Source organism: Phalacrocorax carbo, chromosome 4 (genome assembly GCF_963921805.1).
Source record: "Phalacrocorax carbo chromosome 4, bPhaCar2.1, whole genome shotgun sequence".
Lineage (NCBI taxonomy): Eukaryota > Metazoa > Chordata > Aves > Suliformes > Phalacrocoracidae > Phalacrocorax > Phalacrocorax carbo.
In genome coordinates, this window is record NC_087516.1 from 26,202,200 (window position 1) to 26,313,504 (window position 111,305).

Here is a 111,305-nt window from a genome sequence, read left to right on the forward strand (position 1 = left end):
TCCCCTAGTGTTTTCCTTTTTTCCCTTGGATTAACACAGGAGTCCCTAACATGGGATCTGAGCTGCTGCCAAGGCAGTGTGCGGCATTTTGTGCTCTGCTGCTGGAGGAAGAAGAGTGCTGCGCTCCATGGAACAGTGAGGAAGCAGCGAGTCTGTATTACTTCTACATGCTGCCTTGGATCTACTGGAGTGTCTTCCTTTCTCAGAGAAGCTCTGGGTCCAATGCTGCCAAGAACTGGGACTAGAAAATAGACTGCGTATCCCAAAACAGGAGGATTTGATCTAAAATGAAGTAACATAATTTACATATTTGGCCTCTGTCATGACTCTTCTTACTGTAGTATTTCTAACTTCCTAGGTTGCATAACTACTTTGAAGAGCAAAAGGCAGAGAGGTCTATGTTGCTCATCAAAGTATCTTAAACCTTGGAAACCACTTATAATTTTTTCTGACTTGCTTGAGATACATACAGAAGGCAAGTGTCCTTTAGAAAAGTTAGAATTTACATTTTAAAAGTTACACAGATGACATGCTATTTTTACTGACACTTATTTTTAGATGATTTCAAATTACCTTAGAAATGGATAGGTTGGTGCAGTCCTACATCTTATACAAAGACTAACAGACAAAACCAAAAGGTTACTAACGATTGCTATTTATTTTGTTAAGTCAATAAAAAGTGCATAGTACAAGCCCTTTATCCCAATCCAAGTACTCAGTAAAAGATTACCAGGAAACCGCAAATGGCACAGATGATTTTTTGTTTGGCATAATTCAGACATTTTAAACCACTGATTTACATTAGGTACATCACATCATCACTCTTCCTTTTTCAATCATGAACGTTACAAGGCTAAGTGATCTGCAGACAATACATGAATACATACGATTTCTCATTTCAGAGTATAGTAATTGTATTAAGCAGATTCTAAAAATACTATTGTTTTAACAAAGTTCTAAGCTAAGGTATAATTGTAAACTTCCCTCCATATTTCCCAATTGCTACAACGTGTGTCTCTCACTAACCGAGCTTAAAACCCTCATCACAGAATTAATCATATCCTGAAGCTTCACATACCACCAATCTCTTCCACACTTCTCAAAATTTACCATAAACATCTGTAACCATGATGCAATTATTTAATCGCAAACTACATCACTAAAGGCCAGATTTCTGCCACCCTTACTAAAGCTGCTACTAGTACATTATCTCAGAGTAGTCCCACAGACCAGTGCAACTACTTGATGAGTAAGGCACTATTTAACATGAATAAGAGTGGCAAAATACAGTCCTACGATTATTTACTTTTATTTTAATTAAGAGTGGTGATCTGAAGGTTGTATCTTGGAGACAGTATCTGAATTTAAAAGGCATACATTTTGACATGGGATAGTGGCCTGGCTCTTTAGTAAAACATTTTAAAATAAAATATTTCCAATGTTTTTTTCTTTTACATAGAAAATTTAAAATAGCAATTTACATGAGGAAAGCATACGTGTATAAAATCACTGGGACAATTACTTTGAGGAATTTCAAGCAAAGACAGTTCATTTAAATGTAAAACACAACATTACTCTGAACTCTGTTCATTTGCCAAGACTGTTAGAGCTGGGTGCACATGGTGAGTTTTATAAATATATACACGGACATTGAAGTAAAGCGAGACTGATCCTCACAAGTGAGGAGCATCTGCTGTAAATCTCACCGACTTCCAAGAGGATGAGGAGTGATGCTCTGTCAGAAATGAAGCCTGTTTCAGTTGGCGTTTTAATCAACTGCAACCCTATTTTATGCATCTGATAGTGAAGAATTCTGGCCAAAAATTCCTGGAGAAAAGGTTAGTGTAGGAGATTATATATTTTGTTGGTTCAACAAAATTATTACTTGTTCTGTTCAAAACAGCATCCCAAATGTAAATGTACACGGAAGGCAAAAAGCAAGCACAGTCAGATTGCTTGTCCCAGTGACATCTTCACACAGTGTTTGTGGCCTGTACACCGTTAGGCATAATAGGACAAATTCTCTCAGCTTCTCTGCTGCAGCTCCATTGCTTTACATGGCACTGCACTGATGTCACTGAGAGCACCTGGCCCAATCTTCTTCATTTTTTAAAATTCTTTTTTTTTTTTACACATGCTCTTATGCTTGGGAGCACACTATTCCACAGAAATTCAAAGGGCAATTACATCAAATTACAGAAGCCTTTCTTCAGGTCTATGCAGTACCTTTACAAGGAGGCTTAGCTGGCCTGCCATTTACCCTGAGGAGGAAAACCCTGCATCTGTCAACCATGGGATCTGACATGCGATTTTTGTTACAGCCTGTTAATACAAACCTTTCTGCATCTTAACAGTCCCTTCAGCTCCGTAGCTAAAGTCCTCATGAAATAAAGGTTTGTGGAATAAGGCTTTGAATTCCCATATGTCTGTTCCACTGACCTTTACGGAAAGAAGCTTCATGTTGGTAACATGAAAATGTTCTTTACATTATTCTCATGAATTTTTCAAATTGATCAAGAAAAATATACAGTGTCACTTTTCTGTACATCTTTAAAATGTTCTTAAATTAATGTACATAAAAAAGTCATCCCATTTGCTGCAATGGGAGATGTGCACAGGTACGTGCACAGCCACACATACGCGGACGTAAACACACCACACACACACAGATATTAGAGGGAAAAAACATGCCATATGTAGTCACCTGCAAGTTTGTTATTCTACAATTACAACCAGTAGATAAGGATGAAATGTTAAGAATTGCAGATAAGATACAGGTGAAAAAACCTGAATATCCGGAAAATGTTGTATACTAAAAGCTGGTGACCTCGGTGACCCCTTGGTATGATTTCATCCTGTCCAATATACATTACATCATGGCTAAAAACTTGTTAAGATACTGATTATTAAAAGACTATACCAGGACAGAAAATTCTACCAAGTTCTTCTCACTAAATTTCTCTTTTCATGAAGTCTGTAAGTAAGCAAATCTGCTTTTTGGAATACTTTTTTTTTGTCAATATATTGAATAAGATATATAATCTATTAGTGAACAAGATTAAATTAATTTCTTTTTTGGTGGTATAATCTTTTGTGTAAAGTTCCCAACATGTATGTCAAAGCTTTGACAGTGGCAATTATCACATTCACTTCTTTGCATATACACACCCACACATAGTATAATTCTAGTGGACAATCCGTGCTTTTGCCAACAACCCTGAAAACTATGTTAGTGGTCCAAAGACCAGACTAAAAGCTGCTCTGAACCCAGGGCAAATATAAAATAATTTCAATTTTTTCACCACATAACTAAGCTAATAGTTGCAACCATAATATAACTCTCAAAAGCATACTGGAGAAAAAATATGGATTCATCTGAAGAAAGGTCAGTAACCTTCCATTATTACAGATGCACAGGGGTTTTCTTTTTCTTTCAATGCATATCAGAAATCACGGCAAAGAAATTAAGATCATTGTAACAGAAAGAGACTGAGTGGAATGTCCACAGTAATGGTAACAACCAAAAAACCTCTGCAACGCCTTATCATTATTCAAATTACAATCTGCTAGGAATTGTAATAACATACAAAGCAAAAATTAACTTAAAATTGAAGTCGCTAAAAGCAGTTCATGAAGATAACTGCTGGATGACAATTCTGCTCTATATAAATGAGAAAAGAAAACAAGTATTTAATGGGGTTTAGGAGTAATCTGGTCACTTCACTCATTTGGTCGTGCAAGGTTTTAGCTGCTGAACTTTTCCAATACTGAACGCTCTAGTCCACTGGTGGGGCTGGTGGTTCTTGTCCCTAGCGGGAAGGAAGAAGGAAAAGAAAGAAAAAACCCCCACATATAGGATTAGAAACAGTGCTTCACATAAGAGGATTTAGCAATAAAAGAACACAGAAGAGTTAAATTATGCTTTCTTTCAAGATCTTTCAATACCACTTTCAATATTCAGAGTAAATAGGCATGAAAGAACAATACCATTTCCTGTATTGACAGGGATTTTCCCATGATCCCACATCTAGGACAAAGATCACCTTCCCAGTTTCATGCTGTAATTTTGTTGACTGACTTCTCATAAAGCTGTGGTCTTCCCCTTGTACATAAGAAGGCAGGAGGCAGTTCCAACCAGGGACAGCCAGTGTCTAGTGGACATTATGGCCCACACTCAGTCACCCACCCTTGTTCCATCCCATGGCAGGCCCCACAGTTGGCCTTCATGATTCTGCTTTCACTTGGGTTTTACTCATTTTAATTGTTTCAAGAAAATATGGGAAAAAAATATGTAAGGAAAAAATGACTGTAAGATAGTCTGTATTTAAACCAAATACATTTAAACTATTGTAAAGTCTCTCTGCAGGGCACTTTAAGACGCACTTACATTATGGGGGCTGGTTGGCTTCCCGGCTGTGTTGGATCCTCTCAGATTACTAGGCCTCAGTAGGAACAAGACAAGTGCAATCATCACCCAGGCCATCATCATCATGGCAAAGCTGATGCCATTGTCACTAGAGGAATTTGGTCCTGGCACTAGGGACAAGGAAAACTCAAGTTACAAACCAGAGTGACAGCAGAGTTCTTTCCTCAAGATGAAAACAAAAATGCAACATTAGTCTCAGAAAAAACCTGAAATATTTTTCAGTCAAGTTTTCTGATTAGTCCTTCTTTCTGGCTTTAAGACAAGTAATTCTTGGTTAGTGCTACACTGGCTTTTATTGCATTTCTTATCCCTTTGAAAAAAGAATCTATTTCATAAGATTTCACTGGAATTCTCAGAATTACCATGAATATTTCTTAGTTCACATGAACTCTTAATGAACTGGAGATGATAAACACACACTTTGTGTTCAAGAAAGCGAACTTGATTTTTATGAAATCAAAATTGATGCAAAAAAACCCCTAGGAATATATTTATGTGTGAAAAAACCCCAACACCTGCATGCTGGTGTTTGCTTTTTGCCTCACACAAATACAAAAATAAAGCTAAAGAGATGAAAGCTTAGACTCTGTTGTTAGCCTACACACAGAGAACATGCTAATTCTAGCAAGAAGGGAGCAAACTAATGGTTATAGTTTTGTTGGGTAGTGTAAGTTATTTATTGAGAGTTTGTTTGAACAATTGTCAGTGTCAATATGCCAGATCTCCGTGACTGGTCATCCAGGTCATGTTGTATTTCTGACAGCATCAAGGAAAATGTATCTGTCAAAGGGGGAAAAAGTGAAGCTGAGGAATACAATATACAAATTGTATGCCTAATTTCCATACAAAATGGCTGAGACATCAAAGCATGGAAATAAAACTGAGGAAATCCCCTCAGACTGGCAATGGCTGGTTGGTCTTTTTGGATCAAGAAAGTCTTGCAATTATCTGCACATTTGAAAACATCAACTTTTCTCCTCTGAAACATAATTTCAGATGATCAAATTGTAACCAATGTTGTCAGCTAAAGAGTAAACCATGTAAGCACCTATGGTGCTATGGCCCCATTTACAATAGTATCTGAAGACCTAACGTCTTCGTTGATGATCTGGATAATCAATTAATACAAACAATTAATAGAAAGCTATAATGAATAAATTTCAGAAAGAGAAGAGCTATTCTGTTTTACTACTCAAGTTGAAAACTTTAACATCTGGGGAAATTCCACAGGGACACTCGCATCTGCCAGATCTTTCAGTTGTCACAACTCATTTGGATCATTTCATTATGGAATCAAGTCTGGATTCAGTATCGTTTGGAAGTTGTTCTTATTTAACATTTGCTAGATAACTTATACCCAGTGAACTGCTGGAGTCAGTTATTTCCTCAGAGGTTAATGCTGATACCAAAGAACCATCCTCACCACTGCCACAGTGGCTAGCATTTTTAATAGAGGCTCTTCTATGACAGTGGTTTCTTCATAGCACAGCTAAGACACAGCAGAGGTGCACTATGGCGAAGCTTACAGCTACTCTGTTGACAACACTGCTCTTCCGATGTATTGTAGTTCTTATTTCTCACAGAACCAATGAAACCATTAACACACATGAACACACAAAACTGCCATATAGCTCTTGCCTTTTAAATGTCCAAAATATAGGCATCGCAAAACTCGAGAAGTTGCTAATGTAGAGGAACTTTACGATTATAAGTACATACAATGACAAGGGATGATTCTTTTGGAATAAAGGGCGCTGTATATGAGAAGAAGGTATAGTACAAAGAAAATAAATGAGAAGGCTGCAGCCTTTAATTCATTACATTCTAGCACGCAATTGATTCAGAAAGCATATGGAATTGTGCAGTAAGAGTTGAAGGAAAATATTATTGTTATCAACATAATGTATCAATGTTTTAAATCTTGGATGACCTTTATATATGCAGTCTAGTGAAGTAGCATATAATTTGGTATGAAAAGAACAACTGCTTTATTTTGGAGCTTCCAGACAACGTTAATAGCCACCCTGAGACTGCTTTCAGCAACACATAAGACAGCCTTAGGTACCTGCTTTGGCACATATGTTCAGTAGAACATTGAAAAATCAGATCACCTGTTACACTGGACTCCCCATACAATGCAGCGAAACAGGGACTAGTCAGGCTACCTTCTGGAATTTTTTCTGAATCATCATGCACTTAGGGTCTGTGGTTAAACATGAGTTGGGGTAAGTAAATGCTGCTAGGTCACCTCATGCTACAGGTCAAGGAAGAGAGCAGAAGAAACCACAGAGGGAAGCCACAAGCATTCGTGCAAGACACAATTTCTATCCAGCCTGCACTGTAATACAGTCTGGATGGAACCAAATGTGCTGAAACATGTTCTAAACTAAGTTAAGCAAGACAACAGCTGATCTAACACAGCTTGGACCTGTACTACCAACTCGAAGCACGCCAGATACTGGAACAGCCACAATACTGTTTACACTATTCAAGTACCGTTAAATCCACAGCTCTCACAAATGACCATGTGTTTTAATAAGGACAGGAGATATTTCAGAACCTGTTACCTTAGTCTCAACATAAGGAGCTGAGGATAAGCAAAATCTCACATAGCTGGGGTGAATCACACTTTTCAAAGCTTTGCATCACAAATCAAGAGAAGAGAAGAGAAGCTGTTTCAGCTACTGGGAGCAATAATATGTAGAAGATGACAATCTTTTGCTACAAAGAGCTCCATCACTGAGATCACAAAATAATCATATAAGACCAGCTTACGGACAAAGACTAATAGAGTGAAGCTGAAATCAAGCAGGATGGAATTTGTGCTGATGGGCAGAAGAAAAGATCTTAAGAGTTCATAGCCACACTGCTTTTACCTACAACTGATATTTTTGCAGGTAAATCAGAAGTGGTTTTTTTGATTCCTTGAAGGATAAAGGCTATCCCATAAAAGCACCTGTGGATGATATTTTTTAATATTTCCAGTTGGCTAAAAGATTGTCCTGTTCTGACCTCACAGGTTAATGTCCCTGCCACCATCCATTTTGATGGATGGATCTGGTATTAATCTCCAGTGCCTGGGAGAAACCAACTAGTACAGAATGTAGCAGTACATATTCTCCTGGTAACCTGTGTCACTGAATGAAATGAAACTTACAGTCTCTAACCTGCCTTTCCACACAACACTGAATCCAGCCCAAGGTCTTCATTTTCAGAGTATGTGGTCCCCTGGGCTCAGCATACCTATATACCCATGTACTTCTGAATGAAGCCTGTAAGCAGTTCAGCCCCTCTGGTTACCTGGAATTTTTTTACATCATGGCTGAATTGTCTCCATGCAGGAGAAAGCTTTATGAGGGGCTGGTCTGAGACTGTGGGATGAACTCCCATGGGAGCGAATGACTACGGTGAATCCCACCTGTATCTCCACATATGAGATGATACGGTTTTTGGCTTGCTTTTCCCTATAGAAACACACTAGGCCACATAAACTAGTCTTTTCTCAGAGAGAAATGGGATGTGACAGATGTTTGCCATCTCATTTAATGTTCTATGAGAAGACAGTCAAAGCTACTAAGACGATGGTAAAAATAATTTCTAAAGATTAAAGGTCAACCACCTCCTGACTGTGCAACTGAAACCTCAAGAATACAATATTAAAATTAATAAATGCCCTTGTTAAATACTCCTTACATGAACTTAATTCTCCTCTTAAAGTGCTATTTTTCATTCAGAGAAAGGTTGTACTCTAAAGAAAAAGATTAAAGATTGCAATTCTTTTACTATAGAAGTATATTCCATGTGGTGTTTTTTGTCTGCCCTCTCATGGTAGATCTCCTTTTGGATCTTTAGCTTTTTACTGTTTAACATCTCCATGTGGGAAGGCAAAAACATGCTCTCTGACTTGTGCCTTCTTCTTTTTACAGTGTTTTGAGACTTGCCTGTTCTGTGAAAGAAAGGTGAGAAACCACATGAAGAGAGATATCTTACAGATGATTCATCAGGGAAGACAAAGAGCCTGTGGGACTTTCAGCAGATAATCTCTCCAAGCTGATACTCTCTAAGGCAGGGATAAGGAAACTGAAGAAAGCCAAGAAGGACTTGAGCAGCAGAAAGGAGAAGGGAATTACCAGAAAAGGGAGGGAAGAGTTGGCAGACATTTCATGCCGTTAGGTAAGGCTGCTGTGACTCCCCTAGATGAGTACAACTCAAGATGAATCACAGATACACATTCATTTTAAAATACATAAAAATTTGAAAGTAGAGTAGACAACATTTGAGACAGTAATTTCTGACCATATTACAAGCTAGCAGAGCACTGAGAATAGTGTTGAAAATATGCACATGGTAAATCCAGGTCACAACACTGGGGAATTGTTAGAACACAGAGAAAAAACTTGGGCGGTGGCCCCTCATCTCCTTTGACATGGAAAGCAGACTGTGAAGGGCCATGAGCCATCAGAGCAGCTCGGTACCAGCTGGGGATCCTCCCTGGGCTGGATGAACTGCTGATGTTGCAACTGCAACACACTTCAGAGAAATCTTCCCTGCTCCACTGGCATTAGACAGAATTCAGAAAAGAATTATGACTCTTATTCCTCATTTCAAGGGAAACTGTAAGATTTCTGATTTGCTGAGCATAAATGATCCCAGCAGAATATTAAATGTGTTGCATATTCAAAAGTCGCAGCCTTTTTTCTCCAAGGCACCCACTGAAATGGAGGGAACAGTCATCAGACTTTGACACATGCGTTACCATCACAGCAGATATTCTGACAGAGAATGAGCAGAGGAACAGCCATCAAGCAAAGTGCCCAAATGCTCTCTGAAGTGGTGCTCATACCCTCCTGTTTGAAGGAGTACAAATTCGAAAGCACTGGTCCTGACCCTGGCAGGAGGGTAGTCACTACAATACAATGGTGCCAACTACCATAAATAAAAATGTAGAGCTAATAACACAAAAATGCGAATGAGGGAACATTGGTGCTACTGCTTTGATCTGGCTTCAAAAATCTGAAAAAGATCTGAAGCCAAGGGTTGAAGAAACAAAGTGTGCCCAGGAAGAATCAACACAGGCTGTTTTTGAGAACTTCCAGCTGGTAGCAACAGCGTAACACATGACGCTGCTGTGACACTGGCTGAACCACAGCCCTGACTTTTCAAAAAAAAACCCCACATACATCTCATCAGTTATTCCACAACCTTGCAACTTAAGAATCTGTGTATGACAACATTCCCAGCTGTGCTTCCAGAAGGAAGACCAAATCATGGGAATGAGCAAACGGGTGGGAGTGAAACAAGTTTCCTCATATCGAGGTCCTGAAATGAGGAATCAAAGTCAGCAAGTAACAGGAAAGGGAGCTGTGGGACTTGGGGGAGACGAGACCCACCTCAAACATAAGCTCATCACAGTATAGCTCATCAGAACAGGATGAAGCAATAGACAGAAGACTGGCCCAGAACTGTTTTATTCTGTCTCTGAAAACATGTCTAGAAGCTTCTGTAGGCTCAATCTGTTTATTTTTGCCTTTGACTCCTGGGAACCTTACAGAGCTCATGTTGGCCCAAGCACAGAATCACAGAAGTATCACAAAATAATCTGACAAACAGGCAGTCAGTGTCATTGCATCAGCAGAAAAATACCTTTGCTGGAACTAAATTTAAGGCAATATAATAACATAGGAGATTATTTACTCTATCATTTTTGCTTTGGTTTTTGAAACAAACCCCTGGTTTGGAACAATTGCTGCCAAACTGCTTGCATCTGTACAGACAGTTATTGCAAGGATCTCTTTCATGATGGAAAGCTATTTACTGCAAACCATTCACATCCCCACTCTACTACAGCTTGGTAGCATGAAAGCTATCCCACAGCTTTGTGCCCACACTTAACAGAACTTACTCATTTATACAGTCTTTAGCCTAAGAGCTTCATAAATATTGATGAGCCAAGACTCCTGAGGCTTGAGCGAGAATGACCTACCACCGCTTCGTTTTGACTGTGGACTAAAGCTCAGAAAGCTGCACAGCCTATCTGTGCCTATTTCTAATACAGAAAATATTCTGCCTCATGTCACCTGCCTCTTCCCATCTCCTACATGCCTATGATTTAAAAAAACCCCACACATAGAAGTCTAAGGTATGGGAGATGAAAAAGTCTGCCTTAAGACAGGTGCATTTGGGAGAGGAGGGGTGCTGGAAGTCATAGACACACAGCTTAACTTGGAAAGCCCATAAAGAAAGAGTAAAGCCAGCAGCACTGTTTTGGCACATGTGTGTCCCACCCTTTTTTTTCAGGGGTTACCTGGGAAAGCTCATAGTTTTTCCCCCTTCTGCCCAACATAGCAGTGAATCTGGGACTGTTTCACACTGGAAGAGCACAGTGCAAGTGCAAGCTAGATGTCCATCTCTAATTTGGTTTTACTGGGAAGTGAAGAGGAAGGAAGATGAGAGTGAACAAAGGCATGCCTTCTCCCCAGGATCCTGGAAACCTTGACTGCACTGCTTTTAGACCTGTAGAAGAGACAGGCTCTTGCGTCCAGGAACACTGCTCAGGTGCTCCCTGCTCCATCCAAGCATTACAGTAGTCCTGATGCAGGCTAATTAAGTGAGTTCATATGCTCAATTGGTAAAGCAATATTGGAAAAACAGATCCACTTCATATTTATTTATAAGCATTTGGTGATGTTCCCTCTAGACCATGAAGAGTGTAAACAGAGCGCCTCAGGGTAAGCTTACATTAGTGCGTAATCTCTGCACAGCTACACTTCCCTGCAGATGCTGGTAACATTTGACTGTCCTAGTAACGCTCACTGTTCGGGAGAGTGTTTTAGATGTATTTCACAGCAAATTTCAAGTAAGTGCTCACATCAGTACTCTGCTTCATTAACTACACAGCCATCAAGTCAAACAGAAATGCAGTCACAGTGTATGTCAACTTTCAGAGCTGGCAGGGAATCTCCTCTCCCTCACAGTGAAGCAGAGTGTTCACAGCGCTGGCAGTAAGTCACTCAGCCCCAGCCATGAACATGTGTATGTGTTCGGGTCAGTGCTGAATATCCAGGGTTATTCACGGGTTAGGCTGCTATGACTGAAAGGAGGACAAATAAAGCCGCCCCCAAATTTCTCCACAGGGAAAAATTGAAATCATCCTATTTGGAGGCTAATGGTAAGATTCAGTAATGCCTGGGGCCCGATGAATGGCTGTGCCGGTATATTGATACCTCCAGCCTGCTCACGATTGCCACTTCCATACAATGCTTCCAACATACAAATGCTCATCTGCATCACAGATTCTCAGAAATTACCTTCCCCACACAACAATTTTAGTACTGTAGGATTTGCTTTCATGTAATATGTTCCTATAACATTAAATCAACTGCTGCATTTTAAAGACCAGTCAGACTGCATTTTCATTACTACTGTTTATTTTACTTCTATGCACCTGATCTCGATAGTTACTCACATTCCTGAAGGCATTCTGTGTCTGTGCAGTACGACTGGGATTGTCTCAGCTGAAACAGAGAAAAAGAAAGGCATGACACTTAGCGATGACACTCGGTCAGCTTTTGCTGAAATCATGATTTAGTATGATGTCAGAGCACAAGCTCAAGATAAGGAAGATTATAGCCGATCCTTTACTGCAATGCAGTTGGCTTATGGTGTGTGAGGAGTCCCAGCTGTGGAGGTAGTTTCCAAACAGTATTTACATAATACCTTTAAATCACTTCACTGAAGTGCTATTGCTTCCACACAGGTTGCAGCCACTGAATGCCTTTTAAAATTCAAGTTAAAAATCTGTAGTGATTTAGATATTGTTATATACAGATATACTCTCTACACACACTTTGGGATTTATGATGGCTAGGTGTTATTACTGTTATCTAGATCAAGTAACACTAAAATACTCTGAGATTACAAAACAATAAATAAATGAAACCTAAATAAAGACTGTGATAATCGTTATGCACAGAGAAGCTGAATTAAAATTTCATATTTAAACCTAGTAATTACGATTTTTTCCACCTAGGATCTTTTTTTAAAAGCAGATTTTTATATGCATTTTACTGTTTTTTTTCTCTTTACTGATGGGTAAAATTTAAAATGCTTTCAACAACTGTAACGACTGTTTGCATTTACAGACTAGGTAAGCTTGCTAACCGCAAGAGAAGTCAACACTGGCTAACCTGCAAATCAGTATAACTATTTTACAGATGACAGAGGCAAAAGAGAAAGACAGATATTACATTCTTCATCAGGCACAGAGAGGTTAAACAGATGGCATTTAATCTGCTGTATTAGCAAAACAGGTTCTATCCTCTGCTTAGGTAAACTACATAGATTAACAATAAAAGTTAAAAAGACAGAATTGTTACAATGCCTTGGTTAGAATAGACATTTGCTTTTTGACAGGTTTTATGTCACAGTAGCATCACAAATCCCAACACTTCTTGTCACAACAGGCTAATCTGTTTATTATCAGTATAAATATACAAATGTAAAAGAGAAGAAGAGGTGATGTTCCTTATGAAAGATATAAGTGAATAATTTCTACAAACCGCATTTCCCCTTGTATTGGCATAACTGATTTCCTGTATGTACTCATAATATTATGCAAAGCACATCAAGGAAACAGATGAGCAACAGAAGGAGGATGACATTTGGAAAAGTTTAAGCTCCTTCCTTTATCATAATGATTTTCAACGACTGATGCCTTTGAGAAAGAAAAAAAAATGTAATTGGAGATTGACCACATTCATTCTTTCATGAATATATTAAGATCTGCTAGCAAATTTACTGAGACTACGAAGAAGTTCCTTAGGAAGCGCTGGGAAGGCTGGATTTAACCTTTCAGCAATTTCTATAATTAAAAACAACAGCACGGGAAATTCAAACAAAAGGCTCCTACTCACCTTATTTAAAAAAAAATAATCTATCAAACTATGCATATTTCCTGCCCTTCTTATATAAAAGTAAAAGCTCATTTTATTTTCAAACTTTGGAAATCGTTCTCAAAGGGGAGGTTTTACGTTAGCAATAGTACCAATTTGGAATATCTGACACCAAGAGATTCCTGAACTGGGAAAAATGGATATCGCTATACACACATTTTGGAGAGGTCAGCAACATAATTATCTTCTGTTTGTATACGGGTTTAATTCTGGAGGGGGCTTAATTTATAATCCCTGCTCTGTAAAACACAGTTTACAGGTATTCTTCAACACAGAATGATGCCCAGAATTAAAATGGGTAACATGCATAGGATCAGAAACATCGTACAGGTCAACAAGCATATAGCACCTCATTATCCCTCTGTCCCCAGGATGGCTAGTACTCATACAGCCTATCTAGTCTGCCCAGAAAGGAAACACTGCCTTTGGGTGTTCTAGCCACAATATTAGTTATCTCCCATCCAAATACATCATGCGCTGTCCAAATACAACTTTTTTTAAACCATGCAATCAATGTTTCTATAAAAGCCATCTCAAAAAACGGTGCATGTACTTTTTGTTGCTGTTAACATCCTGTTCCTTCACCTGCCTACTAGACGGGCTTCCACTGTTCCCACAAAAAGAAATTATGGAGCTCCAGCTTTGACTGACATCAATATGCTAACCACCAGAGAAGCTTGTTTAAAACCAACATGAAGATATTCTGGCTACAGCTATGCCTTTCTCAAAGAGCTGTCTCAGTGGTGACTATGACCACACCATGTTTTTTTATTCACCATGACCTTGACCATTTCTTCATGAAAAGCCTACACACTGTCTGGAAATGCCTGTTGATGTAGGAGGCCACCTGATTAAGACACAGTAAGTATTAAATCCCAGAGATTTTGTGTGCCCAGAGGGTGCATGCAGATACTGAGTTTTATCCTGCAGGCATCCTTGGTGACTTCTTAAAAGTCAGGACAGGCTCCAAGATTTAGAGTGAAAAGTACTGCTGGAAACACCAACGATAGAAATACTACAGTAAGCAAACAGTCATCAGAAAAATACCATTAGGAGTTGCTCTACAGATCTCTGCTGAAAAAATGCTCTTATATTAGATTATATCCTGCCAATATGGAAAAAAGTCTGCTTAAATATGGAGAAAAAATGTACAGAAGAACCTTTACAAAGTACAGAGCCACCTCTACTTTGTCTGATAATGGGGCTGTGCTTTCCAGAGGGCTTGGACAACAAATATTCCATTTTTTTAATGGGGATTCAGAAACTAACTGTACAAGGTAGGTTTAGAAACCTCAAATTATGTTGTGAAACAGTTATAAAAGTATTAAAAAACTGCATTTTGTATAATTTGTATGAAATTCCTCTAAATTGAAAACAGTACATAATCACATAATCATGCAGATTTAAAGATCCCACCTAAAAATACTACACTTAATAGTCTCTGCTACATTCATACCCAGCAACACAAATATTTCTTAGAAATATTTCTCAACAATTCCAAGTAAAATGAAAAAATTCTCATAAACGTAAATGAAAATTTCTCATAAAAACTACTTGTGCTGGAGAAGATTTGGTCAGAACAGGACCACCCATAGACTCAAATAGGTTTTAAGAAGCCATAGATCACATGATAAAAAACATACTCAAATATCTTCTCGTGCTCATTTCCCCTCCTGACTACAAGCACATGCAAACCCTTAGTAATCCACAAGCTCTAGGAGGGCTCTGTAAGCCAGGGAGCCAGGTAACAAATCTGTTTTTAAGTTCAGTGACAGGCTGCGTATTGTTCTCTTGGGATGATGGGAAGCAAGCAGCAGTAAAAACAGGTTTTTCTCCATTCACTCAGGTGAACTAGTTCCTAAGTCTGTAACACAATACAAATCTGATACCTTGCGGTCACTCAATTAGTCAAAAGACAAGAAGCGATTCTGGCAAGTGTATGAAATGCTTACATAAGTTGCATGGCTGGGAATGGTAATGCCTTCTGCTGAAACAAGAATACTCCTATCAATTAGCTCTCCCTTGATAACTACGCCCGTAAGGGACATCGCAACTGTTGGTAAAAATGCAATGTAGACATTTGATTCACCAGGTAATTGAAGAAAAAGCAATTATCAGGGACTGGAAATAAACAGTCCTTGGTATTCAGTTTTTCTTTTCCAATGTGGAGGGGGAGTTTGGATGAAAGTTTGTGGAAGAGTAGTAAAAAGTTGAACCAGACCTTTCCTCTTCTCAATAAACCCTCAGAAAGACTTTTCAAATACATTCAATGTTTTTCAGACTGGAAACAATACAGAGTTGATGAGAAAAATCTGAATAGAAAGTAATTCTTAGAATATGTTAACTTTTACATACTTAAAGGCAATATTATTAATGGTGATTTTGGTTTTATTAATATTTCAGAGATCCTTGTGTTGTCAAAAATATTAATTTAATGGAAGATTAAGAGTTGACTGCCTGATCTGACACATGCTAAAGTCAGCAACAGCCTTTTTGTGTTTTTCAGTATACTCTGGAACAGGCCCTTAAAAAGAAGACAGAAATTAGGTGAGTGAAATATCAGGGCTTGTTCAACAAAAGAAGAGAATTAAAAATGTTACAAAACTAAATATTTATATAAATTATTTTCTTCCATTTCAATGAAGAGGATTATATCTGATTTTTAACGTTCTCTGTGCAGATTAACATCCAAATACAATAAAAGACTTAGTATGAGCCAAAAAATGAACTAATTAACCTCTTATTGTCCAAAATGAAGTAAACACAAATCATAAACAGTACGAATGCTAAAAGGGACCTAAAAAGGCTCCAAAATTTTCAGTTTTAATATAGTGCAAACTTGCGGGTAATACAAGCAAAAATACTAATTATAAATGCACATTATTTAAAATACAACTGTGAACTTTAATTTCGTCCAAGTACATTTAAAATCTTGAATAGTTTAAGTTAAAATAATTTAAATTAATAATCCCCACACCACAAGAACTATTGGTCAATATGAGTATTTGATTTCTATTAAGCCTCTTATAAGTTCTTGGAACTGGGAGGCACCAGTGGCTGAATTACAACAAACCAGTGTCCACTTACTGACACATTTTGAATGTAAACCCAACACAGTGCTGAGAAAAAAAAGAAACTGAGTTACTTCTACTGGTAAGAGAGACAAGGGCTTTTCCTCACTCTTTCCCTGTCACACTCAAATTTTGCATCACAAAAATAAAAAGAGCACATTTAAAATGTCTGCCAGTTAAAATTTGAAATAGCTCTTCCTTTCGTTTTTTTTTTCCCAAAAGACATAGCTTTTAGCCCCAGTTTTCGCTAACACAACCGTGTTTAGATCTTGTGCCTCTGACACTATACAGAAAGCACAGTTTTAACATGCCATCTTGTAAATCAACAGCATCTACCCATCAGGCATACCTGAAACCTGCCTGTGTCCTGCTGCTACTCTTGCAACAGATCCATGTTCTGATAGGAGGCTGCACAGTTTTTAGCAGTGAGAGCCACCACTTTTCACAATCCTCAGCTGTGAACAAAACGTGAACAGTTACAGTAACAGGACACCACTACTGGCCTTTGGAAACTTTTTTGTGAAGTGACTATATTAAGTAAAGTCTCTGTTTTTCCATGTGCAGACCTACTGTGGGCACACAAACATGACACTGTGAGGGGACAACAGGGCGTAAACTTTTACTGCATGTTAGCTGCTCCACAAAATTACTGAAGTCCAAGTGAAATAGTAAGCCCAGTGAAACAACTTCATCAAGCTAAACAGAGAACTTGTTTTTCCAATACAGTGACCTCAGCCACTGGGATCATTTCAGTCTTCCCATGAAAGAAGTTAAGTTACTTTGCATTTACTGCTCATCACAGATAGCTACTGTGAAGAACAAAATTCAGAAGTCTGCCTGCCTTCACAGTAGCTCATTCTTGTGTCAATTCCCTTCCTTCCTCTTCAGAGGAGTTGTCTGAAACTTTTCAGATGAGTTTTCAAAATTTGCTACCCCAGAGTTCAACAGTTTCACAAACCCTGAGAGTGGTCCTGCAATCTCTGCTCAGACAAATTTCTTTTTTTTATTAAAGTCAGTAGCATCTTGCCTGAAAAAAGATTAAGAGATCCTATACAGTATGGACACTTTTTTCTTTTTAAGAGTTAAGTGTATTATTTAAGAGTTTTTAAAAAAAAAAGACAAAGCATACAAGTATCAGGGAGATACAAATGATCAGACAGCCCATCAGTTTGTCATTTTTCAGAAGAAATAATGGCATAATCTGTCCAAAACCACTTTCCAACTCCAGAAATGATATAATAAAGAGGTAACAAAACAAGAACAGGAGTAGTGGCAGGAACACAGTGCAATAATCAATGAAGTCTAGTGTTCATGAAAGATGAGATGAAAATAAATTATTATGTAGGGATAATTAAAATAATTGCCTTTTCGAGTAACTTTTGAGACAGCTCAAAGCAGAAGTAGGTCCTCAGAAAAGACATGAATGAAAAATTAGCAAGTTCATGAGCCAGGTCAGGAAGAGACCTCCATACAAAAAATTGTGATGGAAGAAACCCTAGAGAAATGTGTGAAAGAAACAGATAAATTAGGTACAAACATAAGAGAGCAGAAACAGATAATGGTGACAATGAAAAGGACAGATAAGTAGGAAAGCAAGGACAAATAACTAACTTGATATGGTCATTTATCACATGAATAAAAGTAAATTTAAAATGGAATCATAAAGTCTGTTAATAGAAAATTTTATGCGATTACAAGGGCAAAATATAATCCCTTGTGAAAATAACTTTTTTTGCCATTAAGACCAGTTGTAAGCTCTGCTTTTTCTCTCCAATGATGCCAGAAGATGACAAGACCATGGCATACTCCCGACTGCAATCTCATGCTTCTGGGTAATGAAATCACTGTTTAAGCTTTGTGGGCAGCTGCATCTGTTCTGTCCAAAGTATATAAACGATCTAGTAAACAACATGATAAATAAATTGCTGTGGTAGTATAGGCCAGTCCTGAATAGAAGCCAGGTTGCAAATTGAATCGTAGCATTATCCGTAGAGTTCAGATTTAAAGATACAAAAAATGACACCTACATGAATAACTCTGCTACAAGCTGGCCAAGAAAATTAAGAGAGAAACAAGGGGAAAAGAAGGGCATACTTGTGGAATTAAATTGTCTCTTAAACTACATTAGCTTCTCTTAGAGGAACAAACAAGGAAAAAGTGAACACTGCCTCCCACACCCCTACATTTTCTCAATATGCAGAATTAAAATAAAATACATGATAGTTCATACAAGGACAGACTAACAGTCTGTGATAAAAATATGGAGTTTGGTCCTGTGAGGTGACAAGTAATTTTCTCTCCCATGGCAAATGAGAGAGAAGGATGGTTGGTACCTTTCAAAATAATATTCCTAGATTACAGATCAACTCTTACGACCCAGAACCATCAGCCAGTTATGACAGGGGGAGAACGTTATTAACTTTCATACTGAAAGACATGAAATTTTGGACAAAGATGCAGCAGAGGGACCACTGTGCAAACAGGAGCTCTGATTCAGACAAGAACTCATTCTTCCCTTTATTTTCTCACTTCTCCTGGGATTGCTGTTTCACCTCAGCATCATATAGATCCTCCTTTTCCACACTTCCCTCATTTTCCTACAATTGCATGACATTTATTGGCACTTCATTTTGATTTTGCTGGCCTTGAGGACCTGGTGTATCACTGGCATCCTACTTTTAGTGAATGCAAAGCAGAATGAATTAGCAGAACAGGGAGAGTCAGGGAAAAGAAAATGAAGCAGTGTGATAATCAGGATCATTACAAGGAGCTCACAGCACCTCTGCTGAGAAATACTAGACAACAAATGGATGAGATAGGATATTACACAGTATTACTACAGAGGCATCTGAAAACATTCATGAACATACACGGATGTCCCAAGAGGGCATTAGCAAACTTGTATCTAAAATACAAAACCAGAAACAGTTGAGTATCTTCTGCAAAATTATGCATATTAGCAAATGAAAAGGGTACTCCCACGTAGACAGCCTTGAGGAAAAGGCTTAGAACTAGGCGTTCCAACAGATAAGTACAGTTTTCTCTAAGTGTTGATTACATCCACATGTGGCCTGAGAGAAAAAAGCACAATCTTCTCCTTTTTCCTCAAATGAGATGGCTACAACACAGCTCTGATCATCACTCATAGCTCAGCCATTCATAAGACAGGTTATAGCTATTAATTACTTCTGGAATATCAAGCTGACAGAATCTTCAGTGCATAATTTTCTACACTGCTTGCAATACTGTCATACTATGCATGCTTTGATGTGGTCATGATACATGACTGAGATTTTTTAACATTTTTGTTGTTGTTTGGGTTTTTTTTATATATATATAAATACTGGTTAATAAGCAGCAGCTACCAGCATACTACAAAGCTCGGGAATGGGAAATGCAAAGAATGACAGGCACCTTCAACTTTTAGTTAAGTCCTGATACCTAACCCCTTATAGGAAAAAATGGTCTCCATGGGACAGAGACCCAAGTGGCCATTATTTTTAATGACTTTTTTTTTTTTTTTTAAATCCACTTACCTGTCTAGAAAATAGTCTCAATTTAAACTGATTGATTTTGAACTAGTTGATTAAACTGATTGACTTTGAACTAGCTTGAAAAGCATTAGCAGTGCATGAATTCTGCAGTACAGTTTTGGGGCCTTAACCTGTGGGACACCAGCACCTTGAGCACCCAGTGAAGGCAGGGAAATGGAAGTCAGTGGAGCAAGAGCACTCAGAAGCAGGCTCGCACCCTGCCACTCCAGCCTTGTATTTCATTCTTTTGGCCCAGTGCTTTGGAAGGTGCATCAAATGCTTTCCCCTGAATCTCAGAAGGATGATAGCTTCTTTGTCCTAATGAGCAACCTACGGTTCAGCTGTTGGGAAACGTCCTTTTTGAACAGGTTGAATGCCAAGAAATTGGGAATTGAAGGCACAGGTCTGAAAAAAATAAAAAGGCAAGTGGGAGCAAAACGTAATTTCCTGCTCTTGGGGTGGTTGGCTAAGAAGGGCTATAGATTAGAAGCAGTAACAACTGCTATTAAAAAAAATTAGAAGGGAAAGGCCATGCAACATGTGTAAAAAGGCTCCAGGGCAACCTCCATACTTAGGAGGTCACTTTAAATTATTACAAATGTATTTGTTATAGTTCTGCTGTGCTTTGAGTAGAAGGCCACGTCAGTAGGGTAACTCACTTTTGCTGGTTGCCTGAGGGACTATTTAAGACAGGCTTAGCTGTGCTGACATCTTGAGAGCTCTTCAACCATTTGCAGCACACAACGCAGATCTATTTTAGTCATCTGTGTTTATCCTGTGCTGTTTGCACAAGGTCTCCCTCAGCCAAGATTCATGGCTATGCTGGATACTGTTTCAGCCTATGCCAGTTTATAACAGTAAGACTCTAAAAGGACGTGGCCAAGAGAATTATGTGGAAACTTGGTTGAGAAAAGTGTGTTTGAACCAACTGAGTTGAAATAGTTTAAGGATTTGCAACTTTTGCTATAAAAATCTAGTGACACCTCAAAATACAAGAGATTAAAATACAGAATGATCGGCTTTGTATCCCCCAGAGTTTTTGAGACATTCAAGCCTTCTGGTATAGCAACATAACTAGACATGGGCCATTACTTTGCAATTAGCTACAGAAGAACAAAACACAAGGTTGTAATTCCCACAGAGGTCTGTAAGGCCATCAAATCTCTACAGTAGAACTGCTGGCAGTTCATCAAAATGGGTCCTTTTGCATTACAGAGTTAGAAATGCTTTGGGTGAAAGAACATATTGCTCATTTTCATAGAAACTAGTATCAGAGAATTCTTCTGTAAAGCAAATAATACTGTATTAGAAGGGAAAAAAAAAGGACTTCTACATCGTACAAAGTTATGTGTGTTGCTGGCTTGCTTTGACATTTCTGGGCACTCTAAGTAGTCACACACAGGTCTCAGGCTTCATGGAAGATGCTGTCTGTATAGTTATCCACCACTACCACATACACTGTGTTTTCAGTCTAGTTTTCAGACTTGAACTGAGCCTTGCTCTAAGATACTCTAAGGACCAGCCATGCTTACTCAAAGAGCATCAAAGTCTGGAGAAGTAACAGTGCAATCAGATTTTTATTTTACCAGAGATGCAAAAAACAAGGGAAATAAAAAGGTTTAAATACAAAATCATTCCTATATGGAGATTTGCTATCTTCTGCCACAGCTAAGACAGAACCACTTCCTCTGGATACCATAGCATGTCCTTCGCTGTGACTCTTTCAAACAACTGGCCCTTGTCTGACAGAGTCCCCCCTATTAAAGTACTTGATATTGTTTGTTGTTCTTCACTCTTGAACTTTGGCTCTTCTTCTCAAAACAAGTTTTGCAGATGGAGGAGACTGAACTGGAGATAAGATCATACAAGCTAACAGACCTGTCATTGTCTTTTGACAACTCTTTTGTATCTGCAGAGGATGGAAAGTCTTGTGATGTTTTTCTTCTATGCTTCCTCCCTCTTATGGCCCAACTATCTTCTGTACCCATAGAGTAAACAGTGAGCCCAAAATACAATAGTCAAATTGTTACACAGCACCACCAAATCATAACAGATGTGTCCATGGGTATTACATACTAGAAATGACATTTATGAAGTCACAGCCAAAGAATTCAGATTTCTATTGTTTCCTACAAATATTTTGAAAGAATAGTATTTGCATATTATTTACAGTGGCCATACTACAGAAGCTTACCATGTGCGAAATTATCGTATTTTGACACCAAGGAGACCCCTGAAAAATCCACTTCAGGAAAATTACAGAATATTCAGCATAAGAGAATTCAATGCCACTGAAGAGTGTGTGTGTGTGTGTATATATATATATATATAAAAGAACAGTGGGTGTCAACAGTATCTCACAGTTAACTTAATAACCAGCAAAAAATCTTTTTAAAGTATTATGCGCATTAGAGATGTACAATCCACTGTCTATAAAATCTTCATGGTATTATGAATTAAGAAGAAAAAACTCAACAAAACAAACCCCTGCTTAATCAAGCAAAATGAAAGACAGTAAAATAATCAAACCACATAGCTTAGTAAGAGTTAGGCTTTCTAAAAACAAACAAGTTTCTTGTTTGCAATTTTCTGTGATGTTTCTAATAGCAGAGAGGAAGAAGAGTTGAAATGACAATAGCTTTTTTCATTGTATAAGCATTAATTGCAATCACAAGATGAAGTGAGGTCTGCATTTCAAGTAGAGATTTAAACTATATGCTATATATAAAAAATATAATGTACTCATCCACAAATTGTACTTTAAACACCAAATACATATTCTAAGAATTTCGAAGTAAACACACCAATTAAATTAGAAATTAAATTTAACACTTTGGGAATTAAAACAAGAACTTCAGGTTGTACTCAAACTTTTTTACCTCCTTCTGCCCTTGGCATAGCAGCGTCACTCAAATTTCCCATACAGTTAACTCTTAACAGAAATCTGTCTGTTTGAGTACATGTTTTTAACTCTCCATGTATTCAGTTATGACTGTTACATCATGCCTTCTTCATTAGCAGAAACCTTAATTCTTATCAGCGTTTTTTTATATAGGTATAAACAAATTAGTCTGTAAAAATTAGTTAACTTTAACGCAAATGCAAATTATTAAAGTCTACATCAGTGACAGGTTTTTTGCACAATGTCATTACTGGACTGAAGAATCCTAAAGTATATTTCCACACCTGGACATCTCTTATAATTACATAGTTATTCTGTTAAATTTTATCTTAACTCTGAATTTCCGGATTTACAATGCTCAGTCAGGAGATAATTACAACCACCCTGTTACACAACTTGCTCCAAAATCTTGACAAGTACTCCCAGCTATAACACCACTCAAATGTACTCTGGAGTGTTTTATACCTATCTAGGTTAAAAAGAATCACCAATTCAGTAGGTATAGGGAACCATTCTGGGTATATAGCATGTTTGGATATTTTTTTCCTCCTACAGGCTGAACAACTACAGATTGCCTATCTTTCTTGTATCACAGTGGTTTTGGAGTAACAGTTTTGAGGATCCAGCTTTTAGACATAGTAGGCACCCCATCTCCCTTGAGATTTGTGTGGTTCAGCAACTTTGAGAACCGATGTCCAAGGGTTCCTTTTAAAACAAATAGTAAAATTCCTGTTTGCTTATGTTGTGTAAGATTGAGTGACAAAACAGCAGCTTAGAAAGCAAACTCTTACTGAAGTCTAAAAGCTACAGATGCAATAATAAAAGTCTAGCAAGCCTCCTGCTAAAATCATGCAACAGGTTACTTGAGGATAGTCTCGCTGCTGACTGAGACTTTTGACACTTTGCCTTTCTAGATTCTGCTGAATCTAGTGATTTGCTCTTATAAATATTTAGGAGCATCTGTTTTGCCTTTTAGCACAGATGAAATCTGGTGTTTCCCCTTACTCCTCACAGTTTCAAGTACTAATTAGTATGACCTTTTTGGAAGCTGGACACTGAGCAACTACATGGGAACACCGTCAGACTGGTCTTGGTGACTGCCCAAGAGGGCGCACCTATGATGTGCTCTGTTTACATTCACAACGCAGAACTAAAGTACCTCCAGATGATCCGTCTGCACCCACCTTACACTGCATGGAGCAGTCCAGGAACAAAATCTCACAGACCTTTGTGACACTTCCGATTTTGGACACAACTTAGAACTAGAATCCTCTAGCCACAATGTAAAGAGAACTGGCTGGCTGGCGCCATTGCCTGTCAGTATCTTCTAGCAAAAAAGGAAAAGATAAAAAAATGCTGAATGGGGGTTGAAAGCCTGAACCATACTGGTTCAGATTTGCATCTGACAAGTGTCAGAGGAAGGAGCAGCCAACACACATCCTCCTTTCTCCAACCCAACTTCCTGAAGCTTGTTCCTGGGGGTTCCTTTCTCGCCACCATAGCATGTGTCTGGAATCAACACAACTGTGGGATATGGCACAAACATCATGTTGAGCACAAGAAGAAAATCCTTCTTGGGAAGGAACACATGTATGAGCATCCACATGGGAATAGCAGGGAGAGCTCAGAATATTTTGAAGTCATGCCTCTACCTGGAAAGCATGAGCTAGGATGGCTGGGCCCTGATGTAAAGGCTCCACAGAAGAGACAACTGTTCTCCACAGAAGCCTCAACTTTCTATGCTCTTGTGCCAACAGCATTGACCTTTAAACAGTGTGTAAGTAGACTTGAAGGATGCGATTACACCCCTGTACTCAGCACTTTAAACCCATATCTGGAATACTGCATCCAGTCTCAGGCTCCCCTACACAAGACATGTTTACAGACTGAAGTGAATTCAGCAGAGGGTCACCGGGGTGAAGCACTTGCCCTGTAAGGAGAGGCTGAAGGAGCTGGTTTGTTCAGCCCAGAGAAGGAGGTTACTGAGAGGACAGAGACAGGCTCTTCACAGCGCTGTACGGCAGAGGGTACAATACATTCAACTGAAACTGTGGATGGAGAAAATTCTCTACCACAAGGACTGTCAAATATTGGAACTCGTTGCCCCAGGAGGCTGCAGAATTGCTTCCTTAAAGGTTTTCAAGACTTGGTTTGAATAAAAGCCCTGAATGACCTAGGCTGAATACACTGTCAACCCTGCTTCGAGCACAAGGTCAGCCTAGATGGCCTCCTGAAGTCCCTTCCACCCTGAATAATTCTGATAACACCAGCAAACAGGCACACAACCCTTGCACTTCTTGCACCTCCATTCCCCGAACAAGCCTGTTGCCTGTTCAGCAATAAGGTCAGTCAACCTCCAATGACTTGTGAGACTCAAGAGAGCACTGGCTGTACCACACTTGGAAACTACCGAAGGGAAATGACATCAGGCCCATAAAGCACATGGAATTGGCTGAGCAGACATGGTCTGTTTATCTGGTGTCATTTTGGACTTCAGTGCAGCTGGCCACTACACGGATCTGGGCTGTCTGGCAACTCCAGCTTTAATGCTTAGCCCAAGGATCTGGTGGCCTGTGAGATGTCAAGTGCTGGTCATTTCCTCTTGTCCTTGTGGGGGATCATTTTGCCTTCTGCTGCAGCCACTGATGTTGCCCTCCCACTGAGAGAGCTGGTCTGCGGTCTTTGGGCTCCCAGTATGGACTGTGTGTTTTTGAGGAGGCATTCGGTGTGCACAGGCCCAGGGGCATGATGTGAGAACATGATGGCACAGGTTCTACACTGCTACGTTATGGACATGCATGGTGAACTCTGCTCACTCCGAGCAGTATGATTCTGGGAAACAGGGTCAGCCGAGCTCCCTGAGAGCACACACAGATAGAGCATCTGCCAGGCTTTAGGTTCTTCCCCGGCACACCAGGCAAGATAGTGTAACAATGCACTCCAAGATCAAGAAAGTGTGGACACTCAGATTTTATGCTCAGGGTTGTCATGGTTCAGCCACAGTTGGCAACTAAACACCACGCAGCCGCTCGCTCACTCCCCCCACCCCTCTGGGATGGGGGAGAGAATTGGAAGAGCAAAAGCAAAAAAAAAACCTTGTGGATTGAGGTAAGAACAGTTTAATAATTAAAATTAAAAAATGATAGTAATAATAATGATAACAACAATAATGATAATATAATAAAAAAGGAAAGGGAAAAAATGAAAACCACAAGCGATACAACCACTCACCTCCCGCCGACTGACGCTGCCCGTCCCCGAGCCGCGATTGCTGCCTCCCTCCCCTGGCCAGCTCCTCCCAGTTCACATACTGGGCATGACATTACATGATATGGAATATCCCTTTGGCCAGTTTGAATCTGCTCTCTTAGCTGTTCCCCCTCCCCTCCTGTCTTTTTGTGCACCTGGCCGAGCATGGGAAGCTAGAAGAGTCCTTGACTAGTGTAAGCACTGCTCAGCAACAACTAAAACATCGGTGTGTTATCAACATTGCTTTCATACTATGTCCAAAGCACAGCACTAGGCCAGCTGCAGTGAAGAAAATTAACCCTATCCCAGCTAAAACCATGACAAGGGTGAAGCAGTGCTATATGAGTGCAACCCACCCATTTGCAACAAGCAGCTATATATACTTCTTGCAAAGTCCTGTTTAAAACAACTTTGCTCTTTTGTGGATGTATGCACGTGGAAGTGGTTTTATTTTAAGGGCGAGCACACAAATTTATTCCTGATTCCCAGACATACATTCTTTGGGGACTCACACAATAGCCCTAATCACAGGCTAGTGTATGCCATATTTTCCTGATAATCTTCCTAAAATACTAAAAAGAAACCTCTTGAAGAAGGGCCAGATCCTAGAGAGGATGCTCTTCACACCTAGTGCCTTGAGCAGTTGATGTAGTCAGTAACTTAAAAGGACATTAATTTAGGCCCTAAGGAAGAAAATGGGATAAAAACAAATTTATGAAAATCAACAAGGGGAAGCACATAAAATTAAGCTGATCTAAAATGTCATCTTAAAAAAGAGTTGAACCAAATTAGGGCTATAATCAAGTTCACCTAATTGCTCACAGTTCACAATTGTTAGTGTTACTTTGAAAAAGATATACTTTTACCTAGAAAAAATATTTAGCACTTTGTTGTAGGTTTTTCTTCAATGGACATTGAATTAAGTTCCATATGGAAGCAAAGAATCACTGCTATTTTACAGGTCACAGTTACAGCAGTGTAAAATAACTTGCTTGAAGTTGCTCAACCATATCAATGACCTAGCAAGATACAACTCAGGACTCAAAATCACTGGATTCTCAACTTCAGAATTTTTTAAAGGTTAGTTTTAAAAATTTGGACATTGTTATCTTGCCATATGAGTACATGGAACTTCTTATGTGTGGTATCACCTTGAACTCAAGGAGTCTGCAGCATAGTTTCTTTGTTTTTATGCAGACTAAAAAAGGGTTATAGAGAAACATTTCAATAGAAACAATGTCAATGCTGTAAAAGGCAGCCCTGGGAAATAAACAGAAAGCTATCATTTGTATTAACTAATCAAAAGCTCATCAGAAAGTCAGATACACAGATTCTAACTGTACACACAACTGAATAAGCAGAATCAAAAGCATCAGTAACTGCAAGTCTGCAAGAGCTGAAGTAATGTCTGAATAACCACCCTTCCAAATATCCTCATGTTATCCTTACCAGATTAATCAGTCTTCTCATTGCATGTTCATGCGAGCAAATGCATTCACAAGGATCAAATCCACCTTCTGCCATGGTTCTCTGGATAAACTTGAACTTGTCTGGGAACACCTAAGAAGAATAAGAATAAATGGACAATGAACTCTTTTTCAACTGACCTCATTTTCCAGAGACTCACACATCAAGTTTCAGCTCATTTAATGCCAGGGTGAAAAAGCAAAACAAAGCAGGGTAATCCTATTATTCCTTTGGCAGCATGAATGAAGAAGTCTGGTATGTGCAGTTACATTTTGATGTTGCTGAAAGCAGTGTCTCACCCAGGCTTCCTTAGAGAGCCAAATAATTTTTTTGCAAGAATTTGTGTCTCTCCCCTGAGGTTTTTTTCACATACTGCTATAAAACACATCCTAACAAACAAGAAGCAGAAAGACTAAATTCTGGTCTCTCATCTGCACAGTGGGACTCTTAAGTGTATGAATACAATTTGAGGAGTCAGGGGAACTTGTACTCCTAAACCCCTAACGAACTGCTGGCATTCTCCCTCTGGATCAATGTACAGGAAAACATTTTCAAACCTGGTAACTTCTTTGCTAAAGGAGGAAATAATCATCCTTATTGCATAACATAAGCAAGCAGCAGGGGTGCAAAAGTGGGTGTCCTTGGAAACACTAAAAATGGAGCTACACACACTAATTTTAGATCAAAGTAGTAGATCATTCACTAAGCAATACAGAAAGCTCGAAGAAGCTGTGATGGACATGGTGGGGAATCAATTCTAGGTTATTCACCTGCTAAAACCACTTACACCAGACATGTCAAGCATATACAAGCTTTTTACCAATAGCTTTCTCAGTTACTTGATTGATGGTCAAAATGGGTAGCAGATTGTAAGGCATTTCTACCCTTGTGATCAAATCAGGGATTGAGTCCTCTCGAATGAGGACTCTTACAATGGATTAGATCATTTCTGTGTAATGATACTTTCAAAATATTTCTGTTAACTTGGCATCACTAAAGCTAGACTCAGATTGTGTTTGTGTTGCACACACTGGGGCCCTAATGTGAGATAACTGGCAAATTTAATAAATGCAGCAGCATAGAGAAGATACATCCTCTCAATTTCCTAGTACAAGTAGTTTGTGAAGGTGCCAGCCATTTGATAAGGGTGTGCTGAATCATCAGATGTGCTCTGCAGCCATCACCTATAAAAATTTACAGCCTTGATCACACATAAGCATTTTAATATTTTAACCTCACTAGGAGAGAGAGAAATAGCTCATACGGCTATAAGATATCTTCATTCAACAGAATGTATCACCATGATAGTTCTTCCCTCTTGGGGGAAGAAAGAGATGGAAAAAAGAAAATGTATTTCAGAAGTCCTTCCTCTGTCAATGCCTACCACTCTTCTATATTATCCTCTGTGAGGTTGGAGAGAGCCAGATAGTAAAAGAAGGTAAGAGATAACTGTATCTTCATTACGGAGTCTGAACATCACTGCCCTTATCTGCTAGGGTCTCCACTTTTTAAAAAGAACACTGAAAACGAGCAAAAAAAATTTCAAGGGATGGAGGAAAGGCTTTTTGCCTAGACACTAACAAAGTAATCTGGCAATGTACTGAGAAGACAACTGAGAGGTGACTTCATTACGTAGCATGAAAGTACCTTTGCACAGGAGAATAACCTTCAGCGAAGAGGTGATCAAGAACCAGTGACTGGAAGCTGTAATCAACCAAATTCAAAAGACAAGCAAGACAAATTTTTACCATGACCGGTTACCAGAGTAACTGACCAGTGCAACAAACTGCCAAAGAAGGGGTGGGTTTCCCATCTCTCAATGCATTCAGATGTGCTTCAGCCAAATACAGGTTATTGAGTAAAGTACAGAAGCACCCACATTTAGATATAATATTCTCCAATATACAGGAGATCACAGCAGATGATCTAATGATTCTTTTTGAGAGTTAATTACAAAGCTATTACACTAACCTTTATGAAGTTATCTCAGAACCACATGACAGCAATAGAAGAAATTCTTTGATTGCACAAGCTCCCTGGATGAGATGCCGCATCAACCAGAATAGCCTTTCTAAAACTATTTTAGCATGAGGAACAGGTAAAAGCACTGATTGCTAAATAGCACAAAATGGTTTCTCTGGACCAAATGCTGACATCCAAAAGAAGGTATTTGAACCAGTAAAGTTGCAAAACAATATTTAATTGTAATTGGAAAGAATCTAGGTGTCAGTAACACATAGTAATGTCGCAGCAATTAATCGAGGAGTGTTAATCTATATATAACTACAAGAAATCCAAACATCAGACAAGAGCCATCAACAATGAAACCAGGCTAACATTCTTTGTAGAGCATACAACTGAAAAATAGTAGACAATAAATGGGGAAAATTAATTTATCATATAATGTCATAAATTTAAGTGGAGGTGCGCTACAAGGAATTTACCCCAAGGCATCTGAATTGTACATGACAAATTACCTCAATGAGCTCAAATAAAGCAGAACATGTCACCAAGTAAAATGCCATCCAAGCTTTCAACAAAAGATCCCTTACAAGCTTTCTCACCTCCACATGATGCGGAAAGGAATCATCCTTTATTTTTCCTTCCTCCAAGCCTATAACAAGCTCTTTGATTGGCAAAATAGATGGATCATTTCTGGTCCTTTAGGAACAGCACTATGTTTTCCCCTGATAAAGATGCTATAACTTGGGTTATTTTATTACTTAAAAAAAAACCCAGGTAACTAATCCCCCTTTATGTGATTATTTTTTGCAGGGAACTGGAGGAAACAGATTTTATATGTGGCTGACCAGTTACCAAAAAAGAGAGAACCACCCTACATTGTATGATTGATCATTTTCACTTGTAAAATGACACTCATGTCTGTATCCCTCATTAAAGCATTCTTGGCTTAATGATTGTATTATTTGCAACACACTTTGGATGCATAAAGCACTAAATATCAGCTAAGCTCTGTAATCAGATCCTTAAGTTTATTAATGTTTTGTGACCCTGTGTAAGATTTGGTAATAAGAGACTAGTATTTTTATGTATCATAGAGCAGGATTCCTTGGCCCTGTTGTGTGGTCTTAGGCAGCCCGTTCATACCAAAATCCTGTTCCAGAATTGCAGTGTGCTTCCTGCCTGCCTCCCGGTACTTGCAATTGTCTGATCTCACGTCAGCGGCTAACTTGTTCTGCCCAGCTCTGACCTCCTCACTGTGAGTCACACCAGCTCTCCACCTTTTGCAAATACAGTTCTTTTACATACAATCTATCACAGAAAATTGGAGGATGTGCTCCATTCTTTTCCTCATGACCTGGAGAAAGAAAAAAGAACTTGTAGTTTTATTTTATTGTACTTTCCTTATTTTTCTGTATGTTTTCCTGTTTCTTGAAATTTGGAGAGTAACTGGTAAGACCGCAGCAACTGGTAAGGCTATGATGACAAATACTGCAAGTACTCTGACTGAGAGTTAGTTTTACTCTATTTAAAATTACTGTATTTTGGTTTGGCCGTATTACTGCTAGCACAGTATTTAATTAACAGGGTTTATAAACAGCTGGAAGATACATTCACTAAGTATACCAAAGCTGTCACTGGTAACAGCTGAGAAGGTACATATTATGGCCTCTAGACTAAGCAAACTGACAGAGAGTATAATAAAGGACAGAATTAGAAAATGTGGACAAATATGATGTAGCATCAAAGAGTCAGTACGACCTTTCCATTGTAAAGAAGCCCACAGAAGCAATCATAAACAGTACTGCGGAAATTAAAATACTGCAGACAGAGCCAGAATTACTATAATTCGGAAGCAAAGCGGAGGATGGTCTGATGACTTAAGACAGAAATAAAAACCCACCATTACCGTTTGACTTGAGTGTCTGTTTGAAATTGTAGGAAATTAAGCCATATTGGAAAATATTTCTAGTCTCTCATGATTGAAAAAAATAGCATTCTCAGTTATAGTAATTATTGCAAATTGTTTCTTCTTTTATTATCTTCCCCAATCCCAGCCCTACAGCGGTGTATTATATTTTATACAACCTACTATCAAAAAAGTGATCTTTATGGCTACAATCTGATTGGTTTTTTGTACCTGGAGACTCTTCTGGATTTTAAATTATTGCAATGACTATACATTATTTCCCAATTCAGCAACACCTCTCCTGAGTAAACTGCATGCAGCTGGTGAGCTCTGGGAGACAGAAATTATACTTTCTCTCTCTCCACCCTGATCATTACAAAACTGAATTCCTTTCTAGCATGAAGGCAAACAAGAAGTTTTGTCAGTTTTCTATGTGCTGGATGTTTTCCAACATGACTCCAATACAATGCTGATTAGCAAGACTGTCAAAACACACACATTGGTGATCTCTTCTCCTTGGTATAAAGGAGTGCATAAAAATACCTATAAATCTAGTATTCGAAGAAACACTGACTCTGTATGATACATAAATCAGAGTCACTGCAAGTTTATCATGGACTAAACCTGGCATCTTCAGCACCAAAACTCTAAGCCCATTAATTCTTATATTTCCTGGGTCCAGCACTTTTAAGATGTAGACTATCACACACACTTGATACATACAATGGCTGAAGGTTTCCTCTGCTAAGAACTGTTTTTGCTGTGTTGCTATTTTCTTGAAGACTGAAACTAAGAAATCCTTGGGAGGAAAATACCTCACGGTACAGCAGACAAGTAACAGACTCTTCCCACATTACTTTAGAGAGAAACAAAACCCTATTCAGCTCCTCATTACTGTTTTTCAGCCAACTGCAATAACTCAAAGCACAACTGGTCAAATCTCTAACAAGCATAAAGTTAATTTTGCTTCTGAGTTCAGTTCGAGAGAAATATGGCAGAACAAATGAAAATATGTACAAAATTTAAAATAAAAGCATAGAGAGAAAGCAAATGACTTGTTATGCTTCTGCAGGCATTCTGAAAAATTATAAAGGACTAAAATAGCAAAAGCCATACACAAAGCATGAACAATTCCCTACCCCAAAGATAAAAATGTTCATTTTTATCTTACTGTCAGAGGCAGAAACTCTCTCTCCTATAGTATTCCGTGATCTCCTAAAGGATCAAGGCTTCCATAAAAAGGATTTGTTCTCTTGCCTTTTTACCTGCACTGAAGCCATCTTAGTATCTACATTTTCTTACAGTACCTGATCCTTTCTGTAATTATTTTCTTCACAGCATGCCCCAAGTTTGGTTATTCTGTATCATCTTACCCATCTCCAAATAACCTTCAAGTATTCTCTTCTAGCATCTAAAGCATCCTGTGCATTGGCCTCGCATAGCATAACACCCTTGCAATCCTGCACATGGAATCCTGTCCCAGAGAAACTACCAAGCACTGGGTCTGTGTGACCACAGTTCTCATCAACCCAGGGGGTGGAAATTTGCTTCAGTCAAAGCAAGAAGAGACTGCTAAGATCAGCTCATCATAAAGTTCCTGATCACTGCTTTTATAGGACTCCTTGTCCTCCTTGGCCACTCTGTCCCCCTGGGTACCATCAGCACTCCAGTGGCAACTGGCACCTCAGCTGACTTATTACTGGGCATTTCAAAATGCCGCTGGTACGAGCGGTTACTCCAAAATCTGTTTCTATTCCTGCCTCTTCTAGGGATTGGACTCACTGAACGCTTCCTAGTCACACAAAGTTCAACTGAACATCAGTTAGGTATACAGTAAAATAACAGATAAGGGTATCTTCAATAGGGTAGTATTGCTTACCCATCTTGGTTGGTTAACCAAGAGGAACCTAAACATTCAAAGCCAGTGAAACGTAGCCAAACTCAGAATTTTCTGCATTTGTTATAGAAGGTATTTCCCTGTTGATTTCCATCTTCTATAATTTTTGTACTTCATGCGTATCTACCCTCCCACAGAATCCTGAGGTGTTTTGTTAGTCTCTTGATGAACTACCTACATCCACTAGTCTATTACTTAACTTTCATTTGTACAGCTAAACTTTGCGAGTAAGACAGGCCAGGGAATTTCATCCATTGATTTCTGCATCAAGTTTCTCTTCAGACTGGGTTAGAGCATGGAGGGGGAAGGAAATAATATGCATGCATTTGGGGTTTCTCTCTTAAAAAAACAAACCAGAGATGTGTAGATAGGACTGGCTGATTTCACCTGCAAAGATCTTTGTGAAATTTCTAGTTTTTTCAATGGCTACTACCAGAAATGCAGCACATTTCCTATCACCAGAGCAGTATAAAGGAGGAACAAAGCAGAAATGGTAACAACCATTAAAAAACTAAAGGAAGGGAATAACTAAGCACAGGATCAAACTACAGGACAGCACAGGAAAACAAAACCGTTTGTAGTTGAATAGGGAAGACACATCACAAAAGGAACTACAGAAACAGGGAGAAAATAAAGTAAAAAATAAGCAGTACTTGAAAATAAATAAATGCTATTCTGCCTGAAGCTAATGGATGTATGATCCTAAGGCAATAGGGGAAGACACCGCACTAAATCAAAATTAATCCAAAAGCCAAGGGCCAGGCATAAGTATCCAGTGGAGATGGTCTGCATTTTTTTATGCAAGAGCTTTAAATTATTGGGGTTATAGAAGCTTGAAGATTTCTAAGGAAACTTCCTTTACAAAGCAACTTCCTCTGTTCAAACAAGGCTAAAAATAGGTTCTGTAAGAAAGAATCTCGTATACAAATTGATACTAATCAAAACATTCCAAGGATCTATTCTCCCCTATTATTGTAATTTGGATAGTTCAAGTAAATACTCCCTCATAAAAGTTATTTCTGAAACATTGCAACATTATATGTGGCTTTTTTATAACAGTAATTTTGAATTCCTTTTACTAACAATGCAGGAGAAGCTCTCTCCCACCATCACTCCCATGTTTACAGCTCCATCCTACTTTTACTGAAACAAATACCAGCACTCCCATTGGTTTCAGTGGACCAGGATCTAGTAGCTCTGCAAGGTCACAGATCTCCAGAGGACTAATGATGATTTTTACAAGGCCTCTTCCTGGGCATAAAATTGAGTTTTCAGGACAAAAGAAAACCAACTGGCTGGCTAGGCAAGGAAAGCAAAACAGCAGGATATAAATGTGGGTCCCGCCAGGAGGAGTGCTGCCACAGTAACACGTGGCTCCAATTACAGCTTTCTTCAACTAATTGACCCAGTTCGGATCATCCATTTAGCTTTCTAGGGAAAAGAGCAGCAATAATTTTGATGGCTGATCCAATACCCAAAGAGGGTTCCTAGACACTGCAACACTTTCAGAGTATAAAGCAATCCTCTCCACTCTCTTTCCTTATAATTCCAGGGGGTGCAGGGGGAAAGCAGCTGCTCTTGAAAGCATCAGCACGTCTCCCTGGACTTCCAGCTGTAGCCTAATGAGTTGGCAAGTGTAATTTTGCATTGCAACTTTTCTCAGGATAATTAATAATAATTGCCTGTCAATTTTCAAAATTTCTAAGATTTGAACATCTAACATGTTCAAATGTTAGAAATGAACCTAACATTTCGATGCAGATTAAGCTAAGACAATTCCTTTCCTCATGGAAAAGTCAGTGCTTAATCACACACAGACATATATGCAATTGTTGTATGTATGTTCTTGTTGGTTTCAACAGAGACATCAAGACCAGCAGGAGCTCCACAAGAGTACTGCTCACCCAGCCACACACTGCTCGAGGCATAGTAGTGGGTAACTTTGTTACCGTCTCACAAATCATTTGGTAAGGAAACTATGAATTAATTTTCCAGTGCCATGCATCTGGTGCTTCTTACAAATGCTAATTTAATATAAAACAACTCCTTAAAAATAGGAGCAAAACCAAAGAAACTAAGAAATGTTGAGCCAGCCACTGAAGGATACTACAGTGACGTGCCAAAATCAGGGAAGGAGTTTTTGAGCAGGGACAGGTTGAGAACTGAGAAGTGCATGCTGAGGATCTTCCTGATGTTTTTTTTTTTCTGACGGTCTCACAAGACTGCTGGGGCACTGGTGCATCCCTTGTCCCCACAGCACGAGTCCACCACTGTGTGACCACCACAACATTGTGAGCATTGCTGGGCCACTAGCATTTTCACCCCAACGTGGACATTTGGACTTGCCCTGAGCAGGTCAGGAAATTCTTCTGGCAACTCTGCCAACAGCGCTAGCACCTAGGGCAGTGAAGCAGGAGCCAGAGCATGAGAACTTAAAAGACTTATGGTCAAAGCCCTTTCATGGCCAAGCACCACAACTCCTCTCTCACTGAAGTATGTGAGAAAGTTTATGCCGCTTTAGAGGGTGGCAGGATCTAGCAGGAACCTGGTAGGAAACTTACTATTTGTGGAAAAGGCTAACCAAGGTTACAGGTATGCTGAGATGCATCAGTTCAACACGGAATGGTGTGTCAGGAAAATACAGATGATGACATAAATGCTTCTTTCAGTTTAATTAAGGCTTGTCAGTGTCAAGTACAACTCTCAGAAGACAAGAACCCACACATTAAAACCTCACACTGTTCCAGTACTGTTCCCTACTTTCCTCTTCATGGCTAGTCCCCAACATGTGAGGAGAGATTTAGGCTTTAAGGCTATAATGCTGATGTCAGTGATCAAAACTGAATTCCCCAAGGGCGCTAAATAAGACCCACCAAGATTTTAAAAAGCTATTTACTTATTCCTGTGCAGGTGGCTTAAGATCTCTTCTGGGCAAAACACTTGAAAAGGAGCTAATTATGCACATGCAGTCATGGACCAAAAAAGCAGTCCAGCTATTTTAGAATTCATTAACTGATATTTGATACAGAATGTTATTGCCAAACTCCAGCTGTCAGCATTTGGTCATCCTTTTGTTAAAATAATTACTTTTTTTCTGAAAGAAATTGCTTGGAATATGAAAGCTAATTAAGAGAAGATGCCAATGACACAGAATATTGTCCAAGAACAATACCCTCTATCTGCTAAGTAAATGCTTTAGCTTCACTTTAACATTTATTTCTGGTCTAAGACAACAAAATTATTCCTATTGCACTGAATGACTAATGGCTATTTAATAATTTTGTCTGACATGTTAATGCAAAAGGGTGGGCTATCCTCTGTAAAATTATTAACACACTGTATTTCAACCAGTTTATAGGGCAAACTGGGAGCCCTCTCCTGTGGTCTTCAGTAATGCAAGAACTCTCATTGACTTTAACAGGGTTTTCCGCTTGAGTGATATGTAGAAGAGCCAGCTCCTAGGCAAACTTGCTTACTCTCCTGCTTTTTGTTAGCGTCTCTGGCAATACAGACTGTGCTGCTGCTTGTGTCGACATTCCTCTTCCCATTCCCCAGCAACTATTGCCAATCTCCTAAATTCAGCACCCCTGCAGCTGTAAGAGTGATGCGCTACTGCTGGAAACAACACATATGGAATCTGAAACCCCTGCTGAGTGCACTTTTGCACCAGCACGGAGAGGACACCCATGCTGTGCCATGCATCCAACCAGGGCTACTAGCTTGTGTTGTAACATTTAGGCAAGCCTGCTTCTGAACAACCGGCTACACATGAAAGAGGATCTGGCCTTCCAGAGAGCAGACTTTTGCAGGGAAGCAAGAATAAAGGGTACTCCCTGCAGAGGGAAAACAGTGGAGGTGAGCAGCTCGCACCAGCCTCCCTAGGGGAGTAGAACAGGGAACTGACTTTGCTGTTGGTTACCCTGCCCATGAGATGTTTTGCACCTAACTTTTGAGGTTCATAATACAAAACCAATCATTTACTTTAAAAGACTTCGTATGGAAAAAGAATAAGTTCCTATAACAAACTATGTAACCTATCCATAAAAATCCTCTGCTGTTGTTCCAAGACTTATGAATCAAGATTATGATTAATATGTTCAAATGTACCAAAGCAACTTGAGAGCTCAAAGCGCATACAACTTTAAAGCTCACCCAGTGAGGCTCAGGACTCAAACTCATGAGCAAATTACCGTGGTGTAACAAAGCCACTGGCATGGCAGCTGAGCCGTGGCAACGGTCCCCGCGCACGCTCTTAGTGCATGGAACTGTGAGCAAACGTGACTTTGCTTAGTCTGTAAGACAAAAAACTTAAGCTGAGACACTTCAGAGCTGCCCTGAGCTAACTGTGAGTACCCAGACAGTTACTGCAGCTCAGGTGGCCAGAGATAACTCATTATTTTGAAGTAATTTTTTTGGAGGGTCAATTCAGAAATTTTTAGACATTTCCTCTCTTTGCAAAAACAAGCATTAAAAAATTCTCTTATTCTCTCCTTTACAAAAATGTAGTTTCAAAGCAAATACAAATGAAAGTTTTCCCACCGTATTGAGCCAGCAAGTGCAGCCCTAAACCACGCGCTATGAAGTTTTTTGAGACTAGTTTATTAAGAGTACAATTGTTTAGATTATAAGTACCTTACTAAATCCTTAAAACTGTAAAAATACTCCTTAATGTTACTCCAGTCACACACAAACACAAAATTATACTGAAATTCTTTGGACTATTTTCATTATTTTTTTCTCCAGGGATGACATATGTTTCTAATAACTTGCCACTGAGCAAACAGATTTAGCAGGGTAGCAGCATGCTGAGAGAGATAGCAGGATTTTCAATTTTCAGATGAAAGCAGCTCTATTCCCTGGCAGCCCTACTCCTAACCCCTTTAGGCCAGATCAAATTTTATCTGAAGCTAGCGGGTGCCTGTCTTTGACTTCAATGGAAGTTGAATCAGGTTTTCTACATACCTGCGGTAAACAATTTGAAGCTTATCAGCTAGAATATTTTTAATCAGTACTTATACCGGAGGGAATCTGTAGCAATTAACGGGATTTCTGGGCTTGGTTATTTACATATGTTTAGCTAAAAGACGACCCAGTTTTTACCAGAGAATAACATCCATCTAATTCAGCAGACTCACAGACTAGTTTAGATTATCAAAAGGGAAGTGCTATGCAAATTATACAACTCTCCCCTGCACCTACTAGCAACAGATTTTTAAATCTATTACATTAATTTAGACAAGGAAAATCTATGGTACTATTTCACAAGATCAGAATTAGTTTCCAACACACACCTCACCTTCAGCTCCATAGTTTTCCCACAGAAAATAAGGTATTTTTCATCTTCAGACATTTTTGTATAGTCTATGTGCTATTTTGAAACTGAAGCATCTGACAATCTCTGTGGCTCAAGAAAAGTCTATGTATAAGAATATTTCTATATTTCCTGGAGCTCTCTGATAAAAGCTTTATCTAGTATTTTCAAATAGGGGTGCTTAATGACAGGCGCCAACTAATCAGTCTCACCTAGATATGAAAGAGATGAGCCCCTAATGACACCACAACCACAGGAATTCTTGTCAAACTAAGGCCACTCACACCAGGAAGCTTTGTTTCACGCTGATTTAGTCCAACTATTTGAAGACCTCACCCCCAACTTTCCTTCACATCTTCATGTAATGTTATTCAGACAGCTGTTTTTTTCCTAAACTAACTTTTCAATGTATGAAAACTGACAAACTATTTCACTAAGTTCCCTAAAAGTATTGCCTTGCTAAAAGCTAAAAATAAAGCTTTTATGATTAACTAACAGGAAATATATGAACATATATATGTGAATATATGAAAAAGAAAGACCAAAGCTCTATTACTAGAGGCCTGTGTTTGCAAAGATTTGACAAATAAAGCATTGCAGCTCTTTATTTCGTGTAAATGGTGGGCACTACATTTGTGAACAGTTTTTCTGTTCTTTCTGATAAAAATCTTTTCTTTCCTAGGAGAGCTCAGTGCTTTGGATCTGACATTTGTCTGCAGTTTTATAAAAGTAAGAATGAAACCATCTTTAGCTCCAGAAATCCATGGTTTTTAATGCATGCATAGCTGCAGACAAATCAGAGCTAATCTTAATGAGGAAAAACTTTTATCAGATGTAATTCTATCTGTTCCCACCCAAAAGGGACTAATTTGTTCCATTAACTGTAAAAATACCAGCTAGATGCTTTGACTAAAGCCTCTGAAGCACATTTGTTCAATTAATAACCACGCAAAGGTACAACCACTCAACATGCCAGAGGCTGCTCTCCAAGCACCTTCCAATCTTTCATAAAAAGCCACACCAATCATAACTAAGGGACCTTTTCCTTGCCCCAACCCATGGAATAAGTGATGGGATGGAAAGGGGAGGATAGGACCATACTTCTCAATTGTACTACCACTAAAGTCCAGCATAAATAAGACTAACACAGCTAACACAGACTGATCATTCTCATATCCCTGACTGTATTCCTTGGGAACTGGGGAAGCTAGCTGTTGGTGAGTCAAGGCATACAAGCTGAGGGTATGCGGGGAAAATAATTCCTTTTCCCTTTTTTTTTTTTTTTTTTTAACCTGAACAAGGACTACAAGATTTGGCTTTGTGATATAACCTTACAAAGTTTTCTTAGCTTCCACTATACTTATCTTGGATCTTCCAAGAAGTAGTCAGCATCTTGCAGAATCAGGTACCGCATTAACAACTAGACAGATCTTTACGTATTAATAAATTAAATCTATAACCTAGGGAGTTAAAACAGAAAGTGTGCTTAACATGAAGTGTAATAGCATGCGTGTAAATGCATGTATGCAAAGCATATATATAATAGCATGTATGCAAAGCAGGGTCACAGGCTCTCTGATTTTGCTTCCCAAGCAGAATACAGGCAGATGACATCAATTTTTCTATGTATAAATGCATCTGCCAAAATATTTTTATTTGTTGTGATGAGTAATCTGACAAATGTTCAAAACATACAGAGTAAGAATTTGATACTTGGCATTGTCAGGAGACTGTACACCTTCTCCATTCATACACGCTTATAAGAAGAGAAAGAGGATCTTGCTACTTTTGTTGTACTGGCCCTGTGAAGACTCATGATGATGTTAGGCCCAATTCTGCTACGACAAACTTCAGCAGAGACAAAATTTGGTGTTTAAGAATGTATGCCAAGTACCTAAAATATCTAGGAGGGAAAATTCTGAAACACGAAATGTAGACTTTGTTTTATTACACACCTGCTATGCAAATAACAGTCACACATCACTAATTCTGAAGTCTAAATATATGAAAGTAGAAAATGAGACATTAATAACAAAACAAGAAGTCAGTTAGAAACTAACTTTCTCTAAAACCAAATATTGACCTTTTGAAAGCAGGTACAACAGTTACTAAGCGATTAAGACCATAATGCATTTTGAAATAATTTTTATGTAGACTACTTGTGTATTATTCTTATTTTTCCCTTAGAACAAGGGAAGAACATGGACTGCAGAATGTTACCCATGTAACTGGGCCATGCACTTCAGACTTAATGGTATTGAATGTAGTTTGGTTAAGATGCTGCAAAACCATCAAAACACGCACAGTATAAGGAATTTCAGGAACCATGTTCATTATTTCTACAAGCCAACAAAATGATGTCCAGCTAGGCTAAAACAAGATACATCCAGAGCTGCTACCACCATCTCAGTTCTAAAGCAGACCCTCCTGGCATATCAGCCTGAGTGCGTCAGGGACAACCCCCGCCTGCCAGAGCAGCACACGCAACAATACTTTTCTGGAATGACCAATAACACATCCAGTACAGCTTTGCACTTGCTTAGTACCTCATACAAAAAAACCCACTTTAAGTATAGAACTCTATACCACTCTAGAGGTAGGTAAATATTACAAATCGCTTATTTTACAGAACAGGGCAAAAAGAACCAAAGAGGTTGGACTCACCCACTGCAGTGGCAGGGGAAGGAACAGCCTCAGGACTGAAATGACTAATGTACTGCTAACATTAAAATAATTTTTATTTTGCCAACTGTTTCTACCATTTCAAGCCACGCTGTCAGTGACAGGGTCACTTTTTTAAAATCCATGATCAACAACAATAGCTCAATTTCTTTCATCTTGACAGGTCACAAGAATCAGATGGAATTATCAAGGACTTATTCTCTCTCACTGTAGATAGGAAGAAATCAAAAGTAAGACTGATTTTTTTCCTCATTCTGATTTTTTTGAGCTGATGTCTGCTTTTGGAAAGTTACAGACATGAGTAAAGGTGGATAGCACTCTAATAACTAAGCATGTAAAGACTTGTAAGACGTAACCCTCTAATGCTCACTGCGGATATGTACCATCCCCAGCAGGCACAGTAACAACATTAACATAATAAGCTATTAAGACCAAAAAAGTTAGATGGCCTCACCTCCAAAAACTGGAGATTGTTTTCAGGACTTACCTATATGCATAGAAATGGATGTCCATCCAGTATACAACACTGTCCCTACACCAACAAATCTATAATCTGAAAGACAATCCTGAAGACTGACCAGGCAAACAGGTGTTTGCCAGGAAACAAAAGTTTTCTGAGGTAGGTCATGCGCCACATTCACACATAAGCGCTGCTTAGCTGAGGCCTCGGAACTGCCACGGAAGGCAACGGCTGAGCTGCAGGGCAGGACATCTGGGGAACCCGGCAGAGTGACAGCTGCGGAGGAATTAACATAAGCGGTATCTTGTGGTCTCCAAGACCAATATACCCCCTCCCCACTGCAACCCGCTACAAATTAGATCTTGGAGCACACATACAAAGAGTTCCTGGCAGGAATCCTATCTCTAATAAATAAATAGCAGTGTGACGCTGTCCTTTTCCTGATATTATCTTCCACAAGACATTGTCCAATTTCTCCCACTTTAGTTACACATACCTTGCAAAAAGTGGGGAGCAGCCTGGGAGTGCATACCCTGGCATCAGCGGGCCACTTCCAGCTTCTTTAAAGAGAGAAAACTACAACCCCTTGGGTCACAGTACGAGGCTGAGATCCTTTTAAAAAAACCAAGAACGAACAGAAGAGTGCCGCTTTGCACTAAACCCCCCCGGCAAACAGCAAAACCCAAACCAGCCCAGCCGCAAAGCAGACGAGCGGACGTTTCACTGGTTTGGAAGAGAAGAGTGCTGCCTAACAGCGAGCGGACCGGCTCCGGCTCCCCCGGTGTTTACCTCTCCGGGCACCCGGCGCAGCGCCCGGCGGCGGGGACGTTTCCGTACTTGAGCAGGCTTGCAGCCACCCCTGCAGCCCCCGCCGCGGGCTCCCCGGGCTCCGCCGCCACCCCCGGGGCCGGGCCGGGCCGCTCGGCGGAGGAAGGGACGGACGGTCGGGCAGGGGTACCCGCGGTGCCCCGCACCCCACCGCCGCGGCGACCCCCGCCCGCGGCGCCCCTCCCGCGCTCACCGTCTGCTGCGGCCGCCGTCGCGGGGGCGCGGAGGGTTGGGGCGGGGGCAGGGCGGAGGCGGCCCCGCGGCTCGGCCCCGCTGCTTCGGGCCGGCTCACACGTCAGCCCGCGCCACGAGACCCGGATCTGCCGGCTCCCGGCGGCGGCGGCGGGGCCGGGGCGGCGCCGCCCGGATCCCGCCCCTCCCCGGCCCGGGAGCCCAGGCTTGGGCACTCGGCGGGCCGGAGGCTCCCCGCCGGCGGCCCGGCCTGCCGGGCGGTGTCGTTTTCAAGTAACGCATCGACCTTAAAATAAAGCCCCAGTAAGTCAGCGCTGGGGAGACGCGAGCGAAGCGGCTCGGCTGCGAGGGCCTGGCGTGCGGATGGGCCCGCCGCAGCCCCCGCCAGAAATACGGTGCCGTCGGTGCTTGGCCCCCTGCCGCCACCTCCGAGGCGGGAGGGCGTTTACAGCATGGTTTCTCACCTGGAAATCTAAAGCCTATTTCAGAGCTCGTGACTCACGAGGCTTCCCTGCAATTAAAGCATCCCTCAAAATATGCATTTAGATGCTGTGGAATCAAGTTAGAAAGGAAATTTTCAGATCTTCTTATGTCAGGCAGTTGGGTTTTCCTGTGCCTAGCCAAGGAGCTGGGGTGTTGTACTCCCATATGGAAAGATGGAGCAGTGGGGAATCACACAGATGATAAAATCTTCTCCTCCAATACTTCCAAGGGCGGCTTACCTCCTCCAAGCCAGAAAGTGAGGAAGATGCTGCAATTACAGTGAGAACGGACGTTTGGATGGGAGTTGTGAGTTCTCCCAAGTCAGTACCTCCTCTCGGCACCAGTGCCTCGTCCAGTCTGATATGGCCCACACATGGGGACAGCTGTGGCTGTTCTCATCACTCTTTGCTGTTGTCATGGGGCTTTCAAACCTCCTTTCACAGCTACAGCTTTCTTCTGAAAGTTTTATTCTAGCCTTGAGTGTCAAGCCTATGTTACTCTGCCAAGTCTCGGCTGCGTTGCCAGTTGGCAGCCTTGCACGTCCAGCCATCGTTGGCGTGCAGAGCCACCTCCCCCTGTAAGACACGGGTAGGCTAACTCTGCTCATTTAGGGCTGGCCCTGGACATACCGTTCCACTTCCTGAGAGGCAGTGGGCAGGGTACCTTTGTCCAGCTATACCACACTGTCCTGACTTGCTGTGGATTTTGCCTCTCCTTTCCCGTTTCAGCCCTTTCTTGTGTGTTAGTGCCCAACTAAACAGTGGCAATACTGAAAAGTGCATCGAGGCACTGACACAAAGCCAGGCCACCGCACAAAAAACCGGTATACTATGCAGAGCTTGTGTCATCTTGTCTTCCTCAACCAAGGCAACTGAACCTCTGGTAAGGCACTAAGGATGCTAAAATTTATCTTTAAATTGGAAATACGAAACTACAACCCTACAATGTTTCCTGGGACAACAGGTTTCTTCACAGTCTTTGCAGGAGTTTAGAGTGCAACGGGAGCCATGAACATCAGCAACATAAGATATGCTTGGCTTGAAGCATTCTTTGGCTGTCCTGGCAAACACAAAGCTATCCAAGACAATGGTGTCAGAGGGTGGCCATAAGCAGAATGACCAACTGTAGCTGCATCCTTCCTCCCACCTCTGCCTTAGCTATCCTTATAACCCTTCATGAGGGAATGAGCCATCCTAGAGGCAAGCAGAGACAGCTTCCCACCACCATCAAGCAGCCTTGCCTATCTGTATAACACACTTAGCACACAAAGCTAGTCATTGTAGAAAATGGATCAGATATCCTGAAATCTCCAAAACAGACACAGCTTACCACTAGTCCCAGCTCAAACAAGAGAGAAGAGCAATGGCAACCATACAATAGCGGAGAGGAAGGTTCCTCCTGTCATGCAGAGGCAGGAACATGGAACACTTCCATCTTCTTGCCTGTGGGTAAAGCCAAACAGCCAGCTGTTGCTAAAAGGATGGTAAGCCTGGGGCAACTGTTGCAATGGGAAAGAGAGTCTCATCATGACTGATTCTTCGAGAATTGAATTTGTACAATCCTAGAACTGGAAGGGCAAGACTAAGTAAGCTAGACAGGCAGTCTCAGATGCCTTGTCAGAAATAACATGAACATGAACAGGAACAGATGCAGCCTCCTCAAAACTCGGCACATCACATCTTTCTTGCTCATTTCTCACATCGCCCCATCCAGGAACTTGCATCATGTCTGGAAATCTCTTGAAATTGTCCCTTGATGAGGCATGCAAGCAGCACTGCCTGGCTGGCCAGCCACCCCTCTGCGTGAGATGCATGCACTCACACCAAGCAGCACCCCTCCCTACGCTCGTTCCTTCCCTGCCATGTTTTACTGCAAAGTTCTGCATATCTGTAAATAGTTTCACATAACAGGTCTCAGTAAAAAGCTCAGCTCTTTTCAGTATTGTATTCTGCATTATTTACACTGCCTTTTTGACAGCAAAACAGCAATTATTTTTTTCTGATTATTTGTCTTTGTTCAATGTCCATTGGCATTCCTGGAAATATGGGAAGCTAATGGGCCCAGTGAAGGATGGATTTGCAAAAGAGTGATCCTCATGGATGAAACTATGAAGTATGAACTGCCAAGGAAGAGGGGCAGGCAGTAGGAGCTACAGAATGTAGAGACCAGGAAGAAGAGAAACAATGCATGAGCTTATTGCTTTCAAATCATCAGGTACATATATAAAAGCAGAAAGTAGCTAGGTGTTTTGCATAAAACATTCTGCCAGAGCATCCCTCAGAATTTGGCCCTCCTGGTTCCCACGGGCAAATGAACAAGCCATAGCAGGCACTGGTTCTATCTCAGCTTCCCACTCCCAGGCTTCAGCCATCTGCTCCCCCTTACACTCACAAATTTAGTGCATGATAGAGCAGTAAAATGAGATCCTGGTATGGAGGCTGTTTTCAGACTCACCCTGTGAAGAAAAGAGTTTCTGGCAGTCAAACTATGATGAAAACAGTGATGACTTAGGCTACTTTATGAACAAAGGCACGAGATTCCTTCAAGATTAGCTAGTAACAAGGACAGCATAGTAAATCCACTGATTTTGGCACACTACAAACAATTGTGCTGCCCACTGCCAAGTTATGCAAACAACTGCTTAAGGGTCAGAAGATGGTGATGTTCCTTCCACCAATAACCCTGTACAACAGAGAAGGGTGGGAGCTGAGCAAAACTTATGACATTTTCTACATCATCATGTGAAAGTCATGCGGACTGGGCACTTTGTAAAGCAACAGGCAGATGTCACATTCCACATCACAGTGCTAGCTTTCAACTTTTTTACCCTGATAGGCAAGGGAAAAGCAGGAGTCCTGTTGGTGATCTAACTTACCAAATAATGGATGAGCTTGTTTACAGATAACCAAGAACATTATTTTTCCATTCTGAAGTTCTCTTTCTGCTGATGTTCTTTTCAACTTGGCTGCCTAACTCATGCCACTAGGCATTGTACCGCTCACATCTAGATGCTTTGTGGAGTGGAAATTCTTCATCTGCAATTCACACAGTTTCATCAGATCTGAAAAATTACCTAGAAATGGGGCAAATCCTTTTAATGCCACTCCTTTTTTGTGCTCCCTCTTTTCTTGCATGCAGTCCGTAATGAATAGGTAATGCTATTCCCAGAACGAATCGACATGAAACTCTACTGCAAATTTTGACACTGAAGAGCCACTTGGAAGACATCTGCAGCATGGTCTGCAAATGGCATCCAGGAAGTGGAAAGGAAAATATTATAAAGTACCCTTGCAGTAGCAAGGTAGGAGTGGCCTTTTGGCAGCTACACTGGGTTTTTGGAAAGAGGGATCTAATTTTGGAAAAAGAAGACAAGTCCTTAGAAAAGTTGCTCACAAACATTCCTAGAATTCAGCTGGGCTGGCATCTCATAAAGCACTGGAGAATTGCAAAGCACTTTGGGATACTAGGCAGCAAGCCTGTGAATTAGCTGGCACAAAGACTGTATTGTGTACTTAGGTTAATTTAACAGAAATTTAGTCATGTGATCACCACTGAACAAAATTTATACTGCCAGATTTTCTGTCAGTGTACAGATCAAAGCTTAATGAACACCCAACCACAACCTAAGCTGTCAGGACTCACAGAAAAAACATGGCTCAGAAAGAAGAAACTCCACTGAAATTGTCAGAGGATCTATGGAGGGCTCTTGTGCTCCTGAAGCATCAGCACAGCAACACAGACTTTGAGATAAGTTAGCCACAGTCCAGGGGAAATGATTACAAAGGATTGCTCCGGTGCTGCCAGATCACAGCAGCCCAATGAAGTTTTCCAAACCAGGAAATGGAGGAAGGAAGTCTGAAGTTAAGGGGTGACAAGGATTATTTTACACTTAACTATAACATCAACTAGTAACTATGAAATGCAAGCAGGCTAACTGGTATGCTTACAAGATCAGGCTTGCAAAAAACATTTAAAGATACAGGATTAATATCTGAACCACCAAATGGTTAATGATAACACTTGCTGGTAAACATGTACCATCTGAACTAGGCTAAAATGGATCTGTAGAATTAGAACAGTAAGTTCTCAGTAACCACACAAGTTAATGAGACAAAGGTCCACTAAATTTCATTGTGATTGATAATTATGCAGTCAGTGTCAGGAACATATTTTGCAAATACTTTGGGAAATCCCCTCTGAAAATGCGGTCTAAGTGATCCAGCACTGGTATAACCTTAACAAATTGTTTTTCCTCTGGGGTAGAAACCATAATAGCAGCTGCACGATTGTGGTGGCTTTCTTGCAAAGAAAAGATGAGAAACAGCATGAACTGCTTCTTAAGCAACTGTAGTTCACAGCCATAAGCTATCTGCAGCCATAAACTTACCAGCAGCTAACATTGCTATATTCATCTGAAAATTGCTGCCATGCAGGAAAAGCACATCTCATGTCATCCTCTATGTTCAGAGCCATTTCAGCATTCAGTCTGAAACTGCGTCTGAACATGAGTCAGTGCCCTCAACTCTTACAGTTCTCACAGACTTGAAATAAAAGTGAATCCCTGTTCATTTTCCAAGTTAACATCTAATAGAAGAAGCCATATCTAATAGATGAACCGCAGGCACAAAACGCAAGCCAGTAGGTTTGATGAATGTTAGTGCAGAAGAAAATGTGAGAGAAGGAAATGAAAATAAGATCCCAAAGGATTTTTTTTTTGAACGCTTTACTACAGCTAACAAGCAGCAAAGAGTCAAACTTTTCTGGTCAGGAACTGGGAATTACTCTGACCTGAAATGGATATATGCAGTTTTTGCAGTTGGTATTAAGCACTTAGTATATGACTGAAATTTAAGAGTAACCATCCATTAAAGAGCCAAGGCATTATTTACAAAGAAAGAAGAGAGAAGGCATTTCACGCATCACTGAGGAGGTGTATCAAAAGGCATAAGTCTGCCAGTCAGTCCTTGGAGATAAGTATTCTATCACATAAAATGTGGCAGTATCTCTGGACTACAGAGACCTAAATCAAACTGTTGGAAAAGAACCCAATATGTTATCACTGTGATACTCTGGTTTCCGTAGCACATTGAACCATGCTTTTCATTTTGGATCTTAGAACATGAATATTGACAGGTGAACTAGAAATTACTGTTTTCTCAGCTGGCCCAGATCTGTGTGAACATATGCAAGGGTTTTAGCTTGTGCACATTTGCTGTTTGAGGATGTGGTATGATGCAGCTAGATGTTTGCTACAGTATGTTACACCTGTTGAACAGAAGCTGTAAAGCCTACAAGTGGTTTGGTATAAGAAAGAAAATTAGGATTTACAGAACTTGATAACACTGTCAGGTCAGGGAAAAAAAATAATTCTGTAGTATTTGCCAGGAAAGATGAGGAGAAGGCTGAGGTACTTAATGCTTTCTTTGCCTCAGTCTTTAATAGTCAGACTGGTCATCCTCAGGGTTGTCAGGCCCCTGTGCTGGGAAATGGAGCTAGTATGCAGAATGAAGTCCCAGTTGTTGAAGAGGTGGCAGTCACCAACCTGCTCCTTCACCTGGATGTTCACAAGTCCATGGGGCCGGATGGGATCTACCCAAGGATACTGAGGGAGCTGGCGGAGGAGCTTGCCAAGCCACTGCCCATCATTTATCAGCAGTCGTGGTCAACCGGGGAGGTCCCGGATGACTGGAAACTAGCAAATGTGATGCCCCTCTACAAGAAGGGTCAGAACGAGGATCCGGGGAACTACAGGCCTGTCAGCCTGTCCTCGGTGCCGGGAAAGGTCATGGAGCAGATCATCTTGAATGCCATTACGCGGCACATGTGGGACACCCAGGGGATCGGGCTCAGCCAGCATGGGTTTGTGGAAGGGAGGTCCTGCCTCACTAACCTGGTCTCCTTCTATGATAAGGTGACCCACTTAGTGGATGAGGGGAAGGCTGTGGACATTGTCTACTTGGACTTTAGTAAGGCCTTTGACACTGTCTCCCACAGCATTCTCCTGGAGAAGCTGGCTGCTCACGGCTTGGACAAGTGCACTCTGCGCTGGGTTAAAAACTGGCTGGACAGCCGAGCCCAGAGAGTGGTGGTGAATGGAGTCAAATCCGGCTGGTGGCCAGTCACGAGTGGTGTTCCCCAGGGCTCAGTGTTGGGGCCGGTCCTGTTCAATATCTTCACTGATGATCTGGATGAGGGGATTGAGTGCCCCCTCAGTAAGTTTGCAGATGACACCAAGCTGGGTGGAAGTGTCGATCTGCTGGAGGGCAGGAAGGCCCTACAGAGGGACCTGGACAGGCTAGATCGTTGGGCTGGAGCCAACGGTATGAGATTCAACAAGGCTAAGTGCCAGGTCCTGCACTTGGGTCACAACCACCCCATGCAACGCTACAGGCTTGGGGAGGAGTGGCTGGAGAGCTGCCTGGAGGAGAAGGACCTGGGGGTGTTGGTTGACAGCTGGCTGAACATGAGCCAGCAGTGTGCTCAGGCGGCCAAGAAGGCCAATGGCATCCTGGTTTGTATCAGGAATAGTGTGGCCAGCAGGAGCAGGGAGGTGATAGTGCCCCTGTACTCGGCACTGGTGAGGCCGCACCTCGAGTACTGTGTGCAGTTTTGGGCCCCTCACTACAAGAAGGACATTGAGGTGCTGGAGCATGTCCAGAGAAGGGCAGCGAAGTTGGTGAAGGGTCTAGAGAACAGGTCTTATGAGGAGCGGCTGAGGGAGCTGGGGTTGTTTAGTCTGGAGAAGAGGAGGCTGAGGGGAGACCTTATCACTCTCTACAACTACCTGAAAGGAGGTTGTAGCGAGGCGGGGGTTGGTCTCTTCTTGCTAGTAACAAGCGATAGGACGAGAGGAAATGGCCTCAAGCTGCGCCAGGGGAAGTTTAGGTTGGACATTAGGAAAAACTTCTTCACGGAAAGGGTTGTCAGGCATTGGAACAGGCTGCCCAGGGAGGTGTTTGAGTCTCCATCCCTGGAGGTATTTAAAAGAAGGGTAGACGTGGTGCTTGAGCATATGGTTTAGTGGTGGACTTGGCAGTGATAGGTTAGCGGTTGGACTCGATGATCTTGGGGGTCTTTTCCAACCTTGGCGATTCTATGATTCAGCTCACACTTCACAGTTTACAGATTTTGCAAAAACACTACACAGATTAAGGGAAACCATTTCTCTCTTCGGGAGTGTGAATTTACATTTTCAGTATTTAAATGGGTTCTTGTGGTTACTTTGTGTTAAGCTACTAAGGTCAAAATTGGACACAGGTGTTGTCCCCAAAACTGGAGGTAATTACAGAAAAAAAAAGTTGGAAGGATTTGGAGCCAGTGCCATATTTTAGCAGAAGTCCAACTCCTCTGTAGAGAAACTGAGGGAGCCAGACTTTTCTCAGTGGTGGCCAGTGACAGGGCAAGAGCACTGGGCATGAACTGAAACACATGACATTCCAGCTGAACATAAGAAAACATTTCTTTACTCTGATGGTGGTTGAACACTGGCAGAGGTTGCCTGGAAGGGCTGTGGTGTCTCCATCCTTAGAGATATTCAAAATCAGACAGACATCGTTCTGCTGGGCAACCTGCTCTGGCTGACCCTGCTTTAACAGGGGGGTGGACTATGGACTAGATGATCTTGAGAGATCCCTTCCAACCTCAACCATGCTGGGGTTCTGTGATACCGTGCCACTCAAGAGGGAACCCTGGAGTCAGTACATCTGCAGAGCACTGTCACCACAATTTCAGTGGGAGTAAAATTAGTTGGAATAGGTGATATTAAAATACAGGGATAGTAAGACACCTAGAAATACCTGTGCAGGAAGACAGTATATAAATATATACATACACACACATTATTCAGTGTTACTATCTTTTTTGTCTACTGTACGTTTGGGGAAGGGACCAACAGGGCAACATCACAACATTCCTCGGACTAAGAGTTAGGATGTCTGAGAGACAACCATACAGCACGACTATCTCCCAGTATGACTAACCTCTAATTGGGGAAAGAAAGATACAGTCAAGAATACTGGCTTTTAAAAGGTGACAACTTCCAATTTACCATGTGATCTTTTTGTGCTCTATCAGGAAGATGGGAAAGCTGTAACAGGGTATTTTATGAGATGGGTTATATTTCCCTGAAACTGCTATAATTTCTACCCCTCATCTGAGAAGAATGCACAAGACAAGAAGTTCCTCGCACCTAACCTAGATCTTCCACCTAAACAAAGGCAAATGCTACTACTGAGAAGAAAGACATATAGAATAGTAGGGTTTTTCTAGATACTGTTCTGTGCAATATTGTGTGCCTGACAGAGGTCTGAAGACCACAGAAATTGCTTACTTCTGCTGTGTTCAGGGAAACTGTACCTTACTCTATACATCAACAGAACACTATTTGAGCCTTGTTTGTTTAACCTGACTTTATCCTCAATTTTCTCCTCTAATAACTTTCCAGATCCTATGTTCTTGCTAGCCACATGGCCAAACTGGAGACAATCAGGTTAGGAAAACAACAAAATCAGCTTGCCTTAATTCGTATTTTTGAATTGGTCATTACTGGTTTCTATTACCTCAAATGCAGTTCAGTGAACTTTTTACATGACTGTGGTCTAAACGGTGACTAGTAATTTAGAGTTTATGATTTAGGCCTAAATTAGCATTCTACTGTAGTAAGATCAATAGAAAATGGGTTTTTTTCCTGATACAAAATTGTTCTAGTCTCCAAAATGCAGATATTTTAGGATGGTATCAAGAGCAATACAGCTTGATAAATTATCTGTCATGTGAGCTCTTTCTGGATGATCTCTGACAAACATCACTATTTTGTAAATTTTTATTGTAGACAGTTCCAAAGACTTCCATCAGTTGTGGATTTGGTGCCTTCATGACAGATTATACTGTAGTTTAGCAAGATGGCCATCATTAGAAGTAAGTTCAAATTATAGTTAGAATTTTCAAAAAGCCTCAGAATCTGGAAATTGCTTGGTCAAGCAATAATAGCTGGATTCAAGAGCTCCAGATCTCTTCTTTATTAAAAGCAATGACATTTTCCTGCCTTTCAGGATCCCTAAAAAGCCTTGTGCTTTACAAAACAGAGAAACCATTGAAGGGATTCATAACGATTGAACATGCAAACTATGCTGGAGTATGTTCTCTCTGTGGTTTGGCTTCCAGTAGATTTCTGATTTTACTGCATATATTCTTGTATTATACTGTGGTTATTCATACATTTTTAATCCATATTCTCTTATAGCTGGAAACCTTTCTGAGTTGGGACCATATGCACTGTATAATGCTATTGCCTGCAGGAGTTTGATCCCCATGTTGCATATACCGCTTTGCAGCCTGCATTGATGGCTCTGTGTCTCAGGTTACATAAATGATGAAGAGGAAGAGGTGTCCAGTTACATCCTTTTCTCCTGAGAAGGCATGGCAGTGATGTGGGAGGACAGTCTGCAACATACACTCCCTGAATAAGTGTTGTCTGCCTCCTCAAAGGAAAAGGCAGGAAGCCAGGTGGAGGCACGCTGGAGACCCAAATCTGGTCTACATGCTGTCAGTTGGACACTTTGTACACAATGAGCTTTCCAGCAGTTAGCTTATCTACACTTTCAGGAATTCAAAAATATTTTGGCAATTAAAGACCACTACCAATGCTGTGCAATTAGGCTGTGACTGCATTGACTTTTCCTCTAACAGAAAGTAGATTTATTTTTTATTTAGTCTAGATACCCATATTAATTTAATTAACGCTTCACAATAATTTGCTCTTCCAGTTCTAATTATAAACTCAGCTCTCCTCATGAGAGACCCTAACGCCACCCCCAAAGCAATCATTCGAAAATATTAATGCCATTTTATCTTCTTCTCTTACTGCTTGCTGTATTTAGGTACTTCCCTGGCTACCATGGCACTGAACAACAAATTTAAGCTTCCAGCTTCAAGGTCCTATATACTTCTGTCCTGATGACATTTATGAAATGGAGGCTTCCTCAGCATCAGCCTGAATCTGATTTCAGCCCCTATAGGTATTAAAATAGCAGGGATTGTTATTCAGTCACAAACCCTAAGGACGCGAGGAGAAGATGACATCCAGCTGGCCAGGAAAAGCTGTCCAGCTGCCCTTTTAAGGCAGCTTTAAGTCCCTTTTGTACCTATCTATGACAGGAAGACTGCCATATTTAATTAAATAAAGTTACATAGATTTAATAATGTACTATCAGTTATTAGATTAATAGATGGAAATACAAAATGCTTAAAATGGTACTTCAGTTAGGGTAGAAAATGTTTCTGAGTGGAAAACAATATAGCAACAATGTAGCACAGTGACTATATGCTTTATATTACTGGCCAAATCATCTCTCCCCTTACAAATGTAATACTCATAAACTAATAATGATAGCCATGTTAAGTTGTGAACTCTATTTCTGTGTTTCCAGCTTGCTTTCATTTTGCAAAGACCCTTAAAAAGATTGCTATCTTCTTTTTGTAAAAGGAAGAAAGGAGTATAGCTTTACTCCTTTTTCTTCAGAAGAAATGCTTCTAGTTCCCTGTGGTCAACTTGTCATTCTGCTGATGCCAAATTTTTCAAGGTAGACACCCACTTATTAAGAATATTAATAAACTTGGGACCTCCTGCAGAATTACAAGAACTATCTCACAGCTGAAGCCACTTTTTCTTCTTTTTTTTTTCATTTCATGAACCCACATGAAACAGCCCCTAGATCCCAAGGTATATGTACCACCAGCTGAAAATCACACCTCCACACAGAAACGGAAGTTTAAAAAACCCCATAATTTTGCTAACAGACTTAAAAGCATTGGGGCTGTTTGAGTCTAGCTTTTCCTACCAAAAACATCAGGTTAGATGTAACATTAATTTAGAAGATATCGCTAGGCTACCAAATTAATGAAAAGTCCATGGTGTCTTGTCAGTTTCTAATAAAAGCCCTTAACAAGTGAATAACAATAGGGTGTTATTATTAAATCACAAAAAAATTCTGCATGTACATTATTTAATGAAAACTTTCCTGGATCTTGTTTAAGCCACAGATTGATTGATGTAAAATCAATAGCTGAATTAATTTCTGATCTAACTCCACTAAGTCAGATGAATTGCATCATATGAATTCAAACTGGATGACTTCAGACGACTCTGATGTTTAGTTAGTACACTTACTGCCTTTTTAGGCATATACGTTTAAGCTGCTAATGACATAAGAAATATAATTTGGAAAGTGCAGACATGATGAGCGAATACTGCTTCTCTCTACCAGGAACACTGAATAATTTCTGTTCTACTGTTTTAAGCATTTCTGCCTGCAGAACTCCTACAAGTTCTTCCTCAACAGCTTTAAAGGAAAGATCGGACAAGGCAGCATCAGTGTCATGAGCTCTTTGTAAGGCAAAGAGCTCCCTCCCTAACAGAGGGATCCGTCTCGCACGAGCAAGCCCATCTGCCCTGTTCCACCCAGGAGAGGGCACTCTTACACCTGTCCACACGACCGGACGTGGGCACGTATAGGAGGAACAGGAAAGTTAAGATGACAACTTAGAACTCGGTCAACTTGCACAACCAGTTAGTTATTTTTATGATAAAGCTAATCTTCGGAATGAGTTGAGTCATCCAGACGCTGCCACAACAGGAACACAATATGACAGACAATAACCGTGCAGGCTAAATTTATTTTCATAGTCTCTGAAATGTGCTAAATGATATGCAGATAGAAAAGACAACTTCTGGCGTGTAGGCCTCTGTTAAAAGCTGGGATGACAGAAAGAGAGCTGTAGGTGTAAGTTTGGTGGGAAATGAGGGTTAAACTTAAAAATAACCTAGTTTTATGAATACTATTTGTTGCTGTTTTTTTTTTTTTAGTAAAGCTTTATTATAAATAAGAGTAAGAACATTTAAATGCAAAGTGCACACCATCTAATACTAATACAGCCTGTAAAGTTAATCCTTGTATGGATGCCTCATGAAATAAACGCAATAAGAATTAAAAATATGTTACAGGTTAAACCCCTATTTCTAAACGCGGGTTTCTAAAGTTTCTATAGTGTTTCTATATTTGAAATCACTACACAGATCTCTTGGGACAGCTCTCCTCTCCAATAAGAAACCATCCAGCAACAATGAGAGATCAAGCCTGACATTTTTTATTTTTCTAAACTGAAGGGGCCAAGATAAGGAGGGAGGAAGTCCAGTTATGCAAAAACACAAAGCAGCAAAAGAGGAACAGAATGTTGCATGCTGAAAAGTTATAGTTTAAAAAATGGTATTTTCTTCTAATCGCAGGGAACAATCTCAATAATTTCAAATTCTCTCTGAGTAATTCTAATTAGAAAAATATCCTATTGATATGAACAGAATAAAATTAGAAAATATGGAAATGAGAAAAGGTCACACAGAATCTTAACTTGAAGAACAGAAATTTGATCACACATAGTGCTGTCATAAGCATCTTGGAGTCCCCAGGCAGTATACTGGGGTTCGGGGGCATCCATAGTCACGGACAGATGAACCATGCACACAGTGACTGTGCTGTATATACAGCGAGTCCAACATGTGCAATTTGTGCATGAACAATAGCCACTTTTCCATGAAAATGTGGGGAACTGTTTCCTATATAGAGGTTGTAGGATAGATAATGTTACATGAGAAATGATATAGTGTTTAGGACACTTGGTTACCCTAGCATCAGCTAACGAATATTGGCAGCCTTTCCAGACTGAGTTTGGGCTGAGGTCTTACAACCACTGATATTACTATAAACTTTCCTCCTGCAATAATCTTACATAGTTTGAACTCCATTTAATACACCGTATTTCCTGCTCCCACTTCCAGAAGTGTTTCAAAGCAATATGCCAAACATACTAAACAATGCGTGGATACCCAGAATTGTATCTCACACACTATTAGTCATGATGAACACGAACGGGCAAAAGTATAGACTAATTTGTAGCCAGTTTGTGAAAGCTGATATTGAAAAAAGGTATAAGGCTAAATTGATGATGGGATCAATGACAAAACAAACTCCTGAAATCAGGTATACAACAAAATTTTGTCATTCAAAAAGTGAGCTATGTTCAACAGACTACAGTTTTACATTTTGTTTATGGATTTTTCTAAGGGTGAAAGATTAATGAAATTAATCTGAAGATTAATTCAGAGGACAGACACAGGACTATATTATCAACATACTATAAAATATATCATGAAGTCATATGGAAGTCACTGAAGTCATACAAAGAGGCTATGTTCTAATTTTTTCTAAGCATTTTCTTATTTCATACCCCGCCCCCCACAGCCAAACCCTAAACCAAACCAAACCCAAAACAAAACACCTACTCAAAGACTGCTAGTCTATGGTCCTGTTCTGGCTTAAAACAATGTCGAGTCTTCTGTAAAATAGTAAACTACAGTAAAGCATAAAAGAGTATAGCAGGTATACAATAACCCCAGCATGCTGATTACATAAGGTACAGATTTTTATGCAGTATTTTAACCCTGGCAAAACTCATCACTACTCTGTTTTACCCCCAAGAAAGTCTTTCTCTATCTTTCTCTTTTACCAAAGAGAAAATTAGCACAGTATATGGTGATCATGAAACAGCTGTAAGATAAGTGAAGGATGCTTATTTAAGGGCAAGGGAAAGGAGAGGGGTATACTAAGGAAAAGAGATAGAGTAATTCATATTAATTTGATTTGCTTTCAGTGGTAAGAGACTCTGACATTTGTAATCCAAATAAGCACATGAAAACAAACCTAGATACAAACCAGGCAAAATCATTGCCCTTTACTGTGGCTGTTAATGGATGTCTACTACCTATACCATACAAGCATACTCAAAGGAACACAAAGGATTCTGACACTTTGTAAAGGTCATGTTTTCCACTCCATTCAGACAAACTCTGAATATTAGAAGCCCAGCTTCTTTCCATAAGCTTTCTGAAAAGACAAGAGGCATTTAACTGGAGATTTTATGTACTACCCTTATAATTTTTGTCTATAGTACTCAATAGGAGCTCAGCACACCATAAACCTAACTTTTATCTATCAGCTCTAAGAGGCAGAGAAGAGTTATTACCCTTATTTTACAGGTGAGAGCGTAAGGCACAGAGAAGCCACAGCTTACCTCCTCAAAAGGAACTTAAGACACATCAGTGGGGCTTAGATGTCTAAATTATCCTGAAGATGAAGGCCCAAGGTCACACTAAAAGTCACTAAAAAGAAGTCAGGCCTAATGCAAAATGGTCCTCAAAAAGGTATTGAAAACCTCAGCCAAAAACCTGTGTTGCGTATTGCATTATAAAGAAGTTTTAGTCCAAAGAAGACCTAATTCAATGAACAGATGCACATGGTACAACGTCCTTGCAGAAAAACAGACTTTTTCCAGTCAAACCACAGGGGAAGAGTAAACACACACAGGAAAAGGACTATATGCACCTGTATATAGTTGCCAGTTTGGTTTTTTTATTGGTTGGGCCTATACTGTCTTCATTGTCATTGTTATATAATAGTCAGAATGCTGTGTATAGTAATGGAGATAACTAAACAGCACCTGCAGATACCAGAAGCAGACATTTGTTGAGATACATGTCCATGTTGTACATTGTCCTGCACTGCACCACTAAGAGGAGGCACTATAAAACCTTTCTATAGACCTTAATGTCTTGAAAGCCTCTAGTTCCCAAGTAAAAAAGTTGCAAATGCAATCTCATGTTCCTCTCTGAAAATCTATCTATACCATACCGTATTTTGCGCACCTCAGGCTAGCAGGGATGGTCACTGGTATTCTAGAGAGATCACAGTATGTGGCTTGATGCATTTGCTTCTGCAGTAAAATGTAACAGTCCATTAGACAGGAGTGACGTTCACTTTTACTCTACTTTTAAAATCTTGTAGCAGAATCCATAAAAAGCAGCAGTTCCTTACACTGTCTCCTCAGAGTCACGGGCTCCTGGGCCTGCCTGGCCTCTGTGTTCCCCCCTGCTCCATGGGAGGTCTCCGAGGGAAGGGTGAGGGTAGGAAAAGGGCAAACAGCTGGGCCAGGAGAGAGATGTGTAAGGAACTGCAGTTTTCGCCAGCGAGCACAAGGGGAAAAAAATACACGGGAACTGCTGTAGGGGCAGGTTGAGCACATTCTGAAGGCATGTGAAACCCCCGCTGGTTATTTTTGCTGAGGGACTTCACCAGACGACGTCAGCTGCTCCTTGAGCCAGCTGTTTCCTCAGGGACACATCAGACTTTACCCCTGCTACCTCGGACCCCCCAGCCCGGCTCAGCCCTGCCGAGGGCACCCCTCCACCCTCTTCCCGGGTCCGGTGCCTCAGGGATCCCCGCTGCCGCGCCCTGCGGCCACAAGGCCGTACCGGCTTGGGGAGGCCGGCGCCGCCGGCGGCAGGAGCCACAACACAACCGCCCTAGCTCTGTCCCGGGCCCCGCCAGCGGCAGGGCTCTGCCCGCGACGTTTCTCCTCACGCTGTCGCCAGGCGCCGCCAAGACCCCGCCCGGCCCACAGCGCGGCGGGCGGCAGGCAGGTGTCTCCTGGGGCGGGCAGCGAACGGGGCAAAATCCCCACGCCTCCTCAGGAGGCGGCGGCATCCTTCCCCCGGGGGCAGCGGAGAGAAGGCGGCCGAGACCGCCTGCCACCGCCAGCAGCCAGCACCTAGCCCCATCATCGGGGAGCCCCGGTACCCGCTCCGCGCACACGGCGGCCCCTCCTGAGCGGCGGCGGCAGCGGCAGCGGCAGCGCCGGCCGCCCTAGCGCGCATGCTCGGGGCGGGCGCCATTTTGGTGGGGCCGGGAGTTATCCAGCGAGAGCGGCGGTGGAGCTGGCTGGGCCCGGCTGGGAGGCACGGCGAGTGGGTGCCCGCTGCGGAGATGGCTAACATCGCGGTGCAGAGGATCAAGCGGGAGTTCAAGGAGGTGCTGAAGAGCGAGGAGGTCAGAGCCTCTCCCTACAGCGTGCCGCTGCCTCCCTTCCCCGTGTGTGTGTGTGTGTGCGTGCGTGAGTGTGGGCAGTGGGGGACGGTGCGGGCGCCCCGCCGGCCTGCGCGGGGACCCCGCTTCCCCTTCGGCCCCACCTCCCCGTGCTGGGGGTGGGCCCGTCCCACGGCCTCGGGGAGGGGAATGGCGATTCCCGGGGAGACGGGACCCGCCAGCCGCCGGGAGGGGGGGGGGGAGGAGGGGGCCGCGGAGCCCCTCCCCCAGTGGCGGCCCAGAGAGGGGGAGCGGGGCCGGCGGGCCGGGCCCAGGAAGTGCGGTGGCGGCGGGGGGAGCGCGTCCCGAGGAGGCCAGGCGGGCGGGCAGGCCGGCACCCGGCGAGGGTCCCACCGGTGCACCGGGAGCATGCTGCCGGGTGGGGTGGGGCCTGCCCTGCACTGCCCGGCGCGGGGCGCCCCGGGCCCGCGCCGCCCGCGCCCGGCCAGGCCCACGCGCCTGCCTCTCCGCCGCGGGGGGGGCTGCTCCGTGCGGGCCGGGAGGTGGTGAGGCGGAGGTGGGGGTCCGTGATCTTCCCCATCCCCGGAACTCACCCCTTCGGGCAGCCCCGGCCTGAGGCCGCAGAGCGTGCTTGTAATTTTTTTTCTTATTTTTAAAAGGGTTGCGAGTAAATCCCTACATATTTAGGTTACTTTAATATAGAACTTCCCTTATCCCACTGTAGGCTTACTCACCTTCAGGTGGATGCTTTTAAAGCCTCACTCATTTCAATCACGTTATCTCATTCCCCGAACAGTATGTTCTAAGGATTGTGGTGGTCTGTAAGAGACGCTGACTACTTTCAGGGGGATGTGAAATAAGTTCTGGTCAGTTTGGGGGAATGTATAGCAAGCGTTTGCAGGGGTGTGTCCGTACAGCTTTTGCTGTGTCTGTATCCTAGTTGGTGGACGTCAGCCAGATAGGTTTTAATGGTTGTGTCGTCATTGTCGTCCTACTTGAGATGATGATGCAGGTTAGATGCTTGTAAAATATTAATGTGAATATGTAACTCTTAAAGCTGGTGTTTTGGAAACCTGGACATAGTCACAGAGGAAAAATAAAGAAGGAAATTTTTAAAGATACTAATGATTCAAGGAAAACACGCTCAGGGTAGCAGTAGTTGATGTGCGTTTAAAATAAGTGTTGCTATGCAGCTTTAGCTAGCCCCTAGAAAAATGTAAGGGCCTTGTTTTACAGCTGCTTTCAGAGCCCAGGCTGATTTTGCCAGCAAATACAGAATTGCATGTAAACTCAGAAATTTCTAGGTGGACACCTTTGTACCACAGCTAGAAAACCTAGACCTTGTACTGCACATAACCAGCTGATATTATGGGAACAAAGAAGTCTTTATTTGAAAGTGCTGTTTAAAGGCTTCAAGACCCTTTCCTTCTGCTTATGTAGAAAAAAAGAAACCTTAACTGACATAGGCTTTGGGGGAGATCCATGCTGAGTTTTCTCCCTGTAAAGGTTGGATCTAGTGAGCACATTTTTCACTATTCCTGTTTCCTTAGTATAAGCATTGAAGGGCTCAGTACAGAATGTTGGAAATAAGTAATATTATGAAATAGCTTTTAAGCTGCCTAGAGCTTCCTAGAAATAAGACCACAATTCTTAGGAAGCTAAAATGATGGAATTTTAAAATTACAATACAGAAAAGTTTGATACTTCTTTTTTCTGCCATTAGCAAGCTACATACGAGTGTTATACTGATATTAGGAGTAGGTATAAAATTGCTGTTTACAGAATATACTAACTCCCCTGTACTGAATGCAAAATTTCCACATCACTTAATGGCCATATAAGTTGCAAGCAAAGTTTTTTGTGGATGTTTGTATATTCTAGGGCAGTCAAACTATGTCAGTACCACTGAGCATGAAAACATATGGAGTGAGATGGTGAATTGGAGGTATAACTAAGTACTACAAGTCATAGAGGACAAAAAAGGGGGGTTTTCCTCTGTGATTTGTGTACTAAAATGATGATTAAGCCTTGTTTCTTCAAAAAAAAGAAACCTTTTTCAAGAATGGCGATGCTAAATTTGTTATTTAGAAGTTTTATGTCCTCTGAAGGCCAAGTGGCTCGCATTATCTGCACCTAAATTGTTCTTGATGTGATGCTTCGAGCTACACCTGAACATGAAGAGCAGCCCCCCTGCTTCCTTGCAGGTGCAGTATGAGCACAAATGCCTGGGGGAGGGGACAGGGACACTTGGAAAAACTACATAGGAAGTTTATTCTCTGTCTTCTGGTACTCACCTTTGGGCTGAAATAGTGGTGGAACCAGAAATGTTTTTAATAGGGAGCAGCTCAATGGCAATTAATCTTTCTGCATTTGAAGCATGTATCGGAAGGACCAAATTTCACTTCTAAATATTGGTGAAGAAAGAGTTCTAAACAGCGTGTTTATCCCTGCTGTGGATAAGGATCTGTGGATCTGGGCAAGGATGCTATGGATCGTCCCCATTCATATGACTAAATATACGTTGCATATTACTTAGTGCTTTGTATCCTTGACTTAAATGGCATTTTTGGGAAATCACTGAAATGTGAATTTTAGGCTATTTTGTTCTCTGGTTTACAGATGAGAGATGAAGGATTTTTAATTTTTATAAGTTGAGTCTGGGGCTTCTTGTGTATTTTGGGAAAGCATTTAATGTCTTTTCACACTTGCACAGCAGCAGCGTTTTTGCTCTGCTTGCTTTATTATTTCTAGTTTTATTACAAGGCCTAATCATTAACTTAAGAAGTAGGATATTGTGTATTTAAGAGAGATCCTTGTAATTTTGCATCTCTTTAATATTTGAATTAAATAGATGAAACTAATGACAGTTTCTTTGTCAGAAGTGTTCTCCAAAGTATGATTTAAATAAAGCTTTTTACCTTTGTGTGTGGAAGAAGCTTTAAAATGCTAAGGTAGATGAGGTACTGCATCTCTGACAAAGATGAAGCTGAGAACTTAGCCTAGGTAGTAACTTGATTGGTTAAATATGTGTTAAGGGTACTGTAGTCTGCTTGTATTAAAATTCTAAAATGAGTAAGCAGTATATTAAAATCAGATCATACTACAAATCGTAGTCTGGTTAAGGCATCAGTTGCTCAACTTTATTTCTTTTCTTGTTCTGTAATTTAATTAATCTGTTATGTTGTTTTTTGGGGCTGAAACACTAAAGTCACAAAACATACTTTGAACAAAAGTATGAGGCTGCAGCATGATGGAGAAACCAATAAATAGGTGGAGGGAGAATAGTATCCACTTTTGATAAGTGGGATAAGGCTTTGGTGGAGGTTAGCTGTTATTATTTCAGAATAGAGTTACTGGAATGCTGCAGTGGGTAGCCAAATCCTTACCTGCGCTCTGTTTTTAAGCAGCTATCTTATGAGAGAGAATCTGCCTGGCATTTAAAAAGGAATAGAAATATGTTAAAAATCTTGTGGTCACTTGAAGACTGATGCTGAGAAGTGGTTGTAGTTAATCAGGTGTGTTAAACATTGCGTGACTTGTCTTCAATTTTAATAGAGCATTGGTGTTGCGCATTAAAGAAATTATGCTATGCTGGCATTGAAGGAATCAATGTTTAATTGGCCATCCGGTTTCTTTTATTTTGTGGAAATGTAAGGTGTTTTCTGGCCATCTGTAAGTCAGAGGCTAATAGATACCTTAGAGTAAAACAACTACTCTGGAACTGAGGGTAACACATTGGGTAAAACATAGCTTCCTCATAGCAAGGAGAGGGTTGCTGATATCTCTACCACAAAATGTTCTTCTCTTAAGAATATCAAGAGGCAGGGATTTATCTGCATGGGAGGTAAACTGGGGTAGACCTGAGAATAACTCAACGACAGTTATGGAATATGAATATCTGCATGAGCAGATATCTGAAGTAGAAGTTAACATTTGTGACTTGCTTGAATCCAAAATACCATTCACGTGGAGACACTAGGATAATGGCAAAACTTGAAGTATTTAATTTCCAAGGGAGAAGTGGGTATTTGTTTTGGAGTCCACTATGTTGTTTTGTGACTTGCAGGAGAAAGGGAGGAGGAAAAGGTAACAGTAGTCTGCCATGCCATGTCACTTCTTAGGCTTTTAGGGCTCTAGTGAGCAGCTCTGGTGTTTGCTTTTATCATTGCCTTTAGTTGTCATGTGATTTGTGTCAGTTTATAGTATCACAGAATGGTAGGGGTTAGAAGGGACCTCTGGAGATCATTTTGTCCAAACCCCCTGCTTGAGCAGGCACACCTAGAGCAGGGGGCACAGCATGCATCCAGGTGGGTTTTGACTGTCTTCAGGGAAGGAGACTCTGCAACCTCCCTGGGCAGCCAGTTCCACTGCTCTGTCACCCTCACAGGAAAGATTCCACATATTGAAGTGGAACTTCCTGTGTTCCAACTTGTGCCTGATGCCCCTTGGCCTGTCGTTGGACACTATTGAAGAGAGTCCAATCCCATCGTCCTGACACCCACCCTTTAGATATTTATAGGTATTGATGAAATCCCCGCTCAGCCTTCTCTTGGTCAGGCTGAACAAACGCAAGTCTCTCGGCCTTTCCTCATAAGGGAGATGCTCCAGTCCCCTGATCATCTTGGTAGCTCTCTGCTGGACTTGCTCAAGGAGTTCCACGTCCTTCTTAAACTGGGGGGCCCAAAACTGGACACAGTACTCCAAATGTGGTCTCACTAGGGCAGAGTAGAGGGGGAGGATAACCTCTCTCAACCTGCTGGCCACACTCCTTTTAATGCAGCCCAGGATACCATTGGCCACAAGGGCACATTGCTGGCTCATGGTCAACTTGTTGTCCACCAACACTCCCAGGTCCTTCTCAACAGAGCTGCTTTCCAGTATTTCAGCTCCCAGCCTGTACTGGTGCATGGGGTTGTTCCTCCCCAGGTGCAGGACCTTGGACTTGCTCTTGTTGAATTTAATCAGGTTCCCCTCGGCCCAGCTCTCCAGTCTGTCCAGGTCTCACTGGATGGCAGCACAGCCTTCTGGTGTGTCAGCCACTCCTCCCAGCTTGGTATCATCGGCAAACTTGCAGAGGTTACACTCTATGCCATTGTCCAGTTCATTGATGAATATGTTGAACAGGACTGGACCCAGCACAGACTAGCGGTGGGGAACACCACTAGTGACAGGCCTCCATCCAGTAAGATGCTAAATGGCTTCTCTGAAATTTTCTTGCTGTTTGGAAAAGCCGTAAGCATTTAATCTTCAGGCTCAGGAAAACTTCATTACTTTGGTTTGTTTGTACTTGGGCAGTCTTGGGTGCTAGAAGTTCATCCACTAACATGGAAATTTTCAGTAGTAATTATGCTTTAGTGTTACCAGAAGGGCCTGTTGGAAATTGTGGATGCTTTTCTTCCCATTTATCATGTAGAGCCAATGCAGATATATAAGAATGAGATGTCTTCTATTATGGCTTCTGAATCAGCAACAGATTCTTTTCTTTTTTTTAAACAGTGTCCATTTTCTGGCAATACATATGCTTAACTTCTGATTCGTAAGAATAGCCTCACTGAAGTCATTAGAAGTTTAGCGAGTTCAGTGGGACTGTTTGTGTGAATAAAGCTAGAGCGTGCCTGGCTAATTAAAAGGTGTAAAGATGAGAACTTTTTAGCTGACGTTATTATGTTGGTACCAGTCCCTGTTCAGCCTTTCAGAAGGCTTGCATATGATAAAAAGTGGTGTGTGTGGGTGTCAGTGAATTGGAGCGCAGGGCTGCTATGCAGAGGGATGGAGAAATTAATGGGCTGACAGGAACCTTTTGAAGTTCAACAGAGGTAGGTACCATGTCCTGCATCTGGGAGGAAATAACGCCATGCATCAGTATATACAGACTGGAGACTGACTGGAAACAAAGCAGGCTAGCAGGAAAAGACCTGCATGACCTACTGGAGAGCAAGTTGGACATGATTCAGCAGCGCTTTTGTGGCAAAGAAGCCCAACCACATTCTGGGCTGCATTAGCAAGAATATAGTCAGTGGGTTGTGAGAAGTGATTCTTCACCTCTATTCCATGCTTATGAGACTGTATCTGGGTGTATTGTGCCCAGTTTTGGGCTTTCTGGTGTAGGACATTGATATACTGGCATGAATCCAGCAGAACACCATCAAGGTGGCTAAGGGGCTGGAGCACATAATGTGCAAGGAGAGGAGAGAACTGACATTGTTGAGACATCTTCATGTCATCCACAAGTACCTAATGAGAGGCTCTGGAGAAGAGCCGGTTTTGTCTCAGAAGTGTTGGGGGATAGGATGAGAGACACAGCTGGAATGTGGGAAATTCTGACTAGATGCTGGGAAGAAAAATTACCATGATGTAGTCAGACATTTAAACAGATTGTCCAGAAAGATTGTGGAATCTCTATCATTGGATATTTTCAAAACTCAACAATTTCTTGAGCAGCCTGCTCTTGTTGGGCCCCCTTTGAGCAGGACGTAGGACTAGAGGCCACCCAGGTGTCTCTTCCTATGTTATATTTCTCCAGTATAGGTTTGTTTTTTAATTACTGTGGTTTTTCTGTTTGTGAAAGAAAATGTAGAGACAGAGGCTCAAACTCTCTTGCCACACCTGGTAAAACTTTCCGTGTAAACCAACTGAAGAATTTAAGTAGACTCTTTAGTTCAGAGGTTTCCGCTATTGTCTTACAATAATGAATCCTCTTCAAATCAGAGGCTGGGTTTTTCTGGTAGATGCAAAGCTGTCAGGATTTTTAGGTTGAAAAAGTTCAGGGGTAGAACAGATAGGAGATCCATAATGCTTCTTCAGGCTGTGTTCCTCTGAAATGTGAAGATCATCTTAACTTTAAAATAGTACTTTGTGAGATCCTTCATACATTGCCAAAAAGAATTTTGTCAACTGTGTATTTCAAGCCATGCCTATGATTTTAGGCAGGACAAGATTTAGACCTGTTTCCTGTAATTATATAAGCAGGATACTGAAATGCCATTACTATGCATTGTTGGTTTTCTTAAGTCAGTCTATGGTGTGTTTGGTTATATCTTCCAGTTCTTATTGGAAAATAATGCAGAATGGATCTGTAGATCTGTGCCTTCAAAGGAGTTTCTCTGTAAGTCACTTCTATGGTAACTTGTCTTGGTTTTGGCTGGGACAGAGTTAATTTTCTTCCTAGTAGCTGCTATAGTGCTGTGTCTGGATTTAGTATGAGAATAATATTGGTAACACACTGATGTCAAGGATTTTTTAGCTTCTTGTACTGCCCCAGCAGCAAGGATGCAGGGGGTGCACAGAAAGCTTGGAGGGGGCGCAGCCAGGACAGCTGACTCCAACTGACCAAAGGGATGTTCCATCCCATATGACATGCTGAACAAAAACCTGGGGGGGACTGGCCAGAGGGGCAGGACCACTGCTTGGGAACTGGCTGGGCATCAGTCAGCGGGTGGTGAGCAATTGTATTGTCTCGCTTGTTTTGTATGTTCTGTTATCATAGTTATTATTTTCCCTTCCTTTTCTGTCCTAATAAATTGTCTTTATCTCAGCCCACAAGTTTAACCTTTTTTCCAATTCTCTGCCCCATCCTGCTGTGGGGGGAGAGATAGAACAGCTGTAGGGTGGTTAGTTGCTGGCTGGGGTTAAGCCATGACAATCCTTTTTCATGCTCAGTTGGGGCTCAAAGGTTCGAGGTAATGACACATTTGACCAGAGCATGTTAAAACAAATTTGTTATAAGCATTCATTATTAGGTTAATAGCCGCTGGTTGCAATGTTGATTTATTTGCTCTCAGAATTGTGTTCTGTAACACCTTACTTGCTGCATATATTCCCTGTTATGCTGTTTATGACCACTGGGGACTGGATTAAGGTTATCATTTTGCTGTGCTGGGTAACACTTGTTTATGATATGATAAAATTACTGGTCATGAGACTAATCTGGTATTTGTACTCAGCATTGCTGTCATCTCTGTAACTTGGGAACCATCTCTTAGAAACTAATAATATATTAACACTTCTTATATTTGCTCCTCGGAGGCCAATTTATGGGAGAGACAAAGGGGAAGACTTTTCCCCACTCTTTCCTCTTCCCCTTATCTTTTAGGCTAGTTACAACAGCTCTGGAGAATTTTTAATATACGTGGGATGTTCAAACCAACATGCTCCTATTGCTATGACTCCTGAATGTGTTTCAGGTCTTGTTTGAAGTTAAACAACTATTTAAGAATACCACCTAGAGATCTGTCCGAAGGCTGGATAGTTGAGTGGCAAGGTATGTGTGACAGTACGGGCAAGTACCTAGGACAGCGGGCACCTCCAGTGTTTTGGAACTTCACCCCCGAACAAGTGCAGAATCCTGAAAAACTAGTAAAATACTGGAAGTAGTATGCTGTCACCCTGGCAGTTCCAGAGAAACACAAGTCACTCACATGCTGGGTCTTGGCCTATGCCTACTGAGCCCTGTTCAACACTATTAAGTACCCCCAAGGGGAAGAGAAGGTTTCAGGATCTGACAACAAAACAACAGGCAGTGCTGCTGCTCCACCCTGGTGACAGGCATTGCAGCTGAACCAGAGAACCAACCTGTGCTGGTATCAGTCGCCCCTAATTACAAGAAGAAATACTAGATGTGAAAGTCAGCTCATTTAGTAAGGGAATAAACCCCTACTAAGAAGGAGGAAGGAGTGGATGAGGCAGGTTACTCTGAAGCAAGGCCATCATGAGAAGAGGAGGAGGAAGAGGCAGAATTCATAAACGAGGCGGTAACTACCCAGTCCATATTCCTGAGTGAACTGCAAGATATGCAGAAAGATTTCAGCCATCATCCAGGCAAACACATGATCACCTGGCTGCTCCGATGCTGGGGTAATGGGGCCAGTAGCCTGGAATTAGAAGATAGGGAAGCAAAGCAACATCCCTTTCTAGGGAAGGGGCATTGACAAAGTGATTGGAAAAGGGGCACAAGTCCTCAGCCTCTGGAGGTGACTTCTGTCAGGTGTGAAGGAAAGGTATCCCTTCAAGGAAGATGTTGTATGTCACCCAGGCAAGACCACAATGGAGAGAGGTATCTGGTACCTGAGGGATTTAGGTGTGCTGCAGATTTGTGATGACCTGGTCAATGAGCAGGTATCCAAAGATCCAGATGAAGTCAGGTGTACACAACCCATGTGGTGGAAGTTTGTGCAGAGTATGCCATCATAATATGCCGACCCATTGGCAATACTGACCTGGAAAGATGAACAAATGATGGATGAATTGTCTGGCCAACTCTGGCAATACAAAGAAAGTCTTTCTTCTTGCCTATGGGCCTGTGTCTTGGCTGTGGAGAAACTGTCCCAGGAATTCCAGCAATTCAAAGTAGGTATGCCCTACTCGCCACCTGTACAGACCAATATATTGGCTGTTAGGAGTAAGCATCCATCTGTTCAAGAGAGAGGATATAGTGGATACACATCATGGGTTAACCTGTGGTTTTACCTGTGTGACCATAGAAAGGACATGAGGAGGTGGGATGGCAAATCTACCTTGACGCTAGAGGCATGGGTATGTGAGTTGCAAGGAAAAACAGTGACAAAAGAGGGTTCTTCCAGGAAAATTGCTGTTCCAGTTTCCAGTGGGCAGGTCCCCAGACAGAGTAGAAGGGCTGATCTCGCTTCTGATCTTAACAAAGGGACGACTTCTTTGTATTTACAAGAAGTGAATGGCGAATACTATGACCAGGTCCAGAGGGGCCCTGCCTCAAGTCAGGTGGGGGAAAGGGACAATGGGATTTGCTGGACTGTGTGGATTAGATGGCCTGGCACATCAGACCCACAGGAGTATAAGGCTCTAGTGGACACCGGTGCACAGTGCACCCTAATGCCATCAATCTATACAGGGGCAGAACCTGTCTCTATTTCTGGAGTGACAGGGTGTTCCCAACAGCTAACTGTATTCAGTTAGACTGAAGTGAGCCTAACCAGGAATGAGTGGCAAAAGAACCCCATTGTGACTTGTCCAGAGGCTCTGTGCGTCCTTGGCATAGACTGCCTCAGGATAGGGTATTTTAAGGACCCAAAAGCGTACTGGTGGGCTTTTGGTATAGCTGCTGGAGGAAACTAAACAGCTGTCTACCTTGCCTGGCCTCTTGAAGGACCCTTCCGTTGTGGGGTTGCTGAAGGTCAAAGAACAACAGATGCTGATGGCCACCACAACTGTGCACTGGCAGCAACGTTGCACCAACTGAGACTCCCTGATTCCCATCCATGAGCTCATTCATTGACTGGAGAGCCAAGGAGTGACCAATAAAACCTGCTTACCTTTTAACAGTCCCATAAGGCCAGCGTGGAAGTTGGGTGGAGGATAACAAAAGGCTATCATGGCCTGAACGAAGTCACTCCACCATTGAGTGCTGCTGTGCCAGACATGCTAGAACTTCAATAAGAACTGGAGTCCAAGGCAGCCGAGTGGTATGCCACAACTCATACTGCTAATGCATTCTTCTCAATCCCTCTGGCAGCAGAGTACAGGCCACAGTTTGCTTTCACTTGGAGGGGTGTCCAGTACACCTGGAATCAACTGCCCATGGGGTGGAAACACAGCACTGCCAGTTGCCATGGACTGATCCAGACTGCACTGGAACAGGGTGAGGCTCCCGAACACCTACAATACATTGATGGCATCGTTGAATGGGGCAACACAGCAGCAGAAGTTTTTCAGAAAGGGAAGAAGATAGCCCAAATCCTTCTGAAGGCTGGTTTTGCCATAAAACAAAGTAAGGTCAAGGGACCTGCACAGGAGATCCAGTTTTGGGGACTAAAATGGCAAGATGGATGTCGTCAGTTTCTAGCGGATGTGATGAACAAAATAACAGCCATGTCTCTATCAGCTAAAAAAAGCTTGTGTTTCCTTTTTGCTAGGCTTTGTGGTTTTTTGGAGAATGCATATTCCAGATTATTGTCTGATTGTAAGCCCTCTCTATCAAGTGACGTGGAAGAAAAATGATTTCAAATGGGGCCCTGAGCAACGACAAGCCTTTGAACAAATTAAACAGGAGATAGTTCATGCAGTAGCCCTTGGGCCAGTCCGGGCAGGACAAGATGTAAAAAATGTGCTCTACACCGCAGCCGGGGAGAATGGCCCTATCTGGAGCCTCTGGCAGAAAGTATCAGGGGAGGCTCAAGGTCGACCCTAGGGTTTTGGAGTTGGGGATACAGAGGATCTGAGGCCCGCCGTACTCCAACTCACAAAGAGAGATTGGCAGCATATGAAGGGGTTTGAGCTGCCTCAGAAGTGGTGGGTACTGAGGCACAGCTGCTCCTGGCACCCCGACTGCCAGTGCTGGGCTGGGTGTTCAAAGGGAGGGTCCCTTCTAAGCACCATGCAGCTGATGCTACATGGAGTACATGGGCTGCACTGATCACCCAACGGGCTCAAATAGGATACCCCAGTTGCCCAGGAATCTTGGTAGTGATCATGGACTGGCCAGAAGGCAAAGATTTTGGAATATCACCAGAGGAGGAGGTGACACGTGCTGAAGAGGCCCCACTGTATAATAAACTGGCAGAAAATGAGAAGCAATATGCCTTGTTCACTGATGGGTCCTGTCGTCTTGTGGGAAGGCATCGGAGATGGGAGGCTGCTGTATGGAGTCCTATACAACAAGTAGCAGAAACTGCTGAAGGAGAAGGTGAATCGAGCCAGTTTGCAGAGGTAAAGGCCATCCAGCTGGCCTTAGACATTGCTGAACAGGAAAAGTGGCCAGCGCTCTATCTCTATACTGATTCATGGATGGTGGCAAATGCCCTGTGCGGGTGGTTACAGCAATGGAAGCAAAGCAACTGGCAGTGCAGAGGCAAACCCATCTGGGCTGCCACATTGTGGCAAGATATTGCTGCCCGGGTAGAGAACCTGGTTGTAAAATACATCACGTGGATGCTCATGTACCTAAGAGTCCGGCCACTGAAGAACATTGAAGCAATCAGCAGGTAGATGAGGCTGCTAAGATTGAAGTCGTGGAGGTGGATCTGGACTGGCAGCATAAGGGTGAACTATTTCTAGCTTGGTGGGCCCATGACATCTCAGGCCATCAAGAGATGCAATATACAGATTGGCTCGTGATCGAGGGGTTGAGTTGACCATGGACAGTATTGCACAGGTTATCCATGAATGTGAAATGTGCACTGCAGTCAAGCAAGCCAAGCAGGAAAAGCCTATGTGGTATGGGGGACGATGTCTGAAATATAATTGTGGAGAGGCCTGGCAGATTGACTATATCACACACCCACAAACCCACCAAGGCAAGCGGCATCTGCTTACAATGGTAGAAGCAACCACCGAATGGCTGGAAGAGTATCCTGTGCCCCATGCCACCACCTGGAACACTATCCCAGGCTTTGAAAAGCAAGTCTTATGGCAACATGGCACCCCAGAAAGAATTGAGTCACACTCATTTCCAAAACAACTTCATAGACACCTGGGCTAAAGAACATGACATTGAGTGGGTGTATCACTTAACACATTGAATATGAATATGATGCACCAGCTTCTGGGAAAATCGAATGATACAGTGGATTGTTAAAGACTACACTGAGAGCAGTGGGTGCTGGGACATTCAAATGCTGGGATACACGTTTAGCAAAAGCCACCTGGTTAGTCAACACTAGAGCATCTGCCAGTTGAGCTGTCCCTGCCCAGTCAAAACTTCTACATACTGTAGAAGGGGATAAAGTCCCTGTAGTGCACATTAAAAATATGCCGAGGAAGGCAATCTGGGTTATTTCTGCCCAGGGCAAAGGTAAACCTATTTGCGGGATTGCTTTTGCTCAAGGACCTAGATGCGCTTGGTGGGTGATGCAGAAGAATGGGGAAGTTCAATGTGTACTTCAAGGGGATTTGATTTTGGGTGAAAATAGCTAATGATTTGAATTATATGATGTTAATTGTTATATAATACTGTACATAATCACTACTATGGTTGTTATATGCCAAATCAATGGTATTACAGTAAGAATTGCCCAAATTAATGAAGAATGAATTTTGATGAAACTGAGCAAAGCGCAGTGATGATGGAACCAGAACTGGCTTCACCATGCAACCATCTAACATCACACACCATCTCTTCTGCCCTGAAGGACTGTTATGACAGATGGAGCCCGAAGTCACGGACTAAATGAATTCAATGGATGTTTTAGAGGGATGGCCCATAGACTAAGAGAATGATATCTGTGTGTATATATCACAAGACAGGAAAGATGGTGGTGATTAATTGGGATGTACTGGAAAGGGTAGGACGAGAGCATTATGTATATGGTATAGAACAAGGGGTGGATATTGTCCTGTTTTTGGCTGGGACAGAGTTAATTTTCTTCCTAGTAGCTGCTATAGTGTTGTGTTTTGAGTTTAGGATGAGAATAAGGTTAATAACACACTGATGTTTTAGTTGTTGCTAAGCAGTGCCTACACTAAATCAAGGATTTTTCAGCTTCTTGTACTGCCCCAGCAGCAAGGATGCAGGGGGTGCACAGAGAGCTGGGAGGGGGCGCAGCCAGGACAGCTGACTCCAACTGACCAAAGGGATGTTCCATCCCATATGACATGCTGAACAAAAACCTGGGGGGGACTGGCCAGAGGGGCAGGACCACTGCTTGGGAACTGGCTGGGCATCAGTCAGCGGGTGGTGAGCAATTGTATTGTCTCGCTTGTTTTGTATGTTCTGTTATCATAGTTATTATTTTCCCTTCCTTTTCTGTCCTAATAAATTGTCTTTATCTCAGCCCACAAGTTTAACCTTTTTTCCAATTCTCTGCCCCATCCTGCAGTGGGGGGAGTGAGTGAATGGCTGCATGGTGGTTAGCTGCCTGCCAGGTTAAACCATGATGTAACTAAAGAATAGTTGGCTCAAAATGAAATCTTTTACTAGGAAGTTTTTATTAAAACTGTTTGTTGTTCTATGGTGATCTTTCTCAATTATTAGTTTACTTGTAGTTTTACGTCTGTTTATCTGAACCATGTAGCTGTTTTTCAAGTTCTACGAATATAATATTATTGCACTTTTAAGGTCAGTATTACATAGATACTAATAAGCACTAGTATTACAAATATTACTTAAATTGGTGAGTCAAAATACTTAACATATAATGTTAGCGATCATTTGGCCCGTGCTATGAGTTTGCCAAGTATTGGTAGTGGGAATATTTGTGCAGGGAATGCAAGATCTATTGCTCATTCCTGTGTTCAGTTAGTGGTATTTTTTGATGATAATGTGTATCCAGTTGAGCCCAGAGTTCTAGTGAATGGTCTACATATCAGTTGGCAGAATCCTAAAGATTTTGGGAGTAAGTGGAAAACAGAAAAAATCTTGGTCTCCATTGGAGTTGGGCTCATTTGGTTGTCTTTGGTAATCTCTTAGAAACCTGAGGAAAGAGAGCAGTTGCTATTTACAGGACTGGGTTAGTCAGTTTAGGATTAGGGGTTAGGCCGCAGCTACCACGTGGTACCTTCTGACCACAACTGTTCATGGACTTATGGGATAGTAGGAATTAGCCAATACTTTAAACTTCCCAGTCTCCCATTCATTCTTCTGTGCTTGTTTTCAGGAGTTTGGCTTTAATATGAAAGAAGTGTAGGAGTCCTAAGGTTAGTTCATTTTACTCAGTATAAAATTTAAATGAAGTTAACTTTCTATCATAGTAAATTTGTTTAACTATAAACAGCAGGAAAGTGCTGGTTAACAGTCCAGTCCTGTGTTGTCTAATGGTCTTTCAGTTGTGTTAAACTTGTTAAACTAGTGCAAGTACTTAGTGTAGTTCTTAAATTGTTGACCTCTTAAATGGTTTCTAGCTTGTTTTATAATCCTAGTAAGGATTGTTGTCATTACTATTCTTCATCACTTTTACACTAATAATTGCTGCTGGTATTAAATTGAGAAGGTGCTTTTGGTTAAACCTTATCTTTAATATGCAGACTATCTTTTTGTCTCTGACAAACTCAGTAAAACTTTGCTGCAGTTTAGATAAGGAAAATAAACAATTTAGCTCTTATGGCAGAGAGTGTGAGTTTTGAGAAATAGTATTCTTTAAGGCACTTGAGGGATATAGTCCACTTTTGCACTCCTGACTTATCTAGCGTTTTCCCATCAGATTATGTCAGTGTTAATACTTGTAATATTTGAAATGGGAACACTCGAATGTGCTTGTCATGAGTATTTAATAAAATAGTATCTACATAATAAATGAAGTATCTCTGTGAGCAGCAAAAATAACCTTGTTGGAGGACCAGATCTCTGTTATTCTAGTATGTTGTAACAGAATTATACTGAGGCCCATGGGTTGCTCCTCTCTAGTCTTCGAATGATGTTGTGAATATCCCTGGCTACAGAAGATGCTTCATTCGGCTCTTATGTTTTATTGGACACCATAAAACTCAGTCATATGGTATAACTCCAATTTGGCTATGTTCACGTCTAAGAGCTGAGCTCATCCTGTGTGTCATTCTGATGGAATGCTAATAGGGGCTGTCCTGTCTACCTTTTCCTATTTGTCTTGTGACAACAGACAACTAATTTGTGTTCATTATTTCATCATTTCTACTCATTAATAGCTAGTAAGATCAACAGTTCATTGGGAAAGGAGAGACTAATGATTGTACAGGTCTAATTACTTTAGAAAATAAAAGTTTAAGGTGACGTGTTCAGATTCTGAAGTATGTTTGTACAGTGTTCTATGAAGGGGGGGTGGAACCCCAAACCCACAAATGCTTTAGTCCATGTTTTACTTAAATAGGTAGTTTAGCTCAAGCTAAATAAGCCAAATATATGTCACTTTTTATTTTTGGCTGAAAATGAACTGTGAGAAAGTCTTATGTTTATGCCGTGTTAGGATGTGTTTAAGTACAGGAGGCTATTGTGAAATAAGGTAGCATATATAAATAGAAATCATGGTATGTGTTGTATTTGCTCCCTTTCTGGAAACTCTTAGAGCCTTCATGGTGTTAGTTAAGCCCTTCCACTTTGGAATAAGGGTGTCCATGTGGGAAGCCAGTACAGAAAAACTGTTCTGAGCTATTTCTGCAAGTCTTCAAGCTCTGGGACTGAGTGAATTAGCATAATCGATTTAAAATGAGCTGAATCCTGTGATTCCTTTATATGTAGAATTACTAGCAACCTAAGTAGGGTAAACTTAAAGAATTGCCTGCAGAATCTGCATCAAATCAAATAGTTTTGTGTGTTTATAACTAATAAAAGTGTCGTTCAAACTGATTATTAAAGCATACTTTTTCTGCAGGGTTTTGCAGTTGTTCTGCATCAGACAGAACTGTGTGTAAAAAGATAAGGAAAATGCATCTTGCATTCCTGGAAAATTGTTTGTTTAGGCTTTCCTGAATGGGCTTATCCAGAACAGGAGTCCCTTGAACTGTGCCCATTCTGATGTTGAGTATCTCAGTGTCACTCAGATTAGATTTCGGCAACTCCTGCCCATGATTAATGCTCCTAGGTACTGTAAATACCTTGCATAGTTAGAGCCTATGACTGTGTAGGGGCCCTTAGACGAGTATGGGAGTGTAAATATGCTGTTATGTACACAGCTTTTGTGGCACAGCTTTACCGGTTTAACTGCACTATCCCTTAGTGAGACAAGTACTGATTGTATAACTGCACTTAGGGCTTATGCCGGCACAGCTGTGTCAGTGACACCTCTGTGTGCACGTGACTGACACAACGATTTTGTCAGAAATAGTTTAGATGCTAGAGCTGAAGTTTCAGGTTTTTTTTTCAAGTTGTCCTAAGGCAGTACCAAAAAGCAGTGTCACGTTCCTCCTGCAGCCTGGTCTCTTCACACTTCTGTGCCCCTTCTCTTACTTGCAATGTTTGTGGTGAATCTAATCAGGGAGTTGGGTTAAAATGAAAGAAGTTTCTTACTAAGATAGTTTTAATTCAGATTTCTGCTGCAGAGTTGTATGAACACTTGCACAAAATCCTCCCCCCTCCTTTACATTAGTTCTACTGGGACCAGGAGGAAAGTAGGACCTTGGCAGCTGTTAGACTGGCTTAAGTTGCTGTGGAAGTACTCTCTCTCACACTTTTTTGGTAGAATTATGTTTTAACAGCTGAACATTAGGAAGAACCAGTATTTAGACACCTTAAATAAAAGAAGTTTTACTGAAACTTGTGATGTCCAGGTAGAACTCTTGCAAAATGAAGATGTTTTCAATATTTGATGTTTTGTGATCTGACTGAAAAAATGCCCTCTCGGTATTGTTCTTGTATGTAAATGTGTGCAATACAGAATTTTAAGGTTGGCACAGGTTTGGTCTCTTGTTAAGACATTTTGTTAAAGAATCTTATGAAGATGTAGTTAATAAGTTAAGCTGATAAATATGAAAATTCTAGTCCGAGTCTGTTAGTGGTACTACAGAATTCACACAGTATTCATATTTGTAGTTCCTTAGATACGTTAAAATACAAGTTACGTATTAACATAGTATTGACCAGTAAATGAAAAAATTAGTGTGCAAAAGTCTCACATATTTTTATTAAAACAGGCATAACTCTAGAAAATATATGTGAATGCAGTGAGATGAAATAGAATGTGAAATGTGGAAGAACTTCAAGACTGAAATTGATAGTAGAGTCAAAGAATGTGGGAGCATTTTAAGAAAATGTTTCGTTGTGTTGACCTTATCTAGGAAAACTGCTCTTTAATGTGCTTTAGGCAGACTTGTTTCTTCTGTTCTTGCCCTGCCCCAAACAGATTGTTTCATAGGTGGGCGGAGCTCTGTGCTGTTAAGGTCAGCAAGAGCCCTCTCTGAGAAAGCAAATCTGATATGCTGATCTCAATTGGTAGTGCAGTGTATATACTTAATTACCACAGTCATGGCTATGATGTGACATTTCTGCTTCTCTTAATAACAAGGTCAGGCTCTGGAGATGCACTTGATTCTGGCTTTTAAGCTGGAGTGCGTCTGAAGGAATACTTCCAAAATATTGAACTATGATCTCTTGCTTTGGTAGTTCTTTGTGACTGGGGCAGGAATCAATAATTTTAGACCTCAATATTTCTGAAGTTGAATTTGCCATTTCGCTGTAGGACAGTGTCCTGCACTTCACTTCCTAGTAGAGCAATATATTCTGCCTTTTTGCTATTTTCCTGTTTCTCGCAAAAGGGTGAGCTAAGCAGATGCAATGTACTTATCCTGAGCTCTGGGGTACCAAAGGGTTAAGGTGGAGTGTTGGTTTGTAAAGAAGTAAAGCTAGGGAGATCAGGAGAGGCTGGCAGTTGACTTCTCAGATAGCAGCCTAAGAGGTGGGCTTTTTTAGAACCCTCCCTTTCTGGTATACCAGTGAAGTGGAGAGAGCTGAATCGTTTGAGCTAAGTTGAGAGAGTTAACGGTATCATAGCAAAAGAGTATAAGAAAATAATGTGGCAATTAAAGCAAAACAAAAGTACTTGAATATTTATCCACAGATTTGCAAGGGGTTGGTAAATAGGATAAGAATGAACCTGGGTTTGTTTAAGTTATTAATTTAAACAATTGTGTAATGGAAATAGCATAACATGGATTTCATTATGATAGTTAATCAGATGATCTTTTTTTATAGCTTGCTTGAGATATGTTCATGCCAGATTTTGGTGTAGAGCAGGACTGTTGTGGTAGAACATAAAATGGGGGGGAGGGTAAGAAGAGTTTTAGGAGACACTGGTAACTTCATAGTACCATAGATTAATTTTGCTAGCATGGTTTCAGACTAGGGTGAAGTATTTCTTACTTAATTTGGCTTATTAAATATTGATCATTGTAGTGTCAGTGTAAAATGTTTGGATGTTCAAAAGTACCCGGATAACATTTGTAAATTATAGCTGTATTAAAGAAGTAACTAAATTTTTATTAGATTTTAGGTAGGTTAAAAAGTGTTTATTGCCAGTTTACTTCAGAGGAATCAAGCAATAATTTTAAAATTCTAAAAGATAAATAAAAAAGTAATACTTTGGTGCCATTGGGAAATAGCTAGTGATAGAAAACATTTTGTTTTAAATGCATGCCCTCCCTTGCAAGCTAGAGGACTTTGTCCTTGGTTGAGAAAACTCTGGATAAATTTTTCAAATTTATTCTTTATTTTTTGCTGAAATTTTGGCATGTACATTCTTTAACATTTTTGTCACTTCCTAAAACTTTTCCTTAACATGTAATTTCCTAGTCTTAAAGCACTAAATGGTTACAGTTTTAATACTTAGCTGTTTTGATTGCAACTAGACTTGTTTATCTGTACACATAATTTATCATTTCTATGTGTGTCTTTTCAGGGTAGGGTTTTTCTGTTGTTTTTTGGGGCTTTTTTATACACATGTGTTTCTAGAGTTCTTTGAGTTATTCCCTGTAAAAACAAAGTGAATTAACAGAAAACAGTAGTACTTCATCCAATATAGAGTAAGTTCCCCTTAAGCTGGAGGAAAATGATGTTACAGGACCTATAAAATCACAGACGGCAGATAGTGAATTGCTGTATGGAATAGCAGAATTTTGTTGGTTTCTTGTTTTTTGGTTTGTTGGGGTTGGTTTGTTTGTTTTGTTTGTGTTGGGGTTTGGTTTTGGTTTTTTTTTTAAGCACAGAGCTATTCAGAAGTAACCATGGGGTTTTAAATTCCTACTGTAATTCTGTTTAGGGTATTTTTTGTGTGTGTTATGTTTTTATAAATCCTTGTTTGCCACCTCAGCATTTATACCCAAAGATATTTAACATTAATTTTGCACGTGGTATCTGAATATGTAAAGTCAGAGAGATGCACTAGAACATACAAGTAATAATTCATTTTGACACTACTTTATTCGTGTTAAGAAAGTAATGTGCTGAATTGAAGCTATTAATATTGCTAATAAACATAATCTCTTCTCCTTCTTTGTTCTGGCCACAACAGTTTAAAACATAGTATGTATTTTAATGGTGCATAGGGGAGATTTTGGCCTGTTATGTTTCTTTACAGTAATTTTATTATGCAGGGATCAGAGGTCTAATGTTGAGAAAATGCCATGGGGTGAGTAAGTAGAGCTGGTTGATTCTAGAATAACCACACTCAATTTCTTTTTTGTATGCCATAATCATCAGTATTATATGTGTTGCCATGGCTGACATGGAAGTGTGAGGGATTTTTGGGGGGGTTGGGTTGGTGGTGTGTTTCTTTTTTTGTTTGGGTTTTTTGTTGTTTTTTTTTTTTCTTCCCACTCAAGAGGGTTCAATATAGATGTCAAAAACTGCTGGCCATGTACTAAAATATATTTAAAAACATCTCACTCCTGAATTTTTCATTAAACCTACCAGTATCTACCCATACATTGCCACCTCTAGGCATTTTTATGCTGATTACTTGAGGTTAACTTTTTTTCTGATAGCAAAATAACTGTAGAATTTGGAAGCTTTTTAGAAAGCATAAAAAATTCTGAAGCACTTGTAATTCCTGCTTTAAAAAAAAAAGTCATTTCATCTACCTTCAGTCTACAGGAAGTAGACTTATCTCAAGGTTGAACTTGGAATATATAATTTTCTCTTTTTTTGGTAAATATAGTAAATAGTATTTTATATGTGTGAAAGAAATGTTTAGAACAACAGTGCCATTTTTATCATCTTGTCTTAACATGCCCCTGTAGTGTTGATGTGTTACAGTTTTGTCTTGGCTCTCTTTGCTTTTATCTTCTGTGAAGGAAAACTTTGGTTTCTTTAAGAGTGGAGGTACTGGGCTAGTGAAAAGGGTAATAATGGGTCATGAATAACACATAAATAAAAGTTTTTAAAGGCAGATTGGAGAAGAGAGAAGGAGACAGCATGGAAGGCTCAGGAGAAGGGGTGATTAACTGTAGAAAGAAGGCAGCTCCCTCTAATGTGGGACTCCTTGTTAAGGCCTGTAGACATAATGGTGAATAAGAACAGAAGAGCTGGTTGTCTGCTGAAAGTAATATTACAAGGTCGAGAGCTGCTCTCTAAAAGGATTTTAGTAGAAGTGGAAAAGATATGTGTGATAGTCTTCACAATGACAGAACTTACTCTTCAAAGTTCCTGCTGGAGTGGATTGTGTGTTCTATATAAGGAAGATACTCGGATATAAAACTAGACAGTGTGATTCTGAATTTCTGGAGTTGTTTTTGGAGATAAGCCTTTTGCAGTGGATGAAAGTGTCTTTCTATGAGTCTTCCCCAACTTTTCTGCCTTATGCTTTCAGTTTAATATCCATGCTTGGGTTTCATCTCCACAAGGCAGAATAATTGGTTAAGCATGACTAGCAATGCATAAAGAGTCCTAGCAGTTGGGATGGTCTAAAAGACGACAAATCTTTTGGCTAGAGCCCTAGTGTGAAGCAGGGGATACATTTAAAAAGGAAAAAGGCTATGCATAATCCAAACTGAATATGAGGAAAAAAAGAAGAGGGAATGGCATCGTGCATTGTGTAATACATTGTGTTAACACTCCTTCGCTTTTTTTTTTAGTCTTGATCAAAATCATTTCCAGGTGTGATGATGGGAAGTTCTGCTGGTGTAGTGTTGGACTTGTAGATTCCTAGAAAAGGATTTTGGTGTTGGTGGAGTGTTTTCATGTTGGTGAGAAATGCTAGTGGGAATTGTATTGTTACTGAATTCAACTTCTTTGAGATTATGGGAACAAATGCTGCTAGTGATGACATGGCTCATATTTCAGGAATTGCTAGCCCAGTGATTTAGTCACCAAATTGTTACTGAATCAACAGGAGGTGATGCTATTTTAGACTTGGTATGGAAGTGTAATGAGGTCTTTGTAGAAGAACTGCTTCTGGAAAATCGACTTGTGTTGTGAGATCACAAATTGATTCATAAATTCTGTGCTAAGGTCACTGGTGTCAGAGGCACACTTTTGGAGAACTCTGCTGCTGGTAATGTTTTAGAGACAGCTCAGGTGATTATGGTGGAGGCCAGGGATTTATTCTGTTAGAGCTGCTAAAATTAAGTAATTTTATCCCATGTGATCTTCATTAAGGGCAAATATTGTAGAAAAACACTCCAGATTTAATTGGATGGATAATCACTTCAGTATGTTAAATACTAGTTATTGCTCCAGGGATGAAGGAAGAAGCGCCTCAGCTTGACCTTGCCAATTCTTGCATCTTGAAAAGTCTATCAGAACAGCATGAAGAAGGTTCTTCAGCTATGTAAATAAAAAAATGCATTTGTTATATGGAGGGCATAGTAGAATTTAAGCATGAACCTGAAATGAAATTAATCATTACACTGAAACAGTGTAATATAACCTGCCATTTTTCATCAAGGTTCTGTAAAAAGGAAATAAGGGTACGGAGATAGCTACAGCTGTAGTAATAAAAGCAGTCATCTCAAATGGGGGAATAAGGATCACTAACTCTTGAAAGAAACTGAGCTTTGCAAAAGGGATTTTGTTTTTTACCAAATCTATGGAGTCGGGAAGGATTTGTTGTGAAAAACAGCTAGTACATTACTAAGTGAAATTGAATATGAAGGTGAATATCTAGGCTGCTACAGCAGTGTGCAGGGCACTGAAGAAAAGTAAAACGCTAAGCAGAAAGTTAAGCAAGCTGCAGCATGGGTTAACCATAGCTTGTATGATTGAAATTCATCCCTTTTGCTATTGCTTCAGTCTTCAAGATGGAAAGTTATGGGTTTGCTTGCAAAGAAGAACTCCTGCTGCCAGCTTAGAGCTTACCACGTGAAGTTGTCAGCTTACTAGTGACACAGAGAGAGCAGAACCTGAACAGACCTTAGAATGACTGCATTACCTGAGTTTTGGTGACTTGTTAACTGTATGGGTTATTTAAACCAATGTGCTGCTTTGTGAACTAAGGTACTGCACAGGGGCAGTACCTCTGAGAAAGCACAGTGCAGTCACTGAGGAGGACAAAAACTTCCATAGGAAGCCTTGTTGGGACTCTGTCACTTGATCTGAGCCTCACATCGTGCTGCCACAGAAGAAAGCAAATTTGATCTTGGATTACTCTAGTTGTGATGTATTTTCAGTGAGTGCAACAGAGTGTTCGTGGCACTGAGACTTCATCTAAATTCATTGATGTAGGGCTGGTGAGGTGGTCACAGCATGTAGAGTGGAGAAATTAAAAAATAAATCAGTATGGTGAGATGAAAATTTCAGCTTGTTTAGAGCAAAATTAAGGCTGAAAAGGGAAATCAGTGAACATAGCATATATTTTGCGAGGGGAATAAATACTAGAGGTACAAAGAAAGCTGGGAAAGGATGCTGTCACAGGTGGGTGTAAATAGATTATAACTTTACTGAAATGGTAGTTTAGAAAGCTTTTAACAATTGTGAGGTGGTGGAGTGAGCTGCCAGTTGGCATAGTGAAAGCACAAAACTTAAAAGGGGGGGGGTTGGAAAGCTTGCAAGAGGCATGTGTTGCCTATGATTGAGTTTGGATTCAGAGAGGGAGTTTCTGACAGTGCCTGGCTGTTGGGAGGGCTGTCTTGCTGGGACAGTCTGTCCTGCTGCTCAGTATCACGGAAACAAAGCTTGGAAAGAAAACTCTTTTCAGTTGCTCTCTGGTCAGGCAACTTATATGAACAGTAGCAGGAAAGAAAATAAATCTAAAATACATTTATAAATGTAATTACTTCAGTTCTATTAATAGCTTCCTTTCTCTGATGACTTAGCTAAGGTCATGAAAGACAATGCAAGATCTGATACTGAGCTTAAAACAAAAAAACCAGTTTATAGATATAATGGTCTGTTTTACTAATTTATATTTAGTATTTAACTGGCTTTTGATTTTGGAAGTGCATGGTGCATTTTTAATTTGTAGTGTGGCTGAATCTTGGTTTTTTTGAAGCACAGGCCAAGTACTGTAGAGTTACAGGTGCTGCCTCATCTGTGTGGGTTGAAGGGCTTTTACCTAAGTCTTAAAGACAAATGTGTGTAACTATAGACGTAAAAAGCTCCCAAATCACCACTGGATTAATTTAGTGACTTTTTTATTTAGGGTCTTTTACATGGTGAAACTTTAAAAGTGTGGGTTTTCTTTTTTAATATCTGTGAGCATCTCTGGTCAGAAGAGCACCCTCTTTGTTGGGGGGTGCTGAATCTATACAACATTTACAGGAAGGAAATAGAGGTAATCTCCCAACTGTTCTTAAGTGAATTCGGCATCCTTGACATTTCATGTCATTGGTAGATCCAAGAACTAGTTGATGGCAACCATCAGCTTTATCTGACTTAACTCTTCTCTGATAGCTGTCAGCAACCAGGTCTACTCTGAGGGAGAAGTGCAGCTGCACAGGGCTTTTTGGCGTAGAACTAGTTGGAACAATTTTAAAGGATCTAGGAGATGATATGAGTTCTTGAAAAAAAAAAAAAAACCCAAAAACAAACCATAGGATGCAGGAAATATGTATTGCAGTCAGTGGGCATGGTATATAGAAGCAGCAGAACGGACAAACCTGTAATTACTTACCTCTGAGAACCTCATGGTATATCTAAAAGGAGATTCTGCTTTGCGTCCCCCACACCCCCCAAAAAAGAGTTACTGGCTGGAAGATTTGTATGAATTTCACTAACACTGCTCTCTGGACTTGGAAAGCATATTCAATGAAAAGAGTAGCTCTGGCTAAACACTTCTGAGAATCAGTTTCTGGAAAACATATGGTTTTTTTCAGTATCAAAATACAGTGGTTTTATTTTGTAGGCAAGTTGATCTGGGGTGTGACAATGTTAAGGAGGTGACAATGAAATTCAAGTGTATAAATAAATTGTACCTTACACTTTAATATTAAAGATAAACATGATCTTAAGCAAGGCTACATTATTCTGTTTAGATCATTGTATTGTTTAAAAATAGTGAGCACTCCATTTGGGGAAGTCTTTCTGTATTCCAACGAAAGTGACAATCATGTCTATTATTTAAATTGCTCTAAACAAGAAAAAAAAAAGTTTAACTCAGTCAATTTAATTTTATGGTTTAAGATATGTAGAATTAATAATTGATTTGAAAGATCATGGTCTTAAAATTGTAATCAATTTATATTTTTAAGTTGAGATATTGCTGGGTTGCTTTGCTTATTTTAGTGATAGTATATGTAATATGATTGAAATTTTTAATGCTTCACAAATAGTATACATTTAATGAAGTAAAATTCCAACTGGAAGATAGCTATTCACTTGAAGTTACTATATTTTTAATTTTTTGTTTATATTTTTTTAAAATTTAAAATACCATATATTGGGGGAAATCTGTATGTCAAATGCTTACTTATGATTCTTTGTTTTTCTGTTTATTTTTAAGACGAGCAAAAATCAAATTAAAGTAGATCTTGTAGATGAGAATTTTACAGAATTAAGAGGAGAAATAGCAGGACCTCCGGACACACCATATGAAGGCAAGTAATGTTTTTGTGTATGCAATTGTTGTATACTTCAAATCATGCGTCTTAAGATGCTTTGTTTGTAAAATTAATTTACAGCATTAAAATGTAGAGCCACGTGTTTTAACATAGTTTGATTTATACAAATTTTAAGCTTGAAAAATACTTCATTTCAACTTCTGTGTTGCCTGAAGATGGGTCTGTTCTACAGTAGGACAGAATATTCCATATCAGAGCTTAATTTACAGGTATAAGCTGTGCAGTGTAATTGATATAATTCTGACTTTCAGTTGTTTACCATCTTAACGGTTTAAGCTTCTTAGCCATGAAGCATCAGGAAACTGAGCTTCAGAATCTAATGTAACTGAACATGTATTTCAGTGCTCTAATGTGGTGGTCATTCAAAAATATGTTGCTTTTTTTTGTCTCAAGGAGAGATGCCATTGCAAGCTAAATTTGAGATTAATGTTGGGCATCCATGGGTCCCAATGCTTTACTTATACTGGAGTGGGTGACTCTATAGTACAACTTCATGTCTATAGCTCTCTTCAAAAATTACACCTTACTGACTTCCTTCTTTATTGAAGTTGGTATCAGTAATCATGCATCTCTTCAGTCTGGAAGAAGCAAGGTATCTTATTACATATAGAAGCTTTAACAGAAGCTAATCTAGCATACTTCATCAGCGATACCAAATTACTCAATAGTGTTGGTACTTGTAAACTTTCTGATTGTGTATAATACATAAGGAGCTGGCAGACACACTTTCTATTGAAGTTCCTTGATGATAAATGAGGAATTGTTTTAAAGTTTTTGGTTGCTTTAAATGATGTTTTATTTGAATTTTCTATGCCAGGTATCTACTTTGATTTGAATTTGAACTTCCAGTAAAAAAAAGCCTCAAGGAATGTTACAGGCACATAAATTGTTTTGTTGGAAATTAGAACAGTTTTCCAAGTTTTCAGTTGCTCAGGTTGCTCCATGCCTTGGAGTGAAGAGCAAGACCTGAGTATTGTCCAGAGACACATGCAGTTTGTCATTATTTTGAAAAATAAATTCTCATCAAATGGGGAAAACAGCTGAAAATTAATGTGTAGGTATAGGTGCATATGCACTGAAGCATTAGTGGCTACCAGTGAAAGTCTGGTGGTTGCATCCTTGCTGAGGAGGGCATCCCTTGTGATTTGCTTCTCTGGGCTGCGAGCTGCTGGTGCAGCAGCTTTGGACTTGAGAGCAGGGAGAGGCTCCCCAGTGCCCCCCACCCCTGCTGGGGTCCAGGGCAGATAAAGGATGAGGAAACAGCTTTACAGAGGTTGACATTGGAGAATGGAGGGCAGGGGTAGAAGGTGTCAGAAGCTGAGGAGAAAGGAAATGAGCATGAAAGGGAGAGACTGGAAAAGTAGAAGCATCTCTTGTGGTAAGGATGCTCCCCTCCAGAACTTGAGTCCCACAGTTCCTTTGCTGTCCAGCAAATAATGGCCATTCCCCACCACTCCCACCCCATATGTGTCTATCCTCATCTCATCGGCCACTAGTGTTTTGTTGACAGAAAATAACGCCTGGAAAGAAGATAATTTCTTCTGATTATAATATGTGCCTTCAATTTAAAAAGAGAACTATGCTGTGGACCTAAAATACATAGTTGTGCTTATGACCTATTTGGAAGTGGATCATTCTGTTTAATGTAATAGTTCTTTTGCAAATATAGTTGGTCTTATAAAACCAAATCTTATATGCAGATGTTAAGATGTTGCAAAATTCAGTAATCAGATACTAGGAAACATCTGAATGGTTTGGAGGGTGTTGTTTTAGGGGGTTCTTGGTGTTTGTTTTTTCCATTCAAACAGAATTAATCGCCCTTGGGTGAGTTGGTTTGTGATGGCTTGCCACTCCCTACTCCCCACCCCAGGTCAGCATTACCTTGGCTTATAAAATGGACCTTTTTTTGAGAATGTATCGAGAGTTATTTGAAGTGAAAGATTTATTCATGTGTCACAAAAGTTAAAAAACTGTATAGCAGTTCACAAAGAGGGAAAAAAAGATTTGAATGCCTGTCTGCAGAACTGGATTCTGTGTGATGCCGGATAATTCAGCTAGACCAAAATTGCAAAAGCTGAGCACTGCGTGTGCATATATTCAGCATATCCTGCTAATGAAAATCAGCAACATGTGTTTAGTGTGGAATTTGTTGATGTGAAATGCATACTTACATACATATAAGTACATTTAACGATGAGGAGAGAGTAAATATCCCTCCTGAGGAGTTCAAACTATTATGTATTCTGATTATGGCAGGGATCCCCTGGAAAAGTAGTGTGTTCTTATGCTAACTTTAGCAGGCATATGCACCAAGGAGCAAGTTACCAGCAGCCCAATTTACGGTGTTTCCTGACAATTGAGTAATTTACTTTGGAACGTTAATATTTCTGTAACAGTTTTGTGCATTTATTCCCTTATATAATTATGAAGGGTTTGCCAGTGTGTGTAGTTTACATTTTATGATGAACGCAGTAATGCATGCTGTATAATTACTGACTGATCTCCTGTCATCTATACTCTGAACAATGACACAGCAAGAAGTGCTTTATGAAGAAAAGCTAATTAATGCAGTAGTTCAGGTCAGACACTTCCATAACACACAAGGGAATTCTAGGACCATTGTGAAGTGGAAGAACAGTAATAGTTATTGTTGGCCACAGTTGGTGAGGTATCTGAAAACAAACTGGTGCTGCAAAATTCTTTTATAGGTGATGTCAGGAAATGACTAGAGGAAGAATGCAATTTATTGTTGACAAATTTTACAGCTTTTAGTTTTTCTGTCTGTTTCATATTGATCAGTTATCAGAATATTGCAAGACAACTTCAGTTGAAACATGCTTTTGCATCCTGTGTTAAAACATGTACGTTTGAAGAGGGGCCCTTTGAAACTCTAGATTAATGGCTGCTGGTTTTCACTTGATTCAAGAGCTTTTCAATAGATAGGTTGGATTTCGGGGTGGATTTTTTAAACCCTGTGTAACCATGGTGTTAATTCCAAGCCAAGCTTGCATGTGAGCCACAGTAACTGCAAGAATAATAATAGGGTATTTCTTCAAGGGAAATAATTTAAACTTGTTTTAACTCTGTTGTGAGACATATGCTCCAGTAGGAGTATGGACAGAATATTCTGCCATTCCTGTTTATTTCAACCTCAAGTATTAAGTAGCTAGGAAAAAGCCATACATATGAATAGTCATTTTAAAAAAAAACAAACACCAAACCACAGAAATATTGGCATGCAGAAGTCAGTAGGTTGGTCACTTGCATTTTAAATGTAGTATTAAGGAAATTAATATCCAGATTTCTGCAGTTTTAAGTCAAGTCTATATTTCTGACTGTAAACTTCAGTGCACACCAATACTGTATAAATAATATTACCAACTCATTAGCCCCTGCAGTTTTAAAATCTTTTGGACTTGTGCATCCCAGGTGGAAAAAAACCTGGTGGATGAATAGCCTGTTATGCAAAAGGCTGTAGTAGTCTGTCTTTTAAAGGCAAGTTTTAATGGTAAGCAGAAGAAATGGTAATACCTAAGGATAGGTTTCATATTACCTTACAAAATGGTGTGGCAATAAAATCATACAGGGACTGATGAATTTTTGCAGTCCAGGAACAGTGTAATTGTTCTGTTTCTTAGGAAAAAATGCTGATGAATTATGTTTTGATTCAGACAAAAGGAAAAGCAAACACTTGGTCTGTTGCTGATGTACATATCTTCAAAAATATTTCGCCTGTGCTGTCCTGTAAGCAGACAAGCGATCAACTTCAACATTAACTATTATAATTTTGGATCTTTGGCCTTCCTTCAATTGTATTTTCTGTTAAATATTCTCAAGTTACTGTAGTATTAAGTGAGCAAAAACAGCTGTAGAAAGTAGTGTGAAATACCAAACTATTAACCAGTTTCAGGTGTAGTGTATTAGACTGCATTAGAATTTAAAAGTGAGAGGTGTTGGTAGCTGCTAACATGCATTTTGGCACAGATAAAAAGGTGCCATAGACTATAACAGTTCAGAGTATTGCTCTGAGGTTTTTTTCCTGTGTGTGAATCTTGCTGCCTATATTGAGACTACTTGAGAGCTGATTTTGTATAGAGTGATTTGCAACAGAGTAAATCACGCTTGAAATCGCAACGGAAATAGATTGCACATACTTCAACTTCAATTCGAGGAAATTTATAATTGCAACAAAGTATATTGAAGGAGCAAAAAGGTTTCTTTCTGAACGAACAGCAGTAGGATGAAGAAAAAACTTGCAAGTGAGGAGAAATCCTTTCAGTTTCTATAAAATCTAAATGTGTAAATTGATGTATATGTCTTGTTAAACTCTGTTCTTTTTGTCATTAAGCTGCTGCCTGGCAAATGATCTTCAGTGGGCAGGCAGAGACAGTTTGAGATTACTCCAGAAGACATAAGTATTCATAGTAAACTTAAATATTAACAAAACTATAATTGAAATAGACATAGGTAATGATACTGTAACAGGGCAGGAAAAGTGAGAAATGTTTAGAAAAGGGCAATAGAAGGTGGTTCTGTCCGCGAAGCTTACACTATCCTTTATTACATTCTCTAATCATGCAAACTATATTGAGAGTACTCAAACTATATTAATAGTACTAGTGTGTAAAAGTGTTTGTAGAATTGGAATAGAAGTAACTACTTCAGGCAGTAAGGTAGAATATAGTGGAAGTAACGCTGGAGTCTCCTAATCCGCCCCCACCCCAATGTGTGGGAGCTTTTCTTAAATGACTTAGTCAAATGTTCTTCTTTTCCAGAAGGTTTAAAATGAAATACAGTTAATTTCAGTTGTGTAACTTGAAGAAAATTTACTGGCATGAGGTATCAGAGAATAATAAAAATAATGTAATATCCCATGTCCAGCCTGAATGTTCCTGTGGCCTATTATTTTCATCTCTTTGGGAGAAATTTGGTTCATATTTTGGTATACTTGACTAAATAGAGCATGGAAATTACAACATTAGAAACAAGAAACTATAGGAGAATGTACACATTAAATATACCTAAGAAATGCAGATTCCGATTTATGTATGCAAATATGATTTTATTAGATTGACTTTATATACGTTTGTTTATAAAATGTATGAAATTTAGAAGTATCTTCTAGCTTAAACTCTGAGTAAATTTTAATAACTTGAAAACTGACAATTCAGAAACGTAAGCTTTGTCATGAAAGACTAAGCTTGAGTAATGTTCTTTTATTTTAATTCCTAACTTGTTCTTGTCTCTTGCAGGTGGAAGGTATCAACTAGAGATAAAAATCCCAGAAACATATCCGTTTAATCCTCCTAAGGTACTGTAAACACTTTTTTGGATGAAATAGTTTGGCTACCAAGTTGGTTTTGAGTATTCTTATTTATTTGCTTGCGAGTGTAGTCTCTCTGTAGTACCTGTCTCCTGTAGACAAGCATTGGAGCTGTCATCCTGAGGTAGAAATAATGCAGGATGCATACCTGTATCCACTCAGAAGTACACTGATTATTCCTTAAAGTACAAACCGGCAAGTTCTGGGAAGGACCTTGTGCCTCATTATTGATCCTCATGTAATTTCTTCTTGACATGATAAATACAGTTTTCAAAAGCCATACTCTCTATATCAAGTAAAACTGTCTCCCCATCAGTATCATTGGAGAAATACTCTTAATAGATAACTACCGATTCTTTTAATTTCTTGGACTCCGTAAATTGTATTTAGTAGTCTTGGGTCTAACCTACAAAATTTCTAGTAATAATTAAATAGTGAGGTGTATAGTTGTGAGACTTGAAGAACCAACAGAGAAATATGATGTCTTACTGCAGCTCTATTGAAGGAATGTGTAAAGCATGTGCATGCGGATGAGAGGCAAATGAAACAGCAGTGATAAAATCACTCATATGTTTTTTGCTACTTACTGCCCTTTTAACTTTACTTATCTGTCTAGCACTTCAGATTTGTGATTCCACTTCCCTCCTAAATGGATCAATCTGGGTAGTGTTCTCCCCAGTGACATGCAGCTGTAACTGTATATTCCTTGTGTGCTGATTTAGGCCCTTCAGTGGCTTCTGATGAATCAGCAGACTCCTGAGTTGTCTGACTCAGCTTCTTGATTGGTTTTCTGTTTGTCTGAAATATGTCTTTGAACTAAGGATGTGTCCTAGATCCTGATTGTTTCACACTGATATGTAATACTGGGAAGGAACTGGGGAAGAGGGGGAAGGGAGAGGTGCCAGTAGCTCTTAGCTCCGTGGCTTAGGTCCTTTGAATTACTTCTTTGAGTCTGGAGTGAAAGACACAGAAAGTCTTAATGAAATGTCTGTTGGTTTCAGTTCGTTCATTTGTGTGTGTTCTGGCAGGAGCTAAAATAAGAAGAGCTGAAACAGGTCGTAGACACTGAAAGATGGGTCTATGGACCATGGTTTAATTGCTGCTTCAGGGCTTGGTGGTTTCCATTTTCAAAGCTTATAGACAGCTGTTAGAAGCTCAGTGCATTGTAGCACAGTACTGCTTATTCTGGAGTCTGTCGTCTTGAATTGGAGGCCCTTTTTTGCTTGTGTCTAGCCCTGCCTTTCATCTGAAAGATTTCTTTATCTTGTTCAGTATGTGCTTTGACAGCCATTGTTAGCCATCATTCACTGTGAGAAATTACCTAGTATTTACATGGCTTTTTACAGTTTCAGAGTGATGTAGAGAGTTGAGCTTGTTAATAAGTGGCCTAGCTAACATGATCTCCTATCTTCTGTCCTGGAAAGTGGAATCGTTATTGTCTTGCCTTAAGTATACACAGTGATTGCACTGATTTTATTATAGCCCTGTATGTACAGTTTTTTACTGTAGTGCCTGACAAATAACGTGTTCTGCATTGATTTGCTTGCAGATCAGGGGCAAAAGTTGAAAGATCTGTGCTATATGTAAAATGTTTGTCAGGGGTTTGGGATGAGGAGGTAGAGGTGAGAAACAGAGAGACAGGTCAAAGTCACTAGGAGGCAGAGTGCAATCTGAAACAAGGAGAAAATGAAGGAGAAATTTCTAAAGGCATGTATATATTCCTTTCAGAGAACAGCTTTGCATTTTGAGACTTGTAAAAGAAAATGCTTTTAACTTTCTCAGTGCCTTTAAAAAAAAAAAAAATAAAACCAAACTGATCTTATGAATGCTTTGTGAGCATGAATACAATTTATTTTAGTGTGAAAATATGGACATGGCCAATGAATGAATGCTGGGATTAGATCCTTCCAACAGCAGAGAAAAATAATTGTAGTCTAGTTAGGTTTTGGTTTGTTGAAGAGCTTTCTGCATATGGGTAATGAGACTGGATGGTTACAGAGCTAGAAGCACCCACCAAGGAAATTTTTGCAATACTTCTGTAGCTACCAACAATTTAACTGAATAGTGAGATCCAATGTCTATGTTAAGAGTTCAGGGACTTGTTTCACTTTATTAAAAGTGGACTTCCTAGCACTTACAATGTTGGAAGTTTTAAGTCTGTATTTGACCGTCTCCTTATGTCGGAACACTGGTACTGCTGGAGGATATTTGTAAATGGCTTTGTGTGATGCAGGGCTGTGCACACCTGACAGTGTATGGGAAAGCAGCTAGGGATGAGTTTGGAGTCCTCAGATGGGCAGCAGTCTTTTTCTGAGTAAAGCAAGGCTCAGTCTAACAAATAGCCTTGCAAACTTGAAGCCTCCTGAAATGTGATACCACTATGTCTTAGTTCCGTCTTCTAGCTTGCTATTTCCTAAGTTAGTATTTCTTTATAATATTGTTAGAAAATGTGCATTTAGAATGTTTACTTAATAACCATTTTTGTTTTTAAAAATTGTCTTGTCTTCTAGGTGCGGTTTATCACCAAAATATGGCATCCTAATATTAGCTCAGTCACTGGGGCCATCTGTTTGGATATTCTGAAAGATCAATGGTAAGGTTCCATATGGATTTAAATGTGCATAAATCAAATACACCAGTGTCCTGGATAGGAGGCCACCTCTCATCTTGCTTTTCACTTTGCATTTGTAATTTGAGATGTCCTTAAAGCTTACAATACTTCAGTATAGTATTTTGAGTTTAAAAGTTGCAAATGAAATGATTGGGTAGTAATTTTGGAAAGTACTAAGTAGATATTATATGCATAGAGAGCTTTTCCAAAAACTTTTACACTAGGGTTAGGGTGAACATCTTGGTTTTGGTGTTTTGGGTGGTTTTGTAGGAGTTAATTTCTTTTAGTTAGTTTTTTCCATTAACAAATGCTACCTATTGCCTCCTGAATTTTTGTCCTTTCAGCCTCCTGAGGTGTGAGCAAAAAACCCCAAGTGCTTACCTTCGTTATGATTCTTGACTTCTACTTCCAAATAAAAATGAGTTCTGATAGAGGTAAAAGAATGTATGAAGTGAGTCTGGGAGTACAAAATGTAACAGGTCAGCAATAGGAAAGGGAGAAGAGACTGACCATACTGATTCTGTCTCACAGTTATCACTGATAATATTTGATTTGCACCTCTGTAAACCATTTGCCTTTTGCTGACTTTTGATTAGTTAATGTTACTGAAAAAGTCTTAATAGCCAAAATCTGGGCACTTACAGGTCTATTCCACAAACTGTAACAGCTGAACTAATACTTCATTTGTTTTTACAAGTGATGTTTCATGTGGTTTGAGGATCGTATACACCAGTTGTATGACAGACATGGTATCTAACATGAATGGAATTCATCTTTGTTTTCCTCCATGCCTGCCCCCAACAAGTAGGACTGTAATTCCCCAGCAGATAATATCGATATCTAATCCATACAAGCTTCAAATGCTTGTAAATTCAGTAACTTCATGAAGACTGCTGTTGGCCAAGCAGACGTCAGCTGGGTTTGAAAGAGAAACTCTAGAGCAGAAAGCTTGAGTTCTGGTCCTGCAGGTGACACATCCAGTGTATTCAGCTTTTACAGAGTGAGTAGGCTATGCAAATCACATGGTACAGAATAGTGTAAATTACTGAAAAAGACAACATATTATTATTTAATTTCATTTCTGGAACTGCATATTTTTTCTTACAGTCTTGGAGCACTTGATGTTCTTTCAGGCAGTAGAATCTTTCAACATACATGCCATGGTACCTGGTAAAAAAATTTTTCTGTCAGTAAAGCCAGTGCATGTTTGTACCTGCACTCAGTTATTCATACCACCCTACAATTATACTGGAGATTAATGGCCCTTTACCTGCCCAAGTACAGTGTCCTGAGAGATTGTACTCTAAACCAGATTAGTGAATGGGCATGAAGTTGCCTGGTTGGTTTGTGTGTTGGGATTTTTTTTTATTTTTTTGTTTGTTTGGTTTTTGGTTGTCTTGGGTTTTTAGCAAAACAAATTTTGGAGGGTGTTTTAAACGGGGATCACTTTGCTGATTTGAACTAGAGCACATAAACCTACTCTCCCAGCTAGGCTTATTTCACTCAGGAGAAGGTTTAAGTAGTGAGGATATGGGAAGGCATTTCTGAAAGCGAAGGTGCTTAAGATGGAGCTGCATCCCAGTGTATTAATACTCCTGGGAAGAATTTATCCAAAGTTGTGTTTTTTTAAGCTCAGGGTTTGGGTTTGTTTTTGGTGTTTGGTTTTTTTTTTCCTTCCATCTTTTGGTGGTCCTTTTATGCACTGTCTAGTTGCTTTACTCATGGTATCAAGATCTGTGACTTTTAACAGGTATCTTCAAGGCTAATCTTTCCATACTGAAGCCCCTAAACATCATGTTTTTCAAAAACAACACTTATCTAGCATTTTCCCCTAGAAACTTTGAGGAAGCACAGTCCTAGCATTCTGACTTTGGTTTTAAGTCATTTAACAGCTTTTTAAAAACATTTTCTTGTTATCTTCATATTACTTTAATATATTCCCTAATTAGTGTTTCCTCTGGAGAAGGATGGATGATCTTGCTTCTGTAGCAAGAGACTGGGATTCAGGAGTCCACATTTTGGTTTCCAGACCTGGAACAGGTCTCTTATTGTCTTTCAGCAGTGCCAAACATTGTGACTTGAAACAGTCTCACAAAATTCAGTCTTCTCCCAAAACTCTGCTTTTAAGAGTTAAGCAGTTAATAGCCGTAAGATTAAAGCATCTGGCCTTTTCAGTGGCTGATGAAGCTAAAAAGAAAATACCAAAAGGCAACAAAGACCTAAAGAAATCATGAGCTTCAACATTATTTTTTTTGGTCAAAACCACTGAGATGTGGAACGGAAGGACAAGACAGGAGACTTGTTTGTTCTTACAATCTTTGTAAGTTAGGTCTTGCACAGATAAGTTAATCCATGTCTTACTTCTGCCTGATGGGGGGAAAAAAAACCCCACAACATTATACCGTCCTTCACCAAGATGTATACAAGATAGGAGCATTGGAACAAGAACATGCCTTCTGTGTATTTAAACCAGCTGGCATAGGGAACACTGATGATATGCCAGTTAAACTCCTCCTTTGAAACCCTGTCTGCATTTGGAAGCGCTAAGGAAAGAATTTCACAGAACTTGGTGGTGGCAGGGGGAGGCTTCCTATATAATAGAATCCCTTTTCAAATGATTCTTAATTTACTGATCCCTTCATTGTCTAGCAGTGCTCTTCATAAGTTTTGTTTGTTTTTTAATCATAGAATGATAAATAAAAATCACTTGAGCATTGAAGTGCTTGTCAAAGCCTCTGATCCTTTGGAGAAGAGAACTGTTGTGGCTACCCTCATCCATTTTTTTTTTTGAAGGATTTTCAGTATTGTGATAGACTTTTTTTCTGAGTAGCTTCCTAAGACACATGAATGGCTAATATTGTTTAAACAAGTTGTTTATTGTTCTTCAGTATATGCCGGTTTAGCTACTGAAACTGACAAATGCTCATATCACCATGTTTAAGTTTTCTGCATGTATAGGTTGAACAAAGGTTTAATAAAATGATAGCTTCATTAGAAAGCAAACAAAAGAACCCAAGCAACACCCTCGCCAACCTTGATAATTTAATATTTAATGGATTTCACCAGGTATTCAAAGGTAAATGGGACAAATGCAATCCTGAAATATTCTAATGGCATTGTTCTAGAAAATATATTTAGTTCTACAGTGTCTCTCTTCTCAAATCTTTTAGTAACGAGCTCTGTTTCTGGAGCGCCACTCATTGACTTGTAACGCACTTGACTGAATAATGCTGCTTTTGTTGCTGTGTTTAAATGCAAATCTCAAATTCCAATGCATATATCTGTTTTTCAGTGAGGTCAGTGGGAGTTAAAGGACAGAATTTGGGCCTATGAGACTTAATAGGGTTTCTTAAAAAGTTAATAAGCTGATAAAATACTAAGTTATGTATGGTGAATACAAAGATTTTAATGTGTATGTGTAGCTTAAAAAAGAAGTCTCTTCCTTACTTACCCATCCCATGATAATGATTTTTTTCTGTTCTAATGAGCATAGCAGAGATATTCTGCATATTGGTGGGAGGTTTTATCAGTTTGCAAAGTAATGTCTTTATTTTTTTAATGAGTTTAATGAAATTCTTTCTTCACAGTGTATGCTTGATTATTAAATTCTTTGCAGCTGTGGATTTTCATCATGTTTAGATTTGTAAATACCTGTTATGCCAGTTTGTTTGCAAAACAGCTACTGTTTGCTGGTAGACTTAAAATAGGGATATGATTTTGTAGAAGGAATACTGCTTATGGTGATCTGATATGACTCTTGTTATGTGGTTTCACTTACTGTAGCCTATATTGATCTTCCAGGCTAGTATGCTCAAAATGTCTCAAAATTTTATTCTTGGATATGAAATGTATCTAATACTGTTCATTGAAACCTGAGAACTAAATTACTTGAAAGCTGTTCTGCATAAATCCCTTGAGCAGTGATTATCAGGTGAATGTGTTGTGGCTGTGTGTGTGGCTACAAAAAACTCTTGGCTGTTGTGGTCTTGACAGTCAAAATAAAAATTAATAATAATATCTTTTTCATAGTGGCTGTACTGGAGGATTCACGCTTCAGTTTTAGTTGAGATGCAGAAATTATTATTATAGGAGATAATATAATTTTAATAGATACATAAGCAGCTGCCAGCTCATAGTAATCATCATCTTGGGCATCTAAAACTGCTGGGTTCTGTTTAGGGTGTTTGAGGAGCACTGAGCCTCTTCAAAGCTTTGAGAAAAATGTGGTGAATATTAACATCATTTGAGGGAACTCTTCAGCAAGCAGGCTGTCTCTCCCCCCTGCACTATGTCAAAGCTATTCTATTGTTATCTATATTTTTTCTTTCCCTGATGGGTGCCCAGTCTTGTATTTCTCCTGTAAATAATGACTGTACATTTCCTCCCTCCTTCCAGATTCCATAAGCCCTTGGTACAAGTTCCCAGAGCTTTTCTCTTGGATTAACAAGCTTAGTTTTTTTCACAGATGGAATAAATATTGCAGGCTATTTTAAAAAATAAAATTTAAAAATTGTTCCCAGCAGCCATGTTTGCTGCTCCACTGTCAACCAATCTGCTGGCTGCAGCTGGTCCTGTTGTTCTGCTGGGTTACATCTCAGAGTAATAGAGAGATTGTTTTCAGAGAGGAATGTACAGAACATAAGTAAAAACTTCCTAAATGGAAAATTACTTAGCCTTTAAAAAAGAAGAAAAACTGGCAGTGTTTCATAATCCTATTAGGACTCTTTCAGCTTGTTGAAAGGTAAAAGATTTCTTACCTCAGGCATGCCGGGCACAGTGGCTTGCTGTGCTTTTTAATATTATCACTATATTCACCCAAACTAGGGGTGTTCTTTTTTTAATGGAAATGCCCTAAGATGTTACCTTTTCTTTTTTTTATTTAAAAAAAAAAAGGAAAATATATCAGCTTTGTTCTGATTCACTCCAGTTTAACAACTGCAATGCCAATAGAAAGTCTGGTTTTTAGTTAGGATACCTGGAGTGGAGGTTTTTAGATTGAAGTTCTCAGAGGGGCAGTGCTTTCCTGTAGTGAGCTCTTTGCAGCTCACCGGTAGATATTACCGGCTGGTCCTCCCATTTTGTAGGTGTCAAATTTGCAAGCCTGAGCTGTGGCTAAGCAGCGTTTTGGGATGGGGGTGGGAGTCAAGGGTTATTGGACACTTTAGGAGAAAACAGGAGCCAGTAATGTCATGGGACAAAGCCAATGTAATGTCATGTGCAAGGCAAAAAGGATGCTGGGATATAGGAGGTTTTACCTGCAAAACTCATGATATAAGCTGCCTGCCTTTTATTTATGATTGGTCAGGCTCCCGTTGGACTAATGTACCCACTTTGAGTGTTATATTCCAAGAGAGATGGGAACCACAGGAACATCCAGAGTGAAGTAACAAGAATGATGGTCTAAGCAAATATGACCTACAGTGAAAGACTGGAAAGCCATTTTAGCATGCAGAAGATCTACCATGATGAAGCATTGAAATAGATTTTTGTTGTGGTAGGCAGCTAAACACTACACAGCTGCTTGCTCAGCCCCCCCATCCCACTGGGATGGGGGAGAGAATTGGGAGGGCAGAAGTAAGAAAACTCACAGGTTGAGATAAGAACAGTTTAATAATAATAATATTGTGATGAAAAGGAAAACAAAGAGAGGCAGAGGTGAAACCCAGGGAAAAAACAAGTGATGCAACCCCTCACCACCCACCAACCAATGCCCAGCCAGTCCGCAAGCTGCTATCGCTGCCCCGCTGGCCACCTCCCCTCAGTTAATATAATGGGCATGACATTGTATGATATGGAATATCCCTTTGGCCAGTCTGGATGAGCTGCCTTGGCTGTGCCCCCTCCCCTCCTGGCTTCTTGTGCACCCGGCAGAGCATGGGAAGCTGGAAAAGTCCTTGACTAGTGTAAGTGCTACTTAGCAACAGCTAAAACATCAGTGTGTTATCAACGTTATTCTCATCCTAAATCCAAACACGGCACTGTACTAGCTACTAGGAAGAAAATTAACTCTACCCCAGCTGAAACCAGGACAATTTTCCAAGAACCTTGTGAGGCTCCAGTTAAGAACAGATTAGACAGAAGTCTGTCAGGAGTGATACAAAACCTTGCCTTTAGCAAGGAGGGGTGAAAAAAAACCTAAAACCCAAGCATGTAGCTAGCTTGGGTTACCAAAGGGAATTGCTTGAACTCTGTGAGATGTTTCGCGTAAATCTACACCTATAAATATACTTCAAATATAAGAAGAGATGGAAATCTGTTTTTCAGGATTCTGTTCTGGAAAAAGAAACCCCTGAGCATTGGAAAATGCAGAAGATGTGTCTTTCTGCTGGAAGTTTGTTTTAATGAAAATACAAGTTTTTTGCAGCATGATCTTTTCTAGCTTGTGGCGATGTCATGTGGGATATGTGTGTTGGGTGTTTTTTTGTTTGTTTGTTTTATGCCACTCTGCATAGATTTTTCTCCAGAACTGATGATGAGAATTGCTTTTGCTCTTTGCTGATGAGGAACAGGTCCTGCCTTACTAGTGTCTGTAGATGTGGTTCTGGGCAGGCTCCTCCATTTACTTTATTCTCCTAAAAGAAGGTAATGTGAAGGCAGAAGAGCTTTTTAAGGTACTTGGGAAATGAGAATCTATTTTTAGGTGTCCCTCCAGTCTCTTCTGGGAATCTTAATATGTCTGAAAAATTAAGACTAAGCTATGTAGAAAATAACAAGACTTCTGCTTTCTTTGATCAGGAAAGCTAATTGGTGTCCTAAAGGTAGAAAATGTTACATGAGTATACCGTAGTTACATGAAACACATTAGCTTTTCTTTACCATTAATCACAAACTTTAATTTTCTTTTTTTAATACAAACAGCAGCTGAAGCTGTAACATGTTTTCTTTTATGATTTAAGGGTACTTCTTTAAACATTTGTGTCCAAGAAGACTTTATTATGCATGAGATGTAAAAGCCATTTTGAGACACGAGACTTAAATAAGTTGTAAACTAGAATTTTAAACCTTTTTTACATATGTAGCTAAACTAGTCTTGTATATAAACTCATTATTTTAGAATTTGAATTCTCTGAGCATATAGCCATCTGTATATCCAAATGGATTTGGTATTTATTTTTATTACTCATTTTGAAATTGGAATGTCAGAACAGAAGTTCAAGTTCTAGTATGCTTTGTGTAAAAATGTACAAACATAACAGATGAACAGTGACTGAAAGGGCCTAGCAGTCTTAAAAGCCAGAGACAGCTGGAGCCAGCACAGAACTTGTGTTCTAGGCGTCCATGGCACCTTTGGTCTTTAATAATCCTCTCTGCTCCCCAAGCTATATTTTCCACTCCTAAAAAGTGCGGTGTCAATGGAAGTAAATTGCACGTAGAAGTGTCACAGGTGGCCATGACCCCGCTTCTTCTCTATTTTAAATAATGGCAGTGGTTTTAGACGTCTGAAGTAGAAGGATTTCTGTAAAGGAAAGTCCAGAATAGCTTTTATTTGGTGAAAGTAACTACAGTATCAGGTACAGTTGATAGCTGTTTCATGTTAAGTCTATTTCTAAAACTACACTAAATAGCATAATAAAATTACCTAACTGGGAAAAAATACTTTCTAGTGTGTGTGGTGGCTATGGTAGTTCCTGAAATTCACTGCATAAAAATAAAAATGGTTAAGTCCATTTGAGCATAGTAAGGCCCGAGAGACTTCGTGTTTTGTGACACCTGAATGCTGGACTAGTAAACTTGTTGCATTACATTAATTTAATGCTAGCAGATACCATTGTGAGTTATGTAATCAATGTGTACATTAAATAGATTAATTTCAAGACAGTGTAAACCACTAGAGATCACAAAGAACAGGAAATTATAAGAGTAAAATAGCATAGGTAAATGTAAAGCAAAAATATTTCTGTTCTTTCACTGATGTTTTGTTTTTCCACACCTAAATCACATAAACAAAGATGCTTTGTAGTCATTTGCTATGTTAGCTAGGCTCTCATCCTGCAACTGAGGATATGTTGCAGTAACTAGGTGTTCTTTATCCAATTAAATATAATCTTACTAGTTAATCCCCAGCTTTGTTTGGAATTTAAAGAAACATTTTTTGGCTTGGAAGAAACATTCAGCTTGGAATCTTGAAATACTTTAGCTGGAAGATTATCTGAAAATCTGAAAAAAAAAATTAGTTACTAAGGAATAGGTTTAGAAAAGGAGAATTATATGTTGTGAAGGTTTTGTGATTTGTCAGAATTCAGATCTAAAAGCATGAAGGTTTTTTGAGATTTCAGTCTGCAAAGTTCGGCTTGAGGGACTTCAGGCTGATGTGGCAGTTGGAATGAGACAATATGTGCTAATTAAAATCTCTGTCACTTGGGATGTTTCTCACTTGCGTTTTGATGTAGCACACTGCACTGTGAAAGCTCAGTGATGATTATCAAGCTAAAAAAAGAAGTTTCTAGGAAAAATCTTCTAGAATTAGAAACAATTAGGGGAAAATGCCATATTTGAATGGCGAGTGACATAGCAGGAAAGCTGTAAATGTAAGCATCTAGGAATATGATATTCGGGTGTCTCAAATGTACGCCTGACATTTTACCAGCATCTCTTCTCTGTTCGTCGGTATACTCTGCTATAGTACCTCAATACAGTGCTTCAGTACTGGAAAATCACATAAAATTCAGAAATCTGAGACTGGATATAGACTTGCAAACTGTTCCCTTTGTATCTGGACCATTGGGTCAAACTCTTCCCCACCCACTCCAACAGACTTGCTGCATTTACCTTCAGTCTTCTGAAAAGAAGAAACTATTTTCTGTTGTTTGAAAATTGAAGTGTTTGTCTATAAGAAATTGGATGCCTGTGTTTCACAACTTTCCTCTGGGATTCCATGTGCCATAACCATTTTGCTCTAATCTAAGATGTCACATTTTCCCCACTTACCTTTCTACTAGTACTTCAGCAGAGTAAGCAGTTTTGTGTGCTGGCTTGAACATCTGTCATTGCCTGGCCACAGCAATTAAGAGTCTACTTAACCCTTCAAGTCAGCGGAAATACTGAATGTTCACAGATTTCTGTGGGGTCCTTATTTGGTTTCCAGTGTGTGCCAGCTGAAATGGAGATCAGAGGTGATATTCATGACCAAAATCTGATTAAACGGTATATTTAAAATGTTACAACTTTCCAGATTTACGGTGTGTAACAATTTCATACTTTTACTTTTCTGAGTGTTTATGAACTTACTTGGTGTTCCCTTACTAAATTATTGAAGTCCCTTACTCTTAATATACTTTGAGATCAAGATAAATTATGAGAACCTAGAACCTTAGAAGTTCTGACTCTAGAACTAGGCTACCTTCAACAGAGTTCTTCCACGGGGGCTGAAGAGTCGCTTCACAGCACCACCAAGACTGCAGAATATTTTCCTGCTCTGACAGTCGTGTCAGGTTGAAATGAGAGGAAGCTGAGAATATTTTCAATTGCACATTTTGTAACAGCCAAACCTTTTTATTATTATAGTAGTAATTAACTATGAATATTTTTTAATTTTATTGAAAAATTTCATATTAAAACTGATGCAGTGCAAAAGCTATATAATGTATGAAATTCCTCATCTCTTGCAAGTATTTAAAAGGCAGGTCAATATTTCTGTATATGCTATTTCACTATAAAGAGTGCCAGCAGAGGGAGCACACGTGGGCTACTAGTTCAGTACCTAGACCTTACACAAGGTGCTGTTACTGGTGGTAAGGAAGGACAACACAAACTTCAAATGGGCTTGCTTGGGTGGTTTTTTTTTTTCAGATGACATGAATTTTTTTAAGTGGGCATGGTCAAATGTGTAGGTCAAGGACTGTTTTTTCCAAAAGCTTAAGAAAGCATAGTTAATAAGGAAGTCTGCATTTAAAACCCTATTTAAATATATATATTGAATGGTGTTCTAATACCTATAAGTTACAGGGGTTTAAAATTATGATTCTTAGACTTACAATCTGTACATGTACTCTTATATCTTCTATGATACTAGTACAGCAGCAAGGGTGAGTACAGGCATGGGATTTGGTAAAGTCATTTTCAAATTTTTAATTTTAGGGCTGCAGCAATGACTCTAAGAACAGTGTTGTTATCACTGCAAGCATTGTTGGCAGCTGCAGAACCAGATGATCCCCAAGATGCAGTAGTGGCAAACCAGGTAAGATACTTAATTGACTGTGAATGTGTAACACACTGTAAACTTTGTGAACTTGGATTAGGTTCTGAACCTTGGGGGAGATAAAGATTTTAAAGAATTCATTGGAAAATTGCCTAAGCGTGCATTACTATGGTGTTTTGTGGTCTTTACTCTTCAGATTCCAGAGTAAATAGCAGTTATTTTACAGTGTCAGGAGGTTTATTTTGTTAGGTTTGTTCCTTAATTAGCTTGTCATAAGTGTCAGGAGATAGCAGCATAGTAAAATGAATTCCAGTATAACTTCCCTTTTAAAATTTAAGGCTTCTAGGACAAGAAAAGCAATGTTGTATTGGTTTAAAATGAGTTTTAACTTGATGGGGTTCATTAGATTTGGCTTGGTATTTAGCTCCTCTTCCAGATTAATCTGAATATTGTTGAACATTCTGTTTAACGTCAAAATTTTATTAATATTGACTTTAGATTAATTCCTGTTGCATTTAATCCTGAGGAGTAATTTATCTGAATGGAGCATCCTATGTATTTTTTACCTTTGCAAGTACTTGGGGATAACTGCTTTAGTCACTGGTTGAGTTGGTATCAGTAGAATTTTCTAATCAACAGGGTTTGCTAGTTTTTAGACAGTAGTAATAACTTATAAAAAGTAATAACAATAAAATGTTGATAAGATCTTATGCCTTACCAGGACTGACATGGTTCTATTTAAGATGTTGATGAAAGAGAGCAACAGTCATCCCATAACTTAATAGTCTCACAATTTTCAACGAATTCCCAAGTATGTGGGTGGTGTTTTCCTTTTTACGCTGGGGGCGGAGAGAGAGAGAGCCCGTCTTCCCCACTGACTGGTAGTAAGAGTGTTATTTTGGTAACAAAAGAACAAAGCTAGCAGAAAGTTCTTCCAGCATTGATCTCATCTGTATCTCCTGTAAGTTGGGACCCTCCAGAACAGAGTGACAAAGTGTGCACTCCTTCCCTGTAAAAATCTGTGTAGGGTGATAAATCTGCATTTAATCAAACATCTCAGGATTTGGAGGGAAACATGGAGATCAGAGGTAGCCCATCACACCACTGGGTGGGGGAGTGCTGGTTCTTACTACTATACTCAGTAGTAGGTACAGAGGTTGGTTTGTGGGATTCTGCAGTACTGTAAGGCTGCTCTGAACAAACATCCCTGAACAGTTCTGTCAGACTGAATTGCTCTATGTGGGGAGAATTGTTGCAAAGGCCATGCAAGGCCACTAGGCACTTCCCTGCACCGGGTTTGTCTTGCAGGATGCATGCCCTTGCTGTCACACTCTACTAAACAAAACCACTTTTTCCTTTTTTACGAAGAACAAGAATTAGTGTTTCCCATTCTGGCCTCAATGGCAGAATTTTGAGTGGGAATCAAAATGGTCTCACAGAAGTGCTTGAGCTGGAAATAGTTGTTTTTTTTTCTCAGGCCAAAAATTTAGTGGAACTTCCTAGATTCTGAAGAGCAGTTTTCCAGGCTGGCTCTCAGGTGTATGTGGGGATGTGTCCAGTGGGGCTGTGGCAAGGTTGGTGAGGGGAGGATTCAGTTGCTCCTGTTCCCTGCAAATACCTGCATGAAAACTATACTGGGGTTTGGCCTTGAGTTACAAGCATGTGTATGTAAGTAGAAAGTGATTATAACACCTTTGAGAGATGTGGTAGTAAACACCCAGTTCCTTCATGTGTTTATTTGGTGGTGGGGTCTTTTTTAGTTTGAGGGTTTGGTTTTGTTGGTTGTTTTTTTTTAAAAAAAAAAACAACACCAAAATTCACAAGGGATTAGTTTATCCTTCACACTCATTTTTCATTATGTTAATTTACTAAAGTGTGTTTTAGACTGCTAAGCTGTCCAGGTAACTGGCAGTGTCCTACAAGCTCTTAAGCTGAATACAGGGAGAACTCCTGTTTGAATAATGGCAGTATTTTCAGACACCAGCTGTCTGGTGTCAAAACTACTTCAGCTAGTTGGTGTGTTTTTTAAGTACAGCAGCATTAACTGCCTCAGATTCCTGATATAGAGACATCAGTAAAAGGTGCCTTTAGGCTTTTATGCACTCAGTGAGAAGCTAGATTATTTACGGATACCTAAGTAAAGGAATTTTATATATAGAACACAGAAAGCTAGTTCTGAATAAAATGCAGTTATGCAGTTATGACTAATCCTTTGCATTTCAGCTAGTTGCTTTCTAGGCTTGGCAGTGTTCTCAAAAATATAAAAAAAAAGAGGAGGGAAGATCTCTTAAGAGCAGAAGAATATAGTATTTCAGAATGCTACTGATGCTTGACTTAATCCTTCCTCTTTTCTAGTCATAACAACCAAAGAAATTTATTACAGACCACTGTATTTATAACACAGTGAGTTATTTCCAACAATAGATTGTCTCCCATGTTTTTTTAATGCCATTAATAATCAAACAGTAAACATACAAATTACTTCATGTGGAGCAGAATTAGTGGGATGTGTACGAAGCACACAGTGCAGTGTAGTTGGTGTGTGTTGCTGTAGGAGAGGCAAAATAAAATGAACAACAGTAGAAAGTATATTTGCTTTGACAGTGCTTTATAGCTTTAGTGATTGTTGTCATGTATGAATAAAATGCTTAGAATGATAATCAGCCATGATTCTGTCCTTAAAATGCATCTAAATAAATAATAGATATTCCAATATCTTATTATTTAGTGCTAAAATATATATCTAAAGATTAGAATACCTACTTTTTAAAAAAGTGTAATGACTAATAGTCTTTTTAAGTACAAAAAATTTGATTTTACGTACAAAAGTTGCTAAAATAGGAAACTCATCTTGCTTTTCTGAGTACAATTTATGACAGTGACCCACTTTCTTGGCTTTTGAGTTCTTGGTGCAGGCTGAAAATTCCCCATGAATAAGGTCCATTCTGTTGTTTATTAGAAAACTTGTTAGTGTCGAGACTGGTGCAAAGTAGTATTTACATAACCCGCATGATTTTTGTTTTCCTGCTAAATAATAGCTTGCATTCAAAGAGTTGCGGCTTCCTAGCTTTTTTGTGTATGCTCGTCCATTTTTCAGCCCTTCTTTTGTCACATATGCTATCAATATCCTTATTCTCAGGAGGAAGCCTGGAGGTAGAATGTCAGCCCTGACTGAAACACTGCAGACCAACTTGCAGTGTATAAAACCAGTCATATTTTAAAGCGATTAGAGAAATAGATTAGAGTAGAATGCACTACATACATTCAGGAGATGTTAACGTAGGGATAATTTGTGCTCTGCCACACTGAATATAAATTTTCAGTAGCTGTGCTAAATATAGCGAATCTACTTTTGATCAGTGCAATTGAGAACAGTACCTGATTGTACATACAAAATACCTATAGTGTGTAATTTAACCTAAAGGCAAATGCCTTAAATCAAATGCTTGCATAGGTTTACTCTACATACAAGCCTCACCTCCAAATTTCACTTAAAAAAACCAGCAGTATGCTCAGTGTAAAACACTACTGAAGATACTGTAGAAAGAATGATGGATTGGAATGTGCCGTATCATCTTGCTTTTTGGTTGGACTGCTGAGTTGATTTAACTTTCCCCTTCTCCCCCCTCTCTCTTTTGTGTAGTACAAACAAAATCCAGAAATGTTTAAACAGACAGCTCGACTTTGGGCACATGTGTATGCTGGAGCACCAGTTTCTAGTCCAGAATACACCAAAAAAATAGAAAACCTTTGTGCTATGGGCTTTGATAGGGTAAGTATATATATAACTTAAATATTTTTCAGTAGGGGCAGGGCAAGTATATGTGTCTAAATACAGGGAGTCGTTAGTATACTAAAGTAGACTCTCTACTTCCATGACCTTTTATAGGTCTAATCGTTCTGTTTTGCTAACTATTTTTTTTAGAATTGGAGTTCTAAAATACTATGTTATTAGAAACCTTGTGAGCTACCACTGCCTTTTTTGAAACAATTCTTCTATAAATTATTAGCTACGATTTAACAGACGGTAAACTAATGTGTTCTGATTAATCTGTGAACTTTTCATTCCACTTCTTAGAGCTGCAGGTTCATACACTGAAAATATTATTGCTTTTGTTTTCTCGTTGCAGAATGCAGTAATAGTGGCCTTGTCTTCAAAATCATGGGATGTAGAGACTGCAACAGAATTACTCCTGAGTAACTGAGCCATGTAGAGAGAGCTGCTTCAGTAGTCCAGCTTGCCCCTTCTGGAGGAGCATCACCATCTGTTATTTTTAGGATTCTATATAGATTCTCTTTTAAAACTGGCACTCTTGCCTGATGATGCTATCTAGGCACTATTGGAGACTGAAAAAAAACCCGCTCTGTAAATAAAGCTAATTAAACGTCTGTGTAAATTTAAAAAGGGGAAATACTTTAATTTTTTTTCTTACTAAATATTGTAAAAATTCTTTGAGCTCAGCTAAAATAATGGGGGAAAAACATGCCTACTTTAGTGTTTAGCAGTGTGACGAGGACTAGCAGGAACTTGCTTCAGGGTTTTGATTTAGTGATTCAGAAAGCAACATTTTTGAGTGTTAAGTCATCAAATTGTTGGTGCCACTCATCACAGCTATCTTACTGTTTTTAACATGGATCCTCTGTGCCTGTGGATTGACCTATATTTGCATGCTTGTACTTAATCGACATATTAGGTAGGGTCGCTGAAGAGAACACCATTGAAATGCTCGAGTATTCTTGTAACTTTTTCCTGAAAGACTTTCAAGACTTACCCAAAGTTCCACATGGTGACCTATTCAGAACCGGTTTCGTTCTAGCTTATTAATTGGGAAACCTGATTCTCCTCTCCCTTACATCATACAGCTGAAAATCCTCACTGGATTATGTTTCATCATCTGTGGGTATTATGGGTGCCATTTACAGTAGTCTAGGCTCCCCTTGAAAAAAATATATTTTGAATTATCAGTAATGATTTTCATCCATCATGTTTTCAACATGATCTCGTAAGGAGTATGCCTTGATATAGCACAAAAAGATGGAGCTGGTTTTCTTTTTTTTTTTTTTGTCTTACATAGATGTAAAATGTTCTTCAGTATGTTCTGGATAATATGATTTCACTGGGTTTGAAGGAGGAAAAAGCTGATTCTCTAGCGTACTGAGAACTTAAAATTTTTCTTTGAGTACTTGATATGATGCAATCAGCTGTGTTTCGCAGCGGTTTTCTAGCTTTATTTTGAGCTCCAATTTAAGGATTGCTTACCAGGTACTTTAAAATTCATCTTTGCTCGTGTTTTCCTCTAGTTGACACACAGAGGCTGTGTTGGTGTTTCTACTGTACATACTTCAAATGCACATAGAAGTAGAAGTGTGAGAAGTGTGTTCTCAATTTAGCTTTCTTTTGGATTGATGTTTGATAAACGAGAACTGAAATCTTACCTTGGCTTGTACATACAGTCAGTCTTTTTATTCGTATTAAAATGACATTTCATCCTGAGTGCAAAAGCTTGAAAATTATTAGTTTTGCAACTTCAAACACTAGTACATCTATTTTAAGAGAGCTGTAATGTCTTTGTGAATATGATGCTAACTTTTGACAATATATCTGACAAGGAAGTTCAGAGAAATCCTGAGACTAGAGTGTGGGGATTGTGGCTAATAGAGTACTGTATAAGTCATCTTTTCCATGACTGCTTTTTCTCCTAAACTGTGGATTAATGGGGCGGGGAAATATATGTCTGCTTAGGGGTTTTCTGGAGCTATGAAGTACAAGTTGAAATAGTTTCACACTTCATAGTCTGTTTATAAATCATCCTAGAGTAAATCAGGAACATTATTGTATCTGTTAGATATCTGGAGCATAGTGGTAGGGGAACAGAACCAGAAAATAGAGCTGTAGAGGCCTAGCTAGTTCAGGGATGCTCCTTGTACTGCTCTGCCTGGTGTGCCCAAACTTAAAATATTTCAGGGCACAGACATTAAATGCTTTGAACTCATATCAGTGCAATACTAAATGCATTTGCTTAGTCTTTATACTTACTGCTTCTTAAGGTGTAGTCAGTGGTCAGTTTTCTTGGGTTTTCCTGAGTTAGTGTAAATCATTTGCAACGATGCCAAAGGAAATGAGTTGTTTTGTCTTTCCTTATATTTATTTATTTTTTTTTAAACAAGAAGCTGCTACTGTTCAGCTGGTTTGCTAGGTGGAAACCAGGACGGTAGGAAACTATGACAAAATGCCACTTGTGTTAATCTCAAGTTGCTGTCTTTTCTGTTATACAGGCTAAGAACTTCTTGATTACATCAACACCTTTTTTTTTACCCTGGTGGTAATTATGAATTGCTGACTACTTTCCCTTGTTCTTCGCTGCTATTTATCAAAAGAACGAACTTGGAAATCATTGTTGGGGATGTAAAACTTCTCAGTTACGGGCTTCTGAACATATTTCTTGATTAGTCTCCTAAAACAGCAGGTTTTTCCAACAGGTGTAAAGGGTTAAAGGAAGCTAGGGGAAGGGGGAGAAAAGAGGAAATGGTTCTTAGGTGAGCATGGCCACCTCTGAAACAATGCCCTGTTAAGTTTAACTTCTCTCATGAAGTTACCTCATTTTCTTCTCTACTGCAAAACACTCGTCTTCCCCTTTCCCCTTACGTATAGATGTCGGATACTGGGTTTTGCCCTCCATCTGTGTGCTTGGTAGCAAAGGTATCTTGATGCTATCTCGGGTGCTGGCAGGAGGGAAGCTTCTCAATAAGTGAGCTGGGCAGGAAATGTGACCCGGCATTAAGGAGACTTCTGGGGTTCGAAGCCCCTCTGAATTTTGTCATGCGAGTCCTTTATAAGGAATGTTTTTATATTCTTGGTAATTATCAGAGTTGAATATAGGGATAATGTTGTACGGGGTTTAACTGCAGCTGGGGCTGAGCCCTAGGAATTTTGCCGTTAGTGTTCAGTTTATCATTGTGAGTTTGTGCATACAAAATGGTAGTTCTGTTTTCCGTATGACTGAACATCACTATATTCAGGGCCCTGTGCATTCACAGACGTGGAGTTGCCGTGCAGTCCGCTCCAGCTGCGAACTCAGGCTGCACATTTACCACTTTCTTACAACAAGAACATAAAACGTGGGTACAGTTGCTTTCCAAGTACAAATAAATCCTGCATTGTCTTCCTCTATTGTGTAAGAAAACGGCTTGAAACAGTAATTTTGAAGTCTAAAAGGCCCCATTTTTTCTAAACAAGGTATTGATAGTGACACTTACTGATTGCCAGGGCATCAATCAGATTTCACTGCTGACTGTTTTAACATGCATCCAGCGAAGTGGTTTATCCCTTGTTTGCTTTGTTGGTGGGGAACCAGAAACTCCTGTCTCGCCCAGTTCCTCAGAGAGAGGTACTGTGTTGTTCAAAGGTAGAGAAATGCCCTTTCCTGTTGCCAAAAGCCTCTGTTTTCCCGTGAGTGCCAAAAGCCCTGACTGTATTCCACCCCCACTCGCCACACTCACAGATTCTTCCCGTTGCTTCCGTGAACAAGCTGTGTTCTCAGTATGACAAACTGGTACATTTTGGAGACAAAAAACTTAGGAACATGTCCTTCTGGGAAGATGTGGCACTTAGTGCTATTCATCCTGCATATTCCAAACTTTAAATTTTATTTTTTTTTTTAAAGCATGCCACAGAGTACATGGGGCCTTGACTATAATTGGTTTGGTAGTATTTTTCCCAGCAAATAGGCACTAATGGTGTAGGAATATGTCTTGGGCTTTTCTTAATTATCATTGTATTTAACTGTTTTCCAGGTAAATAGGTATTGGAACACTGACATAAATAAAGGATCTTTTTTTGTTGTTGTCTGAAAGGAGGAATTAAATAGCCAGAAAGAAGCTTACCTTGTAAGGCCAAATCTGCATTATATGGGTGGGTAACAGAAACATTTAAACTATGCAAATTTAAGCTTAGCGGCTGTGAATCAGACTAGGCACTGCAGAGCATATGGATTGCTTATTTAATCGGGGAAGGGGGGGGGGATCAAAACACAGTTTCAAGCAAGAGTTCTTGTTTACTGTGTTGGTCGTACTGTGAAGGTGAAGCGTTCCATTTTCAGCGCAAGGGGAAACCTAACTGTGTGCACGTCCCTTGTTTCCTTCCTAAATACCAACAAAAACTAGCGTAGACTTGAGGGCTTGCCCAAAGGGGGAAAGGTTGAATAATTTAGCAGTGGAAGTGAGTTTTACTTACTGTCTGCCGATGAGCAGACACAATGAGAAGATGTGACCTCTCCTGCTGTGTTTTATTGATAGAGTTGGTGAGAAGCATCTTGATGAGCATGGCCACTGACTTGCGGTCAGGCGCTTGGTTTTGTATGGCTTTGATAAGCAATTGGCTCAACAACAGCCAGCGAAAGCACGTTTCATCATACCATCTGTTGGCATCACAGGACTAAAGTGTGAAAGTACAGATGCTCATTGGGTGCCTAAAGCTTTCTGGGAAAACCATGGAGATGTTTCCACTGTTACCGTCCTTGTTTTCCAGGCACAGCTTTCTCCCAGGGCTAGGCAAAGGGGCAATCACTTCTTCCTTGATAGTTTTCTGATCTATTCCAAACCCATCAGTAAGTCATG

General features: G+C 40.1%; 2 protein-coding genes across 5 annotated transcripts; one reads left to right on the plus strand and one right to left on the minus strand.

The window, feature by feature from the left end:
- Nucleotides 1-639: 639 nt before the first annotated feature.
- On the minus strand, nt 640-43,030 carry SMIM14 (small integral membrane protein 14). 4 transcript variants are annotated; one of them, XM_064449310.1, is made up of 5 exons: nt 42,842-43,030; nt 27,582-27,692; nt 11,892-11,940; nt 4,388-4,536; nt 640-3,809 (listed from the first exon to the last, which is right to left on the minus strand). In XM_064449310.1, the coding sequence occupies exons 2-5, from the start codon at nt 27,654-27,656 to the stop codon at nt 3,777-3,779; spliced, it is 306 nt and encodes a 101-aa protein (XP_064305380.1). In that variant the 5' UTR covers nt 27,657-27,692; nt 42,842-43,030; the 3' UTR covers nt 640-3,776. The 4 variants fall into 4 exon arrangements, with proteins under 4 accessions (XP_064305380.1, XP_064305381.1, XP_064305383.1 ...); XM_064449311.1 differs by lacking the exon at nt 42,842-43,030 and adding an exon at nt 42,610-42,722; XM_064449313.1 differs by lacking the exon at nt 42,842-43,030 and adding an exon at nt 42,317-42,496.
- A 15,854-nt stretch (nt 43,031-58,884) lies between these two features.
- On the plus strand, nt 58,885-108,183 carry UBE2K (ubiquitin conjugating enzyme E2 K). The gene is made up of 7 exons (XM_064449309.1): nt 58,885-59,258; nt 84,500-84,593; nt 89,870-89,928; nt 92,451-92,533; nt 102,629-102,728; nt 106,333-106,461; nt 106,820-108,183. Exons 1-7 carry the CDS (start codon nt 59,085-59,087, stop codon nt 106,892-106,894), a joined length of 714 nt encoding a protein of 237 aa, XP_064305379.1. The 5' UTR covers nt 58,885-59,084; the 3' UTR covers nt 106,895-108,183.
- Nucleotides 108,184-111,305: the final 3,122 nt, after the last annotated feature.

Coding starts and splice junctions, on each gene's coding strand:
- SMIM14 (XM_064449310.1), bottom strand. CDS start 27,656: ATGGCAGAAGGTGGATTTGATCCTTGTGAATGCATTTGCTCGCATGAA. Junction 11,941..27,581: donor TGAGAAGACTGATTAATCTG/GTAAGGATAACA, acceptor TCTCTGTTTCAG/CTGAGACAATCCCAGTCGTA. Junction 3,810..4,387: donor AGCCAACCAGCCCCCATAAT/GTAAGTGCGTCT, acceptor CCTTCCCGCTAG/GGACAAGAACCACCAGCCCC.
- UBE2K (XM_064449309.1), top strand. CDS start 59,085: ATGCTCGGGGCGGGCGCCATTTTGGTGGGGCCGGGAGTTATCCAGCGA. Junction 84,594..89,869: donor TCCGGACACACCATATGAAG/GCAAGTAATGTT, acceptor TGTCTCTTGCAG/GTGGAAGGTATCAACTAGAG. Junction 102,729..106,332: donor ATGCAGTAGTGGCAAACCAG/GTAAGATACTTA, acceptor TCTTTTGTGTAG/TACAAACAAAATCCAGAAAT.